General features: G+C 40.4%; 8 protein-coding genes and 3 pseudogenes across 8 annotated transcripts; 9 read left to right on the top strand and 2 right to left on the bottom strand.

Moving 5' to 3' along the window:
• The first annotated feature begins 106 nt into the window (after window positions 1–106).
• On the top strand, window positions 107–1051 carry LOC136175858 (olfactory receptor 51I2-like). The gene has a single exon (XM_065946053.1). The coding sequence runs from the start codon at window positions 107–109 to the stop codon at window positions 1049–1051; it is 945 nt and encodes a 314-aa protein (XP_065802125.1).
• Window positions 1052–12453: 11402 nt separating this feature from the next.
• LOC136175983 (olfactory receptor 51Q1-like) lies at window positions 12454–13395 on the bottom strand (annotated as a pseudogene).
• Window positions 13396–21381: 7986 nt separating this feature from the next.
• LOC136175259 (olfactory receptor 51I2-like) lies at window positions 21382–22773 on the top strand (annotated as a pseudogene).
• Window positions 22774–29076: 6303 nt separating this feature from the next.
• On the top strand, window positions 29077–30021 carry LOC136174692 (olfactory receptor 51I2-like). The gene has a single exon (XM_065944875.1). The coding sequence runs from the start codon at window positions 29077–29079 to the stop codon at window positions 30019–30021; it is 945 nt and encodes a 314-aa protein (XP_065800947.1).
• An 11669-nt stretch (window positions 30022–41690) lies between these two features.
• LOC136175296 (olfactory receptor 51I2-like) lies at window positions 41691–42635 on the top strand. Its single transcript, XM_065945622.1, has one exon. The coding sequence runs from the start codon at window positions 41691–41693 to the stop codon at window positions 42633–42635; it is 945 nt and encodes a 314-aa protein (XP_065801694.1).
• Window positions 42636–57455: 14820 nt separating this feature from the next.
• Window positions 57456–58400, top strand: LOC136174713 (olfactory receptor 51I2-like). The gene has a single exon (XM_065944896.1). The coding sequence runs from the start codon at window positions 57456–57458 to the stop codon at window positions 58398–58400; it is 945 nt and encodes a 314-aa protein (XP_065800968.1).
• A 12598-nt stretch (window positions 58401–70998) lies between these two features.
• Window positions 70999–106219, bottom strand: LOC136175857 (olfactory receptor 52D1-like; annotated as a pseudogene).
• LOC136174345 (olfactory receptor 51I2-like) lies at window positions 89437–90381 on the top strand. Its single transcript, XM_065944450.1, has one exon. The coding sequence runs from the start codon at window positions 89437–89439 to the stop codon at window positions 90379–90381; it is 945 nt and encodes a 314-aa protein (XP_065800522.1).
• On the top strand, window positions 97607–98551 carry LOC136174346 (olfactory receptor 51I1-like). The gene has a single exon (XM_065944451.1). It carries the CDS (start codon window positions 97607–97609, stop codon window positions 98549–98551), a length of 945 nt encoding a protein of 314 aa, XP_065800523.1.
• A 24108-nt stretch (window positions 106220–130327) lies between the features above and the next one.
• Window positions 130328–131272, top strand: LOC136174755 (olfactory receptor 51I2-like). The gene has a single exon (XM_065944952.1). It carries the CDS (start codon window positions 130328–130330, stop codon window positions 131270–131272), a length of 945 nt encoding a protein of 314 aa, XP_065801024.1.
• A 4479-nt stretch (window positions 131273–135751) lies between these two features.
• LOC136174505 (olfactory receptor 51I1-like) lies at window positions 135752–141687 on the top strand. Its single transcript, XM_065944685.1, has 3 exons — window positions 135752–135771; window positions 137764–138613; window positions 141652–141687. Exons 1-3 carry the CDS (start codon window positions 135752–135754, stop codon window positions 141685–141687), a joined length of 906 nt encoding a protein of 301 aa, XP_065800757.1.
• The last annotated feature ends 2492 nt before the right edge of the window (window positions 141688–144179 follow it).

Raw genomic sequence — 144179 nt, 5'->3', positions numbered from 1 at the left:
GACTTTGAGGTTAGGTTGCTAAGGCAACCTTCATGGTTGAGAGCTAACTGATTTTTTTTTTTTTTTTTCAAGTGGCAGGTAAAGACTGGTCACTGCTGTTGATGACATGAAAGCTGAGAGCAATGAAAGTCTTGACCTCCTATCTGTCTTCCTGACTGGCATTCCAGGATTGGAGGCCCAACATGGCTGGCTGTCCATCCCCTTCTTCACCATGTACGTTGTAGCTATTGTGGGCAACAGCCTAATCATGGCAGCGGTGCAAGTGGATCCTGCCTTACACGAGCCCATGTACCTGTTTCTCTCCATGCTGGCTGGCACTGAGGTGGGTGTCTCTGTGTCCACACTGCCTACTGTCATGGGCATTCTTTGGTTTGACGCCCGCCGGGTTGACTTTGACGGCTGCCTTGCCCAGATGTTCTTCATCCACACCTTCTCCTGCATGGAGTCAGGGGTCCTGCTGGCTATGAGCTATGATCGCTTTGTAGCCATCTACAATCCACTGCGCTACACAGCCATCCTCACCCTGCCCCGTATTGTCTGCATTGGTCTGGTCATTACACTAAAGAGTGTGATACTCAGGGCTCCCCTTGCAGTCCTCTTGAGGTCACTGCCCTATTGCCACACTAACATCCTCTCCCACTCTTACTGCCTCCACTCAGACCTGATCCAGCTGCCTTGTGCGGACACTAAGCTCAATAGCATCCTGGGCTTGGCCATTGCCTTGGCCACTTATGGACTGGACTCACTGCTGATTGTGGTCTCCTATATGTTGATTCTTTACAGAGTGTTGGGCATTGCTTCTGGGGAGGGAAGGTGGAAGGCCCTCAACACGTGTGTGTCACACATCTGTGCGGTACTTGTATACTATGTGCCTATGATTGGTCTGTCTGTGATGCATCGTACTGCCAAGCATGCCTCACCTCTGGCCCACACACTCATGTCCAGCATCTACCTCTTTGTCCCTCCTGTGCTCAATCCCATCATCTACAGTGTCAGGACCAAACCAATCCAACAGGGAATTGTCACCTTGTTTTCCTGCAAGAAAGAATGACTTTGAGTCATTCTGAAAGGGGTGAGGGATTTTGAACAAGTCCATAAATTCAGATGGTGTTTCTTCTGTGAGCAAAGCTCCACAATAGGATTTCTGGGGAAGAATGGGAGTGAGAAATTCACAACATTGCCTCGGGCTTGAATTTGGATCACAGGAGTTAACTTGAGGCCATGCCATCTCACATGTTATCAATATAGATGTGTCTCTATATGTGCCCACGCACATGCCATCTCTGACAGTTATGATCAAGTTGAGATCTTGAATGCTCTTTGACTGTTTTTCTCAAGGCTCACACCAAACAGTCTGACAAATAGGAAGCTACCAGTAGAAGCTTGAGACTTAATGATATTTGAATTGAAATATAACCAGTTCTTGTTTGGATGGGTCGGATAGATATTTAAAACCTGCTCCCAATAAAAGACCATCTTAGTAACATGACTTTGAACAAGATAAGTGTACTTTCTGGATTGTCCCAGATAGTCGTGATTTACACTTATTTTTCTCAGCATCATTGTTAATAGCAATCCCTTTTTCTTTCAAAAGTATCCTTGTTTACACAGCAAATTTATGGTAAAACTGCATATAAAACAAGTTCCTTCTTTTTATATACGGAATCAGACTCTTCCCCCCTGCTTACTATCCAGTGGTGTCTACTCTCAGCCTATTCAGTCTGTTTAGAATTTTGGTTACCAAAATTTAACATGCTAGGAGATTCTGAGGATGAAGAACAGCTGAGTAAATGGCCTCAACTTAGGCATCAAGTAACATTTGGACAACCTTACACACCAGGTTTCAGATCTGAAATATCCCAACAGAAACACCAACAGAATTCTGTTTTGGTAGAGCTTTGGGTCCTGTTTCTCTGCTGTCTGGATTTGTGCACTCCCCTCTGCTCCTATCTGCACCATGCCCTGAGGCAGGTGGGCCTGTATCTTTCCCTCTGCTCCACCCCTTCTCTCAAACTGTCAGCAAGTTCTAGGTGGCACTTCTTGCTTCTGCCTGTGGGTGTCTGTGGTTTCCTGGAAATCTTTGGTCAAATGAGAGAGTACATCTTCACCCTTCCTAAATAATAGAGGTCTGTGTGGTGGATTGATAGGCCTGTGCTGCTTGATCAGTAACTGGCCTCAGATCTCAACCTTTTACACTTCACATCTTACAAATGCAAGGGAAATGTTTATCTCACTGTATGCTATTCTTCCTGAGCTCATCCACATCATCAGGGTCATCTTTAAACAGTGAACTTTTTGAAATGCTTGTTCTGTTTAAAATAATGGTTACCAAATGTTTGCATTCTCTATGTAAAATAATTAATAGGAAAAAGCTAGGTATCCTTTTAAGCATTTTCAGGTTAAAACCTAAATTTTTATCATAGATTTACATAGTTGTTGAGCACACATTTTGGCTATATTGTAAATATACTAAGTCTTCCTTGGTGACTCAGATGATAAAGAATCTGCCTGCATCCCAGTGACCCAGGTTTGATCCCTGGGTTGGAGAGATCCCCTGGAGAGGGGAATGGCAACCCATGCCAGGATTCTTGACTGAAGAATTCCATGAACAGAGGAGCCTGGCAGGCTGCTACAGTCCCTGGGTTCATAAAGAGTTGGGCATGACTGAGAGACTAAAGTTTCACTTTCATAAATAAGTTAAAAATAAATTGTTATATCACAGTTTAAAATAACTAATGTAAACTAAATGCATATTTTGATACCAAACATTATGGAGTTAAATATGCATGAACATATTCTTTAACATTCTATTCACATATTTTTATGTTAGTCCATTTTCTCCTGAAACTCAAATTTTAATTTGACTGCCACCAAAGAGTTTGTAATACATATAACATATTTTTCTGTTTGAAAAAAATTTTAGTGGTTGCCCTTTCACAATACTTTCCAAGAAACATGTATATATATTTTAAATTTTATGTTTAAAATTTGGTCACATATAGAGCATTGTTCTAAAAATGCATTCTTTATTGAGTTATTTTTCTGATATTAATACATAATTGATCAAAAAAGCATGAGCATAATCCAAATTTTTACATATTAAAAGTAAAATTTGATTTCAATCCATCTCTTAATGAGCTGCATGATTTTATTTTTCTTCAATCTGGAAAATACTTATTATTTATGAATTGATACCATTTGTCTTATACTAGAATGTGCTATCCTATCATTGGTGTCATTCACTTCCTCAAAATCTATGTCAATATTTCCAGTAGTCCTTTATTTGGTAAATCAGAAATGATTACTATTTGGGCTATACAATGGAAATATTAAATGACTTTAAGAACTATGTCTATTCATGTTTTTTTCCTTTTTTAAAATTAAAATTTAACATTATTACTATTTCATTTTTGTAAAGTGAGAAAATAAGATTGTATAAAGGGAAAAAAATAGTGTAACAGAGGCACAGTCAAACCTTTTACATTCCCAGACAAAGCAATTTCAGTGAAGAAACCATATGGATGTTGAACTTCTAAAAATTTATTCTTACAAAAATATCTGTGCCCAGGCACTCCCCAAAATGTCTTCTTATTTCCCTAGAAGAACAGGTAATCAATTTGAAGGCCGCTAGGTTAGATATGCACCAATGACAGTGTCTATAAACTGTCTAAGAAGGAGAAATTTAAGGTGAATTTCTTAAGACAGATATTGATGAAATTTCATAGTCAAATATCACGGGAAATTACTGCTTCTGGATAGGTACCCAAATACTTGGGATTATAAATAATATGTATGTTTTTCATTCATAAGTGACTAATCATTTTCTTCATTTATCCAAGTAATATTTTTGAGTACCTAAATTTGGAAAACTCAGCAGTGCCCACGGAACTGGAAAAGGTCAGTTTTTGTTCCATTCTCAAAGAAAGGCAATGCCAAAGAATGCTTAAACTACCACATGATTGCACTCATCTCACACACTAGTAAAGTAATGCTCAAAATTCTCCAACCCAGGCTTCAACAATATGTGAACCGTGAGCTTCCAGATGTTCAAGCTGGTTTTAGAAAAGGCAGAGGAACCAGAGATCAAACTGCCAACAACTGCTGGATCATCGAAAAAGCAAGAGTTCCAGAAAAACATCTATTTCTGCTTTATTGACTATGCCAAAGCCTTTGATGTGTGGACCACAATAAACTGTGGAAAATTCTGAAAGAGATGGGAATACCAGACCACCTGACCTGCCTCTTGAGAAACCTATATGCAGGTCAGGAAGCAACAGTTAGAACTGGACATGGAACAAGAGACTGGTTCCAAATAGGAAAAGGAGTACGTCAAGGCTGTATATTGTCACCTTGCTTATTTAACTTATATGCAGAGTACATCATGAGAAGCACTCACTGGAAGAAACACAAGCTGGAATCAAGATTTCCAGGAGAAATATCAATAACCTCAGATATGCAGATGACACCACCCTTATGGCAGAAAGTGAAGAGGAACTAAAAAGCCTCTTGATGAAAGTGAAAGAGGAAAGTGAAAAAGTTGGCTTAAAAAGCTCAACATTCAGAAAACTAAGATCATGGCATCCAGTCCCATCACTTCATGGCAAATAGATGGGGAAACAGTGGAAACAGTGGGTGACTTTATTTTTTTGGGCTCCAAAATCACTGCAGCTTGTGATTGCAGCCATGAAATTAAAAGACGCTTACTCCTTGGAAAGTAAATTATGACTACCCTAGACAGATAGTATAAACCAAAAAAAAAAAAAGGTAGAGATATTACTTTGTCAACAAAGATCCATGTAGTCAAGACTATGGTTTTTCCAATGGTCATGTATGGATGTGAGAGTTGGACTGTGAAGAAAGCTGAGAGTCGAAAAACTGATGATATTGAACTGTGGTATTGAAGAAGACTCTTGAGAGTCCCTTGGACTGCAAGGAGATCCAACAAGTTCATCCTAAAGGAGATCAGCCCTGATTATTCATTGGAAGGACTGATGTTGAAACTGAAATTCATATACTTTGGCCACCTCATGCCAAGAGTTGACTCATAGGGAATGAGCCTGATGCTGGGAGGGATTGGCGCCAGGAGGAGAAGGGGACGACAGAGGATTAGATGGATGGATGGCATCACCGATTCGATGGGCATGAGTTTGAGTAAACTCCAGTAGTTGGTGATGGACAGGGAGGCCTTGCGTGCTGCTATTCATGGGGTCGCAAGGAGTTGGACACAACTGAGCGACTGAACTGAACTGAACTACCTATAAATGGTAGATATGTAACAATATTTTATTTTTGGATGCAGCATAGAAAATAAAATCTAAAAATTTAGCAAAGATGCTGGAGTAATTCTTGGATCAAGTCAAATATTCCTTTCTATGTTTTAGATGTCATCAACAGATGAATCTACTAGTAAGCTGCAAGTCTAAAGAATGAATGTGCTTCAACACATTTTAGATATATGATCAAATCTCATTTTTAGTCACACTACTTTCAGAGTCACTTCTTTTGTCATAGAAACCATCACTTCAGAGGGCATGATTGACTAGCAGCAACACTCAGAATGATGTTCACGTTATTCTTTTTAATTAATTTATTTATTTTAATTGGAGGATAATTACTTTACGATATTGTGATGGTTTTTGCCATACATCAGTGCAAATCAGTCAGAGGCATACATGTGTTCTCCCCATCCTGAACATCACTCCCCCCCACCCCCACTGCCACCCCGCCAATTACCTCCCCAATCCATCCCTCAGGTAGTCACAGAGCACTGGCTTCTTTGGATGCCATACAACATTCATCAAACTCGTGCTGGTTATCTTTTTACTTATGGTAATCTTTATGTTTCAGTACTATTCTATCAAATCATCCCACCTTCTCCATCTCCCACTGAGTCCAAAACTCTGTTCTTTATCTTGGTGTCTCCTTCGCTGCCCTGCACATAGGATCGTTAGTACCATCTTTCTAGATTCCCTATATATGCAGATTATTCTTCCTTATTATTTTATTGCTTATTATTGATTTTTTTTTCACAGTTGTTCAGGAATCCAAATCTTAGAAAATCCAAAGTGATAGTTGTATAATTTATTTAAAGCATTATTTTATAACATTATCTAGTATATCCTTTTGTGTCTGATGCTCTAAATGACTGTAACTTTAAATAAGAACCTCCAGAGATGCTTTGCAGTCTTATAAGGTTAAGGATAAAGATATACCATGTAATATGATGGCTACTAGTCACACATGGTTATTGAGTTCTTGAAAAATGGCTGATTTGAATTGATATTTGTTGTAATGACATGTGTGGCAAGACTTTGGAGACTTAACATTAAAAAAAAAAGAATGTAAACTATCTTATTATTTTTTAAACATAGGTTACACGTTTAAAGATTACATTTTAGATATATTGGGTTAAACAATATATACTTTGAAAATACTTTAACTTATTTGTTTACTTTTTTTAATATTGCTACTAGAAAATTGTAACTAACATATGCTTATCTTATGGATCTATTGGGCAGAACTAGGTTTGAAGCTAAATTGTATAAACTAATAAATTAAGTAGAGTGACACATTTCAATTAGCAATCAGCATTTCTTTGTTTAATGAATCCCATAGGATCAGGGTCATGAAATTTCCAGCATGAATGGTAGGTAAAATATCTTATGTTTAGATAACTTTATATATGTTTATATGCATATAATACATTATGCATATTTTTCTAATATTTCTTTCTTTCACCTACAAATTGTTGTGAAACACAATCATCTTTATTATGGAGACAGGTATTCCTCTATATTTAAAACAATTTAAGCATGTATAAAAGAAGAGCATATTAGAAAGGGAAAATTCAAGAATAAATAAAACCTTCTAATTTTGACCTTTCAGCAGCAATGGTTAAAATAATTTTAGGCCATTCATTTCAAGATATATGGTAGCATCTTCCAATTGCTGAGTTATTTCCCCAATGACATTTCTCACATAACAATATGTGGAAGTTACAAACACTGAAATGCACAAATAGCTAATTTCTAAGAAAGAATGTGTACAGTACTGTAACTTAATGAATGTGGTGCCTGCAATGATTTTGTTATTGTTTAGTTGCTAAGTCATGTTTGATAGACTCTTTTGTGACCCCATGGACTGTAGGCCTCCAGGTTCCTCTGTCCATGGGATTGCCCAGTCAAGATACTGAAGTAGGTTGCCATTTCCATCTCTAGGGGAATCTTCTCAAACCAGGGATAGAACCCACATTTCCTGCATTGGCAGGTGGACTCTTTATACTGAGCTACCAGGGAAGCCCCTGCAATAACTTAGCCGGTTTTTAATACACATGATGATGCTACCTTTTTCTGCCAATTTACAGGTCAAAAGTTGTTACTGGAGCTTTTAGTTTTGCAAATATTACCTGGTATTTAATACACAAGGTAGATACTATACTCACTTTAAATATTTATATACATATGTTTATATATTTCCTGAAAATAGTCAAACCATGACAAAAACCTAGCAAAAGAAATACAAATAGATAAGTTACAAAAATCCATAATCATAATAACACAATGACAGAATATGCTCATATTGACATAAACATTATGTAAAATGTTTGAATATTTTATAAATAAATTCAGAAGGGTTGTACAAGTATTTGAATTTGTTTAGTATTGCTTGTAAGACAAGTTAGAGTCATTTGGCATTTTTACAAAAAAGTTTAAATCTCTTATTTTTCTGATATTATTTCAGCATGGAAAATAGTGCTAGAATAACTTTAATTTATACAAGTTTTCAGTTAATTGTCTCACTGGAAATCTAACAAATTTTAGCTTCAATATTTCCTGTACAGATTTTGCCAGATAAAATTATTTCCAAAAATATTGAATTTTATGTGATATATGCAATTGTTGCTACTAGCTTGTCATTTCTTCCTGGTCCTCCCAGTTAAGAGAGCAAAAAAATATATGTCTGTATACTTCCATGTTTGTATACAAATATCTATAAATGTTTTACTTAATCATCTGTATCTATATTAAGTGAAACATGACTTCATACTGATATCTCCAACTCCAGTCCATGGATCATTCACATTGCTCCCCTTGCTTTTCCATAGCATCCCAGCCAATTAGGGAGAAACTTGGTTCCCAGGTGGAACTAGTGGTAAAGAATCCATCTGCAGGAGACATAAAATATGCTGGTTCGATCCCTTGGTGCGGTATTTATTATATTTCACTTTGCCTTTAGTACAGATCCCACCCAGTTCCAAAGATCAGCACCATTTCCCTCCGTCTTCTCCAGTGCAGTTGCTTCCTATGTTCATAATAGAACTACAGTTTATCATATTTTGTAATTTTTAAAAATTATGCATAGTAAATACATATAAATTATATATATTAAAGATCACTCTGCGGTGCTGTAAATGTCTATGAGTTTTAGCAAATGCCTAATGTCATGTGTGTACCATCACAGTATTACAGAATGATTCTACACTCTATAAAACCCTCTGTGCTTCACTAATTTAATACCCCGCTTGCTTAAATTCTTAGGTTCCACCAGTAAGTTTACTCTCTATGAAGCTTTGCCTTTTTCTGAATTTTGTCTGTATGAAATCATAATTTTTTAAAAGATCTGTTAGACTTCCTTCCTTCATTTAGTAATGAACATTTAGGATTCATCCGTGTCTTTATGTATCTTGATTAGGGGCTTCCCTGATGGCTCAGATGGTAAAGAATCTGCCTGCAATGTGAGAGACCTGATTTCAATCTTTAGGGGCAGGAAGAGCCCCTGGAGAAGGAAATGGTAACCCACTCCAGTATTCTTGCCTGTAGAATTCCATAGACTGAGGAGCCTGGCAGGCTGCAGTCCATACATCTTGATAGCTCATTCTTTTTAAATTTCTGAATAATATTCCATTGTATGAATGCACCATATTTTGTTTATATATTTGCTCAGTGGAAGACATCTTGGTTGCTTAAAGTTTTCTGTCTCTTCTTTTTATGGTCATTATTTACAAAAGAATGGAACTTAGGAGGCTGGATGAAGACGAGTTCTTCTAGAGCAGCAGCTTGGGCTACCTTCCACTTGAAGAATCCATTTGATATCATCAAAAAATTGATATCCAATCCTGTGTCATCTTATGTGACTCATTGAAGTCAATTTACAAAGGGTCAATAAGACCACCCTCTTAATTTTATGAAATACAAAATATTTTCATAATAAAACTGACTAGCATAGTAATTTACATTCTAGGCACTGAATCACTTAATGCAGAGATTTACCAATAAAATGTCTTCATAAAATCTAATCTAGTTTGAAACCTAAATATATCGTGCCATTTCTTATGTCCTAAAGTCCACACAAATATCCACGTGTTCGCACACACACACACACACACAGAAATAATAAGTGATTTTATCTAGTGAGATGAAACAGAAAAGTTTGAAGAACAAAGATTAAGAGCAGACTACTTGAATTAATGTCTTCATTTGATTTCTAGCTAAATTTTGGCTGTTCTAGAGTTCATGGTCTGTGAGAATAAAAAATTTCAGTTGATAGCTCTCGTCAAGAGATCATTTATAAGGCAGAGAAAATTCTCAGCAGCTGTTGTAAAGATGTTATGTAGAGGCTTGGCTGATGCTTTCTGTCAAACATGCTTTGTCTTTAATTGCTTAGCCTGCATTTTGCAATCATTCATTGGTCTTTGACCCCTGGAGAAGGAAATGGCAAACCAATCCAGCATTCTTGTCTGGGAAATCCAATGGAGAGAGAAACCTGGCAGGCTACAGTTTATGGAGTCACAAGAGTAGGACACTACTTAGTGACTAAACTAGCACCGCTGGTCATTGAACAATTTATTTTGCCCCCAAACCCCCCTTCATGTTTCCTCTAGTTCCTTTATAACCTAAATATTATTTTCTTTCTTCCTATCAGTTCAGTCGCTCAGTCATGTCTGACTCTTTGCGACCCCATGAATCGCAGCACGCAAGGCCTCCCTGTCCATCACCAACTCCCGGAGTTCACTCAAACTCATGCCCATCGAGTCGGTGATGCCATCCAGCCATCTCATCCTCTGTTGTCCCCTTCTCCTCCTGCTGCCAATCCCTCCCAGCATCAGGGTCTTTTCCAAAGAGTCAACTCTTCAAATGAGGTGGCCAAAGTATAGGAGTTTCAGCTTCAGCATCAGTCCTTCCAATGAACACCCAGGACTGATCTCCTTTAGGATGGACTGGTTGGATTTCCTTGCAGTCCAAGGGACTTTCAAGAGTCTTCTCCAAGACTACAGTTCAAAAGCATGAATTCTTTGGTGCTTAGCTTTCTTCATAGTCCAGCTCTCACATCCATTCATGACCACTGGAAAAACCATAGCCTTGACTAGACGAACCTTTGTGGCAAAGTAATGTCTCTGCTTTTTAATATGCTATCTAGATTGGTCATAACTTTCCTTTCAAGGAGTAAGCGTCTTTTAATTTCATGGCTTTATTTCTCAGTTTCAGAAATATAGCCTATAAGTCTTTGGTTGTATTAGTTTGCTAGGACAGCCACAAAATGTGTGGCCAGAAATTTATTTCCTTCAAATTATGGAGGCCTCTACCAATTTCTCATATTTCTGGTTTCCTCGGGGCCTCTTCCCTGGCTTGCAGGTGGTTGTCTTTTCCCTGTGTCATCATTCTGGTCTTCTTTCTGTGCTTGGGTCCTAATAGTCTCTACATATAGGGACACAAGCCACACGGGAGTAGAGTCCCACCCTAAGGACCTCACTTTAACTTGATTATGTCTATAAAGACCCTACCTCCAAATGCAGTCACATGCTAAGATACTGGGGTTAAAATTTCAAAATAGGAGTGTGTGGGGAATTCAGCCCAAGTCACTGGTAGATCTAATTGTCCTGAAGCTAATTTTGTTCTGTCACCTCTACTCTCAGAAAGCCCTTTCACCCAGGGATGTGTTTAGATGGCAATTGGGAGCATCTGTGTATGTGGATGATTACCACTTGGCCAGCCTAATTCCTGTTCCCACAATGGCTGCAAACATACGTGTTCTTATCCATATCCGGATTGTAAATTGTGGCATGGAGGAGAACATAATTCACATAAACCGAGCACCTATGAAGCCTATTAGTAATGCAAGACTGTATCTTTTACATGGACTTCCCAGGTGATGCTAGTAGTAAAGAACCCACCTGCTAATGCAGGAGACATAAGAGATGTGGGTTTGATCCCTGGGTCAGGAAGATGTCCTGGTGGAGGGCATGGCAACCCATTCCAGTATTGTTGCTTGGAGAATCGCATAAACAGAGGAGTCTGGCTGAACCACCAAAGAAATCCCATGGCTGCCCTTCAAACACATTTTTGAGGAAGCTACCTGGTTTCCATAAAATAATTTTTTCTGATCATTAAAGCCACATCTATTTTATTTGTTTGTTTTGGCTGTGCAGGGTCTTCCCTGCATCACACAGGCTTCTCTAGTTGTGGTACAAGGGCTTAGTTGCCCTGCATCTGGTGGTATGTTTGTTCCCTGACCAGTGATTGAATCTGTGTCCCCTGTATTAGAAGGCAGATTCTATACCAGGGACCACCAGGGAAGTCCAAAAGTCACATTCCTTCTATCAGAATATTTTCTAGTACAAAGTCGAGATTGCCTAAGGTAAACTGCTTCTAAGAACTTAAACAACAATAAGAGCAATAAGGTAAAAAAAAAAAAAAAAAAAAAAGGCTATCATAGTGAGAAAAATGAATCTATATTCCCACAAATGTTACCTGCAGACATACTTGAAGTTTTAGTCCTAAATACTAAGGTCCTGTAGCAATGCAGGAGCGTTAGTCCAATGGTGGGGGCTCTAACTGTACCCACCTCCATCTTTAGGCCCTTTGCTCATTATGTGTGTGTGCTTAAATCACACTGAGTATAGATTAGGTAATCTGAGTTGCATTGCTGAGAAATATCTTGATCAATATCAATATAACCTGGATCCAAATAACTTGATCAATATTCATCTTCCCTCAAATATTTACTACTTTTTTGCAAGAGAAACTCAGAGCACACCTAACCATTATATGAACCAGAAAAGTAGAGTTTACCTGGAGTAAGTGGAGCTGCCTAAGGAAATGTGTGGTGGGGGCAACACAAAGGTTTTCATTCACATTTACTTAACCAAGTCCACTGGAGAGAAAAATATTCAGAAAGGAAGAAAAAATTTAAACAGACCTTTACTCAGCCAATGACGCTTATTTCATTGGCAGATAAATGTGCTAGAATCAGATCAAATTGGATCCACAACCCTTTTGGATAGAATGTTTGCTGCTAGTTTCTCCCAGAACAAAAATCTGATTAAACCCAAGATCATTTCATATTCCCTTAAAGGTACCATGGTATTTTTTTTACACTCTCCATTCAAAAATTTGACTATACTCTCCCTGTAGACCTATGCCTGCAATTTCTGTGTAATTAAGCACATTCAGTCCTTCACCTTAAGTGCAGGCTTCTTTGAGAAATGAGGTGAAAAACTCCCTGGCAAATCTGTTTAGTCTTTACACTGTAAATGATGGGGTTCATCACTGGAGGTGCCAACAGATAAATATTGACCATGATAACATGCACCAGAGGAGGGGCATGCTTGGCAAATTGAAAGGCCATAGATACCTCAACCACTGGCACATACAGGACCAGGAGAGCCAGCATGTGGGACAGACAGTTACTGAGGGCCCACAGACGCTCAGTCCATGAGGCTGTGCCCAAGATACTTTTCAGGATGAGTGTGTAGGAGAGCAGAATGAGCAGAGGGTCCATCACAATAATGAGCAAAATCACAGCAAAAGCATACCAGTTGTTGACTCAGATGTCAACACAGACCAGGAAAATCATCCTGGTGGAGGCAGTAGGAGTGAGAGAGAAGGTGGGAGCGGCAGAAGGGTAGGCACTTGAGTAGGAAAAGGGAGGGAAGAACAGCCAGAACACAGCGGCAAAGGATGGCTAATCCCATCCTGCCAAAGACACTGTTGGTGAGGATGGTGGCGTGACAGAGAGGGCGGCAGATGGCCACATAGTGGTCAAAGGACCTGGCCAGCAGGACTGAAGATTCCATAATGGAGAATGCATGGAGGAGGAAAACAGCCCTCCAAGTTGATCTTCTGAATGTTAAAACAGAGGAACTGCATGACTGTGGGCAGGTTGCTGAGGGTGAGACCAAGGTAGTGAGGGCCAGCGTGGAGAGGAACAGTTACATGGGCTGAAGAGGGATGGCTCTGTACAGATGACAGTGAGAATGGCGGTGTTTCCCATGATGGAGATGGTGTAAAGACAGCAGAAGGGGATGGAGATCCAGATGTGGTAGGCCTCCTCAAATCCAGGGATGCCCGTGACAATGAAGTAGAAGGGGTCTTGGGCGGTGTTCATCACCTCGGACATGATAGAGGAATGTAGTTTCATGTTGAAGCTCTTCACTCAGAGAGAACCAGAAACATTAAAAATAATCTTTGTCTTTACCTTATTTGATCTAAACTCTATCTGAATAAAGATACAGAGCTGTTGAGTGTTCCTGAGGAAGTTTAGGAAGACAATGGTTGTTCTTCCTGGCCTGTCTCTGCAGGGACTGTTTCCACACAACTTGTATTCTCCTGATAAGTCTATACACATTAAATTCCCATTTTCTTCTTAGTGCCCTGGAATTTTCCTTTTATCCAAACCACATCACTAATATTATTCTCATAAAGACTTAAAATGAACTCTTAACTGGGTAAGACCTAGCCCTCAACTTTTTACCCAGCATCTCCTTTTGAAATTTTCTTTGAGTGTTATAAGACATCTCACTTGTTTCACTTATTCGAAAGTCATCACCAACTTTTCCTCTATTTCTTCTTCATTTCATCATGCAGTAAGGTCATTTTTCATCTTGATCAGGTCTTATTTCTAATCTGTCTTCTTATTCTCATTAGTTCATATCATCTGACAACACTGACTCCATGTGTGCAATATTAGAAGAAAACTGGAAGCGAAGGTGCTTTGAAGAGAACTTTGGGCTTCTTCACTGCTGCTGTTTAGTCACTCAGTCACGTCCGACTCTGTGACCTCATGGACTGTTGCCCACAAGGCTCCTCTGTCCATGGAATTCTCCAGGCAAGAATACTGGGGTGGGTGGCCATTTCCTTCTCTAGGGGATCTTCCTGACTCAGTGATCAAACCCAAGTCTCCCACATTGCAGGCAGATTCTTTATCGTTTGAGCTACCAGTGGAAGCCCCTGGGCTTCTTTAGCCTATTCCTATTATTTAACTTCCACTGTTTATGTGGTTTGATTGGTTCAATATTCCATTCTTTTAAAGCTATAATATGAATTATACCTAGTTTCTTTAACCAAGATTACGGTCACCATCTTTTATGAGCTGGAAGTGGGTCCAGGGTCCATCTCGTCTATGTGTCTGTTTGAGCCACTGGAAGCAATGCCGGAATATTTACTTTACAGAGCATGAAGAGAAGACATTTTCCCCATTGGTGCTGGTTCTTGGAGAGCCTTCTGGAACCACAAGATTGGAAGAGTATAGGGCATAGGAAGTATTACTGTATTGGATATGGGTCCTGTGGAGGGTTATTTGACCTTATGTCTTTTTGAATATATAGATACACAATTCTACACCCACTCTTCTCCCGTGTTTCCTTTTAAGGTCTCGTACCTGTGTTCATACTTTTACATCTGCCGTATTTTAACATCCTTTGACATTCCTCCTACTGCATTTACTTTAAAAATATTTGCCCATTCTTTGAAAGTCAGGAGAGTTATTACACACATCTAGAAATGTTGCCTGATTGTCCTAGAATATTGCAGAGTCCCTTCCTTTGTTCTTCCCTAAAATCTCCTTGTATCTATTATTATTGCCTTCACTGAAATATTATAATGTTTCCTTGGGAGTCTCCCAAACGTGACTATGAATGCAGCTCTCCTCATGCTCACTCACTGTAGTCGTGTCTGACTCTTTGTGACACCGTGCACTGAAGGTCCCCAGGCTCCTCAGTCCGAGAGATTCTCCAGGCAAGAATACTGGAGCGGGTTGGCATTTCCTTCTCCAGCAGTTCTGCTACTCAGTGGTATTATAACTTTGAACCTAATTTGACCTCCTGGGCAATTCATTTCTCTCACCAGAAAATGGGAAGATAACATTTCTCTCCAAATTTGGTTGTTAAGATTGAAAATGATAATGACTAAGAACTTCTTGATGGAGTCTAAGGACAATTATAAACACAGAGTATTATTGATGATTATTGTGTTTCTATCACTTAACAACTGTAGCCAACTCTACATTCTGGCTTCTGAATATTCCTTAAGAAGAGAAGGGGGACTTGGCATGGAGAAAAGAAAGCCCAGAGCTGAAGGTCAGGAAGAATTAGTTATGTTCTTGGCACTCACATTCTGCATCATGCAGAGCCCTTGGAACCCATCCTGGAGAAGATCTAAGGGGTCATGAGGACCTGGTATGGGGGCAGCTAAGCCCTGCTCAGCTGGAAGGGGAGAAGGTATTACTGAAGGTAAATTTAAGTCCACTTGCCTACAAGCAGCAAAGCCAATCCACTGACACCTACTGACACTGGCTGCTGGTAAAGGTGCCACATTTTTTGGAGGAAGGCGCCAGGCAGGAGTCTGGGGCAGCTGGTGCTCAAAACCCAGAACTTGCCAACGAGTTTCAGCAAAGCATTTGCAAAGGCAAGGTGAGGGAGGATTGCAGGGTCTGTGATCAGCTTGTGCACAATTCTCTGACTGGTTGATGGTGAGGTATCAGATGGTGTCACAGGCTTAACATTATCAATCTTGGGACTCAAGCCAGACCAGGGGTACATACTCACAGTCATGCAGTACTTCACTTCCATTTGGTGGGGGGTTTAGCATCTGTTTAGTCACTCAGGAAATGTGCATCAAATACAATCTTCTCTGTATTTCAGGGAGGAACTACAGATTCTGTAACTGCCATAGGATGATTGAATTGTTACCAGTTCTCCTGGCCCAACTGCTATTTTGTCACCGCATGCTCATATCAGTTATTATTATTAATTCTTGAGCTGAATATTTTGTAACTCAGGGGAGTCCTGGGACACTACAGCTTTTGTACCAAAAAGAGGCAGACAGAGGACATGAGGGAGGAGTCAGCCCTAGGAAGGCCCCTAGGGTCCTGCAGAGTCACAGTCGTGTTGCCTTGGCCTTTGCAGACAGGTTTGAAACAATCATGGCAATAGAGCAAGAGGTGTCTAGCGGGATCCCACTGTGAGGAGCCTATTCCCAAATGGGTTTACCTTGGAGACATTATGGCTTTACCTAGCTCTTCCCCAGCTCAAACCCTGAGAGGCAACTCCTGTGAAATGTGGTGTGTGTAGCACCTTCTACAGCTTTTCCCTCGCTTGGAGAAAACATAGCCCAGTCCTCTTGGAGCACCAGGGTCCAGTTGGGACATTTCCCTGTCACTGTTCTTCTGTCTTCTTTTTTCTTTTCTCTTCCTTCTCCCTCTCCAGGTTTAATTTTTCCAGCCACTGTCTCCCTAAAATCCCTTCTCTGGTCTTACACTTCCTTTCTCTCACCCAACATGTCCGTTTTCCATGTTACTTCTCCTATATTTATCACCTTTTCTCTGCCTCTTCCTCACTCTCTATCTTTCCTCTTGCCCTTCAATCCTTCTCTCTCTATAATTTCTCTCTTCATCTTCTGCCCCCACATTCTATTTGGCATGAACATTGAGAAAAATATAAGGAAAAGAGAAGAGCACTTGCTGAACTCAAGCAGCATCTCTAATTAGGACAGGAAAGAGGTACTAAAACGGGCCCTATTCTGGAGCAGGAGGCTTTTAGATAAGGCAATTCTAGACTTCCTTATAGTAGAACATGTGACATGATAAGGTGGAACTCAGGAGTGGGGTGCTCAAGAAGTGGGTGACCCATGCATGTCCTTAAGACTGTCTCCTCTCAAATCTTCAGTGAGAGTTTCTCTATATGTACTAATGAGAGGTCATGACGTTGTACACCTTTCCCAGGGTTTATCTGGCTCATCCTCCCTACTTCTTCAAACACAATGTTGCTACTCAGCATCCCCATTCTTCAGCATTAATTGCCTGAAAATTTTATCCCATATACTTATCACACTGATACAGAATTTCTCTCTGATTTCGAATCTGATTGTTCATTGATGTGATACTGAGCTTCTGGAAAAGAAAAAGCAAAATTTCCCCCAGGGGTCACTTAAAATAATAATCAGTGGTGGGTAATTACACATAAGTGTTACAAATTATCCATGAGAGGCAAAGGGGAACTAACAAGTTCCAAAATGGATAGGCAGAGTCACTTATCACAGTGCATTAAAGTATTTTGGACATGTCACAGAAATATTATCAAATATTCCTAAATGTAGTTTCTTCCCCAGATAACTGAAACTCCCCTGTGTGAAAGACCAAAGGAAAAGATGCAAGATGCATTGATTACCCATTTAGCACCCCTTCTCAAATCCTCTTTTGGTCCTGCATCAAGGAATCATTTCTCATCATCTACTCTTCTTGGAGTTTGAAAGTCTGTGAGATGAAAAATTATGATCTACTGTGGAAATTAAAGAATGCTGTTTTGAACCACTCATAGGAAAAATAAGGTAATGCATAGTATGTTTTTAATGTTATAATTTTTTTCTCTTAATTTTTCTTAAACTTTTATAGTTTACTTTTGCTTGCCTCTACCTAATTTATTATGTGATAATATGTGATTTTAAAATGCATATTTAAGTTTAATGTAAATATATTCCTTGACTTTTGTCAAAGAAAGCATACTATATAATTTATTTTCCATCTAAAAATGATTTTAAATGATAATAATAGCAGTACCTCTATAATTGTGACTATGGATGGGACATGTTCCAAGTTCAATTTTTTTTTCCCCTCTCTCCTTTTATCTTATATAGCATTCATGCATATGCCTAAGGCAAGTCTATTTTACGTTTACACAAAAAATAAAGAAACTGAAGAAGAGAGTTTAAGAAATCTACCTAATGTCATATAGCTATTAAGTGAAAGCATCAGAAATCAAACCCAGTGTGTTCTGATTCTATATGATTTACTGACAAAACTATGATGCCTTTTGAGACATGCTGACTTCCCAGGCTTCCTTCATGTATGCTTCCAGGGTGAAATGTGGGACTCTGGATCACAAAGTCACCTCAGGATTGGAGCCAAATTACTAAGTTACAGCTCTAGCCATGTAACGCTTCCCAAGAAAACCTGGAGTAATTCCTTTTCCTTCCTCGCACCCTTGGTTCCTTGTCTGTCAGGCTGGATATAAGTGTTTACATCACTTGGAGGTACCTGAGATCATGACTATGAAATTTGGGGACATTTTCAGGGGAGCTGTGATAATGATCATAAGGAATTCAACTAGAAGACTACCAGTAAGACTTAAAGAGCTCGTCAACCACCCTGAGTATTTATTGACTCTTTTCCTAAAGAGTCTAAGAAAGACCTCTTTTTCACAAGAGGATTTCACAAGATCTAATAAATCCAAACGCCTAACTTACATGGCTTTTAAGTACTTTTTACAGGTTACACCATTTCTTGTAGGTATTGATCATAGTTGTAAAGTGGAAAAGCCATAAACTAACTTAGAAGACCTCGTTGTACATGTTCTTCCACTAACAAGCTGTATAAATTGAGATGCCTATTTTCCTTTCTGGGCTCTAATGATCTCTTTTATAAAACAAGCAGCTAGATACAGTATCCTCGCATGTCATTTCCAGTTCTGATCATTCCTATTCCTACATACCCATGTAAGCAAAAAACTATTAAGTCAGAGAGGAAAGAACACTGCAGATGCTCTATATTCCTAGCAGTCCATGAACTCCTGAGCTGATAAATACTCAAGGGGCTTCCTGGATGCAGCCTTATTTTGCCCAGGCCAGGGAGTTGGCAGAGAAGGCAGGAGATATGGGCAGGGCCCCCATAACTGCTCTTGCTTCCTCTGACCCCTCCATGGACTCTCTCAGGTAGGTGAGGTGAAGTGTCAGACACTCCAGACTCAGGCACTAAGGCACTCTGACTCAGCTTAGAAATCCTGAGTGTTATGACAATCTGAAGACAGAAAGGCTGTCCCTATAGCAGTCAGGTGTTTTAGTTTTTGACTTTTTAAATGGTTCTGCATATTTTCACTTTCCTGGTTCTATATTTTCTATTTAGTTCTCTTGTTCTCTCAAAATTTCCCATGCTTTCAGATCCAGACATTCGTTTCTCTGCAGGGATACTCCAATGGGCTGTAGTTTGGAGGCGGATGTTCTGCAATAAATAAACACTCTTACCCATTTCTCAGAGCAAGCTGGTATGGTGAGGAGTCTATAAAAAGACACTGGATGCTTTGGAAGCCACTTGCAAGACTCTCTAGAGTGCTTAAAAAAATCTCCAAATCAAGGATATTCAATATGGCATAAAGAGGCAAATGGAACTGTTTAGAAAGATCTTGCATATAGGAAAAACAAAGAGATTTTAAGAATGCAGAATGGAGGGGAAAATGCACAGTGACAAAAAAGGATAGAGGAGTCCTAATACAGGTGGAAGGACAAAGGCAGATGAAAGCCTGGAGGTGTGGATTTAGAGCAGGTTTAGAATTCACAGTTGTTAAGTATTTGGTCCTAAGGTTTTCACAGTAGTTTACTTTTGGATCTCCACTACCCTATTAGCAAATTTCTTTAGCCCCTCCAATTTACAAGCAAAGAGAATCAAATTCCTGTAGGATCAGTGACTTAGTGAGTGTGTCTCCTGTGTTTGACTTTGTACTGAGCACAGCAGGGACTGAAGAAATGAATGAGTGTCCGTGTGGATCTTTGGAGCTGGTTAGTCAGAAGGAGAGATATGTTTCATAATTCAACAGGAACTATCATAACTCCACAATAGGAAGCTCTAATGCAGAACAGGCCAAGAAAAAGGCACAAAAGCAGATGCAAATCTACAGCTTATGAGAGTGGTAAAGAGAGGAGGGCAGTTATCTCCACTGCAGTGACCAGTCAGATTTTCATGGAAGAGGAGGGCATCATTGATCCTCGGCCCCAAAAGGTGGATTAGATAGATATGTTCAGACATTCTGGGAAAGTCTGGGAGCTGGGGAGCTGTAGTTAGTGTTTGAATAATAGCAAAGAATATTGCTTTTATTAATGTGGATAACCAGTCTGGGTGTTTGGGGATATGAGTAGGAAATTCTGAGAATTGAGACCAAAAATATTGATTTAGTACTGGACCACAGAGGGTCTTTAACTCGAGATTGTGAGTTTGGTTTTGACACTTTGGTAGTGAAGGGGCGTTCAAACTTTCTAATGAGAATGGTCCCATTTGCAGACCTTCCCTTTGAAAATATTAGACCTATTACAGATTAGAGATTGATATAGAGGCAAGAGATTCATTAAGAGGGCATTATTATGGGCATGCAAATGTGATGTATTGGATGCAAAGTATAAGAATATAAGTGGAAGGAATTGCAGAAAAGTGCTGGCAGATGTACGTAAGGCTCAGTATTTTCATTGACTGGGGTCTGATTTAATGTAGTAGGTAAAGGAAAGATAGAAACAATATAAAGTTTGGATTTCTGAGTCTTAGTCTCAGGTCCAATTATAGTATTATTCAAAGAAATGGAGAACACAGATAAGAACCAGATCCATGATATAGAGAACTGATTATTAATCCTGTGGATTTCAGGAGCTGGATACAATTCAGTTTGAAGGAAATTATTAAGAAAAGACTTCCAGTATACTAAGTTATTTATGCATAAAATTTAATGCCACTGGATAAATGGATAGAAGGATGAAAAGATAAAGTGGAGGCATCTAATGCATCTTGATGAAAGTCTGGATGGTTATTGCTCTGGACAGGTATTTTTCTATTCATCTACATTCTAACTGGAGGGATGGAAGGAAGAACTGGGAGACTAAATATGAATAAGAGAGCTGGGGAATCAAGATAAACAGCAGGTATTCAGTAGAGTGTGAGAGTGGAAAGAGAGAAAGTTTACAGATTGATAAGTAATTGGAATGTTCAGAACAGTTAAGGAAGTAGTCATCAGGAGAATGATGCCTTAGGTCTTGAACAAAGTGATGCCTGTAGATTGATAACAAGTTCCTAGCTTTGAATGTGAAGAAGAGTATGGTAGAGATAGGCAAAAGTACAAAGGAAGGTAATGTGACCTGTTGAGCCAGCTGGATCACCTGGAAACACTTAGACAATTCCAGAAACCATTGGGAGAAGGAAGGGCAAGGAGTGATGTGGTAAACAAACTTGATTAAGCTATAGAGTAACGGTCTGGATGGCATAAGCAAGACAATAGGTCATGAATAAACTGTATGTCTGGCTTCTCTACAAGTGGTGGTCCTACAGTACAAGTCCTCCAGTACAAGTCCTCCCAGCATGGGAGGTATCCTCTACAATAGCTCAGGGTTGCCAATTTTCACCCTGACAGGGCTCCCAGGGCTGGAGAACTCCCAACACTGGATGTTCTTGCTCTTCAGAACCCTCTACATTGTCTCCGTTGGGACCAATGGCCTTATCCTTATCCTTTTCATTGTCAAGGAGGAGCAGAGTTTACATCAGCCTATGTACTACTTCCTGTCCCTACTCTCAGTTAATGATCTAGGTGCATCTTTCTCCACACTGCCCACCGTGCTAGGCACATTTTGCTTTCACTTAAGGAAGATTGTTATGCCCAATGTCCGAATCCCTGAGTAGGAAGAGAGAAAGCTTCCAAGACAATGCAATTTGCAAAAAGGGAAGTTTATTACTGACTTGAGTCAGGGCCGCTGCCGCAACCAGCGCAGTGGTGCAGGATCAGAAAACCCCAAGCCCAAGCTGTTACACAAATTTATAGGGTGAGCACATGCCGTTGGTAGTTGGTTTAAGCGGACTGGTTACAAGTTTGCAAAACAATTTCATTGGTCAAAACTTTCGCGCGCACGGGACTTTCCCGGAGGTTTCCGCCCCGTTCCTAATTTCCTAATTGGCAAACAGCGGTCAGTGTTAAGCGAAAGCTGATTGATTGTATCCAGGTGGCCTGATAATCTTACCACCCAGAAGTAGGAAGGCCTACTCCTAATCTTAGTTGCCTGCCATAGTGTTACTTCTGCTTGCATCACAAAGATCACCTTTGATTCCTGCATGGCTCAAATGGTCTTTATCCACTTTTTCTCTTTGATGGAGTCAGGGGTCCTGCTGGTTATGAGTTTTGACCGTTATGTGGACATCTGTAAGCCTCTGTGCTACACCACCATGCTCACAGATTCCCATGTTGTATGCATGGGCTTGTTGGTAATCACCCACAGTTCTTGCATGGATTTTCCACTGCCTTTCCTTGTGAAGAGGTTGCCCTTCTGCAAGGCCAATGTACTATCCCATGCCTACTGCCTTCATTCAGATCTCATCCGCCTTCCTGGTGGTGATATCACCATCAACAATATTTTTGGTCTCTTCACTGTCATGTCTACCTTTGACCTGGACGCTGCACTCATTCTCTTCTCTTATGTGTTCATCCTGCGCTCTGTACTTGCCATTGCACCTCGATAGGAATGGTTAAAGACACTCAACATGTGTGTGTCACATCTGTGTGTTGTGCTCATCTTCTATGTGCCCATGGTTGGTGTCTCCATGACTGCCCATTATGGGAGGCATGCCCCCCAATTTGTGCACACAGTCTTGTCCCTCATTTATCTCTTTGTGCCTCCCATGCTCAACCCTGTCATCTATTCAATCAAAACCAAAGAGATTAGAAGGCGGCTTGGTCGAATGCTAGTGGGAACCAAGTTTTAAACAAGAAACATATGGAGAGTCCAAACCTCACAGGATATTTACTATTACTCCATAAATTGAAGTTTCCATAACCTGTTTTGACAACTTTTTAAACATCCTTTTCATATTTCTACCACCAGATGTATGATGACCTTGTACTAGTTAAGACCTGCCAAAAGGTTTTGATGAGGTACACTGGGTTCTAACTTAGAAAAATAATTGTTCAGTTTTCTTTTTTAATCCCAAAATGCACATCCTGACAGTTACTCTTTCGTTTCATCACAATGTATTTCTATTATCCATGGTTAGAGGGAATCATCACAGAAAAAATTACTAATTACAATGGGACCACTCTTATAAAGTTAGTGAGTCTTTTTCCCAGAGTCTGTGTCAAAAGTAGTTCTATTTTTAATTTTTTGTAGAATGGTCATACAGCTTTCCATAACAGTTGCATTATTTTGGGTTACAACAACACTGTGCAAGGGTCTGACAACCTCATCAACACCTCTTATCTCTGTTGTGTTTAACAGTCATTGTGCTTTCACAGGGGCTTCCCTGGTTGCTCTGCAGTAAGAATCTGCCTGTAATGCAGGAACAGCAAGAGATGTATTTTCAGTTCCTGGGTGGGGAAAATCCCCTGCAGGGGGAAATGGCAACCCACTCCAGTATTCTTGCCTGGAGAATCCCATGGCCCAAAGAGCCTCGTGGGCTACAGTTCATAGGGCCGCAAAGAGTCAGACACGACTGAAGTGACTGAGCACAGATGCAGACATGCAGGCACATGCTTTAAAAATGCATTTTCCTGATGATCAGTAACACTGAGCATTTCCTTTCCTACACTTTCCTATGTTGCACTTTGCATGTTTTCTTTGGAAAAATTTCCATTCAGCTCCTCAGTGCATGGTAAAGTGTGACTACCAGGTGTGTTTGTCTTTGTTTTTGCTACTGTAGGAGCTCATCACATGTTTGGGAGGTGAACCCCTAATCAGATGCTTACTTAGCAGTAAAATTGAGTGAATGGGCACAAAAGTATGTGCCTTGGTGGAAAGATACTTAAAGTGCAATTTCTGCCCCCAGTAAATTTGACTTAATTCTGAATAATCTGGGTTCTACAACAAGATTTAAATATTAATTTAGAATTCTTGTAAAATAGAGATTACACACCACCACCATTTCTAAAAAAAAAAAAAAGAAGAAGAAATGAGATGGAATTAGAGTAGATTTCCCAAATGGGCTTTCTTTGTGGCTCAGCTGGTAAAGAATCTGCCTGCAATGCAGGAGACCTGGGTTCAATTCCTGGGTTGGGAGGATCCCCTGGAGAAGGGAAAGTCTGCCCTCTCCAGTATTCTGTCTTGGTCAGTTCCATGGACTGTATAGTCCATGGGTTCAGAGAGTCAGACACAGCTGAAGTGACTTTGATTTTCAACTTCCCAAATGTTAAAACATGAAGAAAAAAAATTACTAATCAAAAAAGATTTGGCTACAACAGTAGTTTCTAGGATAGGATAGCTTAGAAGAATGTATAAACCACTGTAAAGTGATATTTAAAAAAATATTTTAAGAAAAGTTTTTATACTATACTGTCAAGATATTTTGTGGACAAAAATTCTAAGATATAATATTATTGTTAAACATTCATATATTTCCCTTGGAAAAGTATTTGGAACATGTAAAAAAAAATTGTTAATAGTTGTTTCTGGTTTGTGAGCATTGAGAAGATTTATTATTTATTTATCTGTGTTTTCTACTTTGCCATAGAATGTACACATGTTTTGGTAAAATCAGAGGAAGAGTGAGGGGGTGAGGAGAGAGAGAGAGAGGGAAGGAGTCAAATAAAAGTACCCTGAGAGTTACAGAAGGGGAGCCTCATAAGGGAGAAGTCTGAGTGTTGGTGCCCCTGCTGATGTCCTACCAAGGTGCTTGCCACATGCTCCTCTCAAGTGATAGATGGTTCTATCCTGGGAGAGCTATTCCTTTTCAGATGTGACTGTGGGTTGTGACAGGCCCATGTCTCTATCTATGGGGCCTGATTCTGGGCCCCAAGAGACTCTTCTTCCCTGATGCATAGTGAAAACACCTCAAACTTTGGTTCCATTTATCCAAATTCACCAGAAACCTACTCTGCAGTCAAAGGATAATATAGGGTAATCAGTTTCAAACAAAATAACAGTACATCCATCTGTTGCAGGCCTCATTGTCAGGCCTCAGGGCACAGGGTCTCTTTATTCAACTGCACTAACTCCACCAGTCATTCAGAGTAGCCTAAGCACAGCACAGACCATGCTCATTTTACCAGCTGCAATGTATAAAAGGATAACATTTCCTGATAGCTTATTCTGTGCCAGTCAAAGTTCAAAGGTTATTTTATTACATATTTTATTATTATTTTATTTTTATATTTATTATTTATTATTATTTTATTATTTGTTTTTATATTAAAATATAACATATTTATTATTATATTAAAATATAACACATATTTTATTATTAACATTTATGTCTTATCCTCAAGCCTACGAAGTAGTTAAATTATTCTTCTTGCTTTCGAGGTGAAGACCCTGAGATGCACACTATAGATTAACTGACCAGGATCACATATCTAGTCAGTGAAAGACAGGAGGTGAATTCAGGCAGTCTGATTTCCAAATCCAAGTTGGTGTGATTTCAATCAGTGGGGCTGCTTTGAAAAATGTTGCAATTCTTGTCCTTTATGTGTATGACCTTCTCTGGTTAAACATGTGTAACATCGGTGGTCTTAGTTTGACTGGAGATCTGGGAAATACCAAGTGACAAAGAAGTCACGTCTACTCATTCAGTGGCTGTTTACGGAGCACCCCTGGTGTGCCAGTCCCATGTTAAGCTCAGAAGGAATCCATGGAGAAGGAAACAGAGGCATGTACCATCTGAAATCAATTATGGCAAAACAACATTATGGTTCAGAGCACCTGTGTTCAAATACTAGTCCTGCCACTTATATATTCTGTGACTTTGAAAAATTTACTTACTTCACTGTGCCTCAGTTTCCTTATGTGCAAAATATAGATAATACTAATATCTGCTTGGGACACAGATAGGACACAGCATTTCTTGTGGGTATTGGTCATAGTTATAGGGTGGAAAGACCATCAACTGACTTAGAAGATGTAGGTTTAAATATTCTGCCACTAACAAGCTGTATAAAATTGCAATAACTCTTTTTCTTTCTAAGTTTTAATAACCTCTTCTATAAAATGTGGGACTAAATAGAGTATTCTTGCATGTCACTTCCAGTTCTGATCATTCTGTTCCTAAATATCCCTTTGAGCAATGAACTACAAAGTCAGAGAGGGAAGAGCACTGCAGATGCTCCATATTCCCAGCAGTCCTGGGGTGCTGAGCTGATCTATGCTCAAGAGCCATCCTGGATGCAGTTTTATACTGCTCAGGCCAGGGAGTTGGCAGAGGAGGCAGGGGGTATGGGCAGGGACCCCACAACTGCCCTTCTTTCCTCTGCACCCTCTGGGCACAGAAATCTTCCAGGTAGGTAAAGTGAAGTGTCAGACACTCAAGGCTCAGGCTCTGAGGTACTCTGACTAGCTTAGAAATTCTGAGTGCTATAATATGAAAATATAAATACAGAAAGGCTGTCCTTAGAGGAGTCAGGATTAAAATTTTTTTTTTCTGCATATTTTCACTTTAAAGAGTCACTTTATGGTTCTCTATTTTCCATTTGTTACTCTTGTTCTCTGAAATCTTGCCATGGTTTCTCCTTCATTTATTCCTTTCTCTGCAGGGATTCTCCCTTATCAAGCTATAGTTTGGATGTAGATATCTTCATATGAATAAGCACCCCTCACTACACTGCTCTTTTCTCAGAATAAATCAGTAGGGGCACAGGGTTATAAAAAGACATTCATTGCTTTGGAAGACACTGGCAAGACCCTAAGTAGTGCTTAGAAAAAAAAAACAAAAAAACATTTCAAGGATATTTGCATATTGCATGCAGACGCAGAAATGTTTAGGATGAGCTTGCAAATAAGAAAAGCAAAAAGATTTTATGAATGGGGAATGGAGGAAAAAGAACTCATCCTGAGAAGAAAGGGTAGTCCTAATGCACATGGAGGAACAAAAGCAAAGTAATGGCAGGAGGAGCGGATTTATAGCAGGTTTAGAGCTCAGAGTTGCAAAGTATTTGGTCCTAAGGGTTTTCACAACAGTTTATTTTTGGATCTTCACTACCCCTTAGCAAAGTTCCTTAGCCCCGACGATTTACCAACAGAGAATCAAAATCCTGTGGGATCAGTGAATTTCTGAGTGCATCTCCTATGTTGGGGCTTGCACTGAGCGCAGCAGGGACTGAAACAATGTTTAAGTGTCAGTGTTGGTCTCTTGGAACTGGTGAGTCAGAAGGGGAGATAAGTTTCATAATTCAACAGGAACTATCATAACTCCATAATAGGAAGCTCTAATGCAGAACAGGCAGAGAAACAGGCACAAAAGGAGATGCACATCTACCGCTTATGAGAGTGGTGAGGAGAGCAGATAACCTCCACTGCAGTGACCAGTCAGATTTTCATGGAGGAGGAGGGCATCACTGATCCTGGGACATGGAAGATGGATTGAATAGGTGTTGAGCTCTTGGATCTGAAGTGTGAGACTACAAGTAGAAACAAATGGGCAAACGTGCTGGCAGAAGCTGTTGGGTCATTGTTTTCATTATCTTGTCCTATTTAATATAGTAACTGAAGGAACTAAAAAGCCTCTTGATAAGGGTGAAAGAGGACAATGAAAAAGATGGTTTAAACTTTTTTAAACTTTAAAAAACAAAGATCATGACATCTGATCCCATCACTTCATGGCAAACAGATAGGGAAAAGTGAAAACAGTGACAGACTTTATTTTCCTTGGCTCAAAAATCACTGTGGATGGTGACTGCAGCCATGAAATTAAAAGATGCTTGCTCCTTGGAAGGAAAGCTATGACAAACGCAGATGAGGTATTAAAAAGCAGAGACATCAGTTTGCCAGCAAAATTCTGTCAGTCAAAGCTATGATTTTTCCCGTAGTCACGTATTGATGTGAGCTGCACCATAAAGAAGGCTGAGTGTTGAAGAACTGATGCTTTCAGATTGTGGAGACGACTTGAGAGTCCCTTGGGCACCAAGGAAATCAAACCGGTCTATCCTAAAGGAAATCAGTCCTGAATATGATTGGAAGGACTGATGCTGAAGCTGAATCTCCAATACTTTGCCCATTTAATGTGAATAGCCAACTCATTGGAAAAGAACCTGAAGCTGGAACAGATTGGAGGCAAAAGGAAAGAGGGCAACAGAGGATGAGGTGGTTGTATGGCATCACCAACTCAATAGACATGAATATCAGCAAACTCCAAGAGATGATGAAGAATGGGGAAGTCTGCTGTGCTGCATTCCATTGGTCTCAAAGAATGGGGCACGACTTAGTGACCGAACAACAATAGTAATAACAGAAAAAGATAGAACTTGGAAATGTGATCTTTGAATTTTGTGTCTCAAACTTAGTCATAATAATATTATTATTCAAGGAAATGGAAAACACAGATAAGAACCAATGATCTGTATAGCCATGGATAAGAGAACTGATAATTCGACATGTGGCTTTCAGGTTCTATTTAGATCTGCAGGAAATTATTAAGAAAATTCTTTGGTGTATTAAGTTATTCATGGTGAAAATGAATGCCATAAAGTAGATTGAAAAATGAATAGATGAGTGGATATAAGGGAGTCCTAGTACATTTTGATGTATGTCTGGAAGATTGTCTCTGTGGACTTATATCTTCCTGTCCATCGATCCTCTGTCTGGATAAATGCAAGAAAGATCTGCTAGACTGTGTAGAAATAAGAAAGCTGGAGAGTCATGATAATGAGCAGATGTTACTTATGAGTAGAGTCAATAGAGCGAGAGAGTGGAAAGAGGAAAAGTTTACAGCTTGATGGATAATTGGAAAGCTCAGAACATTCCAGGAAGTAGTCATTAGGAGAAAGATGTCTTAAGTTTCAAACAAAGTGATGCATGAAGATTGATAACAAGTTCATAGCTTTGAATGTGAGGAAGAACATGGTGGAGGTAGGCACAGGCACAGAGGAAGGTAATGTGACCTGTTGTGTCAGCTGGGTAACCTCCTGGAAACACTTAGACAGTTCTAGAAACCATGGGGAGCATGAGGGGCAAGAAGTGATATGGTCAACAAACTTGATTAAGCTATAAAATAAGGGTCTGGATCGCATAAGAGAGAAAATAGGTCATGAATAAACTGCATGTCTGTCTTCTCTACAGGTGGTGGCCCTACAGTACAAGTCCTCCCGGCATGGGAGGTGTCCTCTACAACAGCTCAGAGTTGCCAATTTTCACCCTGACAGGGCTCCCAGGGCTGGAGAACTCCCAACACTGGATATTCTTGCTCCTTGGTACCCTCTACGTTGTCTCCATTGTGGGCAATAGCCTTATCCTTTTCATTGTCAAGGAGGAGCAGAGTTTGCATCAGCCTATGTACTACTTCCTGTCCCTGCTCTCAGTTAATGATCTAGGTGTGTCTTTCTCCACACTGCCCACCGTGCTAGCCACATTTTGCTTCCACTTAAGGACAATCAGCTTTGATTCTTGCATGGCTCAAATGTTCTTTATCCACTTCTTCACTGTCATGGAATCTGGGGTCCTGCTGGTTATGAGTTTTGACCGCTATGTGGCCATTTGTAACCCTCTGTACTACACCACCATACTCACAGATTCCCGTGTTATACGCATGGGCTTGTGGGCCATCATCCGCAGCTTCTGTTTGATTTTCCCACTGCCTTTCCTTCTGAACAGATTGCCCTTCTGCAAGGTGAATGTACTGTCCCATGCCTACTGCCTTCATTCAGATCTCATCCACCTTCCCTGTGGTGACATCACCATCAACAATATTTTCGGTCTCATCATTGTCATGTCTACCTACGGCCTGGACTCCGCACTCATTCTCTTCTCGTATGTGCTCATCCTGCGCTCTGTTCTTGCCATTGCATCTCGGGAGGAACGGTTAAAGACCCTCAACACGTGTGTGTCACATCTGTGTGCTGTGCTCATCTTCTACATGGCCAAGATTGGTGTGTCCATGACTGCCCGTTATGGTAGGCATGCCCCCCGATTGGTGCATACAGTCATGTGCCTCATTTATCTCTTTGTGCCTCCCATGCTCAACCCTGTCATCTATTCAATGAAAACCAAACAGATTAGATGGAGGCTTGGTCGAATGCTAGTGGGAACCAAGCTTTAAGCCAGAGGCACAAGGAAAGGAAAAATGTCACTGGATATTTACTATTACCCCACAAAGTGGGGTTTTCAAAACCTGCTTTGACAACTTTTTAAACTTCCTTTTGGGCAGGTTTCAACCTTTAGGATTTCTTCCAGCAGATATTTGATGACAGCCTAGCACTCCTTAAGATTGAAGAGAATAGGTTTTGGCAAGTTACACTGAGTTGCAGTTTAGCCAAAAAAAATAAAATAAAATAAAGGCTCATTTTTTTTTTTAATCAACAAATGTGTCTCCTAAAATCAATCCCTCATTTTGTTATATGTGTTTCTTTTATCCAATTTTAATTGAATTATCATATAAAAATTACTTATTACCTTGGGAACGCTGTCACAATGATCAAGTAATTCTTTTCCCCAAAACTATATGAAAAGTAGTTCTACCTTTAATTTTGTAGAATTTTTTTTTTTAATTTTGCAAAATTTCTACAAAAGTTTAATTTTGTAGGAACTCTATACTGTTACCATTGCCATTGCACTATTTTACATTCCAAGAAACTGTGTGCAAATGACTGACATCCTTTCCAACACTTGCTGTCTTTTGTTTTTACTGTCATTTTTATTATTATTTAATAGCCATCTTGACAGAAGTGCGGTAATATCTCATTCTGGTTTCGATATGGATTTTCCTGATGATTAATGACACTGATCATTTTTTTTTTCCATATACCAGTTGGCCATTTGTATATCCTCTCTGGAGAAACTTCCATTTAACTCCTTAGCACATAGTAAAATGAAATGACCAGACCTGATTTTGTCTTTGTTGTTAGCTACTGTAGGAGCTCCTTACATGTTTTGGGCATGAACCCCTTATCAGATACTTACTTAGAAGTGAGCTTGGGTGAATGGACACAAAAAGCACATGCCTTGATGGAAAGTTTAAACAAATATTGAATATGTTGTTTTTTCCCCTAGTTCACTTGACTTAATTCTGAATAATCTGAAGAATGATGCAACATGATTTAAAAATTAATTTAGAATCTGTAAGGCATAGTTCCTTACAGAAGCAGAAAAGGAAAGAGGACCTCAACAGAAGTAGGTTACCTTTATTCAGGTAAGGAGGGGCGACAGTCGGCCTAATGACCAGGCTGAGTGCCGAAAGGGATCAGGGAGTCTTCATACTTATAGGGAGGTTTGTGGAAGCGATAAGGGAAACGTCAATCAGGCGTGATATTTTGAGTATTCTTTTGTTGAGATGACACTTGTAGTTGGGCAGGGGGTGATAAGTCTTCTGGGCGGGTGTAGGGGGTGGTAGGTTTCTGGACAGGGGGTGATAAGTCCCAGATAGATGCAACTGGCCTGGAGCATCAGGATGGAACTAAAGTTAAGCTTTGTCTTCTCTTAAGTTAGATGATTCAGCAAGGGGCCTTTGAGACTGTAGTTCTCTTTTCTAGGCCCAAAAGACTCCTTCAGAATCCTTGTACAATGGAGATTATTATCCCTCAAAAATGCTTCTAAAAAAAAGAAAAATATATAGAGAGGGATAGAGTAAACCTCCCAAATGTGAAAATATGAGAAAGAGACCAAAAAAACCTATGCTAGTCAAAAGATACATGACTGCACCAATAGATTTCCAGGATGAGATAGCTTAGAAGAATGTAGGAGCCACTGTAAAATAGAATTTCAAATAAAAGGTTTTACAAAAATTATTTAGGGCATGGTTGTGGTGTGTGTGCTCAGTCATGTCCTTGTCTTTGTGACCCCATGGACCGCATAGCCTGTCAGGCTCCTCTGTTCATGGGATTCTCTAGGCAAGAATCCTGGAGTGGGTTCTCATTTCCTCCTCCAGGGAATCATCTCGACCTAGTGATTGAGCCTGCATCGCCCTTGTCCTATGTCTTGCATTAGCAAGCAGATTCTTTACCACTGAGCCATCTGAGAAGTCCCCTATTTACAAGAAACTGTGAAGTATACTCTAGGTAAAACTATAATGTATAATATTATTATTAAACATTCATATATTTGCATACAATAAGTATTTGAAGGAAGTAATAAAATTTCGGGCTTCCCTGGTAGCTCCTGGTTAGATTCCTGGGTCAGGAAGATCCCATGGAGAAGGCGTAGGCTACCCACTCCAATATTCTTGGGCTTTTCCTGGTGGCTTAGACGGTATAGGATCTGCCTGCAGTGTAGGAGACCTGGACTCTCCCTAGGTTCGTTGGGAAGATCCCCTGGAGAAGGGAACAGCTGCCCACTCCAGTATTCTTCTCTGGAGAATTCCTGACAAACCAAAATTTCTCTTTTGTCCTTTTTTTTTTTTTTCAGAACCCAAAGTGAGTGTGAAGGACAGTTACAGGGCTCAACATAGCCTGGAGTTAAAACTCTCCTCTGGGTGTTCCCCACCATTATATGCAAAACAAAGAACTCTCTCACCCAAATGAAAAACAATGTGCTCCCAGCAGGTCCAAGCCTCAGGCCGATCTCCAGAATTCCTTGCCCCAGCCATTTAAGTGTTAACTACTCCTCTGAACAACCTTGGAGAAGAACAGGCCCCCCTTAAGACAGTAGATTTCCACACATATGCCTATATATACTTAGTCATTTCTTGGGTTAGTGCAGCAACTCACTAATCTGACTGCTGCCCCTTCTCGCCTCATTAAAGTTGACCTGTTCCTGTAAAGTGCCAGTCTCATTCTTTTTCTGAACCTCACCTTCTCTAACTCCCTTACCCTACATTTTTTGGTGCCAAAACTTGGAAGGTTGAGGTTCCCTGTCATTCTCCACGGCCAGCTCTTCTGAGCGTGGAAGCCTGCCAAGATCACTTTGCCACCCGGGCTTTCAAGACCCCCTTGAGAGATGCCCTGTGCCTTCGTGACCAGTACTAGTCCTTTGTAAGGGCTTTATTGGTTTTCCACGCAATCTAAGGAATACTGGTCTCTCTCTCTCTCTTCCTCTCTTCGCTACACTTTCTTTTCCTCGAGACTGACCAACTCCAGAGGCCTTTTTTCCATTCAACCTCCCTCCATCCACCACGAATTCTCACCTGACCCAGTAGCCCATGTAAGCTCAAATGGTACTCTAGAGCGTCATAGACTATCATCATTTCTGGGTTCCCAGGGAACCCTCCAGTCAAAAGGCCCTCTGGGAAGGTGCTTCAGGGACGCCCATCCCTCCTTCAGAGTCTCTCTCTCTCTTTGCCTGGTCAAAAGTTTAGGTGACAACATGTTCTCTCAACTGGACAGTCGCTAGCCATTTGCTATGGGGTCAAGCCAATCCATTTCGCGGGACTCTCCCTTGGTCTATGTAAAATGAAACCTCAAACCTCTGATCTTGACCGATCTCAAAGTTCATAAACTCATGTCATTTTGCACTCAATTTGGCCTCAGTAAAAACTGGATAACCAAAACCACTGGCCTGTGTTTGGGAATTTTGATTTCAATATTTTATCAGATCTCACAAACTTCCTTAGACGGAACTGTGAATGGTCAGAGCTTCCCTATATTCAAGCTTTCTGGGACCTTCTGTCCTCAGTGAGTGTCTTCATATTAGCTTGGGGTTCCAGCCTTCTCATGTCAACAGCCTTGGTAAGCACAGTTTTTTATTAACTCTCAGGTATGAAAACCCAAGGGGACTGCTCTAGAGATTTGGAAGAACCAGGGATAATTGGATATCCTCTCTCAAACTTAACTCAAAATGAATCAAACATCTAACTGTAAGACAAATTTATAACATCTTGAGAAGTGTAAGTCTTTGTGTGTCTGTGTTAGATGATAGTTTTATGACACATCAAAAGCACAAGGGACCAAAGGGGGAAAAAGAAATAGGTAAACTGGACTTTATAGAAAATATACTTTTAGTATTTCTAGGTCAGTGTCAGGAAAGTGAAAAAGACAAACCACAGAATGGGAGAGAAGTTTTACAAATCATGTACCTGATAAGTCCCATGGCTGATTCATGTCAGTGCATGGCAAAAATCACTACAATATTGTAAAGTAATTAGGCTCCAATTAAAATAAATTGATTAATAAGAAAAGAATTTAATATCCAAAATATATGAAGAGCTCTTATAACACAACAACAAAAAGACAGATGAATTAAAAATAGGCAAATGATTTGAACATCCATTTCTGCAAAGAGAGATAGACAAATAGGGAATAAGCTCAAAAGAGATGTTCAGCTTCACTAGTCATTAGGGAAATACAAATCAAAACCACTATGAGATATCACTCCGCACATTAAAAGAGTTATAAACAAAAATATAATTAAAACCAAATCAGAAAATAACAAATGATAGAAACATATGGAGAAAATGGATTTTTCATACTTTGCAGGTGGGAATGTAAATTTTGGTGAAACCACTTTGGACAACAGTTAGGCTATTTTCAAACAGCAATACATAGAGTTACTAGTGACTCAGCACTTTTATTGCTAGACATTAATAAATACTCAAAAGAACTAAAAACCTATTTTGACATAAAAGTTTGTTTATGAATATTTAAAGAAGAGTTGTTTCTAATAAATAAAAATTTGCATTTTAATTAAATTTGAAGAATAGAGAGATCTACAAAAACTGAAAGCAAATTAGTTATTGCCAGGGCCTGGGATAAATGAGAATGAGGAGTGACTGCTAATGGTCATGGGATTTCATTTTAGAGTGATCAAAAATGCTCTGTAAACTTTGCAAATGTGCTAAAAAAAACCAGTGAATCTAAAAATTTGATGATATATAAATTTTGTATTAATAACAAAATTTTAAAAAAATCATAGAATTGTGTAATCATTGAAACTTGAAAGCTCAACTGCCTAGGATCCATTTACACATGTGACACCACAGACAAGGCAAGCCCTGGATCTGGGTGGAGGGTACAGAGGAAGGGGCCAGGTTTGTATCCCAGATCTTAGCAGGTAGCCTTGAGGAAAGCCAGAAATTTATGATCATGAGAATGAGAAAGATTGATTTAGTTTCTTTTATTCTTTTCCTTTGTAGTTTCCTCTATTTTTGAGGGTTGTTGCAGAGAGAGGCGGAAGCAGAAAGACAATCAATTAAGTAGGAAAAAAGGATAAAAAGGAGAAAAGGTAGAGATGGTAATGATTAACAAGTAGATGAAATGTGGTCCAGGGTCTTTACTGGATACAAATTCTTATTAGGTTTTCTGAGAATGTTAAGTGATTAAATGAGTGATCTATGTTTGAATGCAGTGCTCAGTCACTTCAGTCACGTCTGACTCTTTGAGACACCATGTGCTGTATTTCCCCAGGCTCCTCAGTCCGAGAGATTCTCCAGGCAAGAATACTGGAGCGGGTTGACATATCCTTCTCCAGCAGTTCTGCTACTCAGCGGTATGATAACTTTGAACCTAATTCGACCTCCTGGGCAATTCATTTCCCTCACCAGTAAAATGGGAAGATACCATTTCTCTCCAAATTTGGTTATTAAGATTGAAAATGACAATGCTTAGAAACTTCTTGATGGAGTCTAAGGAAAATTATAAACAGAGTACTATTGATGATTATTGTGTTTCTATCACTTACAACTCTAACCAACTCTACATTCTGGCTTCTGAATATTCCTTAAGAAGAGAAAGGGGACTTGGCAAGGAGCAAAGAAAGCCCAGAGCTGAAGGTCAGGAAGAATTAGTTATGTTCTTGGCACTCACATTCTGCATCATGCAGAGCCCTTGGAACCCATCCTGGAGAAGATCTAAGGGGTCATGAAGACCTGGTGTGGGGGCAGCTAAGCCCTGCTCAGCTGGGAGGAGAGAAGGTATTACTGAAGGTAAACTTAAGTTCACTTGCCTACAGGCAGGAAAGCCAATCCACTGACACCTACTGACACTGGCTGCTGGTAAAGGTGCGGCATTTATTGTTGGAGACAGGCACCAGGCAGGAGTCTGGGGCAGCTGGTGCTCAAAACCCAGAACTCCCCAATGGGTTTCAGCAAAGCATTTGTAAAGGCAAGGTGAGGGAGGATTGCAGGGTCTGTGATCAGCTTGTGCACAATTCTCTGACTGGTTGATGGTGAGGTATCAGACGGTGTCACAGGCTTAACATTATCAATCTTGGGACTCAAGCCAGACCAGGGGTCCGTGCTCATTGTAATCCAGTAGTTCATTTCCATTTGGTGGGGGGTTTAGCATCTGTTTAGCCACTCAGGAAATGTACATCAGATACAATCATCTCTGTATTTCAGGGAGGAACTACAGATTCTGCAACTGCCATAGGATGATTAAATTGTTACCAGTTCTCCTGGCCCAACTGCTCCTTTTGTCACTGCACGCTCGTATCAGTTATTAATATTAATTCTTGAGCTGAATATTTTGTGACACAGAGGAGTCTGCAGACATCACAGCTTTTGTACCAAAGAGAGGCAGGCAGAGGACATGGGGGAGGAGTCTGCCCTAGGAAGGCCCCGAAGGGTCCTGCACAGTCACAGTCGTGCTGCCTTGGCCTTTTCAGACGGGTCGGAAGCAACCATGGGAATGGAACAAGAGGTGTCTAGTGGGATCCCACTGTGAGGAGCCTATTCCCAAATGGGTTTACCTGGGACATTATAGCTTTACTATATCTCTTCCATGGCTCAGAGCCTGAGAGGCAAATCCTGTAAAATGTGGTGTGTGTAGCACCTTCTACAGCTTTGCCCTCGCTTGGAGAAAACATAGCTCAAAACTCTTGGAGCATCAGGATCCAGTTGGGGCATTTCCCTGTCACTGTTCTTCTGTCTTCTTTTTTCTTTTCTCTTCCTTCTCCCTCTCCAGGTTTAATTTCCCAGCCAATGTCTCCATAAAATCCCTTCTCTGGTCTTACACTTCCTTTCTCACACCCAACCTGTCCCTTTTCCGTGTTACTTCTCCTATATTTATCCCCTTTTCTCTGCCTCTTCCTCACTCTCTGTCTTTCCTCTTGCCCTTCAATCCTTCTCTCTCTATCACTTCTCTCTGCATCTTCTGTCCCCACTTTCCATTTAGCATGAATGGTGAGGAAAAAATATTAGGGAACAGAGGAGAGCACTTGCTGAACTCAAGCAACATCCCTAATTAGGACAGGAAAGAGGTACTAAAACGGGCCCGATGCTGGAGCAGAAGGTTTTTAGTTAAGGCAATTCTAGACTTCCTTATACTAGAACATGTGACATGGTATAGTGGATCTCAAGAGTGGGGTGCTCAAGAAGTGGGTGACCCATGCATGTCCTTAAGACTGTCTCCTCTCAAATCCTCAGTGACAATTTCTCTTTGTGTACTAATGAGAGGTTAGTACATTGTACAGTTTTCCCAGGGATTAGCTGGTTCATTTCTTCAAACACAATGCTGCTACTCAGCATCCCCATTCTTCAGCAGTAATTCCCTGAAAATTTTGTCCCATATACTTATCACACTGATAGAGGATTTCTCTCTGATTTTGAATCTGATTATTCATTGATGTGATACTGAGCTTCTGGAAAAGAAAATGCAAAGTTTCCCCCAGGGGTCACTTAAAATAATAAAGTAATCAGTGGTGGGTAATTACACATAAGTGTTAGAAATTATCCATGAGAGGCAAAGGGGAACTAACAAGTTCCATAATGGATAGGTAGAGTCATTTATCACAGTGCATTAAAGGATTTTGGACATGTCACAAAAATATTATCAAATATTCCTAAATATAGTTTCTTCCCCAGATAGTTGAAACTCCCCTGTGTGAGAAAACAAAGGAAAAAATGCAAGATGCATTGATTACCCTTTCAGCAGCCCTTCTCAAAATCTCTTTTGGTCCGGCACCAAGGAAACATTTCTCATTATCTACTCCTGCTGAACTTGAAAGTCTGTGAGATGAAAAATTATGATCTATTGCGGAAATTAAAGAATGCTGTTTTTAACCACTCATAGGAAACATAAGGTAATGGATAGTATGTTTCTAATATTATAATTTATCTCTCCTAATTTTTCTTAAACTTTTATAATTTGCTCTTGCTTGTCTCTACCACAATTTATTAGGTGGTAATATGTGATTTAAAAATGCATATTTAAGTTTCATGTAAATATATTTCATGACTTTTGTCAAAGAAAACATTATATAATTTATTTTCCATCTAAAATTATTTTAAATGATAATAATAGCAGTACTTGCATAATTCTGACTATGGATGGGACATGTTCCAAATTCAAGTTTTTTTTTTTTTTCTCTATCCTTTTATCTTGTATAGCATGTATGCATATGCCTAGGGTAAGTCTATTTTATCTTTACCTAAAAAATAAAGAAACTGCAGAAGAGAGTTTCAGAAATCTTCCTAATGTCGTCCAGCTGTTAAGTGAAAGCATCAGAAATCAAACCCAGTGTGTTCTGATTCTATGTGCTTTACTAATAAAACTATGATGCATTTTGAGACATGCTGTCTTCCCAGGTTTCCTTCATGTATGCTTCTAGGGTGAAATGTGGGACTCTGGATCACAAAGTTACCTCAGGATGGGAACCGAATTACTAAGTTACAGCTCTAGTCATGTAAATGCTTCCCAAGAAAACCTGGAGTAATTCCTTTTCCTTCCTTGTACCCTTGATTCCTCATCTGTCAGGCTGGATATAAGTGTTTACATTTCTTGGGAGGTACCTAAGATCATGACTATGAAATTTGGGGACATTTTCAGGGGAGCTGTGATAATGATCATAAGGAAGTCAACTAGAAGACTACCAGTAAGAATTAAAGAGCTAGTCAACCACCCTGAGTACCTATTGACTCTTTTCTGAAAGACTTCTAAGAAAGACCTCTTTTTCACAAGAGGATTTCACAAGATCTAATAAATCCAAATGTCTAACTTACATGGGTTTTATGCACTTTTTATAGGTTACACGATTTCTTGTAGGTATTGATCATAGTTGTGAAGTGGAAAGGCCATAAACTAACCTAGAAGACCTCGTTTTACGTGTTCTGCCACTAAAATTGAGATGTCTCTTTTCCTTTCTAGGCTCTAATGATCTCTTTTATAAAATGAGCAACTAGATACAATATCCTCGAATGTCATTTCCAGTTCTGATCATTCCTATTCCTACATACCCATGCAAGCAACAAACTATTAAGTCAGAGAGGAAAGAACACTGCAGATGCTCCATATTCTCAGCAATCCATGAGCTTCTGAGCTGGTAAATACTCAAGGGATGTCCTGGATGCAGCCTTATATTGCTCAGGTCAGGCAGTTGGCAGAGGAGGCAGAGGGTATGGGCAGGGCCCTACAACTGCTCTTGTTTCCTCTGCACCCTCCATGGACTCTCTCAGGCAGTAAGATGGAGTGTCAGACACTCCAGACTCAGGCACTAGGGCACTTTGACTCAGCCTAGAAATCCTCAGTATTTTGACAATCTGAAGACAAAAAGGCTATCCCTATAGGAGTTGGGTGTTTTTTTTTTTTTTAATCTTTTCTGCATATTTTCACTTTCCTGGTTCTATATTTTCTATTTAGTGCTCTTTTTCTCTGAAATTTTCCCATACTTTCAGATTCAGACATTCATTTCTCTGCAGGGATACTCCAGTGGGCTGTAGTTTAGAGGCAGATGTTCTGCAATAAATAAGCACTCTTACCCATTTCTCAGAACAAGCTGGTATGGGGTAAGTCTATAAAAAGACATTAGCTGCTTTGGAAGCCACTTGACAAGACTCTATTTAGTGCTTAAAAAAAATCTCCAAATCAAGGATATTGCATATTGCATACAGAGGCAAGCAGAAATGTTTAGGAAAAGCTTGCATATAGAAAAAACAAAGAGATTTTAAGAATGCAGAATGTAGGGTAAAATGCACCCTGACAAAAAAGGATAGAGGAGTCCCAAGACAGGTGGAAGGACAAAGGCAGATGAAAGCCTGGAGTTGTGGATTTAATGCAGGTTTAGAACTCAGAGTTGCAAAGTATTTGGTCCTAAGGGTTTTCACAGTAGTTTACTTTTGGATCTTCACTACCCCATTAGCAAAGTTCCTTAGCCCCTCCAATTTACAAATAAAGAGAATCAAAATCCTGTGGGATCAGTGACTTCCTGAGTGATTCTCCTGGTCTCCTGTGTTTGGCCTTGCACTGAGCACAGCAGGGACTAAAGAAATGAATGAGTGTCCATGTGGATCTCTTGGAGCTGGCGAGTCAGAAGGGGAGATGTTTCATAATTCAACAGAACTATCATAACTCCACAATAGGAAGCTCTACTGTAGAACAGGCAGAAAAATAAGCACAAAAAGAGCTGCAAATCTACAGCTTATGAGAGTGGTAAAGAGAGGAGATCAGTTATCTCCACTGCAATGACCAGCCAGATTTTCATGGAGGAGGAGGGCATCATTGATCCTCGGCCCCAGAAGATGGGTTAAATAGATATGTTCAGACTTTCTGGGAAACTCTGGGAACTGGGGAGCTGGCGAGCTGGAGTTATTGTTTGAATAATAGCAAAGAATATTGCTATTATTAATATTGATAACCAGTCTGGGTGTTTGGGGATATGAGTATGAAATTTTGCGAATTGAGGCCAAAAATATTGATTTAGATTGGGCGAGAGAGGGCCTTTAACTGGAGACTTGGGAGTTTGGTTTTGACACTTTGGTAGTGAAGGGGCATTCAAACTTTCTAATCAGAATGGTTCCATTTGCAGACCTTCCCTTTGAAAATATTAGACACATTCTAGATTAAAGATTGAGTAGAGGCAAGAGATTCATTAAGAACATTTTTAAGGGCTCTTTAATAATTAATGCCTTAATTCATTAAGGCATTATTATGGGCATACAAATGTGATGTCTGGGATGCAAAGTATAAGAATGTAAGTGGAAGGAAATGCAGAAAGTGCTGGCAGATGCACTTAAGGCTCAGTATTTCATTGACTGTGGTCTAATTTAATGTAGTAGGTAAAGGAAAGACAGAAACAATATAAAGCTTGGATTTCTGAGTCTTAGTCTCAGGCACAATTACAGTATTTTTCAAAGGAATGGAGAACACAGATAAGAAGCAGTTCCATGATATAGAGAACTGATTATTAATCCTGTGGTTTTCAAGAACTGGCTGCAATTCAGTTTGCAGAAAATTGTCAAAAAAAGAATTCCAGTATACTAGTTATTAATGCATAAAATTTAATGCTATAGGATAAATGGATAGAGGGATGAAAAGATAAAGTGGAGGCATCTAATGCATCTTGATGAAAGTCTGGAAGCTTATTGCCAAGGATAGGTATCTTTCTATTCCTCCACATTCTAACTGAAAGGATGGAAGGAAGAACTGGGAGACTAAATATGAATAAGAGAGCTGGGGAGTCAAGATAAACAGCAGATATTCAGTAGAGTGTGAGAGTGGAAAGAGAAAAAGCTTACAGCTTGATAAGTAATTGGAATGTTCAGAACAGTTAAGGAAGTAGTCATCAGGAGAATGATGCCTTAGGTCTTGAACAAAGTGATGCCTGTAGATTGATAACAAGTTCCTAGCTTTGAATGTGAGGAAGAGCATGGTAGAGATAGGCAAAAGTACAGAGGAAGGTAATGTGACCTGTTGAGCCAGGTGGATCATCTGCAAACACTTAGACAATTCCAGAAACCATGGGGAGCAGGAGGGGCAAGGAGTGATGTGATAAACGAAGTTAATTAAGCTATAAAGTAAGGGTCTGGATGGCATAAGCAAGACAATAGGTCATGAATAAACTGTATGTCTGGCTTCTCTACAAGTGGTGGTCCTACAGTACAAGTCCTCCAGTACAAGTCCTCCCAGCATGGGAGGTATCCTCTACAATAGCTCAGGGTTGCCAACTTTCACCCTGACAGGGCTCCCAGGGCTGGAGAACTCCCAACACTGGATGTTCTTGCTCCTTGGTACCCTGTATATTGTCTCTATTGTGGGCAATGGCCTTATCCTTTTCATTGTCAAGGAGGCGCAGAGTTTGCATCAGCCTATGTACTACTTCCTGTCCCTGCCCTCAGTTAATGATCTAGGTGTGTCTTTCTCCACACTCCCCAATGTGCTAGCCACATTTTGCTTCCACTTAAGGAAGATCAGCTTTGATTCCTGCATGGTTCAAATGTTCTTTTTCCACTTCTGCTCTTTGATGCAGTCAGGGGTCCTGCTGGTTATGAGTTTTGACCGCTATGTGGCCATCTCTAATCCTCTGTGCTACACCACCATGCTCAAAGATTTCCGTGTCATATGCATGGCCCCGCAGGTAATCACCCGCAGCTTTTGCATGGTTTTTCCACTGCCTTTCCTTCTGAAGAGATTGACCTTCTGCAAGGCCAGTGTACTGTCCCATGCCTACTGCCTTCATTCAGATCTCATCCACCTTCCCTCTGATGACATCACCATCAACAATATTTTCGGTCTCATCATTGTCATGTCTATCTTTTGCCTGGTATCTGTACTCATTGTCTTCTCGCTTGAGCTCATCCTGTGCTCCGTACTTGCCATTGCATCTCAGGAGGAACGGTTAAAGACACTCAACACGTGTGTGTCACATCTGTGTGCTGTGCTCATCTTCTATGTGCCCATGGTTGGTGTCTCCATGACTGCCCGTGATGGGAGGCATGCCCCGGGATTTGTGCACACAGTCTTGTCCCTCATTTATCTCTTTGTGCCTCCCATGCTCAACCCTGTCATCTATTCCATCAAAACCAAAGAGATTAGAAGGCGGCTGGTTCGAATGCTAGTGGGAACGAAGTTTTAAACCAGAAACATATGGAGAGTTCAAACCTCAAAGAATATTAACTATTACTCCATAAATTGGAGTTTCCATAACTTGCTTTGACAACTTTTTATACTTTGTTTTCATATTTCTGCCACCAGATGTATGATAACCATGTATGAGTCAAGACCTGCCAAAAGGTTTTGACGAGGTACACTGAGTTGTAAGTTAGAAATAATTGTTCAGCTTTCTTTTTTAATACCAAATTGTACATCCTGAAAATGAGTCCTTCATTTTATCAAATGTATTTCTATTATCCATGGTTAAAGTGAATCATCACAGAAGAAATTACTAATTACAATGGGACCACTGTTATCACGGTTAGTGAGTCTTTTCCCCCATGTCTATGTCAAATGTAGTTCTATTTTTAATTTTTTGTAGAATCTTCATGCTGCTTTCTGTAGCAGTTGCATTATTTTGCATTTCCAACAACACTGTGCAAGGGTCTGACAGCCTCATCAACACCTCTTGTCTTCTGTTGTTGTGTTTAATAGTCATTGTGCTTTCACAGGGGCTTCCCTGGTGGCTCTGCAGTAAGAATCTGCCTGTAATGCAGGAACAGCAAGAGATGTATTTTCAGTTCCTGGGTGGGGAAAATTCCCTGCAGGGGGAAATGGCAATCCACTCCAGTATTCTTGCCTGGAGAATCCCATGGACCAAAGAGCCTGGTGGGCTACAGTTCATAGGGCCGCAAAGAGTCAGACACGACTGAAGCGACTGAGCATAGGTACAGACATGCAGGCACAAGCTTTAAGATACATTTTCTTGATGATTAGTGACACTGAGTGTTTTCTTTACTATACTTTCCTGTGTTGCCCTTTGTGTATTTTCTTTGAAAAATTTCCATTCAACTCCTCAGTGCATAGTAAAACGTGATTATCAGGTATGTTTCTGGTTTTGTTTTTGCTACTGTAGGAACTCATCACATGTTTGGGAGGTGAACCCCTTCTCAGATGCTTACTTAGAAGTAAAACTGAATGAATGGACACAAAAGCATGTTCCTTGGTGGAAAGATACTAAGAGTGCAACCCCCCCCCCTTCAGTAAATTTGCTTTAATTCTGAATAATCTGGGTTGTAAACCTGATTTAAGTATTAAGTTAGAACTCTTTTTTTTTTTTTTTTTTCATTTATTTTTATTAGTTGGAGACTAATTACTTTATAATATTGTAGTGGTTTTGTCATAAATTGACATGAATCAGCCATGGATTTACATGTATTCCATATCCCGATCCCTCCTCCCACCTCCCTCTCTGCCCGATCCCTCTGGGTCTTCCCAGTGCACCAGGCCCGAGCATTTGTCTCACGCATCCCACCTGGGCTGGGGATCTGTTTCACCCTTGATAATATACATGTTTCAATGCTGTTCTCTCAAAATATCCCACCCTCCCCTTCTCCCACAGAGTCCAAAATCTGTTATGTACATCTGAGTCTCTTTTTCTGTTTTGCATATAGGGTTATCATTACCATCTTTCTAAATTTCATATATATGTGTTAGTATACTGTAATGGTCTTTATCTTTCAGACTTACTTCACTCTGTTTAATGGGCTCCAGTTTCATCCATCTCATTAGAACTGATCCAAATGAATTCTTTTTAATGACTGAGTAATATTCCATGGTGTATATGTACCACAGCTTCCTTATCCATTCATCTGCTAATGGGCATCTAGGTTGCTTCCATATCCTGGTTATTATAAACAGTGCTGTGATGAATATTGGGTTGCACATGTCTCTTTCAGATCTGGATTCCTCGGTGTGTATGCTCAGAAGTGGGATTGCTGGGTCATATGGCAGTTCTATTTCCAGTTTTTAAAGAAATCTCCACACTGTTCTCCATAGCGGCTGTACTAATTTGCATTCCCACCAACAGTATAAGAGGGTTCCCCTTTCTCCACACCCTCCCCAGCATTTATTGCTTGTAGACTTCTGGATAGCAGCCATCCTGACTGGCATGTAATGGTACCTCATTGTGGTTTTGATTTGCATTTCTCTGATAATGAGTGATGTTGAGCATCTTTTCATGTGTTTGTTAGCCATCTGTATGTCTTCTTTGGAGAAATGTCTGTTTACTTCTTTGGCCCACTTTTTGACTGGGTCATTTATTTTTCTGGAATTGAGCTTCAGGAGTTGCTTGTATATTTTTGAGATTAATCTGTTGTCTGTTGCTTTGTTTGCTATTATTTTCTCCCAATCTGAGGGCTGTCTTTTCACCTTACTTATAGCTTCCTTTGTTGTGCAAAAGCTTTTAAGTTTCATTAGGTCCCATTTGTTTATTTTTGCTTTTATTTCCAATATTCTGGGAGGTGGGTCATAGAGGATCCTGCTGTGATTTATGTCGGAGAGTGTTTTGCCTATGTTCTCCTCTAGGAGTTTTATAGTTTCTGGTCTTACATTTAGATCTTTAATCCATTTTGAGTTTATTTTTGTGTATGGTGTTAGAAAGTGTTCTAGTTTCATTCTTTTACAAGTGGTTGACCAGTTTCCCCAGCACCACTTGTTAAAGAGATTGTCTTTTTTCCATTGTATATCCTTGCCTCCTTTGTAGAAGATAAGGTGTCCATAGGTTTGTGGATTTATCTCTGGGCTTTCTATTCTGTTCCATTGACCTATGTTTCTGTTTTTGTGCCAGTACCATACTGTCTTGATGACTGTGGCTTTGTAGTAGAGTCTGAAGTCAGGCAGATTGATTCTCCCAGTTCCATTTTTCTTTCTCAAGATTACTTTGGCTATTTGAGGTTTTTTGTATTTCCATACAAATGGTGAAATTATTTGTTCTAGTTCTGTGAAAAATACCGTTGGTAGCTTGATAGGGATTGCATTGAATCTATAGATTCCTTTGGGTAGTATAGCCATTTTGACAATATTGATTCTTCCAATCCATGAACACGGTATATTTCTCCGTCTGTTTGTGTCCTCTTTGATTTCTTTCATCAGTGTTTTATAGTTTTCTATGTATAGGTCTTTAGTTTCCTTAGGTAGATATACTCCTAAGTATTTTATTCTTGTTGTTGCAATGGTGAATGGTATTGTTTCCTTAATTTCTCTTTCTGTTTTCTCATTGTTATTGTATAGGAGTGCAAGGGATTTCTGTGTGGTAATTTTATGTCCTGTAACCTTACTATATTCATTGATTAGCTCTAGTAATTTTCTGGTAGAGTCTTTAGGGTTTTCTATGTAGAGGATCATGTCATCTGCAAACAGCGAGAGTTTCACTTCTTTTTTTCCTATCTGGATTCCTTTAGCTTCTTTTTCTGCTCTGATTGCTTGGCCAAGACTTCCAAAACTATGTTGAATAATAGTGGTGAGAGTGGGCACCTTTGTCTTGTTCCTGATTTCAGGGGAAATGCTTTCAATTTTTCACCATTGAGGGTAATGCTTGCTGTGGGTTTATCATATATAGCATTTATTATGTTGAGGTATGTTCCTTCTATTCCTACGTTTTGGAGAGTTTTAATCATAAATGGGTGCTGACTTTTGTCAAAGGCTTTCTCTGCATCTATTGAGACAATCACATTGTTTTTATCTTTCAGTTTGTTAATGTGGTGTTTTACATTGTTTGATTTGCAGATATTAAAGAATCCTTGCATTCCTGGTTCAGTTTTGGAAAATTATACTTTTCTAAGAATTTGTCCGTTTCTTCCAAGTTGTCTATTTTATTGGCATAGAGCTGCTGGTGGGAGTCTCTTATGATCCTTTGTATCTCAGTGTTGTCTGTTGTGATCACTCCATTTTCATTTCTAATTTTGTTAATTTGGTTCTTCTCCCTTTGTTTCTTAATGAGTCTGGCTAATGGTTTGTAAATTTTGTTTAGTTTTTAAAAAAAACAGCTTTAAGTTTTGTTGATTTTTGCTATGGTCTCTTTAGATTCTTTTGTATTTATTTCTGCCCTAATTTTAAAGATTTCTTTCCTTCTACTAACCCTGAGGCTCTTCATTTCTTCCTTCTCTAGTTGCTTTCAGTGTAGACTTAGGTTATTTATTTGACTTTTCTCTTGTTTCTTGAGGTAAGTCTGTAATGCTATAAATCTTCCCCTTAGCAATGCTTTTACAGTGTCCCATAGGTTTGGGTTGTTGTGTTTTCACTTTCATTCATTTCTATGCATATTTTGATTTCTTTTTTGATTTCTTCTACAATTTGTTGGTTATTCAGAAGCGTGTTATTTAAACTCCATATGCTTGAATTTTTAACAATTTTTTTCCTGTAATTGAGATCTAATCTTACTGCACTGTGGTCAGAAAAGATGACTGGAATGATTTCAATTTTTTGAATTTTCCAAGACCAGATTTATCGCCCAGGATGTGATCTATTCTAGAGAAGGTTCCGTGTGCACTTGAGAAAAAGGTGAAGTTGATTGTTTTGGGGTGAAATGTCCTATAGATATAAATTAGGTCTAGCTGATCCATTGTGTCATTTAAAGTTTGTGTTTCCTTGTTAATTTTCTGTTTTGTTGATCTATCCATAGCTGTAAGTGGGGTATTAAAGACTCCCACTATTATTGTGTTACTATTAATTTCCTCTTTCATACTCGTTAGCATTCGCCTTACATATTGCGATGCTCCTATTTTGGGTGAATATATATTTATAACTGTTATATCTTCTTCTTGGATCGATCCTTTGATCATTATGTAGTGTCCTTCTTTGTCTCTTTTCACATCCTTTATTTGAAAGTCTATTTTATCTGATATGAGTATTGCGACTCCTGCTTTCTTTTGGTCTCCGTTTTCGTGAAATACTTTTTCCAGCTCTTCACTTTTAGTCTGTATGTGTCTCTTGTTTTGAGGTGGGTCTCTTGTAGACACCATATATAGGGGTCTTGTTTTTGTATCCTTTCAGCCAGTCTTTGTCTTTTGGTTGGGGCATTCAACCCTTTTACATTTAAGGTAATTATTGATAGGTGTGGTCCTGTTGTCATTTACTTTGTTGTTTTGGATTCATATTTATACCTTCTTTCTGTGTTTCCTGTCTAGAGAAGATCCTTTAGCATTTGTTGAAGAGGTGGTTTGGTGGTGCTTAATTCTCTCAGCTTTTGCTTGTCTGTAAAGCTTTTGAATTCTCCTTCATATCTGAATGAGATCCTTGCTGGGTACAGTAATCTAGGTTGTAGGTTATTCTCTTTCATTACCTTCAGTATGTCCTGCCATTCCCTTCTGGCCTGAAGGGTTTCTATTGATAAATCAACTGTTATCCTTATGGGAATCCCTTTGTGTGTTATTTGTTGTTTCTCCCTTGCTGCTTTTAATATTTGTTCTTTGTGTTTGATCTTTGTTAATTTGATTAATATGTGTCTTGGGGTGTTTCGCCTTGGGTTTATCCTGTTTGGGACTCTCTGGGTTTCTTGGACTTGGGTGGCTATTTCCTTCCCCATTTTAGGGAAGTTTTCAGCTATTATCTCCTCGAGTATATTCTCATGGCCTTTCTTTTTGTCTTCTTCTTCTGGGACTCCTATGATTCGAATGTTGGGGTGTTTCACATTGTCCCAGAAGTCCCTGAGATGGTCCTCATTTCTTTTGATTCTTTTTTCTTTTTTCCTCTCTGCTTCATTTATTTCCACCATTTTATCTTCTACCTGACTTATCATATCTTCTGTCTCCGTTATTCTACTGTCAGTTCCCTCCAGAATGTTTTTGATCTCATTCATTGCATTATTCATTTTTAATTGACTCTTTTTTATTTCTTCTAGGTCTTTATTAAACATTTCTTGCATCTTCTCAATCTTTGTCTCCAGGCTATTTATCTGTAACTCCATTTTGTTTTCAAGATTTTGGTTCATTTTTATTATCATTATTCTGAATTCTTTTTCAGGGAGATTCCCTATCTCCTCCTCTTTTGTTTGACTTGGTGGGCATTTTTCATGTTCCTTTTCCTGTTGGGTATTTCTCTGCCTTTTCATCTTGTTTAGATTGCTGTGTCTAGAGTGAGCTTTCTGTATTCTGGAGGTCTGTGGTTTCTTTTTATTGTGGAGGTTTGACCCAGTGGGTGGGGTTGGACAATTGGCTTGTCAAGGTTTCCTGGTTAGGGAAGCTTGCATAGGACTTCTGGTGCGTGGAACTGGATTTCTTATCTGTGGAGTGCAATGGAGTGTCCAGTAATGAGTTTTGAGATGAATCTATGTGTTAGGTGTACTTTGGGCAGCCTGTATGTTGACGCTCAGGGCTATGTTCCTGTGTTGCTGGAGAATTTGAGTGGTATGTCTTGCTCTGGAACTTACTGGCTCTTGAGTGGTGGTTGGTTTCAGTGTAGGTATGGAGGCTTTTGGATGGTCTCTTATTACTTAACGTTCTGTGTAGTCAGGAATTTTCTGGTGTTCTCAGGTTTTGGGCTTTAGTCTCCTGCCTCTGGATTTCAGTTTTCTTCTTCCAGTAGTCTCAAGACTTGTCCAACTATACAGCACTGATAATAAAACTTCTAGGTTAATGGTGCAAAGATTCTCCATCGTGAGGGACACCCAGAGAGGTTTACAGAGTTACATGAAAAAGAGGAGAGGGAGGAGGGTGATAGAGATGAGCAGGAGGAGAAAAAGGGGACTCAAGAGGAGAGAGACAGATCTACACAGTTGTCTGTTCCCAAAGTATTCTCCGTAGCCCAGACTCCAACGAAGTTTCACAGAATTGGATTGGGAAGAGAAGGGGAAAGGAGGAAATAGAGGTGTTCTGAGGTAGAAAATGGAGAGTCAAAAGTGGGAGAGAGTAATCAACACACTCCTGAATAAAAATGGGAACTGAATATTGGATTCTTAAATGTCCAAAATTTATATCACATACTGAAAAGCAAAGATTAAAAATCTAGAGTAGAGGTTAGACTCTTAAAAATACAATATTAAAAACAAAAGCAAAAACACCAAAAACTTTAGAAATATATATGAAGTTTGGTTTAAAAATAGGGCTTCTCTCTCTCTCTCTCTCTTTTTTTTTTTTTTGCAAGGCTATAGTGAAATGATAATGAAAATTAAGGAGTAGTAGAGGAGTAATAGATGACTTTAAAAGAAAATAAGAGGGAAAAAATGAAAAGAAAAAAAAAAAGAAAAGAATTTTTTTCCTAATTAAAATAATCGTAAAAATATATGAACATGAAAGTTAAGGAGTAATGGGGGGGGGGGTATAATAGGGAGTTTTAAAAGAAAATAAAAGAGAAAAAATAAAAAAGAAAAGAAAAAAAATTTTTAATTAAAAAAAAAGGTAAAAATATATCTCGGAATTTCTCTGGAGCGGTTGTGGTCAGTGTGGGTTCGGTTCAGTTTCAGATAGCTCCTCATTCCAGCTTACACTTCTCAGCATCTATAGGCCCTTTCCGGTGTAGTCGGTCTTACCTACAGGGATTTTAATCTGTTGCACTAGTCCCTTCTGAAGCGGTTCCCTTTGTTTCTTTGGCTTCTGTTTGCCAGTCTTTTCAGTGTCTAATTTCCGCCCTGACACAGGCGGGCGGAGGTGGTCTTTTGTTCAGGTTCACTAGTTCAGTCCTGCTGAGGGGAGGGAGGGGCGCTGCAGGCAGATATCGCTGTGTGTGGGGAGCACTCTATGCTGCTCAGACTCCCGGCTGCTCTATATGGAGCGGGCCCTGCGCTGCGTGCAGTTCCAGTTTTTGGGCACTCCACAAAAGCGTGGACTCAGTTGCGCCTGCGTTTTGTGCCTTCCCCGCCCGAGCAGCTCAAGCAGCCAGGAGCTTGAGAGGTGCAGTCTCCCCGGGTGCAGCACGCCTTCTCCCCTCCGCGGTCCCAGCCTCCGTTTCCACAGGCACCGGTTGAGTGCATGCGCCTTGTGTTTAGCCCCGACCCTCCTGGCGGATGTCGACCATGCAGAATCTCAGGAAGTCTTTGGTTAGAAACTGGAGGCCTGTTTGCAGTGTGGTAGGGGATGCCGTCTCTGGGGCCGAGTTTGCCCTTTTCCCCTCCCCCCTGCCTCCTGCCTCGAACGGGGATCTGTCCTTTGTTCTGCGAACGACCGGCAGTGTGTTTAGGCCAGATAATCTTCTCTCTATCTCTTGCTGTCCCACAGTTTGAGTTGCTATCTCACAAAAGCTCCCTCCGATTGCTCTCAGGGCCTTAGGGCCCGGTCCTTACCCTAAGCAATGTCGCCCGCTCCTCTCCGTTCTGCCCCCACTTGCTGGTGGCAGATTCGGGCATCTGGGGTACTTTTCTGCTGGGAGTTGGTATTAGGCACATAATCTGTGGGTTTTATTTATTTTTCCTCCCAGTTAGGTTGCCCTCCGAGATTTGAAAACTTCCTCCAGAACCGCCAGTGAGAGGGTTTCCTGGTGTTTGGAAACTTCCTTGATTAAGACTCCCTTCCCCGGACGGGTCTCCATCCTTAGCTCTTTTGTCTCTTTTCTTATCTTTTATATTTTGTCCTACCTCCTTTCAAAGGTAATGGGCTGCTTTTCTGGGTGCCTGATGTCCTCAGCTTGCGATCAGAAGTTGTTTTGTGAAGTCTGCGCAGCATTCAGTTGTTCTTTCGATGAATTTGTAGGAGAAAGAGTGGTCTCCCTGTCCTATTCCTCCACCATCTTGGCTCCTCCCCCCACCTAGAACTCTTTTAAAATAGAGATCACACACCCCCAACATTTCTAAAAGAAGAAGAAGAAGAAATGAGACAGAATTAGAGTAGATTTCCCAAATGGACTTTCTTGTGGTTCAGCTGGTAAAGACTCTGCCTGCAATGCAGGAGATCTGGGTTCAATTCCTGGATTGGGAGGATCCCCTGGAGAAGGGAAAGGCTGCCCACTCCAGTATTCTGTCCTGGAGAATTCCATGGACTATATAGTCCATGGTGTTGCAAAGAGTCAGACACGACTGAAGCGACTTTCATTTTCACCTCCCAAATATTGAAACATGAAGAAGAAAAAATTACTAATCAAAAAGGGAGATCTGGCTCAAACAATAGTTTCTAGGATAGGATAGCTTAGAAGAATGTATGCTGCTGCTGCTGCTAAGTCATGTCAGTCATGTCCAACTCTGTTTGACCCCATAGATGGCAGCCCACCAGGTTCCCATCCCTGGGGTTCTCCAAGCAAGAATACTGGAGTGGGCTGCCATTTCCTTCTCAGTGCATGAAAGTGAAAAGTTAAAGTGATGTCGCTTAGTTGTGTCCGACTCTTCGTGACCCCATGTAGTGTAGCCTACCAGGTTCCTCTGTCCATGGGATTTTCCAGGCAAGAGTACTGGAGTGGGATGCCATTGCCTTCTCTGAAAAGGATGCATAAACCACTATAAAGTGACATTTTACATAAAATATTTTATGAAAAGTTTTTATACCATACTGTCAAGATATTTTGTTTGGAAAAATTCTAAGATATAATATTATTGTTAAACGTTCATATATTTCCATTGAAAAAGTATTTGGAACATGTGAAAAATATTAATAGTTGTTTCTCATTAGTGAGCGGTGACAAGATTTATTATTTGTTTACCTGTGTTTTCTACTTTGCCACAGAATGTACACATGTTTTGATAAAATCAGAGTGAGGGTGAGGGGGTGTGGAGAGAGCGGGAAGGAGGCAAATAAAAATACCCTGAGAGTTATAGAAGGTGAGCTTCATAAGGGAGAAGCCTGAGTGTTGGTGACCCTGCTGAGATCCTACCAAGGTGCTTTCCATGTGGTCCTCTCAAGTGATAAATGGTTCTATCCTGGGAGAGCTATTCCCTTTCAGATGTGACTGTGGACTGTGATGGGCCCATGTCTCTATCTATGGAGCCTGATTCTGGGCCCCAAGACACTCATCTTCCCTGGTGCATAGTGGAAACACCTCAGACCTTGGCTTTATTAATCCAAATTCACCAGAAACCTACTCTGAAGGCAAAGGATAATTAGTTTCAAACAAAATGATAGTACATCTATCTGTTGCAGGCCTCATTGTCAGGCCTCATGGCACAGGGTCTCTTTATTCAACCAGACAAACTCCACCAGTCATTTAAAGCAGCCTAAGCATAGCACAGACCATGCTTATTTTACCAGCTGCAATGTATGCTAAGGATAACATTTCTTGATAGCTTATTATGTAACAGTCAAGGTTCAAAGATTATTTTATTACATATTTTATTATTAACACTCATTAATTCTTATCATCAAGCTTATGAAGTAGTTAAATTTTACTTCTTGCTTTTGAGCTAAAGACCCTGAGATGCAGAGTATAGATTAACCGACCAGGATCACATAGCTAGTCAGTGAAGGACAGGAGGTGAACTCAGGCAGTCTGATTTCCAAATCCAAGTTGGTGTGATTTCAATCAGTGGTGCTGCTTTGAAAAATGTTGCAATTCTTGTCCTTTATGTGTATTGCCTTCTCTGGCTAAACATGTGTAACATCGATGGTCTTAGTGTGACTGGAGAGCTGGCAGATACCAAGTGACAAAGAAATCACGTCTGCTCATCCAGTGGCTGGTTACAGAACACCCCTGGTGTGCCAGTCCCATGTTAAGCTCAGAAGGAATCCATAGAGAAGGAAAGAGAGGCATGTACCATCTGAACTCACAGTATGGCCATACAACATAATGGTTCAGAGCACCTGTGTTCAAACGCTAGTCCTGCCACTTATATATTTTGTGACTTTGAAAAAATTTACTTAATTCACTCTGCCTCAGTTTCCTTATGTGCAAAATATAGATAATACTAATATCTGCCTGGGACACAGATAAGACACAGCATTTCTTGTGGGTATTGGTCACAGTTATAGGGTGGAAAGACCATCAACTGACTTAGAAGATGTAGGTTTAAATATTCTGCCACTAACAAGCTGTATAAAAATTGCAATAACTCTTTTTCTTTCTAAGTTTTAATGTCCTCTTCTATAAAATGAGGGACTAGATACAATATTCTTGCATATCACTTCCAGTTCTGATCATTCTGCTCCTAAATATCCCTCTGAACAATGGATTACCAAGTCAGAGAGGGAGGGGCACTGCAGATGCCCCATATTCCCAGCAGTCCTGGGCTGCTGAGCTGATAAATGCTCAAGGGACGTCCTGGATGCAGCTTTATACTGCTCAGGCTGGGGAGTTGGTACAGGGGGTGGAGATATGGGCAGGGGTCCCACAACTTCCTTTCCTTCCTCTGCACCCTCCATGCAGAGATATTTCAGGTAGGTAAAGTGAAGTGTCAGATACTCAAGGCTCAGGCTCTGAGGCACTCTGACTAGCTTAGAAATTCTGAGTGTTGTAATATGACAATATGAAGATGGAAACGCTGTTCCTAGAGAAGTCAGCTTTTTAAATTTTTTTCTGCATATTTCCACTTTAAAGAATCACTTTATGGTTCTGTATTTTCCATTTGTTACTCTTGTTCTCTGAAATCTTGGCCATGGTTTCCACTTCATATATTCCTTTCTCTGTAGGGATTCTCCCTTATTTGGCTGTAGTTTGGATGTAGATGTTCGAAAGAATAAGCACCGCCTCACTCTCACTTCCCTACACTTTTCTCAGAATAAATGAGTATGGGCGGAGGGTTATAAAAAGACATTAATCGCTTTGGAAGACACCCGGCAAGACCCAGGTGCTGCTGCTGCTGCTGCTAAGTCGCTTCAGTCGTGTCCGATTCTGTGCGACCCCACAGACGGCAGCCCACCAGGCTCCCTCATCCCTGGGATTGTCCAGGCAAGAACACTGGAGTGAGTTTCCATTTCCTTCTTCAATGCATGAAAATGAAAAGTGAAGTCGCTCAGTCGCTCAGTCGTGTCCGATTCCTATCGACCCCATGGACTGCAGCCTAACAGGCTCCTCCAGCCATAGGATTCTCCAGGCAAGAGTACTGGAGTGGAGTGCCAGTGCCGTCACTGGCAAGTCCCTAAGTAGTGCTAAAAAACAAACAAACAAACAAACAAAAAACCCTCCATATCAATGGTATCTGCATATTGCATACAGAGGAAAACAGAAATGTTTAGGAAGAACTTGCATATAGGAAAAAGAAAAAGATTTTATGAATGTGGAATGGAGGATAAAGAACAGATCCTGGGAAGAAAGGATAGAGGAGTCCTAATGTAGGTGGAGGAACAAAAGCAAATTAAAGGCAGGGTGAGCGGATTTAGAGCAGGTTTAGAACTCAGAGTTGCAACGTATTTGGTACTAAGGGTTTTCACAGCAGTTTACTTTTGGATCCTCACTACCCCATTAGCAAAGTTCCTTAGCCCCGACGATTTACCAACAAAGAAAGTAAAAATCTTGTGGGATCAGTGAATTTCTGAATGTATCTCCTGTGTTGGGGCTTGCAATGAGCACATCAGGGACTGAGACAATGTGTAAGTGTCAGTGTTGGTCTCCTGGACCTGGTAAGTCAGAAGGGGAGATAAGTTTCATAATTCAACAGGAACCATCATAACTCCATAATAGGAAGCTCTAATGCAAAACAGGCAGAGAAACAGGCACAAAAGGAGGTGCACATCTGCCGCTTATGAGTGGTGAAGAGAGGAGAGCAGTTACCTCCACTGCAGTGACCAGTCAGGTTTTCATGTAGGAGGAGGGTATCATTGATCCTGGGACCTGGAAGATAGATTGAACGTGTATGTTGACACAGTCTCGGAAACTCTGGGAGCTGAGGAGCTGTAGTTAATGTTTGAATAACAGTAAATAGACCAATCTGGGTATTTGAGGTACAAGTAAGGAAAATGTTGAGAACTGAGAACAGAAATATTGATTTAGTACTGATCACAGAGGACCTTTATTTCTAGGCTTGTGGGTTTGGATTGAACTATTTGGTAATGAAGGGACATTCAAGGTTTCTAATGAAAAAAGTGCCATTTTCAGATCAGCCCTCTTTAAATACTATCCTAACCAGAATAAAGAATGAAATAGAGCCATGGGATTCACTAAAATAAGATTGTTTTGGTATAAAAATATGATTTCTTGGATCTGAAGTGTGAGACTATATGTAGAAACAAATGGGCAAAAGTGCTGGTAGAGGCAGTTGGGTTTTTGCTTTCATTACCTTATCCCATTTAATATAGTAGCTGAAGGAACTAAAGAGGCTCTTTATAAAATTGACAGAGGACAATGAAAAAGCTGATTTAAAACCAAACATTGAACAATAAATATCATGGCATCTTATTCCATCACTTCATGGCAAATAGATGAGAAAAAGTGAAAACAGTGACAGACTTTATTTTCCTGGGGTCCAAAATCAATATGGATGGTGACTGCAGCCATGAAAATTAAAAGATGCTTGCTCCTTGGAAGGAAAGCTATGACAAACCTATACAAGGTATTAAAAGGCAGAGACATCAGTTTGCCAACAAAAGTCTGTCAGTCAAAATTAAAAAGTTTTTCCAGTAGTCATGTATGGATGTTAGAATTGAACCATAAAGAAGGCTGAGTGCTGAACAACTAATGCTTTCAGATTGTGGAGAGGACTGTTGAGAGTCCCTTGGACAGCAAGGAACTCAAGCCAGTCCATCCTAAAGAAAAACAGTCCTGAATATTCATTGGAAGGACTGATGCTGAAGCTGAATCTCCAATACTTTGGCCACTTATGTGAAGAGCCAACTCATTGGAAAAGAACCCGATGCTGGGAAAGGTTAAAGGCAAAAGGAGAAGAGGGCAACAGAGGATGAGGTGGTTGGATGGCATCACCAACTCAATAGACATGAATTTCAGCAAACTCCATAGATGGTGAAGAACAGGGGAGGCTGGTGTGCTGCCTTCCGTTGGGTCTCAAAGAATGGGACACGACTTAGTGACTGAACAACAACAATAACAACAAAAAAGATTGAACTTAGAAATGGGATCTTTGAATTTTGTGTCTCAACTGAATCATAATAATAGTATTATTCAAAGAGATGGAAAAGATAAGAGCCAATGATCTCTATCACCATGGATAAGAAACTGATTATTAGTTATGTGGCTTTGAGGTTCTATTTAGATCTGAAGGAAATTATTAAGAAACTTCTTTAGTATATTTAGTTATTCATGGTAAAAATGAATGCCATAAGGTAGATTGAAGAATGAATATATGAGTGGATATAAGGGGGTCCTAGTGCATTTTGATGGAGAAGGCAATGGCACCCCACTCCAGTACTCTTGCCTGGAAAATCCCATGGACAGAGGAGTCTGGTAGGCTGCAGTCCATGAGGACACCAAGAGTTGAACACGACTGAGCGACTTCACTTTCATGCATTGGAGAAGGAAATGGCAGCCCACTCCAGTGTTCTTGCCTGGAGAATCCCAGGGACAGGGGAGCCTGGTGGCCTGCCATCTATGGGGTCACACTGAGTCGGACACGACTGAAGTGACTTAGCTTAGCAGTGAATTTTGATGTATGTCTGGAAGATTGTCTCTGTGTACTTATATCTTCCTGTCCATAGATTCTCTGTCTGGATAAATGCAAGAAAGAACTGGGAGACTGTGTAGAGGTAAGAAAGCCTGAGCGTCATGGTAATGAGCAGGTGTTACTTATGAGTAGAGCCAATAGAGTGAGAGAGTGGAAAGAGGAAAAGTTTAAAGCTTGATGAGTAATTGGAATGCTCAGAATAGTCCAGGAAGTAGTCATCAGGAGAATAATATCTTAGGTCTCCAGCAAAGTGATGCCTGTAGATTGATAACAAGTTTATAGCTTTGAATGTGAGGAAGGGCATGGTAGAGATAGGCACAGGTACAGAGGAAGGTAATGTGACCTGTTCTGTCAGCTGGATACCCTCCTGAAAACACTTCTAGAATCCATGGGGAGTGAGGGGCAAGGAGTGATGTGGTCAACAATATTGATTAAGCTATAAAGCATGGGTCTGGATGGCATAAGAGAGACTTAAAATAGGTCATGAATAAACTATGTCTGTCTTCTCTACAGGTGGTGGTTGTAAAGTACAAGTCCTATGATACAAGTCCTCCCAACATGGGAGCTATCCTCTACAACAGCTCAGGGTTGCCAACTTTCACCCTGACAGGGCTCCCAGGGCTGGAGAATTCCCAGCACTGGATATTCTTGCTCCTCGGTACCCTCTACATTGTCTCCATTGTGGGCAATGCCCTTATCCTTTTCATTGTCAAGGAGGAGCAGAGTTTGCATCAGCCTATGTACTACTTCCTGTCCCTGCTCTCAGTTAATGATCTAGGTATGTCTTTCTCCACTCTGCCCACTGTGCTAGCCACATTTTGCTTCCACTTGAGGAAGATCACCTTTGATTCCTGCATGGCTCAAATGTTCTTTATCCACTTCTTCTCTTTGATGGAGTCAGGGGTCCTTCTGGTTATGAGTTTTGACCGCTATGTGGCCATCTGTAACCCTCTGCGCTACACCACTATGCTCACAGATTTCCATGTTGTACGCATGGGCTTGTGGGCCTTCATACGCAGCTTCTGTTTGATTTTTCCACTACCTTTCCTTCTGAAGAGGTTGCCCTTCTGCAAGGCCAATGTACTGTCCCATGCCTACTGCCTTTATCCAGATCTCATCCACCTTCCCTGTGGTGACATCACCATCAACAATGTTTTCGGTCTCATCATTGTCATGTTTACCTTTGGCCTGGACTCCGCACTCATTCTCTTCTCGTATGTGCTCATCCTGCGCTCTGTTCTTGCCATTGCATCTCGGGAGGAACGGTTAAAGACCCTCAACACTTGTGTGTCACATCTGTGTGCTGTGCTCATCTTCTACGTGCCCAAGATTGGTGTGTCCATGACTGCCCGTTTTGGTAGGCATGCCCCTCGATTGGTGTACACAGTCATGTCCCTCATTTTTCTCTTTGTGCCTCCCATGCTCAACCCTGTCATCTATTCAATCAAAACCAAACAGATTAGATGGAGGCTTGGCAGAATGCTAGTGGTAACCAAGTTTTAAGACAGAGGCTCAAGGAAAGGAAAAATGTCACTGGATATTTACTATTACTCCACAAATTGGGGTTTGCAAGACCTCCTTTGACAACTTTTTAATCTTCCTTTGGGGCAGGAATCAACTGTTAGGATTTCTTCCACCAGATATTTGATGACAGCCGGGCATGGGTTATGACCAAATCCAACAGGTTTTGGCAAGTTACACTGAGCTGAAGTTTAGCCAAAAAAAATCAAAAGCTCATTTTTTTTTTTTTTAAATCCACAAATGTGTCTCCTAAAATCAATGCCTCATTTTGTTACATGTGTTTAATTTATCCATCATTAAATTGAATAATCATAGAAAAAATTACTTATTATCTTGGGAACGCTGTCAAAATGATCCAATAATTCTTTTCCCCAAGACTATATGAAAAGGTGTCCTACTTTTAATTTTGTAGATCTTTTTCTTTTTTGCAAAATTTCTACAAAAGTTTAATTTTGTAGGAACTCCATACTGCTTTCCATCATATTTGCACTATTTTACATTCCTAAAAACTTTGTGCAAGTGACTGACATTCTTACCAACATTTCCTGTCTTTGGTTGTAATTGATATTTTTATTATTACTTAATTGCCATCTTGACAGATGTGTAATATCTCATTGTGGTTTTGATATGGATTTTCCTGATGATTAATGACATTGAGCTCTTTTTTTCATATACCTGTTAGCCATTTTTATATCCTCTCTATAGAAACTTCCACTTAACTCCTTAGCACATAGTAAAATGAGATTATCAGACATAATTTTATCTTTGATTTTAGCTACTGTCAGAACTCCTTACATGTTTTGGGGCTAAACCCCTTGTCAGATACTTAGTTAAAAGTAAGCTTGAATGAATGGACACAAAGAGCACCTGCCTTGGTGGAAAGATTAAACAAATATTGAATATGTTGTTTTTTCCTGCCATTTCACTTGATTTAATTCTGAATCATCTGAGGAATGCAACTACATGATTAAAAAATTAATTTAGAATTCTTGATTAATTGAATTTACTCTCCCTCAAAATTGCTTAAAAAAAGAAAAAAAAATGGACAGGCATAGAGTAAACCTCCCAAATGTTAAAATATGAAGAAAAAGACAAAAAAAAAATCTATGCTAGTCCAAAGATATATGGCTGCAACAATAGATTTCTAGGATAAGATAGCTTAGAAGAAGGTAGGCACAACTATAAAATAGTAGTTCAAATAAATGGTTTTACAAAAATTATTTATAGCGTGGTTGTGGTGTGTGTGCTCAGTCATGTCCTACTCTTTGTGACCCCATGGACTGCATAGCCTGCCAGGCTCCTCTGTTCATGGGAATCTCCAGGCAAGAATACTGGAGTGGGTTCCGATTTCCTCCTCCAGCGAATCTTCTCAGCCTAGTGATTGAGCCTGCATCACCCTTGTCTCCTGCATTAGCAAGTAGATTCTTTACCACTGAGCCATCTGATATGCCCCTTGTTTATAAGATACTGTGAAGTATACTCTGGGTAAAACCTTAATATATAATATTACTGTTTAACATTCATATATTTGCATACAAAAAGTATTTGGAGGAAGTAATACAAATTTGGGCTTCCCTGGTAGCTCCTGGTTAGATTCCTGGGTCAGGAAGATCCCATGGGGAAGGCATAGGCTACCCATTCCAGTATTCTTGGGTTTTCCTGGTGGCTTAGATTGTATAGAATCTACTTGCAATGCAGGAGACCTGGATTCGATCCCTGGGTTGGGACGATCTCCTGGAGAAGGGAACAACTACCCACTCCAGAATTCCATGGACAGAGAAGCTTGGCATGCTACAGTCCATGGGGTCACAAAGAGTTGGACACAACTGAGCGGCTTTCACTTAACAAAAATGTGTTAGTAGTTGTTTCTGGCTAGTGAGAATTGAGAAGATTTATTGTTTATCTGTGTTTTCTACTTTTCTACGCAGTGTACACTTTATGTTTTAGTAAAATGAAAGTGACTGAGAGAGGGGAAAGATGGGGAGGCAAATATCAGTAATGAGAGTTGGAGAAGGTGAGCCTCATAAGAGAGAAACCTGAGTGTTGATGCCTCTGCTCTGCCAAGGTGTTTTCCAAATGCTCCTCTCTGCCCCTCTCAAGGGATAAGGAGTACTTTTCCTGGGAGAGTTATTCCCTTCTAGATGTGACTGTGGGCTGTGGCAGGCCCATGATAGTATCCATATAGGCCTGGTTCTAGGCCCCAGGAGACTTAACTCCCCTGGTACATATTAGAAACACATCACAGTTTTGCTGTCTTCATCCCAATTCAGAAGTCTGTGCTATCCAGAATGTTCACTCTGCAATTAAAGGCTAATATAGCATAAGTAGTCTAAAACAAAAGAATAGAATATTTATTTTTCACAGGCCTAATTATCAGGACTAACTGCACAGGATCTCTTTATTCAACTGGAGTAACTACATGAGTCACTGAAAATCACCAATACTCATTTAACCACCTGTAAAGTAATACTAAGGATAGCATGTCTTCATAGCTTATTATATGACAGTAAAGGCTCAAGGTTTATTTTAGTATATATTTTATTATTAAAGCAACCATTAGGCCCTATCAGCAAGACTACAATACAGAGAAAATTATATTTCTGGTTTTAAAAGTGGAGACACTGAGGTGCATAGAATAGATTAATCATTTAGGATCACACAGCTAGCCAGTGGAGAGGCAGGAGGTGAGTGCAGGTAATCTAACTCCTGATTCCAAGTTAGTATGATTTTGAATCAGTGATGCTGCTTTGAAAAATGTTGCAGTTCTTGTCCTTCGTGTGTATTGCCTTCTATGGTTAAACATATTCAATATCGTTAGTCTTAGTTTCGGCTGGAGTCCTGCAAGATATCAAATGACAAAGAAGTCACATATGATCATTCAGTGGTTGTTTACTGAGCACCCATTAGATGCCAGGCCTCATATTAGGCATAGAAGGAATCTTTGAAGATAAATATATCTTTTAAACTGAGAAAACAAGCCATACATCTAGTAAAGAGGTTTAATTATTAGAAGAGTCAAAATTTTATTTTTCAAGGATACACATGTTTGCAGAAGAATCAAAGAAACTAAAATAATAATTCATAGTGTACTGGTGACAGTGTAGCTTCACCACAGCAATATCCATTCTGAAAATAATCTGCAAATATGTAGTGCTTAAACCTAAGTTAGACTTATGTGAAGAAATTAAAGTTCTTTAAAGAGAAACAAGTGAAACTTGAATGTAAACATTCTTTATTTTAAAAGAAAAGATTGTCTATTGCAAATCCCTCTATTCTTCTCTAATATTCATATATTCATATGTAATTAAAAGTGAGGCTCTCCTTTGGTCTTATATGGAATTTGATATCTACTATACAGTATATTTACAAAAATAAAATTGGACAATGGTATTTGCAAAGGAATAATGAGTTAAGCATTTGAGTATTTTGTCACTAAATATTTCAAAATTAAAACTGAGGTCTGTGATAACTTATGGTGAATGGTGAACAGTGCCACTGGATTGATGGTCTCCAAAGGAGAAGATTTAACTCCAAGACCAAAGTCAGGTCTCAGTCACTGAGAGCTTTGTGTGCAAAATTTTATTTAGAGTGACAGGACGGAGAAAACCTCTGACATAGACATCAGAAGAGGGCAGGAGAGTACCTGCCTCACTAATTTAAGGTCTATACTTTTCAACTACCTGCTGAGAAGAGATAAAAAGAATACTTGAAGATTGCAAGAGTTCCATCAGACCCTTTCCCAAGGCATACATCCTGAAATAACTTTGGTACAAGATTAGCCAGGGAGAAAAGTTCGGGCAACATCTCTGGGTGAGATATACTGTTGCTGTGTAATCAGGGGTACACGTCTTGAGAAACAGGTTCCCAGACAAGGTTTGTTACAATTATAATCATTAGCATGGAGCCTAAGAAAAGCATTCCCTGAGTAAGAGGTTGTGCTGTGTGATCATTAGTTCCTTAGGGAAAGAAAGTCAGGTTCTTGGGTAAGATACGTTGTTGCACAAGGCTTAAGGAAAGCCTGAGTGAGAATCTTCACCTCCTCCTTAAAGGGCCTTGGACTCCATGCCTAAGCTTTAACTCTTTCATGCCCTCTTTTTTTTTATTTAGGAGAATATGGTTGCCAGGGAAAGGGGTGGAGAAATCATTCTATAGCTTTTTTACTGCTGGTAAGGGGCACAGACCCTGAGTTGTCGAGGCAGCATATTATATTAATACAATATATCAATATCAATATATCAATATATGATTCAATATATCAATATACATTCATATAAGGCAGCAACCTTATATTGAGGATCTGTGATCCAGGAGCCCCAAGTAATAGCTGGAGGAGCCTGTGACAATCATAGGAGCTTAACAATCATTTGTAACTTAAATGCCTCATGGTGCTTAGATACGAAATTCATTATACAGTTACACGTATATAAGGGGCAAATAGCAAGAATAAGATGATTACAATTACTACACTCAAGATAGCTTTCCACCAAGGAGAGCTTGTAAACCATGATTTCATCTGTGACCAGAGTGTAATATCAAGGGAGTCCATCCTGAAGAGTGACCCGAATCTCTGCATCACCATTACTTTGTCTTTGAAGTCATTGTATGCTTTATAAGGAACAAACTAGACAAGTAAATTAAAAGGCAGAGACCAAAAATCAGTAAAAGAATTATTGTAATCAACAGTCCAAGCAAGAATAGGAATCAGGTTACATTTGGTAGTAACTTTGATCCTGGTTTAGATACAGTCAATCCTTGGACTGCCCTGTTTATAAGAATGGAGCCATTTGGCAAGTTCATATACATTTTATTTTTCATTTATTTTTATTAGTTGGAGGCTAATTACTTTACAATATTGTAGTGGTTTTTGTCATATATTGACATGAATCAGCCATGGATTTACATGTATTCCCCATCCCAATCCCCCCCCCCCCCACCCTATTTTGATTGTAGGTATAGCAAAGCCAGTTAGAAGCAGTTGAAAGAGTGACAACCTGAGCCTTAACAGACAAAATAAATCTTACCATTTCTTTTTAGAAGAAGAGTCTGAACCGCAGTGTACACAGTTGTTTTAAGGAGACTTACAGCCAGGTAGCCAGTTGTCTAAATGTTTAGCTTCTTATTGTGGTATTAATATATAAGCCAAAGTAGCTGTCATCATTAACAATATTAGTGTTTTTCTAAGTATGAGAAGATGCAAGAATTTGGGCTCAAGAAAATCTTTACCTGAAAATACCTAACTATCCGAAGGCCTGTTTTGTCCATTTTTTTTTTTTTTTTACAGAACACAGAGCCAGCGTGAAGGAAAGTTACATGGCTCAAAATAGCCTGGAGTTAAAACTCCCCTCGAGGTCCTCCCCATCACTCTATGCAAAACAAATAACTCTATCACCCAAAGGGAAAAAAAAAAAAAAAAGGACATTAAGGTTGATTAAGCCCAGCTCCCAGGCTGTCCCAGCCTCAGGCCAATCTCCAGAATTCCTTGCCCCAGCCAGTTAAGAGATAACTTCTCCCAACAATCTTGGAGAAGAACAGGCCCCTTTAAGACAACAAATTTCCACATATATGCCTATATATACTTACTCTTTTCTTGGGTTAGTGTAACAGCTCACTAATCTAACTGCTGCCCCTTCTCACCTCATTAAAGGCGATCTGTTCATGTAAAGTACTGGTCTCGTTCTTTTTCTGAACCTCGCTTTCTCTAACTCCCTTACCCTATATTTCTTGGTGCCAAAACCCGGGAGGTTGAGGTTCCTTCTCGTTGTCCATGGCCAGCTCTTCTGAGCGTGGAAGCCTGCCGAGCTCACTTTCCCTCCCGGGCTTTCAAGACCTCCTCGCGAGGAAGCCCTGTGCCTTCGTGAGCAGTACAAGTCCTGTGTAAGGGCTTTATTGGTTTTCCATGTAACCCGAAGTATATTGGTCTCTCTCTCTTCCTCTTTTCTCATACCTTCTTTTCCTCGAGACTGACCAATTCCAGGACTGAGGCCTTTTGCCATTCAACCTCCCTGCATCCACCACGAATTCTCACCTGACCCAGTAGCCCAGGTAAGCTCGAATGGTACTCTAGGGCGCTATAGACTATCATCATTTCCGGGTTCCCAGGGAACCCTCCAGCCAAAAGGCCCTCTGGGAAGCTACTTCAGGGATGCTCATCCCTCCTTGAGAGTCTCTCTCTCCCTTTGCCCGGTCAAAAGTTTAGGTGACAACCTTTCCTCTCGACCGGACAGTCGCTAGCCATTTGCTACAGTGTCAAGCCAATCTGTTCCACCGGACTCTCCCTTGGCCTACCACAACTGCCTACTCCACACTGCGAGGACCTGGACATGTATTAAATGCCCTAGGCACCTGGGACTACAGAGTCTCACTCTTCAAGGCACAAATTGCTTCCACCACTGTCAATTACATGGGGGTGCTTCTCACTCACACATAAAAAGTAATTCCAGCTCAGAGATGCTGAGCCTTGACACAGTCCCCAGGCCCCAAACCAAGAGGAAACTTCTTTCTCTATTAGGTCTATTAAACTTCCTCTGAATATGGGTCCCAAATTTTGCCCTCCACACAAAACCTCTCTACCAAACTACTCAAGGAAACTTAGATAAGCCCTTATTGGCTCCCATCTCTCTCCACACCCCAATACAGACACTCATCAAACATTTAATACAGGTCCATTCTCTTTACTGACCTGACTACACCAAGCCTTTTTTTTTTTCCTTTTTGTACATTCTTGCCAAGGACATCCCTTAGGGATTCTGTGCCGAAAAAGGGGGGACATATGGGGGCCTCTGGCTTACTTATCTAAACCACTAGATCTCGTCAAACTCGGATGACCACCATGTCTCCAGGTCTTAGCTGCAACTACCGTCTTACCGTTTTTGAAGCCCAAAAACTAACCCGGAATGCTCCTCTCATTCCTTCAAAGATTTACACTTTCATTGGGCTTTCCTTTCTCTGGCCCTGCTCGACTACAGATCCTCCACGCATACCTCCTTGACCCATCCCTTTCTTTTATGCCTTGTAAACCTCTTAATCCTGCTAGCTTACTCCCCACACCAGATCCAGAAGTAGAACACCTATCTCATGACTGTGTTTACCCCTTAGATATGACACTTAAATTCCTTTGAACATATAGCCGATCAGCCCCTTACTGACCCCTTAGTCCCATCCTGGATCAAAAATGGCAGTGCCCAGAAACAAGTCCCATTTGGGGCTGGATACACTATAGTCCAGGGACAGCCTGACAAAGTTTTCCCCCTCGCCTCATCCAGTCAGCCACACTCCCAGCTTACATATCCTCACAACAGGCTGAAATGATAGCTCTTACACAAGCCTTGACACTAGCCAAAGACCAAAAGGTATACATTGAGACTGACTCCAAGTATGTCCATAACATATCACATCCTAACATTATAATCTGGAGGGAGAGAGGGAGTCCTGACTCAGAAAGGTACACCTATTCTCAATGCTTCTTTTATTTCTGAACTCCTTCATGTGGCTCAGCTCTCAAAACAAGCTGCTATAATACATTGCGGGGGACATCAGCGACATGGCCCTATCTTCTTTTATAACAGTATAGCAGATCAACAAGCAAAGTGGCAGGCCGCCTCTGTGAGTCCTGTCTTTCAGTTCAGTTCAGTTCAGCTGCTCAGTCGTGTCCATCTAACTGCGACCCCATGAACCGCAGCACGCCAGTCCTCCCTGTCAATTACCAACTCCCGGAGTTTACGTAAATTAATGTCCATTGAGTCAGTGTTGTCCTCCAACCATCCCATCCTCTGTCGTCCCCTTCACCTCCTGCCTTCAATCTTTCCCAGCATCAGGGTCTTTTCAAATGAGTCAGCTCTTCGCAATAGGTGGCCAAAGTATTGGAGTTTCATCCTCAGCATCAGTCCTTCCAATGTTGTCTTCTCCAACACCACAGTCCAAAAGCATCAGCTCTCAGGTCATCCAACCCTCTCCTTCTCCCTTAGAGTCCAAAAGTCTGTTCGATACATCTGTGTCTCTTTTTCTGTCTTGCAGATAGGGCTATCGTTACCATCTTTCTAAATTCCATACATATGCGTTAGTATACTGTATTGGTGTTTATCTTTCTTTCTTACTTCACTCTGTATAATGGGCTCCAGTTTCATCAGTTTCAGCCTCCAACTAATAAAAGTTAAAAAAAATTAAAAAAAAAAAAAAGAACAAAAATGAAAGAAAGAACTGAGAAACTGTTCCAAATCAAAAGAAAATAAAGACGCATGACAGCTAAACACAGGGGGGAAAAAAAAAGCACCCGTTCTTCGGCACTCAGCTTTCTTTATGATCCAACTCTCACATCCATATATGACTACTGGAAAAACCATAGCCTTGACTAGACAAAACTTTGTTGGCAAAGTAATGTCTCTGCTTTTCAACATGCTGTCTAGGTTGGTTATAACTTTTCTCCCAAGGACTAAGGGTCTTTTTATTTCGTGACTAGAGTCACCATCTACAGTGATTTTGGAGCCACAAAAAATAAAGTGTCTCACTGTTTCCACTGTTTCTCCATCTATTTGCCATGAAGTGATGGGACCGGATCCCATGATGTTTGTTTTCTGAATGTTGAGCTTTAAGCCAACTTTTTCACTCTCCTCTTTCACTTTCATCAAGAGACATTTTGTTCTTCTTCACTTTCTGCCATAAGGGTGGTGTCATCTGCATATCTGTGTTTATTGATATTTCTCCCGGCAATCTTGATTCCAGCTTGTGCCTCTTCCAGCCCCAGGGTTTCTCATGATATACTCTGCACATAAGTTAAATAAGCAGGGTGACAATATACAGCCTTGATGTAGTCTTTTCCCTATTTGGAACCAGTCTGTTGTTCCATGTCCGGTTCTAACTGTTGCTTCCTGACTTGCATACAGATTTCTCAAGAGGCAGGTCAGGTGGTCTGGTATTTCCATCTCTTTCAGAATTTTCCACATTTTATTGTGATCCACAGTCCTGTCTTTACTATAGCCCAAATTGATGAGCCTAACATTTACACATTACTTTCGTATTTACATTCCCTTTTCTATCCCTCTGCAAAAGTACTTAAGGCTTTCCTTTAGAACTTTATTGAACTGACTAAAGACGATGTGCCTGATTTAAATAATCTGACCCAAACTTGCACATTTGTCAGCGGACAAATGCTAATTCTACATTCGCCCTCCCTCCTGTCCCCATCCACCAAATTTGCAGACATCTTCCTGCACAAGACTGACAGGTATATTTCACCCACATTCCACAGTAAAAAGGGTTAAATTTCTCCTAGTCTCTGTAGATACATTTTCTGGATGGATCGAAACTTTTCTGACTACTAACATAGGAGCCCCTACTGGGGCTCAGCTTATTCTTACTGAAATCCTTCCCAGGCGTGGAAGGCCTTCCTCCCTCCAGTGTGACAACGGGCCCAAGTTCAAATCCCAAATCACCCAAAATATTGCACGAGCCTTTTGAATCCCTTGGAGGTTTCACGTTCTTTATCATCCCTCATCGTCCGGTAAGGTTGAGAGAGCCAACCGAGCCCTAAAAGAATCTCTGACCAAATTAATGATCGAACTTCATCAAGACTGGACTAAACTCTTCCATTTCACCCTCTTAAAGAGCCGGGCCTTACCAAAAAGCCCCTTAAATATCAGTCCATTTGAGGCCATGTATGGGAGGCCCATAATACCTTTGTGTGTTCCCCCCTCCAAGGACAGTCCCAAACTGCCATCCCACCTTCCTTGTCCTTTACTTGTCCAGATACGAGGTGCCCTTTGGCAACATATGGATGACTCGCTCTCTTGACCACACCCCAATCTTCTACACCCATCCCTTCAAATAGGAGACAAAGTCTATATGACAACTCAGTCCCACTCAGATCTAACCCCAAAATGGCAAGGTCCCTACATGGTAATTCTGCTGACCACTACTGCTGCAAAATTAAAAGAAATCACCCCTTGGGTACACATCACTTGGTTAAAAAAGGTCATGCAGCCCAATGATGAAAATGCTTGCCAGATTAATACTTATCAAGTTTCTCACACAGGCCCTACAACTCTAAAGTTCTCACGACTTCCACCGGCCCCAACTGGCAACGGATGAATCGGTCGGTTTGACGGCTGCAATTATTCCTGTAACATCTTCTGGCGGATATCTGGGTCTCCAGTCCTCAAGGATCCACGCTTGAACACGTTGAAGATTGCATCTCCACCCTGTGGCTACAAGGAACCTTTGATAAATGTTACCCCTTTGAAATTCAATTCTTTTCCATAGTAATCTATCTTATAGTCACTTCCCCAAATGTTGTTTAACATCTTTTCTTATCTTCCCTTTTTCCTCTGACCCATGAACTCCTTCAGAAGCCTAACCTCAACTATCGATTCTGTGCACTTAATTTAACCCATACCTTTCTCAATGCTTCTAACCCACAGTTGTCTAAAGACTGCTGGATGTGTCTATCCATAACTCCTCTGGAAGATTCAACCCTCCCCACATCCATCCTCGACTGGACCACAGGTACATGTCCCTACACCACTCAAACCATGGGGAGCCTTTATTCATCTCATATCTTAATTATCTTCACACTAGTGACCAAATCCAAAATTTAGACATACTCTTAAAATCTTGACTCACCAAACTTCCCTCCTTCAACGAGAAACCTCCAATAGGAGGCCCTATTGCCCAGAGGATAACACTGTTACAACCAGCTCCTTTCTGCATATCCAGAGATTCTGGAGGCAGTTCATATGACCAGCCCGTGGGCACAGTCCCTAACTGCATGTGCACCCATACCTCCACCTTACTCTCTGCCCCTGGAAAGGCTGTATGCAATGTTTCTGGTCCTACAGGACCCTCTATCACCTTTACAGGGTGCTTTCCCTCAGCATATCCGTTCACCTCTCTTGTCATTGGGGCCACCTTAGTGGGGTCTCTGAGGGTCTTTGAACGAACGGCCAAAACGCCCTCTCAACTCCTCATCGCCATTGACTTCAGCTGATGTATTATGATATCTGGACTATTTTTCCTGTGTGGGCAGTCTACATACCTCTGTCTACCTACTAAATGGATCAGGACCTGCACCCTGTCCAGGTGCACCTCCAGTCCAAACATTTTAATAGCCCCCAATGATCAGCACTTGCCTTTTCCTCTCATTCACAGTGAATAAAATGAGCCATTCATTTCATTCCCCTCTTAGTAGGACTAGGAATAGCAGTGGAATTGGAACAGGAACTGCCCGTTTAACCACCTCCATCCAACTCTACTGGAAACTATCTAAAGACCTATCAGGCACCCTCCATGAAATAGCTCAAGGCCTAATAGCTATCCAAAATCAACTCGATTCCTTGGCGCCCATAATATTACAAAATAGAAGGAGATTAGATCTACTTACTGCAGAGAAGGGAGGTCTGTGCCTTTTCCTAGACGAATCCTGCTGTTTCTATGCCAGCCAGTAGGGTATTGTCAAAGGAGCTGCAAGAAACCTTACAGATCAAGCCTCACAAATCCGCCAGAGATTAAATAAGTTCTGGCAGTCATGGTTAACAGATTGGAACTAGATGCCTTGGGTTTTACCCCTTCTGGGACCATTCATTTTTATCATCCTCCTACTCACCTTTGGACCTTGTTTGTCTAATCTTTTCTAGGGATTCCTCCAAGACTGAATCCAAGCCATTTCCTGAGACCAAGTCAAGACTGTTCTTTTGCTTGAGACCCTGACGACTAGAATAGAAAATCAACACTATGAGCCTTAGACTTCCTTCCTCCCAGACCACAATCCCCTGACCCTCATTTATCAGCACGAAGAAGCCCTGAATATTAACAACGCACACCTCTCTTTCTCTTCTTACATATTTTCCTTAGGGTCTGAAATGAAGGAAAGTTACATGGCTCAAAATAGCCTGGAGTTAAAACTCCCCTCCAGGTCCTCCCCATCATGCTATGAAGAACAAAGAACTCCCTCACCCGAAGGAAAACAAAACAAAGCAAAACAAAAAAAAAAAAAACCAGACATTAAGGTTGATTATGCCCAGCTCCCAGCCTGTCCCAGCCTCTCCTGGGTCTCCAGAATTCCTTGCCCCAGCCAGTTAGGAGATAACTACTCCTCCAAACAACCTTGGAGAAGAACAGGCCCGCTTAAGACAGTAGATTTCCACACATATGCCTATATACACACTTACTCTTTTCTTGTGTTAGTGCAGCAGCTCACTAATCTGACTGCTGTCCCTTCTCGCCTAATTAAAGGTGATCTGTTCTTGTAAAGTGCCAGTCTTGTCCTTTTTCCGAACCTCTACTTCTCTAACTCCCTTACCCTACAGTGTCCACTACAGAACAGAACTGACTGGCATTTTGGAAAGCTACTGTCCCTTCTGAGATGACACAGAAATTCTACCTTATTACCTTGTTCTGAGCAATTCAGAATTGCTCAAGGAGCATATTCAGTGTGATCCTTAACATGTCCCATTTATCTGATCATTCTTCATAAAGTGCTTCTTCCCATATCACCATCTCTCTCACAGCATAGGCTTTATCAATGTAAATGTATCTGGATAATTATCCTCCCCATTTACCTTTCCTTCTCATCTCCAACTGCTGCAAGAACTCACACTGAGACCTTCCACAAGTGAGGCAGTCTTGAAGGTCGATTCCGAATCTCCTTGCTTGGAGGCCCATAGATGATGGGGTTGAGCACGGGAGGCACCAGCACATAGAGATTATCCAGAAGCATGTGCACGTGCCTGGGGACTCGGTGTTGGCCAAAACTGTGGGTGAGGAAGGAGAAGAAGGCAGGGATGTAGAAGACAAGGAACACCAAGGTGGGAGCCATAGGCACGCAACGTGGTGATGGTACACCTGTCCTGCAGCATGAGAGATCTGGTTCATTCATGTAAAATGATGACTTTTCTGTGAAGTCATCTTTTTTGAACTGAGAAAAATATTAATTGTTATAACTTGCTTAAGACTCTGAAAAATTTCTATAGCATAAATCAATTTTTCATTTGCTAATTCCTATACTCATCAATCATGCTTTGAGCTCTACGTCCCAAGTGTCATAATAAGAATTTAAGCATTTACCCTGTCTAACACCTCTAGACTTATCTCCTAGCATATTCTGCACATCATTTATTTGTTTTTCTGTCCCGATACATCCAGGAATATTTATTGTCTCTCTCTCTCTTTTTTAAAAGTTTACAGTATCAGTATTCCCTTTGCCCAAGGAGACTTTTTCTTTCTCTCTAATTTTTAAACTCTGGGCAAGTCTCTTTGTCTTCCAAAAGCCTTTCTGCTCTAACTTAGTCCTTAGTTTTCTATCTATTTCTGTTCATCCATCGCTTTCCAAAATCCTATTGAGTTGAGACTGCATCTTTATGCAATTGCAACCTCCAGACAACATGACTGTGTCTGTACCTAGAAATTTGATCAATATTCACCAAAAGACTTAATCTTAGTAACATCTTAGCAATATTGTATTGACTTCTTGCCTTAATGCTACAATATTTTGCTTACTTACTCTGTGTTTGTATGGTAACTGCCCAAATACACACCAAATGACTTATTTTTATGTCTCACTTTACATGCCTACAAAGAGAGTATGCAGCCTGAATATACACAAATACTCCGTAACTGAATATCTATATTATTTTGAGTACATGTTTGAGTTCAGTGGAAGAAAACAAGAGGTGCAGTCAACATGCAGTCTGGGGAGATAGCACTTCTAACTACACAAATTCAGTCTGAAGTCTTATAGTCCTACCAGTTAATGGTTGCATGTAACAGCTAGATTAGGATGCCAAGTACTGATAGAAGCAGATTGAGGGAGGGAGTAGAGTGTCCTTGAATTCACCAAAAGTAGACATCCTGGATGAGTGAATACATGACTGTGGTAGAGTGGTAGTATTATATACATCTTCCCTCAGTAACACTGTATACCTAAAAGCATTCTTTGTAAAAGGCCTGGAATCCTGAGCTTAGTTCTGAGTTTGTCACAAGAGTGTTACTTAACTCTGAGAAACCCCCTTCCCTTCTATGGGAAGTCTCAATTTATAAAAGCAACAATTTTGGAATCCTCATCTCAACTTTTGTGCCTATTCACTATTGACCATTAAAAGGTACCACAACCATTTTGAGACTTAATTTTTGTATTTATAAATTAGAAATGGAAACACATGGCTTACTTTTTTTATGGGTGATGAACAGTAAAGCATATAGTTTTTCTTTCAAATTTATTTATTTTTTAATTAAAGGATACAGCATATAGTCTTATTAAGTTTTGTACACCAAAAGCAATGTGTTCCACATTTTTCACAAGCTCTTGGTCCCATAGTCACATATAGGAGTGATACAAAATATAGTAATTATACCTCCGTCTTAACAAAATGAAATCCAAGTTCAGAGAAATGAACTGACACTATTCAGATCATAACATAACTTACTGTTAGAATTGTAATTAAGTCTTAGGTCTCCTGATTCAAAGTTTGGTGTTTTTCCCTCATTTAACTGTCAATTTATATAGCCAATAGTTTAATTTCTATCTTTTTCTTTCAAGGCATTCCAGTGTCTGCATTGCTATGATACCGTTATTTATTATCTGGACTCCAAAGAGTCACATAAACGTGGAAATCCAGTCTTATCTGCTTTGAGATTTTCACAGATGGCCCCAGGCACTAAAGGAAAGAAGCTTGGGTACCACACAAGGGAGCTAGAGTCTCCGCTCTTCCTCTCTTTACCCAGTCTATTCTTGCCCACAGAGGAAGATTTCAAATAGTCACTACAAGGCAGCAAATAGTCATTATAAAGCATGTATAAGTCTATATATGTTATTTTGTGAGCATGTATAGATAGGAGGACCATAGAGATTAAACATAATCAAGATTGTTTTCCAGGGAAAGTCATAGAAAAAAGACACTGTGCCAGAGGACCACTCTGGGTGGAATGGGGGAATTGTCTCCAACTTTTCCCACTCAGCCTTTTTTCTGGGTCTTTATGATGGCTATGTGTTTGAGGTCTCCTTCTAAGACATAAACTTCAATCACTGAACTTGGAGTTCTTTCTCAGAACATAGTATTTTCAATTCAAAAACATACCTGTGTGATTGGCATGCATTGATAAGTGAAGGGTACTGAGGTTGAGCTCTGTAATGCATGTCATATATGAGTGTGAGGCTCTGTGGGAGGGTGTGTGGAGGTTTGTACAGGTACTGTGTTCCTGAAGGTATTATTTTTTTCTTTTGAGATGTGAAAGTTGTGATTCCATGCACGTGTGCAAGTGTGATTTAGAGGATGATGGGATCTGAGCGTGACATCTGAAGTCTGATCTCTTCTCAATTTTAAGTCTTATCTGTCCTCAGTGAGTGTCCTCATATTAGCTTGGGGTTCCAGCCTTCTCATGTCAACAGGCTTGGTAAGCGCAGTTATTTATTAGCTCTCTGTGACTCTCAGGTATGAAAACCCAAGGGGATTGCTCTAGGGATTTGGAAGAAGCAGGGATAATTGGATACCCATATGCAAAAGATTCAAACTGGGCTCCTCTCTCAAACTTAACTCTAAATGAATCAAACATCTAAATGTAAGGCAAATCTACAACACGTTGAGAAAAAACCTTAAGCGTAAATCTCTGTGTTTCTGTGTTAGATGGTGGTTTCATGACACACAAAAGCACAAGGGACCAAAGTGGGAAAAAATAGATAAATTGGACTTTATAGAAAATATACTTTTAGTACTTCTAGGTCAGTGTCAAGAAAGTGAAAAGACAAACCACAGAATGGGAGAGAAATTTTACAAATCACATACCTGATAAGTCCCATGGCTGATTCATGTCAGTGGATGGCAAAAACCACTACAAAACTGTAAAGTAATTGGCCTCCAATTAAAATAAATTCATTAGTAAAAAAAAGAATCTAATATCCAAAATATATGAAGAGCTCTTATAACTCAACAACAAAAAGATAAATCAATTAAAAATAGACAAATGATTTGAACATACATTACTGCAAAGCGAGATAGACAAATAGTGAATAAGCACAAAAGAGATGTTCAGGTTCATTAGTCAATAAGGAAACAAAAATCAAAATCACTAGGAGATATCACTACACACATTAAAAGGGTTATAAACAGAAATAAAACAGAAAACAAAATCAGAACATAAGAAATGCTAAAAATATGGAGAAAATGGATTCTTCATACTTTGCAGGTGGGAATGTAAATTTTGGTGAAGCCACTTTGGACAACAGTTAGGCTTTTTTTCACAGTTATACATAGAGCTACTAGTGATTTAGCACTTTTATTGCTAGGTATTAATAAATACTCTAAAGAACTGAAAACCCATTTTCACGTAAAAGTTTATTTACAAATATTTAAAGAAGAATTATATATAATAAGTAAATAATTTGCAGTGAAATAAATTTTCAGAGTAGAGAGGTCTACAAAAACAGAAAGTAAATTAGCTTTTGCCAGGGTCTGGGATAAATGAGAATGAGGAGTGACTGCTAATGGTAATGGGATATCATTTAAGAGTGAACATTTTTAAATGTTTGCAAACTTTATAAATATGTTAAGAAAAACAGTGAATTTACAACTTTGATGGTATATAAATTCTATATTAATAAAAAACAATTTTTAAAATCATAGAATTGTGTAATCGTTGAAACTTGAAAGCTCAACTGCCTAGGATCCATTTACACATGTGACACCACAGACAAAGCAAGCCCTGGATCTGGGTGAAGGGTACAGAGGAAGGGGCCAGGTTTGTATCCCAGATCTTACCTGGTAGCCTTGTGGGAATGCTAGAAATTTATTGTCATGAGAATGGGCAAGATTGACTTAGCCTTTTCTATTCTTTTCCTTTGTAGTTTTCTCTATTTTTGAAGGATGTTGCAGAAAGAGGCAGAAGCAAAAAGACAATCAATTAAGTAGGGGAAAAAAAGGATAAAAAGGAAAAAAGGTAGAGATGGTAATGATTAACAGGTAGATGAAACATGATCCAGGGTCTATTTACTGGATACAAATTCTTATTAGGTTTTCTGAAAATGTTAAGTGATTAAATGAGTGATCTATGTTTGAATGCAGCTCTGCTCCTGCTCAGTCACTTCAGTCACCTCTAACTCTTTGCGACACCATGTGCTGTAGTTCCCCAGGCTCCTCAGTCTGTGAGATTCTCCAGGCAAGAATACTGGAGCGGGTTGACATATCCTTCTCCAGCAGTTCTGCTACTCAGCAGTATGATAACTTTGAACCTTATTTGACCTCCGGGGCAATTAATTTATCTCACCAGTAAAATAGGAAGATAACATTCTCCCCTAAACTTGGTTGTTAAGATTGAAAATGACAATGCTTAAGAACTTCTTGATGGAGTCCAAGGAAAATTATAAACACAGTATTATTGATGGTTATTATATTTCTATCAATTACAACTCTAACCTACTCTATATTCTGGCTTCTGAAAATTCCTTAAGAAGAAAAGGGGGACTTGGCATGGAGCAAAGAAACCACGGAGCTGAAGGTCAGGAGGAATTAGTTATATTCTTGGCACTCACACTCTGCATCTTGCAGAGCCCTTGGAACCCATCCTGGAGAAGATCTAAAGAGCCATGGGAACCTGGTGTGGGGGCAGCTAAGCCCTGCTCAGCTGGGAGGAGAGAAGGTATTACTGAAGGCAAACTTAAGTCCACTTGCCTACAGGCAGCAAAGCCAATCCACTGACACCTACTGCCACTGGCTGCTGGTAAATGTGCAGCATTTATTGTTGGAGGAAGGTGCCAGGCAGGAGTCTGGGACAGCTGGTGCTCAAAACCCAGAACTCCACAATGGGTTTCAGTAAAGCATTTGTAAAGGCAAGGTGAGGGAGGAGGATTGCAGGGTCTGTGATAAGCTTGTGCACAATTCTCTGACTGGTTGATGGTGAGTTATCAGATGGTGTCACAGGGTTAACATTATCAATCTTGGGGCTCCAGCCAGACTGGGGGTCCATGCTCATGGTAATCCAGTAGTTCACTTCCATTTGGTGGGGGGGTTTAGCATCTGTTTAACCACTCAGGAAATGTGCATCAGATACAATCTTCTCTGTATTTCAGGGAGGAAATACAGATTCTGTAACAGCCATTGGATGATTGAATTGTTACCAGTTCTCCTGGTCCAACTGCTCCTTTTGTCACTGCATGCTCATATCAGTTATTATTATTAATTCTTGAGCCGAGCATTTTGTGATTCAAGGGAGTCCTGGGACACTACAACTTTTGTACCAAAGAGAGGCAGGCAGAGGACATGGGGGAGGAGTCAGCCCTAGGAAGGCCCATAGGGTCCTACAGAGTCACAGTCGTGTTGCCTTGGCCTTTGCAGACAGCTCTGAAACAACCATGGGAATAGAACAAGAGGTGTCTAGTGGGATCCCACTGTTAGGAGCCTATTCCCAGATGGGTTTACCTGGGAGACATTGTGGCTTTACTACAGCTCTTACATGGCTCATAGCCTCAGAGGCAAGTCTTATAAAATGTGGTGTGTGTAACATCTTCTGCAGCCTTGCCCTCACTTGGAGAAAACAGCACAATCCTCTTGGAGCGTCAGGGTCCAGGTGGGGCATTTCCCTATCACTGTTCTTCTGTCTTCTTTTTTCTTTTCTCTTCCTTCTCCCTCTCCAGGTTTAATTTTACAACCACTGTCTCCCTAAAATCCCTTCTCTGGTTTTACACTTCCTTTCTCTCACCCAACCTGTCCCTTTTCCATGTGTTTCTCCTATATTCATCCCCTTTCTCTGCCTCTTCCTCACTCTCTGTCTTTCCTCCTGCCCTTTAATCCTTCTCTCTCTATCAATTCTCTCTCCATCTTCTGCCCCCACCTTCCATTTAGCATGAACATTGAGGAAAAAATATTAACAAACATAGAAGAGCACTTGCTGAACTCAAGCAACAGCCCTAATTAGGATAGGAAAGAGGTACCAGAACGGGCCTTATACTGGAGCAAGAGGTTTTTAGTTAAGGCAATTCTAGACTTCCTTATGGTAGAACATGGGACATGATAAATGGAACTCAAGAGTGGGGTGCTCAAGAAGTGGGTGACCCATGCATGTCCTTAAGACTGTCTCCTCTGAAGTCCTCATTGACAGTTTCTCTGTGTGTACTAATGAGAGGTCAGTACATTGTACAGCTTTCCCAGGGATTAGCTGGCTCATCCTCCCTACTTCTTCAAACACAATGCTGCTACTCAGCATCCCCATTCTTCAGCAGTAATTCCCTGAAAATTTTGTCCTGGACACGAACTGCACTGATAGAGAATTTCTCTCTGATTTTGAATCTGATTGTTCATTGATGTGATACTGAGCTTCTGGAAGAGAAAAAGCAAAGTTTCCCTCAGGGGTCACTTAAAAAAATAAAGTAATCAGTGGTGGGTAATTACACATAAGTGTTAGAAATTATCCATGAGAGACAAAGGGGAATTAAACAACTTCCAAAATGGATAGGCAGAGTCACTTACCACAGTGTATTAAAGGGTTTTGCACATGTCACAGGAATATTATTAAGTATTCTTAAATGTAGTTTCTTCCCCAGATAGTTGAAACTCCTCTGTGTGAGAGACAAAAGGAAAAGATGCAAGATGCTTTGGTTACCCTTTTAGCACCACTTCTCAAAACCTCATTTGGTCCTGCGTCAAGGAAACATTACTCATCATCTATTCTTGTTGAAGTTTGAATGTCTGTGAGATGAAAAAATTATGATCTCTTGTGGAAATTGAAGATGGCTCTTTTTAACCACTCATAGGAAAAAATAAGATAATGGACTGGATGATTTTAATGTTATAAGTTTTTCTCTCCTTTTTTTTCTTAAACTTTTACAATTTACTTTTGTTTTGCTCTACCATAATTTATTATGTGATAATATGCGATTTAAAAATACATATTTAAGTTTAATGTAAATATATTCCATGAATTTTGTAAAAGAAAGCATATGATATAATTTATTTTGCATCTAAAAATGATGTTAAATTATAATAATAGCAGTACTTGTATAATTCTGACTATGGATGGGACATGTTCCAAGTTCAAGCTTTTTTTTCCTTTCTCTCTGCTTTCATCTTGTATAGCATGTATGCATATGCATAGGGCAACTCTATTTTATCTTTATCTAAAAAATAAAGAAACTGAAGAAGAGAGTTTAAGAAATGTACCTAATGTCATACAGCTAATAAGTGAAAGCATCAGAAATCAAACCCAGTGTGTTCTGACTCTATGTGCTTTACTAACAAAATTATGATGGAAGTCAGACATGCTGACTTCCCAGGCTTCCTTCATGTATGCTTCCAGGGTGAAATGTGGGACCCTGGATCACAAAGTCACCTCAGGATGGGAACCGACTTACTAAGTTACAGATCTAGCCATGTAACTGCTTCCCAAGAAAACTTGGAGTAATTCCTTTTCCTTCCTTGCACCCTTGGTTCCTTGTCTGTCAGGCTGGATATAAGTGTTTACATCTCTTAGAAGGTAGCTAAGGTCATGGTTATGAAATTTGGGTACATTTGCAGAGGAGCTGTGATACTGATCATAAGAAGTCAACTAGAAGACTACCAGTAAGACTTAAAGAGCTAGTCAACCACCCTGAGTACCTATTGACTCTTTTCTGAAAGAGTCTAAGAAAGACCTCTTTTTTTCAGCTACTAGCATTTCATGACCTCATGTTTATCCTCCCAGTGTATTGTATGAATAAAATTATTGAATAATTATAATTCTTGAACCTGTTTCTTTTCCTGTCTGGAAGCAGTAGTAGTCTTAGACATATGATATAATTTCTCCAAAAAGTCATACTGGCTAATGACAGTTGTCCCCAGCCTCTCATGGGCAACTTCAAGATCAATGTCTCTGATGTTCCCGTCTGTATCTTGACGGGTTCCCCAGGAATGAAGCCGTGGAACCCTGGCTATCTTTCCCTCTTCTTCTCCTCTATGCCATCGCCATTGTGGGAAACACCCGGATCCTCCTCACTGTTAAAGAGGAGCCGAGTCTGCACCAGCCCATGTACTACTTCTTGGCCCTACTATCTGCCAATGACTTGGGGGTGTCCTTTTCCACACTGCCGACTGTGCCGGCTGCCCTCTGCTTCCAGGCCCGGGTGATTGCCTTTACTGTCTGCTTAGTCCAGCTGTTTTTCATCCACCTCTTCTCTTGGACAGAGTCTGGCATCCTTCTGGCCATGAGTTTTGATCGCTACGTGGTAATCTGCAATCCACTGCACTATGCCACTGTGCTCAGCCATGCCCTCATTGTGGCCATGGGCCGGTGTACTGTCCTCTGAAGCTTTGCCCTCATCCTGGTCTTCCCACTGCTGCTGCACAGACTACCTTTTTGCCACCCCTGGAACATCCTTTCCCATGCCTACTGCCTTCACGTGGATATGATCAAGCTGGCATGCACTGATGTCTCCCTCAATAGCCACCACAGACTGTCCATTGTGCTTTCCACCTTTGGGCTGGACTCTGCCCTCATTCTTCTCTCCTATGTACTTATCTTTCAGTCCATGTTAACCATCGTCTCCCCAGGGGATTGCCTCAAGACACTCAACACCTGAGTGGCCCATGTCCTAGCTGTGCTCATCTTCTACCTGCCTGTGGTGAGTGTGTCCATCGTGCACCACTTTGGTGCTGGCCTGCCCCATGCTGTCCACACCCTCATATCTCTTATCTACCTCTTTGTGCCTCCCATGCTCAATCCCATCATCTCCTCCATTAGGACAAAGGAGATTCAGCGCGGGCTTTTCAAGATGCTCTTCAGGGTCAGGTCCTGAGTTTTGGGCTTCTCTAGAAGCCCTGAAGGATTTGATGTTGGATTTGATCCCCAGTATAGGTGGGCCTTATGCAAACTGCTGAATTCCTGAATAGAATGAAAAGTGGAGTATATAGGAAAGGAATCTCCATCTGAATATCTTTGAACTGGGACATTAGTCTTCTCCTGCCTTCGGTCTCAGATTTGAACTGAAACTTACACTATTGGTTCTCTGGATTCTCAAACCTTCAAGTTTGGACAGGAACTATGCCATTGACTTTCCTGGGTCAGGACTTCTTGGTCTCTGTAATTGTGAGAGTCAATTCATTATAATAAATTTAAGATATCTAGTTACACACATATTCTATTGATTCTGCTTATCTGGAGCACCCTAATACAATGTTGCAATATTTAAGTAGTCAAAATTAGATTTTAGGATTCCTGGGCATGTTCTTTTCACATGGGAGACCCTGAAATATGTAGGCATTAGACCCTGTCAAATCCTGCATGATGATGCTGTGAAAGTGTTGCACTCAATATGCCAGCAAACTTGGAAAACTCAGCAGTGGCTACAGGACTGGAAAAATTCAGTTTTCATTCCAATCCCAAAGAAAGGCAATGCCAAAGAATGCTCAAACTACCCCATAATTGCACTCATCTCATGCGCTAGTAAAGTAATGCTTAAAATTCTCCAACCCAGGCTTCAGTAATACGTGAACTAAGAACTTCCAGTTGTTCACGGTGGTTATAGAAAAGGTAGAGGAAGCAGAGATCAAATTGCCAACATCTGTTGGATCATTGAAAAAGCAAGGAGTTCCAGAAAAACATCTATTTCTCCTTTATTGACTATGCAAAAGCCTCTGATTGTGTGAATCATAATATACTTTGGAATATCTGAAAGAGATGGGAATACCAGATCACCTGACCTGTCTCCTGAGAAACCTGTATGCAGGTCAGGAAGCAACAGTTAGAACGCGACATGGAACAACAGACTGGTTGTAAATAGGAAAAGGAGTCCGTCAAGGCTATATATAGTCACTCTGCTTATTTAACTTATATGTAGAGTACATCACGAGAAACACTGGGCTGGAAGAAGCACAAGCTGGAATCAAGATTGCTGAGAGAAATATCAATAACATTATATATGCAGATGACACCACCCTTGTGGCAGAAAGTGAAGAATAACTAAAGAACCTCTTGATGAAAGTGGAAGAGGAGAGTGAAAAAGTTGGCTTAAAGCTCAACACTCAGAAAACTAAGATCAGGACATTCGGTCCTATAACTTCATGGCAAATAGATGTTAAAGCAATGGAAACAATGGCTGACTTTATTTTTCTGGGCTCCAAAATCACTGCAGATGGTGATTGCAGCCATGAAATTAAAGAAACGCTTACTCCTTGGAAGGAAAGTTATGACTAACCTAGACAGCATATTAAAAAGCAGAGACATTACTTTGCCAACAAAGGTCTGTCTAGTCAAGGCTATAATATGTATGGATGTGAGAGTTGGAGTATAAAGAAATTTGAGCGCCAAAGAATTGATGCTTTTGAACTGTGGTGTTGGAGAACACTCTTGGGGGTCACTTAGACTGCGAGGGCATCCAACCAGTCCCTACTAAAGGAGATCAGTCCTGGGTGTTCATTGGAAGGACTGATGTTGAAGCTGAAACTCCAATACATTGGCCACCTGATGCAAAGAGTTGACACATTGGAAAAAACCCTGATTCTGGGAAAGACTGAGGGCAGGAGGTGAAGGGGACGCAGAGGATGAGATGGTTGGATGGCATCAGCAACTCGATGGACATGGGTTTGGGTAGACTCCAGGAATTGGGTTGAAAAGGGAGTCCTGGCGTGCTGTAGTTCATGGGGTTGCAAACAGTCGGACACGACTGAGTGACTGAACTGAACTGAACTGAACTGTCCATTGTGCTTAATGACTCTTTGTTTATATCTCCCCTGAAACTTTCTCCTACTCTTTAATATGTATCTGCTTCCCCTCAAGAAATCTGAGCTCCCTGAAGGAGCAACTGTGTCAAAAATTTTGCCCATCCACACTTGACCACTATAGAGTCTTCATTCAAAAAATCGTCTAATGATGTGACAGTGATATAAAAAAATAAATGAAAAAAATGGATGAATAATCAATAATGAATGAGTAGCAGAAGGAAATCAAGTGTGAAAAATTAATAGATGAACATATGGATTATTAATGAATTTCCTTAAGTCAGAATCTCATATTTGGAAATGTTTCCTTTCCTTCTGTGAGCCATAATTTCCTCCATAGAGAGAAATGCAAATGAAAGATGACATATTCTCCCCTGATTCTTGTATGCCCCCAGCTTTATTGAGATGTAAGTGACATATACCTGCTGTAAGTTCAAGGTGTAAAATGTGATGATTTGCTGCACATACGCATTGTGAAATCTTCACCACAGTAAGGTTACTTAACCCATACATAGAGGTGACTTCTTGAATAAGTGAACTAAACTCAGTCTTAATTTCCTCATCTGTAAAAGAAGATCTCTGATTCATCTACCTAACATGCTTGTTTTAAGTACGTAAAATGAATTGCTTTAAAAATTTTCTAATAATACACGTGACTTATTGATTCTTTATTTCTATTCAGCAAGAATCAATGTGAAATTCAATGTTTGGCTTCAAAATATCATGTGCATCAGCTATAGTCTGAAGAGGAATTTTGTCTCAGATTTTTCTTGAATCCAGAGTAGGACTGTTCCATACCTGCTTTCTGTCTCCCTTGTACTTGAAATGTACTTTAGTCATATCAGCTTTATTGGGTACTTTGTCTCCTCAACTAAATTGTAAGCAATTTCTGGGCAGGGACTGTTTTATTTATCTTTGTACTCTTCAGTCTCTAACAAAGGGCTTGAAACATAGCTAACATACACGGTAGTTGAGGAATGGGTTAATAAATGATTATATTTGCATACCAACCTTCTCTTTATGCTTCACTGAATCATCATATGGTACAATGTTTTACCCTCAAACTGATCATAATCTCATTAAAGAACAATTTTATATAAAGATCATATTGTTTATTATCTATATACTATATGCATTATAGTCTGAATAGAGTGAATAAAAAATTAATTGTACTTGAAATTGTCAAACATGTCATAAATGTATCTTATATTTTTATAGTGCTCAGACTTTATATACTATAGAGTGTATATCCATAGATTAATAGAGTGCTAATACTGTGTCTCACCTTTAATAGGTTCTTCAATAAATATTCTTTGAAAGAATGTTGTGATATAGTGACTTTGACTCTGTTACAAATATGACTTACAAAGAAGTTGCTGCCATAAGAAGTGGATGATATGTTTTCAGTGCCAGTGTTTTTTTTTTTTTTTTGCTTCTTTAAATACAAGGGATTTGAAAGCAACAGTTTGGCTCACTTAGGTACCTGTGAAAAGCTGTTTGGGAACTTCTGGGCTAATGTTTTCCACATCACATTCTATAAACTAAGATACTCAATATCCTTCTCTTGACTTTAGAAATCTGCATCATCTGAAAGAGGAACAGCAGTTGGTTGCTGGTGACAGTCTTTGTCTATTTAGCACATTAAGAAGGAAGTTCATGGCTCTGCCTGGATTTGTAACTTTCCAGCATGGAGAAAAGGCTCAGACTCTGTTCCAGTTTCGCTGGTGTGAACTGGGGTTACAGTGATAGGCTCACCATCACAGGGCTCTGCTGAACCAGGTCGTCAGATGCATCTGAAGAGAGCTTTGGGCTTCTTCGCAGCTGTTGCTTAGTCACTTAGTCACGTCCGACTCTGTGACCTCATGGACTGTAGCCCAGCAGGCTCCTCTGTCCATGGGATTCTCCAGGCAAGAATACTGGAGTGTGTGGCCATTCCCTTCTCCAGGGGATCTTCCCGATCCAGGGATCAAACCCAGGTCTCCCACATTGCAGGCAGATTCTTTATCATCTGAGTTACCAAGGGAAGCCCTTGGGCTTCTTTAGCCTCTTCCTATTATTTAACCTCCACTGTTCATGGAGTTTGATTGGTTTAATATTCCATTCTTTTAAAGCTATAAGATGAATTTTACCTAGTCTCTTTAAGCAAGATTAGGGTCACCCATCTTTTATGAGGTGGAAGTGGGTCCAGGGTCCATCTCGCCTATGTGTCTGCTTGAGCCACTGGAAGCAAATGCCACAATATTAACTTTATGGAGCAGAAAGAGAAGACATTTTCTCCATTGGTGCTGGTTGTTGGACAGCCTTCTGGACCCTCATATTGGAGGAGTATAGGGCATAGGAGATTTTACTATTTTGGATCTAGGTTCTGTGGAGGGTTATTTAACCTCTTGCCTTTTTGAATGCATAGCTACACAATTCTACACCCACTTTTCTCCAGTGTTTCCTTTTAAGGTTTCATACCTGTGTTCATGCTTTTACATCTGCCATGTTTTGACATCCTTTGATATTCCTCCTTTTGCATTTACTTTAAAAATATTTGCCCATTCTTTGAAAACCAGGAGAGCTGTTACATGCACCAAGCTATCTCTTCTGATTGCCCTAGAATATTGCAGAGTCCCTTCCTTTGTTCTTCCCTAAAATCTCCTTGTATCTATTATTATTGCTTTCACTGAGATATTATAAATGTTTCCTTAGGAGTCTCCCAGACTGACTATGAATTATTATAATGATTTTCTATACATTCCCAGGGATATATTTGTGTCTAATGGTAAACGAATGACTTGATTTATCGTTACTTTTGTTAACATATACCTACTGTAGACCTGTAGGTTAGGAATTGTGACCTTGGCATAAATTAAATGACGTGTCTTTTGTTTTTATTTAAGAAAATTAAAAAGTCAAGACCAATGAAAAATGAACAATAGAGAATTCACATAAATCCATGCCTATTGATTAGGGTTTGGGTGGTTCCTGACTTTTTCCATGACAATCACTGTGAGTATGAGAAAATCTAGGGATATATTAGGTGATGTGCTAAGTCCCTTGATATGACCTATGTATGAGTTGTATTGTTGAGAAGCTATTATATTTCCACCAGTTTAGTTTCAGATCAGTATTAAGTATATCCCTTAACACCCTCCCTGATCTGGTTCAAGTATGCATTTCCTGCTACTAATCACTATTCCTTCTAGATATATCTGCCAGTATTTTCTTAGAACTGAGCTGTTTAAGTTATTCAATAACTTCTTATTTGGTATACTTAGGTTAATACCCATTCCCAGTGGTTGTACTTTCAGAACATAATGTTTGAATTTCTTTTTATATTATATTTTATTTTTAAGCTTTTTATTTTGTGTTGCAGTATAGCCAATTAACAATGTTGTGATAGTTTCAGCTGGATAGAAAAGGGACTCAGCCTTACATATACATGTGTCCATTTTCCCGCAAACTGCCCTCCCATCCAGCCTGCCACATAACATTGACCAGAGTTCCATGTACTATACAATAGGCCCATGTTGGTTATTCATTTTAAATATAACAGTGTGTACATACCCATCCCAAACTCCCTAATTATCCCTTTCCCCCTGGCCACCGTAAGTTTGTTCCCTAAGTCTGTCTCTTTCTATTTTGTAAGTTCATGTGTATCACTGTGTAGAGTCCACATACAAGGAATGTCATATGATATTTCTCCTTCTCTGTCTGACGTACTTCACTCAGTATGACACACTCTAGGTCAACCCGTGTTGCTGCAAACTGCATTAGTTTGTTCCTTTTTATTTCGAGCAATATTCCATCATATATATGTACATCTTCTTTAAAATGTTTAGGATGTAAATAGCCACATGTTGTGCAGTCACCTAGCCATGTCCTACTCTGTGACCCCATGGACTGTAGCACACCAGGTGACTTTGTCCCTCACCATCTCTGGAAGTTTGCCTAAGTTTATGTCCATTGTGTTGGTGATGCCATCCAAATATCTCATCCTCTGATATCTTCTTCTTTTGCATTCAGTCTTTCCCAGCATCAGGGACTTTTCCAGTGAGTCAGCTATTTGCATCAGGTGACCAAAATATTGGAGATTCAGTATTTTGGTCACTATCTATTAAGTGTTATATGGCAACCAATAGGTTAAATGCCTTTGCCTATTTTCTGTTGCTTATTCATCCTAATCAGTCTGTGACTAAAGTATAATTATAACCTATTTTACAGGTGAAGAAATGAAGCTGCGTGTATGTTGGAAACTTTCTCAAGGTAAGTGGACTGAAGGTCAGGTACAGTGAGCTCAGACCTTATCAGTTAATCCTCACTAGTTGTGTTGTCACCCTAGTAGGTGTTCAATAAATATTTGTGAAGAAGGCAGCTGTATACATTAACACCTTCTTAATTAAGCTAAATAATTTTTATAATTTGACCTATAATTATGCAATGTGTGTGGGCAGTCACAGTGAACCAGTGCTTCTTATCATGCTTGGGGTCAATTTCAAGGATAATCGAGGACAGAATTTCACAAGATCTATTAAATCCAAATGCCTAACTTACATGGGTTTTAAGCACTTTTTAGAGGATACAGCATTTCTTGTAGGTATTGATCATAGTTGTAAAGTGGAAAGGCCATAAACTAACCTAGAAGACCTCATTTTCCATGTTCTGCCACTGACAAGCTGTATAAATTGAGATGCCTCTTTTCCTTTCTAGGCTCTAATGATCTCTTTTATAAAATGAGCAACTGGGTACAATATCCTCGCATGTCATTTCCAGTTCTGATCATTCATATTCCTACATACCCATGTAAGGAACAAACTATTAAGTCAGAGAGGGACGAACACAGATGCTCCATATTCCCAGCAGTCCATGAGCTCCTGAGCTGATAAACACTCAAGGGACTTCCTGGATTTAGCCTTATATTGCCTAGCCCAGGGAGTAGGCAGAGGATGCAGGTGGTATGGGCAGGGCCTCTTGCTTCCTCTGCCCCTCCAGGAACTCTCTGAGGTAGGTAACGTGGAGTATCACACACTCCAGACTCAGGCACTAAGGCACTCTGACTCAGCTTAGAAATCCTCAGTGTTATGACAATCTGAAGACAGAAAGGCTGTCCCTATAGGAGTCAGGAGTTTCTGGTTTTGTTTTTTTAAATTTTTCTGCATATTTTCCCTTTCCTGGTTCTACATTTTCTATTTAGTGCTCTTGTTCTCTGAAATCTTCTGATGCTTTCAGATTCAGACATTCATTTAACTGAAGGGATACTCCAATGGGCTGTAGTTTGGAGGTAGATGTTCTGCAATAAATAAGCACTCTTACCCAAGTCTCAGAACAAACTGGTGTGGGGTGGTGGGGGGAGTCTATAAAAAGACATTGGCTGCTTTGGAAGCCACTTGGCAAGACTCTATTTAGTGCCTAAAAAAATCTTCAAATCAGGGATATTGCCTATTGCACACAGAGGCAAACAGAAATGTTTAGGAAGAGCTTGCATATTGGAAAAACAAAGAGATTTTAAGAATGCAGAATGGAGGGAAAAATGAGCCCTGACATAAAAAGATAAAGGAGTCCTAATACAGGTGGAGGAACAAAGCCAGATGAAAGCCTGGAGGTATTGAGTTAGAGCTGGTCTTAAGGCTTTTCACAGTAGTTTACTTTTGGAGTTTCACAACCCCATTAGCAAAATTCCTCAGCTCTTCCAATTTACAAACAAAGAGAATCAAAATCCTGTGGGATCAGTGACTTTGTGAGTGCCTCTCCTGTGTTTGGCCTTGCACTGAGCACAGCAGGGACTGAAGCAATGAATGAGTGTCAGTGTGGATCTCTTGGAGCTGGTGAGTCAGAAGGGGAGATAAGTTTCTTAATTCAACAGGAACTATCCTAACTCCGTAATAGGAAGCTCTACTGTAGAACAGGCAGAAATAAGCACAAAAAGAGCTGCAAATCTACAGCTTATGTGAGTGGTAAAGAGAGGAGATCAGTTATCTCCACTGCAATGACCATTCAGATTTTCATGGAGGAGGAGGGGATCATTGATCCTCAGCCCCAGAAGATGGGTTAAATAGATATGTTCAGACATTCTGGGAAACTCAAGAGGCTGGGAGCTGTAGTTGATGTTTGAATAATAGCAAAGAATATTGCTATATTAATATGGATAATCAGTCTGGGTGCTTGAGATACAAGTAGGAAATTCTGAGAATTGAGACCAAAAATATTGATCTAGTACTGGACTATACAGGACCTTTAACTCGAGACTTGTGACTTTGGTTTTGACACTTTGGTGTCAAACTTTCTAATCAGAATAGTCCCATTTGCAGAGCTGCCTTTAGAAAATATTAGACCTATTCCAGATTAGACAATGATATAGAAGCAGGAGATTCATTAAGAGGGCATTATTATAGGCATATAAATGTGATGTCTTGGAAGCAAAATATAAGAATGTTAAGTGGAAGGAACTGCAGAAAAGTGCTGGCAGATGCACTTAGGGTTCAGTATTTTCATTGACTGTGCTCTAATTTAATGTAGTAGGTAAAGGAAAGACAGAAACAATATAAAGTTTGGATTTCTGAGTCTTAGTCTCAGGCACAATTACAGTATTATTCAAAGAACTGGAGAACACAGATAAGAACCAGATCCACTATATACAGAAGTGATTATTAATCCTCTGGTTTTCAGGAGCTGGAAACAATTCAGTTTGAAGGAAATTATTAAGAAAAGATTTCCAGTATACTAAGTCATTCGTGCAGAAAATATAATGTCATAGGATAAATGGATAGAAGGATGAAAAGATAAAGAAGAGACATCTAATGCATCTTGATTAAAGTCTGGAAGGTTATTGCTATGGACAGGTATCTTTCTACTCATCTACATTCTAACTGATGGGATGGAAGGAAGAACTGGGAGACTAAATACGAGTAAGAGAGCTGGGGAGTCATGATAAGCAGCAGATATTCAGTAGAGTGTGAGAGTGGAAAGATAAAAAATTTACACCTTGGTAAGTAATTGGAATGTTCAGAACAGTCAAGGAAGTAGTCATCAGGAGAATGATGCCTTAGGTCTTGAACAAAGTGATGCCTATAGTTTGATAACAAGTTCCTAGCTTGGAATGTGAGGAAGAGCATGGTGGAGATAGGCAAAGGTACAGAGGAACATAATGTGACCTGTTGAGCCAGCTGGATCACCTGCAAACACTTAGACAATTCCAGAAACCATGGGGAGCAGGGGGGCAAGGAGTGATGTGGTAAACAAACTTGATTAAGCTATTGAGTAATGGTCTGGATGGCATAAGGGAGACAACAGGTGATGAATAAACTGTACGTCTGTCTTCTCTACAGGTGGTGTTCCTCCAGTACAAGTCCTACAATACCAGTCCTCCCAGCATGGGAGGTGTCCTATACAACAGCTCAGGGTTGCCAACTTTCACCCTGACAGGGCTCCCAGAGCTGGAGAACTCCCAACACTGGATGCTCTTGCTCCTCGGTACTCTCTACCTTGTCTCTATTGTGGGCAATGCCCTTATCCTTTTCATTGTCAAGGAGGAGCAGAATTTGCATCAGCCTATGTACTACTTCCTGTCCCTGCTCTCAGTTAATGATCTAGGTGTATCTTTCTCCACACTGCCCACCGTGCTTACCACATTTTGTTCCCACTTAAGGAAGATCAGCTTTGATTCCTGCATGGCTCAAATGTTCTTTATCCACTTCTTCTCTTTGATGGAGTCAGGAGTCCTGCTGGTTATGAGTTTTGACCGCTATGTGGCCATCTGTAACCCTCTGCGCTACACCACCATGCTCAGAGTTTCCCGTGTTGCATGCATGTGCTTGTGGGTAATCACCCGCAGTTTCTGCATGGTTTTTCCACTGCCTTTCCTTCTGAAGAGACTGACCTTCTGCAAGGCCAATGTACTGTCCCATGCTTACTGCCTTCATTCAGATCTCATCCACCTTCCCTGTGGTGACATCACCATCAACAATATTTTTGGTCTCTTCACTGTCATGTTTACCTTTGGCCTGGACTCTGCACTCATTCTCTTCTCGTATGTGCTCATCCTGCGCTCTGTACTTGCCATTGCATCTCGGGAGGAACGGTTAAAGACCCTCAACACGTGTGTGTCACATCTGTGTGCTGTGCTCATTTTCTATATGCCCATGGTTGGTGTCTCCATGACTGCCCGCTATGGGAGGCATGCCCCCCGATTTGTGCACACAGTCTTGTCCCTCATTTATCTCTTTGTGCCTCCCATACTCAACCCTGTCATCTATTCTATCAAAACCAAAGAGATTAGAAGGCAGCTTAGTCGAATGCTAGTGGGAACCAAGTTTTAAACAAGAAACATATAAAGATTTCAAACCTCAAAGAATATTTACTATTACTCCATAAATTTGAGTTTCCATAACCTGTTTTGACAACTTTTTAAACTTCCTTTTCGTATTTCTGCCTCCAGATGTTTGATGACCTTGTACTAATTAAGACCTGCCAAAAGGTTTTGGCAAGGTACACTGAGTTGTAAGTTAGAGAAATCGTTGTTCAGTTTTCTTTTTTAATCCCAACAAGCACATCCTGGCAATTACTCCTTCATTTTATCACAATGTGTTTCTATTATCCATTGTTAGAGTGAATCATCACAGAAAAAATTACTAATTACAATGGGACCACTGTTATAACGGTTAGTGAGTCTTTTTCCCCAAGTCTATGTCAAAGGTAGTTCTATTTTTAATTCTTTGTGGAATGTTCATACTCCTTTCCACAGCAGTTGCATTATTTTGCATTTCCAACACCACTGTGCAAGGGTCTGACAGCCTCATCAACACCTCTTATCTCTGTTGTGTTTAATAGTCATTGTGTTTTCATACGGGCTTGCCTGGTGGCTCTGCAGTAAGAATCCGCCCGTAATGCAGGAACAACAAGAGATGTTGGTTCAGTTCCTGGCTGGGGAAAATCCCCTGCAGGGGGAAATGGCAGCCCACTCCAGTATTCTTGCCTGGAGAATCCCATGGACCAAAGAGCCTGGTGGGCTACAGTTCATAGGGCCACAAAGAGTCAGACACGACTGAAGTGACTGAGCACAGATGCAGACAGGCAGGCACATGATTTAAACATGCATTTTCCTGGTGATCAGTGACATGGAGCGTTTCCTTTCCTACACTTTCCTATGTTGCCCTTTGTATGTTTTCTTTGAAAAATTTCCATTCAACTCCTCAGTGCCTAGTAAAACGTGATTACCAGGTGTGTTTCTGTCTTTGTTTTTGCTACTGTAGGAGCTCATCACATGTTTGGGAGGTGAACCACTTCTCAGATGCCTACTTAGCAGTAAAATTGAGTGAATGGACACAAAAGCATGTGCCTTGATGGAAAGATACTGAAAGTGCAATTTGTGCCGCCGTAGTAAATTTGACTTAATTCTGAATAATCTGGGTACTACAACATGATATAAACATTAATTTAGAACTCTTGTAAAATATAGATTACACACCACCACCATTTCTAAAAAAGAAAAAGAAAAAATGAGACAAAATTAGGGTAGATTTCCCAAATGGGCTTTTTTGTGGCTCAGCTGGTAAAGAATCTGCCTGCAATGCAGGAGACCTAGGTTCAATTCCTGGGTTGGGAGGATCCCCTGGAGAAGAGAAAGGCTTCCCACTCCAGTATTCTGTCCTAGAAAATTCCATAGACTGTATAGTCCATGAGGTTTCAAAGAGTCAGACACGGCTGAAGCAACTTTCATTTTCACCTCCCAAATATTAAAACATGAAGAAAAAAAAAATTACTAATCAACAAGGAAGATCAGGCTGCAACAGTAGTTTTAGGATAGGATAGCTTAGAAGAATGTATGAACCACTGTAAAGTGATATCTTAAATAAAATATTTTATGAAAAGTTTTTATAACGTACTGTCAAGATATTTTGTTGGTAAAATTTCTATTATATAATATTGTTGTTAAACATTTATATATTTCCATCAAAAAAGTATTTGGAACATGTAACAATAATATTAATAGTTGATTCTGGCTAGTGAGCTTTGAAAAGATTTATTATTTATTTATCTGTGTTTTCTACTTTGCCATAGAATGTACACCTGTTTTGGTACAATCAGAGCCAGAGAGAAGGGGTAAGGAGAGAGAGAGAGGAAAGGAGGCAAATAAAAATACCCTGAGAGTTACAGAAGGGGAGCCTCATAAGGGAGAACTCTGAAGATTTGTGCCCCTGCTGACATCCTACCAAGGTGCTTGCCACATGCTCCTCTCAAGTGTTAAATGGTTCTATCCTGGGAGAGCTATTCCCTTTCAGATATGGCTGTGGTCTGTGACGGGCCCATGTCTCTATCTATGGGGCCTGATTCTGACCTCAGGATACTCATCTTCCCTGTTTGAGGAAACACCTCAAACTTTGGCTCCGTTTATCCAAATTCACCAGAAACCTACTCTGCAGTCAAACGGTAATTAGTTTCAAGCAAAATGACAGCACATCCATCTGTTGCAGGCCTCATTGTCAGGCCTCAGGGCACAGGGTCTCTTTATTCAACTGCACTAACTCCACCAGTCATTCAGAGTAGCCTAAGCACAGCACAGACCATGCTCATTTTACCAGCTGCAATGTATACTATGGATAACCTTTCTTGATAGGTTATTATGTGACAGTCAAGGTTAAAGGGTTATTTTATTACATATCTTATTATTAACACTCATTAAGTCTTATCCTCAAGCCTATGAAGTAGTTAAATTATTTTTCTTGCTTTAGAGGGGAAGACCCTGAGATGCACTGTATAGATTGATCGACCAGGATCACATAGCTAGCCAGTGAAGGACAGGAGGCAAACTCAGGCAGTCTGATTTGCAAACCCAAGTTGGTGTGATTTCAATCAGTGGTGCTGCTTTGAAAAATGTTGCAATTCTTGTCCTTTATGTGTATTGCCTTCTCTGGCAAAACATGTGTAACATCCATGTTCTTAGTTTGACTGGAGATCTGGGAGATACCAAGTGACAAATCTGCTTATTCAGTGAATGTTCACAGAGCACCCCTGATATGCCAGTCCCATGTTAAGCTAAGAAAGAATCCACGGAGAAGGAAACAGAGGCATGTCCCGTCTGAACTCACAGTATGGCCATTCAACATAATGGTTTGAACATAATATGTTCAAACGTTAGTCCTGCCACTTATATATTTTGTGAGCACCTATGTTCAAACGTTAGCCCTACCACTTATATATTTTGTGACTTTGAAAAATTTACTTAATTCACTGTGCCTCAGTTTCCCTATGTGCATAATATAGATAACAATAATATCTGCCTAGGACATAGATAGGACACAGCATTTCTTGTGGGTATTGGTCATAATTATAGGGTGGAAAGGCCATCAACTGTCTTAGAAGATGTAGGTTTAAATATTCTGCCACTAAGAAGCTGTAGAAAATTGCAATAACTCTTTTTCTTTCTAAGTTCTAATGACCTCTTCTGTAAAATGAAGGCTAGATACAATATTCTTGCATGTCACTTCTACTTCTGATCATTCTGTTGCTAAATATCCCTCTGAGCAATGAACTACCAAGTCCGAGAGGGAGGGGCACTGCAGATGCTCCATATTCCCAGCAGTCCTGGGCTGCTGAGCTGATCAATGCTCAAGGGACGTCCTGGATGCAGCCTTATACTGCTCAGGCCAGGGAGTTGGCACATGAGGCGGGGGGTATGGGTAGGGCCCTCACAACTGCCCTTCCTTCCCCTGCACCCTCCGGACACAGATCTTTCAGGTAGGTAAAGTGAAGTGTCAGACACTCCAGGCTCAGGCTCTGAGGCACTCTGACTAGCTTAGAAATTCTGAGTGTTATAATATGACAATATGAATAGAGAAAGGTTGTGCCTAGAAGAGTCAGGCTTTTAAATTATTTTTCTGCATATTTCCACTTTAAAGAATCACTTTATGGTTCTCTCTTTTCCATTTGTTACTCCTGTTTTCTGAAATCTTGCCATGGTTTCCATGTCATATATGCCTTTTTCTGCAGAGATTCTTCTTTATTAGACTGTAGTTTGGATGTAGATGTCTTCATATGAATAATTACCCCTCACTCCACTGCTCTTTTCTCAGAATAAATGAGTATGGGCAGAGGATTTTAAAAAGACATTGATTGCTTTTGAAGACACTTGGTAAGACCCTAAGTAGTGTTTAAAAAAAAAAAAAAAAAACCTCCAAATCAAGGACATCTGCATATTGCGAGCAGAGGCAAACAAAAATATTTAGGATGAGCTTACAAATAGGAAAAACAAACAATTTTATGAAAGTGGAATGGGGGAAAAAGAAGGCATCCTGAGAAGAAAGGATAGAGGAGTCCCAATGCAGGTGGAAGAGCAAAAGCAAAGTAAAGGCAAGAAGAGCAGATTTAGAGCAGGTCTAGAATTGAGATTTGCAAAGTATTTGGTCCTAAAGGTTTTTCAAAACAGCTTACTTTTTTTTTTTTTTTAATTAATTTATTTTTTTATTTTTCAGTGGGTTTTGTCATACATTGATGTGAATCAGCCATAGAGTTACACGAATTCCCCATCCCGGTCTCCCATCCCACCTCCCTCTCCACCCGATTCCTCTGGATCTTCCCAGCCCAACAGGCCCGAGCACTTGACTCATGCCTCCCACCTGGGCTGGTGGTCTGTTTCACCACAGATAATATACATGCTAAAACAGCTTACTTTTGAATCTTCACTACCCTGTTTGCAAAGTTTCTTAGACCCTCGGATTTACAAACAAAGAGAATAAAAATCTTGTGGGATTAGTGACTTTCTGAGTGTATCTCCTGTGTTGGGGCTTGCTCTGAGCACAGCAGGGACTGAAACAGTGTGTAAGTGTCAATGTTGATCTCCTGGAACTGGTGAGTCACAAGGGGAGATACATTTCATAATTCAACAGGAACTATGATAACTCTATAATAGGAAGTTCTAACGCAGAACAGGCAGAGAAACAGGCACAAAAGGAGATGTAAATCTACCACTTATGACAGCGTGAGGAGAGGAGAACAGTTACCTCCACTGCATTGACCAGTTAGAATTTCTTGGAGGATGAAGGCATCATCGATCCTGGAACCTGGAAGATGGAATGAATGGGTATGTTGACACATTCTGGGAAACCCTGGGATTTGAGGAGCTGTAGTTGAAGTTTGAGTAACAGCAAGTAGACTTATATGGGTATTTGAGGTACAAGGAAGGATAATGTTGAGAACTGAGAACAGAAATATTGATTTAGTACTGATCACAGAGGACTTTTATTTCTAGGCTTGTGAGTTTGGATTGAACTGTTTGGTAATGAAGGGGCATTCAAGGTTTCTACTAAAAAAAGTGCCACTTTCAGATCAGCCCTCTGGAAATACTATCCTAACCAGAATAGAGAATGAAATAGAGCCATGGGATTCGCTAAAATAAGATGTTATGGTATAAAAATGTGATGTCTTGGATCTGAAGTGTGAGACTACAAGCAGAAACAAATGGGCAAAAGTGCTGGCAGAAGGAGCTGGGTCATTGTTTTCTTTATCTTGTCCCATTTAATATAGAAGCTGCAGGAACTAAAGAGCCTCTTGATAATGGTGAAAGAGGACAATGAAAAAGATGGTTTAAAACTAAACTTTAAAAAACAAAGATCATGGCATCTGATCCCATCACTTCATGGCAAATAGATGGGGAAAAGTGAAAACAGTGACAGACTTTATTTTCTTTTCTTTTCTTTTTTTTTTTAATATTATTTTATTAGTTGGAGGCCAATCACTTTACAACATTTCAGTGGGTTTTGTCATACATTGACATGAATCAGCCATATAGTTACATGTATTCCCCATCCCGATCCACCCTCCCACCTCCCTCCCCACCCGACTCCTCAGGGTCCTCCCAGTGCACCAGGCCCGAGCACCTGACTCATGCATCCCACCTGGGCTGGTGGTCCGTTTCACCATAGATAATATACATGCTGTTCTTTCAAAACATCCCACCCTCACGTTCTCCCCCAGAGTTCAAAAGTCTGTTCTGTATTTCTGTGTCTCTTTTTCTGTTTTGCATATAGGGTTATTGCCACCATCTATCTAAATTCTGTATATATGTGTTAGTATACTGTAATGTTCTTTATCTTTCTGACTTACTTCACTCTGTATAATGGGCTTCTTGACTCCAAAATCACTGTGGATGGTGACTGCAGCCTTGAAGTTAAAAGATGCTTGCTCCTTGGAAGAAAAGCTATGATAAACCTAGACAAGGTATTAAAAAGCAGAGACATCAGTTTGCCAACCAAAGTCTGTCAGTCAAAACTATGATTTTTCCAGTAGTCATGTATTGATGTGAGCTGGACCATAAAGAAGGCTGAGTGCTGGAGAACTGATGCTTTCAGATTGTGGAGAAGACTGTTGCGAGTCCCTTGGACAGCAAGGAAATCAAAGCAGTCCATCCTAAAGCTAATCAGTCCTGAATATAATTGGAAGGACTGATGTTGAAGCTGAATCTCCAATACTTTGGCCACTTAATGTGAAGAGACAACTCATTGAAAAAGAACCTGATGCTGGGAAAGATTGAAGGCAAAAGGAGAAGAGGGTGACAGAGGATGAGGTGGTTGGATGGCATCACCAACTCAATAGACATGAATTTCAGCAAACTCCAAGTGATGGTGAAGAACGGGGGAGTTTGGCATGCTGCATTCTATTGGGTCTCAAAGAATGGGACACGACTTAGTGACTGAACAACAGTAAGAACAAAAAAAGAAAGAACTTGGAAATGTGATCTTTGAATTTTGCATCTCAAACTTAGTTATAATAATAGTATTATTCAAAGAGATGGAAAACACAGATAAGAGCCCATTATCTGTATAGCCATGGATAAGAGAACTGATTATTAGACATGTGACTTTCAGGTTCTATTTAGATCTGAAAGAAATTATTAAGAAAATATTTTAGTATAATAAGTTATTCATGGTGAAAATGAATGCCATAAGGTAGATTGAAGAATGAACAGGTGAGTGGATATAAGGGAGTCCTAGTGCATTTTGATGTATGTCTGGAAGATTGTCTCTGTGAACTTATATCTTCCTGTCTATCGATCCTCTGTCTGGATAAATGCAAGACAGAACTGGGAGACTGTGTAGAAGTAAGGAAGGTGGAGAGTCATGATACTGTGCAGATGTTACTTATCAGTAGAGTCAGTAGAGTGAGAGAGTGAAAAGAGAAAAAGTTTAAAGCTTAATGAGTAATTGGAATGCTCAGAACAGTCCAGGAAGTAGTCTCAAACAAAGTGCTGCCTGTAGATTGATAACAAGTTCATAGCTTTGAATGTGGGGAAGAGCATGGTGGAGATAGGCACAGGTACAGAGGAACATAATGTGATCTGTTGTGTCAGCTGGATAGCCTTCTGAAAACACTTAGGCAGTTCTAGAAACCATGGGGAGCATGAGGGGCAAGGAGTGATGTGGTAAACAAAACTGATGAAGCTATAAATAAGCATCTGGATGGCATAAGAGAGACTTAAAATAGGTCATGAATAAGCTGTATGTCTATCTTCTCTACAGGTGGTGGTCCTACAGTTCAAGTTCTCACAGCATGGGAGGTATCCTCTACAACAGCTCAGAGTTGAAAACCATCACCCTGACAGGGCTCCCAGAGCTGGAGAACTCCCAACACTGGATGTTCTTGCTCTTTGGTACCCTCTACATTGTCTCCATTGTGGGCAATGGCCTTATCCTTTTCATTGTCAAGGAGGAGCAGAGTTTGCATCAGCCTATGTACTACTTCCTGTCCCTACTCTCAGTTAATGATCTAGGTGTGTCTTTCTCCACACTGCCCACCGTGCTCACCGTATTTTGCTTCCAGTTAAGGACGATCAGTTTTGGTTCTTGCATGGCTCAAATATTCTTTATCCACTTCTTCACTGTCATGGAATCAGGGGTCTTGCTGGTTATGAGTTTTGACCGCTATGTGGCCATTTGTAACCCTCTGTACTACACCACCATGCTCACAGATTCCCGTGTTATACGCATGGGCTTGTGGGCCATCATCCGCAGCTTCTGTTTGATTTTCCCACTGCCTTTCCTTCTGAAGAGGTTGCCCTTCTGCAAAGCCAATGTACTGTCCCATGCCTACTGCCTTCATTCAGATCTCATCCACCTTCCCTGTGGTGACATCACCATCAACAATATTTTCGGTCTCATCATTGTCATGTTTACCTTTGGCCTGGACTCTACACTCATTCTCTTCTCATACGTGCTCATCCTGTGCTCTGTTCTTGCCATTGCATCTCGGGAGGAACGGTTAAAGACCCTCAACACGTGTGTGTCACATCTGTGTGCTGTGCTCATCTTCTACGTGCCCAGGATTGGTGTGTCCATGACTGCCCGTTTTGGTAGGCAGGTCCCCCGGTTGGTGTACACTGTTATGTCTCTCATTTTTCTCTTTGTGCCTCCCATGCTCAATCCTGTCATCTATTCAATCAAAACCAAACAGATTAGATGGAGGCTTGGCAGAATGCTATTGGGAAACAAATTTTAAGCCACAGGCACAAGGAAAGGAAAAATGTTACTCAATATTTGCTATTACTCCACAAATTGGGGTTTTCAAAATGCTTTGACAACTTTTTAAACTTCCTTTGGGGCAGGAATCAACTCTTAGGATTACTTCCACCAGATATTTGATGACAACCTGGCACTAGTTAAGACCAAAGACAACAGGTTTTGGCAAGTTATTACTGAGTTGTGGTTTAGCCAAAAGAAAAAAAAAAAAAAAAAAGCTCAATTTTTTCCAAATGTGTCTCTTAAAATCAATCCCTCATTTTGTTCCATGTGTTTCTTTTATTCATTTTTAACTTGAATTATCATGGAAAAAATTACTTATTACCTCGGATACCCTGTCACAATGGTCAAATTATTCTATTCCCCAAGACTATATGGAAAGTAGTCCTACTTTTAATTTTGCAGAGTTTTTTTCTTAATTTTGCAAAATTTCTACAAAAGTTTATTTTTGTAGGAACTCCATACTCTTTCCATCACCATTGCACTATTTTACATTCCAAAAAACTGCGTGCCAATGAGTGACATCCTTACCAACATTTGCTGTGTTTTGTTGTTATTGTTATTTTTATTATTATTTAATAGTCATCTTGACAGATGTGTGGTAATATCTCATTGTGGGTTCGATATGCATTTTCCTGATGACTGATGACATTGATCTTTTATATATATATATATATATACCTGTTCGCCATTTGTATATCCTCTCTGGAGAAACTTCCATTTAACTCCTTAGCACATAGTAAAATGAGATTATCAGACATGATTTTGTCATTGATTTTAGCTACTGTAGGAGCTCCTTAATGTTTTGGGGATGAACCCCTTATCAGATACTTACTTAGAAGTAAGCTTGAGTGAATGGACACAAAAAACACATGCCTTGAAGGAAAGATTAAACAAATATTGAATATGTTGCTTTTTCCCCAGTTCACTTGACTTAATTCTGAATAATCTGAGGAATGTTGCAACGTGATTTAAAAATTAATGTAAAATTGTTGTACAACTTAGAGTATTCTCCCTCAAGAGTGCATTAAAAAAAAAAAAAAGAAGAAGAAGAAAAAAAATGGACAGGCATAGAGTAAACCTCCCAAATGCTAAAATATGAAGAAAAAGACAACAAAATTCCATGCTAGTCAAAAGATATATGGCTGCAACAATAGATTTCTAGGATAAGATAGCTTAAAAGAATGTAAGAACCACTGAAAAATAGAATTTCAAATAAAAGATTTTACAAAAATTATTTATAGCATGGTTGTGGTGTGTCTGTTCAGCCGTGTCCACGTCTTTGTGACCCCATGGACTGCATAGCCTGCCAGTCTCCTCTGGTCATGGAAACCTCCAGGCAAGACTATTGGAGTGGGTTCCCATTTCCTCCTTCAGGGAATCTTCTCGACCTAGTGATTGAGCCTGCATCGCCCATGTCCCATGTCTTGCATTAGCAAGCAGGTTCTTTATCACTTAGCCATCTGAGAAGTCCCCTATTTAGAATACACTGTGAAGTATACTCTGTGTAAAACCATAATATATGATGTCATTGTTCAACATTCTTTCATTTGCACACAATAAGTACTTGGAGGAAGTAATAAAAATGTGGGCTTCCTTGGTAGCTCCTGGTTAGATTCCTGGTTCAGGAAGATCCCATTGAGAAGGCATAGGCTACCCATTCCAGTATTCTTGGGCTTTCTTGGTGGCTTAGATGGTTTAGAATCTGCTTGCAACACAGGACACCTGGGTTTGGTCCCTGGGTTGGGAAGATCCACTGGAGAAGGGAACAGCTACCCACTCCAGTATCCTGCTCTGAAGAACTCCTGACAAACCAGAATTCCTCGTTTGTCCTTTTTTTTCAGAACACACATTGAGTGTGAAGGAAAGTTTCAGTGCTCAACATGGCCTGGAGTTAAAACTCTCCTCCAGGTCCTCCCCACCATTCTAAGCAAAACAAATAACTCTCTCACCCAAAGGAAAAAAAAAAAAAGGACCTTAAGGTTGATTATGCCTAGCTCCCAGCGGGTCCAAACCTCAGGCCAATCTCAGAATTCCTTGCCCCAGCCATTTAAGAGCTAACTACTGCTCCGAACAACCTTGGAGAAGAACAGGCCGCCTTAAGACATTAGATATCCACACATATGCCCATATATACTTACTCTTTTCTTGGGTTAGTGCAGCATCTCGCTAATCTGACTGCTGCCCCTTCTCGCCTCATTAAAGGTGATCTGTTCCTCTAATGCGCCAGTCTTGTTCTTTCACCGAACCTCACCTTCTCTAATTCCCTTACTCTAAATTTTTTGATGACAAAACCTGGGAGTTTGAGGTTCCCTCTCATTCTCTACAGCCAGCTCTTCTGAGCGTGGAAGCCTGCCAAGCACACTTTCCTGCCCAGGCTTTCAAGACCTCCTCGAGAGGATGCCCTGTGCGTTCATGAGTGGTACAAGTCCTGTGTAAGGGCTTTATTGGTTTTCCATGTAACCCGAGGAATATTGGTCTCTCTCTCTCTCTCTCTCTCTCTCTCTCTCCCTCTTTACTCTACACTTTCTTTTCCTCGAGACTGACCAACTCCAGGACAGAGGGCTTTTGCCATTCAACCTCCCTCCATCCACCACAAATTCTCACTTGCCCCAGTAGCCCATGTAAGCTCGAATGGTACTCTAGGGCGCCATAGACTATCATTCTTTCCGGGTTCCCAGGCAACCCTCCAGCCAAAAGGTCCTCTGGGAAGCTACTTTGGGAATGCCCATCCCTCCTTCAGAGTCTCTCTCTCTCTCTTTGCCCAGTCAAAAGTTTAGGTGACAACTTTTTCTCTCGACTGGACAGTTGCTAGCGATTTGCTGTGGGTTCAAACCAATCCATTTCATGAGACTCTCCCTTGGTCTGTGTAAAATGAAACCTCAAACCTCTAGTCTTGACCGATCTTAAGTTTCATAAACTCATGTCACTTTGCACTCAAATTTAGCCTCAGTAAAAACTGGATAACCAAAACCACTGTCCTGAGTTTGGTACTTTTGATTTCAATATTTTATCAAATCTCACAAACTTCCTCAGACAGAGCTGAAATGGTCAGATGTTCCCTATATTCAAGCTTTCTGAGACCTTAGAAGCCCTCCTTCTCTCTGCAAGGGCTGTTCTCCCTATCAAATCCTCTTTTGCTCTCTCTCCCCCTCCATCACAAAAGAATCCTTATCTAAAGCCCCTAAAAGACCCCCTAGAATCCTCAGCCCCCGATTTTGACTCAGCAGATGAGCCTCCTCTCTATTGCCCTGGAGAGAAAGCTTTCGGAGAAGAGACCCCCATCCTCTAGCACTGAAACCACCAAAAGAGGAAGCGATGACTCCAAAACCCCAAGAGATTTCAACCCCCTGCCCCTCTCCATTGTTCAGGACCCAGAGCAAAGACATGTTTCCTCTCAGAGAGGTAGCGGCACCTGAGGGCCCTAAACGGGTTCATTTCTTGGGCCCTCCACGGGTGCCTTTCTCAATTTCTAATAGGAGACAAATTGAAGAAAAATTGGGATCTTTTTCAGAAAATCCTACAAGATATAGAAAAAAAATCCCTCCGCCTTACACAGGCCTGTCATTTAACTTGGAATGATCTTTATTACATCCTAAATGCCACTTTAACCCCTGATGAAAAGAAACGGATATGGCAAGCAGCCCAGACTCATGCTGATCATCTCCTTAGCCAAGACAGGGCTAATCCAGTGACTGATGATGCAGTCCCTTTAACTGAGCCACAGGGGACATATCAAGCCGGTGGTGCCAGCGTCTGGTATGCTAAAAATCTCTCACATTCATGTTAACTATGATATGATTGGGGAAGTGACTCAAGAAAAAGATGAAAATCCTGCTCTTTTTCTTTCTTAAGGCTTACTGAGGCAGTCCAAAAATGCACTAATCTAGGTATTTCCACCCCCACCAGATTTGTGTACCTACGTGTCCAGTTCATAAGTCAGTCAGCCCGCAATATTCGCCGAAAACTATGCCAGTTAGAGAAGGGTCCCAAAACCCCTTGGCGAGGTCTCCTAGAAATAGCCTTTAAAGTGTTCAATAATATAGAGTAAGAAGCAAAAAAAAAAAAAAAAAAAAAGAAAGAAAGAAAGAAAAGGAAAGGAAAGAATGGCCAAATATGCCTTATTTGCTGCATCTATCCAAGTAAAAGATTCAACCCCTTTGGCCCATCGACCTTGGCCCACCCATCTGGGACCTAACCTGCCAGGCCCCTGCTTTAGATATAACCAAACGGGATGCTGGACTAAGTCCTACCCAAACTCCCAGCCACCCACCAAACCCTATCCCACCTGCAAACAATGGGGCCACTGGAAAATGGATTGTCCTCAGACACTAACCACCAAATCTCAGGGTCCATCCCAGGCCCAACAACCATGGGCTAGGAACCAGATTCAGGGGGCCCTGGCCCTCCAGACCATGGTTCCTCAAATGAATTGAGAGATGATCATTTGTGCCTGAGTTATTCCAGTGACAGAGCCTAAGCTCAAGACCTCAACTCTGCCCCATACAGACAGACTTACAGGTTTGGATAATTGGCATGGTGGCTGGACAAAAAGTCTCATTCCTAACAGACACTGGAGAAGCCTTTTCACTTTTAACCTCCTTTAAGGTCCCTCTCCAACCTTCAGAAGTGGCCATCAAAGGGGTCTCAGGTGTCCCCTTTTAACCCCAAATAACCCCTCCTCTCCTTTATTGCTTTGGTAAAGCAACACTGACAATCTTCTATAGTAGTTCCTCAATGCCCAATGGCATTTATGGGACGTAATCTTCTGGCTAAGCGACAAACTTCCATAAAGCTCTCATTCTGAGATTCCATGTCAATTCTTTGCATCCAAATGGCACCAGAGCCCTTGGCCAGCCCTCACTCCCAAGCCTGCCCCCCACCCTTCCCCCGATAGATCCTCAGGTCTGGGACACTGAAGCCCTGTCAGTAGTCTGACACCATTCCCCTGTACAGGTTTTCTTAAAAATCCCTCTCAAGTAATAACAAAAACTCAATATACCCTGACCACAGAATCCCGACAAGGACTTAAAGCAATACTTTCCTCACTGCTCAAAGACGGCCTTTTGTGGCCTATCTGTTCTCATAATGCTCCTCTACTGTCAGTTAAAAACGGACCGTATGCCTGGTGTCTAGTTCAAGACCTTTGCAAGATCAGTGAGGCCATAGTACCCATACACCCCGTGGTCACTAATCACTACACCCTTCTCTCACATATTCCCCCAGACACACTCTACTTGATAGTACTGGGCCTCAAAGGTGCTTTCTTTACTCTACCTCTACACCACTCTTCACAACCCCTATTTGCCTTCACCTGGATGGACCCAGACACATATCAATCTCAACAATTAACTTGAACCATTTCACCGCAAGGCTTTAGAGATAGCCCTCGTTTTTTCAGTCAAGCCCTCCAAAGAGACCGACAAACTTTTGACTTAGGCTCTACTACCTTACTCCAATATATAGACGATTTATTGTTATGTAGTTCCTCTCGCCACAGATGCCTACTTCACAGTGCGAGGATGTGGACATGTACTAAATGCCCTAAGCATCTGGGGCTACAGAGTCTCACTCTCCAAGTCACAAATTGCTTCCACCACTGTCAGTTACAAGGGGTTGCTTCTCACTCCCACATCCAAAATTGTTCCAGCTCAGATATTTTGAGACTTGATACATACCCCCAGGCCTGAAACCAAGAGGGAATTTCTTTCTCTGTTAAGTCTATTAAACTTCTTCGAATATGGGTCCCAAATTTTGCCCTCCACACAAAATCTCTCTACCAAGCTACTCAAGGAAATTTAGATGAGCCCTTATTGGTCCCCACCTCTCTTCACACCCCAATACAGACACTTATCAAACATTTAATACAGGTCCGTTCTCTTTACTTACCTGATTACACCAAGCCTTTTTTCCTTCTTGTACATGACTGACAAGGACATGCCTTAGGGATTCTGTACTGAAAAAGGCGGGGCATATGGGGGCCTCTGGTTTACTTATCTAAACCACTCGATCTCGTCACCCTCAGATGGCCACCTTGTCTCCAGGCCTTAGCTGCAACTACGCTCTTAATACCTAAAGCCCAAAATCTGACCCGAAATGGTCCTCTAAATGTATGCTTACCTCATTTCTTCAAAGATTTACTATCTCACTGGGCTTTCCTTTCTCTGCCCCCTGCTCGACTACAGATCCTCCATGCACAACTCCTTGACCCACCCCTTTCTTTTCTGCCTGGTAAACCTCTTAATTCTGCTAGTTTACTCCCTACACCAGATCCAGAAGTAGAATAACTATCTCATGACTGTGTTTAGCACTTAGATATGACACTTAAACCCCTTTGAACATATAACCGATCAGCCCCTTACTGACCCGAATGTCCCATCCTGGTTCATACATGGCAATGCCCAGAAATAAGCCCCATTGTGGCTGGATACACTATAGTCCAGGGACATCCTGACAAATGTTTTCCCCTTGCCTCATCAAGCCAACCACACTCCCAGCTCACACATCCTCACAACAGGCTGAAATGATAGCTCTTACACAGGCCTTGACCCTAGCCAAGTAACTGTAAACAGTTACACTGACTCCAAGTATGTCTATAACATATTACATTCTAACATTATGATCTGGAGGGAGAGGGGATTCCCGACTCAGAAGGGCACACCTGTTCTCAATGCTTCTTTTATTTCTGAACTCCTCCATGTGGCTCAGCTCCCAAAACAAGCCAATGCAATACCTTGCTAGGGACATCAGCGAAATGGCCCTATCTTCTTTTATAACACTATAGCAGATCACAAAGCAACGCGACAGGCTGCCTCTGTTAGTCCTGTCTTTCAGTTCAGTTCAGTTCAGTCGTTCAGTCGTGTCGAACTTTTTGCGTCCCCATGGAATGCAGCACACCAGGCCTCCTTCTCCATCACCAACTCCTGGCATTTACCCAAACTCATGTCCATTGAGTCAGTGATGCTATCCATCCATCCACCTCACCCTCTGTTGTCCCATCTCCTCCTGCCTTCAATCTTTCCCAGCATCAGTTCAGTTCAGTTTAGTCGCTCAGTCATGTCATTATTGACAGTGACTGGCACAGGCCAGTTGAGCAATGCCCATGTGCTCACAGTATGTGTGTGCCATGACATGGTGCTGACAGTAGGGCAATTGCCTCAACAGGAAGATAAAGGGGGAGAGAACAGCTATACCCCTGAATATACCCACAAGGACAGTTCTACCTATGACAGCATGGTTGACTATGGTTGTGTATCTCAATGGGTGGCAGACAGCCACGTATCGACCAAGGGCCATGGCAAGAAGAATCAAGGACTCTAGAGCATAAACAGAATGGACACAAAACATCTGGGCCAGGCACCCATCAGAGGAAATCTCACCTGCTTGGAACGACAAAATAGCCAATGTATTGGGCACAGTGGTGGAGCTGAGAGCCAGGTCAGTGAGTGAGAGGAAGCCAAGGAAGAGGTACATGGGCGCATGAAGGGCACTGTCTGTCACTATGTCCAGGATGAGGGTGGCGTTCCCAGCCAGTGCTACCAGATACATGGCACAAAAGGGGATGGCAATCCAGACGTGAGCCCACTCTAGCCCTGGGATCCCCATCAGGAAGAGTGGCTGGGAGATGGTCTTCGTTGATGTTGGATGTTTATTCTGCGTGGCAAACAAAGGGCTCTGTCCAAGGGGTGATGGTACACCTGTCCTGCAGCATGAGAGATCTGGTTCATTCACATAAAATGATGACTTTTCTGTGAACTCGCCTTTTTTAAGCTGAGAAAAATATTTATTGTTATCATTTGCTTAAGAAACTTAAAAGTTTCTAAAACATAAATCAATTTTTCATCTGCTAATTGCTATACTCAATTGTGCTTTGAGTTCTATATCCAAGTGCCATGATAAGAATTTAGGCATTTGCCCTGTATAACCCCTCTAGATTTATCTCCTACCACATTCTGCACATCATTCAGTTGTTTTTCTGTACCAATACATGCAGCAATATATATTCTCTCTCTCTTTCTTAAAGTTTAGTATCAGTATTCCCTTTGCCCATGGAAACATTTTCCTTATCTTTCTAATTTTTAAACTCTGGGCAAGTCTCTTTGCCTTTCAAAAGCCTCTCCTGTCTAACTTAATCCTTAGTTGTCTTTCTGTTTCTGTTCATCCATCACTTTCCAAAATCCTGTTGAGCTGAGACTGCATCTTTATGCAATTGCAATCTTCAGACAACATGACTGTGTCTGTACCTAGAAAGATTGATCAATATTCACCAAAAGACTTAATCTTAGTAGCATCTTAGCAACATAGTATTGACTTCTTGCCTTAATGCTACAATATTTTGCTTACTTACTCTGTGTTTGTAAGGTAACTGCCCAAATACACACCAAATGACTTATTTTTATGTCTCACCCAAAGTGCCTACAAAGAGAGTAGGCAGCCTGAATATACTCAAATGCTCCATAACTGAATATCTACATTATTTTGAGTACATGTGTGAGTTCAGTGGAAGAAAGCAAGAGGTGTAGTCGACATGCTATCTGGGGAGACAGCACTTCTAACTACGCAAAGTCAGCCTGAAGACTTATACTCCCCACAGTTAATGGTTGCATGTAACAGCCAGATCAGGATGCCAAGTGCTGATAAAGGCAGATTGAAGGAGGGAGTATAGTGTCCTAGAATTCGCCAAAAGTAGACATCTTGGATGAGTGAATACATGACTGTTGTAGAGTGGTGGTATTATATACATCTTCCCTCAGTAACACTGTATACCTAAAAGCATTTTTTGTAAAAGGCCTGGAATCCTGAGCTTAGTTCTGAGTTTGTCACAAGAGTGTTACTTAACCCTGAGAAACTCCCTTCCTTCTATGGGAAGCCTCAATTTATAAAAGCAACAATTCTGGAATCCTCATCTGAACTTTTGTGCCTATTCACTATTTACCATTAAAAGGTACCACAACCATTCTGAGACTTAATTTTTGTATTTATAAATTAGAAATGGAAACACATGATTTACTTTTTTTTATGGGTGATGAACAGTAAAGCATATAGTTTTTCTTTCAAATTTATTTATTTTTTAATTGAAGGATACAGCATATAATCTTATTAAGTTTGTACACCAAAAGCAATGTGTTCCACATTTTTCACAAGCTCTTGGTCCCATAGCCACATATAGGAGTGATACAGAATATAGTAATTATACCTCCGTCTTAACAAAATGAAATCCAAGTTCAGAGAAATGAACTGACACTATTCAGATCATAACATAACTTACTGTTAGAATTGTAATTAAGTCTTAGGTCTCCTGATTCAAAGTTTGGTGTTTTTCCCTCATTTAACTGTCAATTTATATAGCCAATAGTTTAATTTCTATCTTTTTCTTTCAAGGCATTCCAGTGTCTGCATTGCTATGATACCATTACTTATTATCTGGACTCCAAAGCATCACATAAATGTGGAAAGCCAGTCTTATTTGCCTTGAGATTTTCGCAGATGGCCCCAGGCACTAAAGGAAAGAAGCTTGGGTTCCACACAAGGGAGCTAGAGTCTCCCCTCTTCCTCTCTTTACCCAGTCTATTCTTGCCCACAGAGGAAGATTTCAAATAGTCATCTTAAGGCAGCTGCTACTCTGTGAGCATGTATAGATAGGGGGACCAGAGAGATTCGGTATAATCAAGATTGTTTTCCAGGGAAAGTCATAGATAAAAGATACTGTGCCAGAGGACCACTCTGGGTGGAATGGGGGAATTGTCTCCAACTTTCCCCACTCAGCCTTGTTTCTGGGTCATTATGATAGCTATGTGTTTGAGGTCTCCTTCTAAGACATAAACTTCAATCACTGAACTTGGAGTTCTTTCTCAGAACACAGTATTTTCAATTCAAAAACATACCTGTGTGATTGGCATGCATTGATAAGTGAAGGGTACTGAGGTTGAGCTCTGTAATGCATGTCATATATGAGTGTGAGGCTCTGTGGGAGGGTGTGTGGAGGTTTTTACAGGTACTGTGTTCCTGAATGTATTATTTTTTCTTTTGAGATGTGAAAGTTGTGATTCCATGCACGTGTGCAAGTGTGATTTAGAGGATGATGGGATCTGAGCGTGACATCTGAAGTCTGATCTCTTCTCAATTTTAAGTCTTATCTGTTCTCAGTGAGTGTTTTCATATTAGCTTGGGGTTCCAGCCTTCTCGTGTCAACAGGTTTGGTAAGCGAAGTTTTTTATTAACTCTCCATGACTCTCAGGTATGAAAACCCAAGGGGATTGCTCTAGGGATTTGGAAGAAGCAGGGATAATTGGATACCCATATGCAAAAGACTCAAACTGGGCTCCTCTCTCAAACTTAACTCTAAATGAATCAAACATCTAAATGAAAGGCAAATCTACAACACGTTGAGAAAAAACCTTAAGCGTAAATCTTTGTGTTTCTGTGTTAGATGGTGGTTTCATGACACACAAAAGCACAAGGGACCAAAGAGGGGGAAAAAATTAGATAAATTGGACTTTACAGAAAATATACTTTTAGTACTTCTAGGTCAGTGTCAAGAAAGTGAAAAGACAAACCACAGAATGGGAGAGAAATTTTACAAATCATATACCTGATAAGTCCCATGACTGATTCATGTCAGTGGATGGCAAAAACCACTACAATACTGTAAAGTAATTGGCCGCCAATTAAAATAAATTCATTAATAAAAAAATTAATATCCAAAATATATGAAGAGCTCTTATAACTCAACAACAAAAAGATAAATCAATTGAAAATAGGCAAATGATTTGAACATATATTTCTGCAAAGCGAGATAGACAAATAGTGAATAAGCACAAAAGAGATGTTCAGGTTGATTAGTCAATAAGGAAATAAAAATCAAAACGACTAGGAGATATCACTACACACACTAAAAGGGTTATAAACAGAAATAAAACAAAAAAATCAGAACATAAGACATGCTAAAAATATGGAGAAAATGGATTCTTCATACTTTGCAGATGGGAATGTAAATTTTGGTGAAGCCACTTTGGACAACAATTAGGCTTCTTTTCACAGTTATACATGGAGCTACTAGTGATTTAGCACTTTTATTGCTAGGTATTAATAAATACTCTAAAGAACTGAAAACCCATTTTCACATAAAAGCTTATTTACAAGTATTTAAAGAAGAATTATATATAATAAGTAAATAATTTGCAGTGAAATAAAATTTGCAGAATACAGAGGTCTACAAAAACAGAAAGTAAATTAGCTATTGCCAGGGTCTGGGATAAATGAGAATGAGGAGTGACTGCTAATGGTAATGGGATATCATTTAAGAGTGAACATTTTTAAATGTTCTGCAAACTTTACAAATATGTTAAGAAAAACAGTGAATTTACAACTTTGATGGTATATAAATTCTGTATTAATAATAAAATTTTAAAAAATCATAGAATTGTGTAATCATTGAAACTTGAAAGTTCAACTGCCTAGGATCCATTTACACATGTGACACCACAGACAAGGCAAGCCCTGGATCTGGGTGGAGGGTACAGAGGAAAGGGCCAGGTTTGTATCCCAGGTCTTAGCTGGTAGCCTTGTGGGAATGCCGGAAATTTATGGTCATGAGAATGAGAAAGATTGATTTAGCTTCTTTTATTCTTTTCCTTTGTAGTTTCCTCTATTTATAAGGGATGTTGCAGACAGAGGAAGAAGCAGAAAGACAATCAATTAAGTAGGGGTAAAAAGGATAAAAAGGAAAAAAGGTAGAGATGGTAATGATTAACAGGTAGATGAAACATGGTCCAGGGTCTGTTTACTGGATACAAATTCTTATTAGGTTTTCTGAGAATGTTAAGTGATTAAATGAGTGATCTATGCTTGAAGGCAGCTCTGCTCGTGCTCAATCACTTCAGTCATGTCTGACTCTTTGAGACACCATGTGCTGTAGTTCCCCAGGCTCCTCAGTCCATGAGATTCTCCAGGCAAGAATACTGGAGTGGGCTGACATATCCTTCTCCAGCAGCTCTGCTGCTCGGCAGTATGATAACTTTGAACTTATTTTGACCGCCTGGGCAATTCATTTCTCTCACCAGTAAAATAGGAAGATAACATTTTCCCCCAAATTTGGTTCTTAAGATTGAAAATGACAATGCTTAAGAACTTCTTGATGGAGTCTAAGGAAGATTATAAACACAGAGTATTATTGATGATTATTGTATTTCTATCAATTTCAACTCTAACCTACTCTATACTCTGGCTTCTGAAAATTCCTTAAGAAGAAAAGGGGGACTTGGCATGGAGCAAAGAAACCACGGAGCTGAAGGTCAGGAGGAATTAGTTATATTCTTGACACTCACACTCTGCATCTTGCAGAGCCCTTGGAACCCATCCTGGAAAAGATCTAAGGGCCCATGGGAACCTGGTGTGGGGGCAGTTAAGCCCTGCTCAGCTGGGAGGAGAGAAGGTATTACTGAAGGTAAACTTAAGTCCACTCACCTACAGGCAGCAAAACCAATCCACTGACACCTACTGCCACTGGCTGCTGGTAAAAGTGCAGCATTTATTGTTGGAGGAAGGTGCCAGGCAGGTGTCTGGGGCTGCTAGTACTCAAAACCCAGAACTCCACAATGGGTTTCAGCAAAGCATTTGTAAAGGCAAGGTGAGGGAGGAGGATTGCAGGGTCTTTGATCAGCTTGTGCACAATTCTCTGGTTGATGGTGAGGTATCAGACGGTGTCACAGGGTTAACATTATCAATCTTGGGGCTCCAGCCAGACCGGGGGCTAGATGTTCATGGTAATCCAGTAGTTCACTTCCATTTGGTGGGAGATTTAGCATCTGTTTAACCACTCAGGAAATGTGTATCAGATACAATTGACTCTGGATTTAAGGGAGAAACTACAGATTCTGTAGCTGCCATAGGATGATTAAATTGTTACCAGTTCTCCTGGCCCAAGTGCTCCTTTTGTCACTGCATGTTCATATCAGTTATTATTATTAATTCTTGAGCCAAATATTTTGTGAATCAAGAGAGTCCTGGGACACTACAGCTTTTGTACCAAAAAGAGGCAGGCAGAGGACATGGGGGAGGAGTCAGCCCTAGGAAAGCCCCATAGGGTCTTACACAAATTCACAGTCGTGTGGCCTTGGCCTTTGCAGACAGGTCTGAAACAACCTTGGGGATAGAGCAAGAGGTGTCTAGCGGGATCCCACTGTGAGGAGCCTATTCCAGATGGGTTTACCTGGGAGACATTGTGGCTTTACTACAGCTCTTCCATGGCTCATAGTCTCAGAGGCAAGTCTTGTAAAATGTGGTGTGTGGGATAAACCCAAGGCGAAACACACCAAGACACATATTAATCAAATTAATGAAGATCAAACACAAAGAACAAATACTAAAAGCAGCAAGGGAGAAAGAACAAATAACACACAAAGGGATTCCTATAAGGATAACAGCTGATTTATCAATAGAAACCCTCCAGGCCAGAAGGGAATGGCAGGACATACTGAAAGTAATGAAAGAGAATAACCTACAACCTAGATTACTGTACCCAGCAAGGATCTCATTCAGATATGAAGGAGAATTCAAAAGTTTTACAGACAAATAAAAGCTGAGAGAATTGAGCACCACCAAACCAGCTCTTCAACAAATGCTAAAGGATCTTCTCTAGACAAGAAATGCAGAAAGGTTGAATTAACGTGAACCCAAAACAACAAAATAAATGACAACGGGTCCACATCTATCAATAATTACCTTAAATGTAAAAGGGTTGAATGCCCCAACCAAAAGACAAAGATTGGCTGAATGGATACAAAAACAAGACCCCTATATATGCTGTCTACAAGAGACCCACCTCAAAACCAGAGACACATACAGACTAAAAGTGAACGGCTGGAAAAAAATATTTCACGCAAACAGAGACCAAAAGAAAGCAGGAGTCGCAATACTCATATCAGATAAAATAGACTTTCAAATAAAGGATGTGAAAAGAGACAAAGAAGGACACTACATAAGGATCAAAGGATCAATCCAAGAAGAAAATATAACAATTATAAATATATATGCACCCAACATAGGAGTACTGCAATATGTACGGCAAACGCTAACAAGTATGAAAGAGGAAATTAATAGTAACACAATAATAGTGGGAGACTTTAATACGCCACTCACAACTATGGATAGATCAACTAAACAGAAAATCAATAAGGAAACACAAACCTTAAATGATACAATGGACCAGCTAGAACTAATTGATATCTATAGGACATTTCACCCCAAAACAATCAACTTCACCTTTTTCTCAAGTGCACACGGAACCTTCTCCAGAATAGATCACATCCTGGGCCATAAATCTGGTCTTGGAAAATTCAAAAAAATTGAAATCATTCCAGTCATCTTTTCTGACCACAGTGCAGTAAGATTACATCTCAATTACAGGAAAAAAATTGTTAAAAATTCCAACATATGGAGGCTAAATAACACGCTTCTGAGTAACCAACAAATCATAGAAGAAATAAAAAAAGAAATCAAAATATGCATAGAAACGAATGAAAATGAAAACACAACAACCCAAAACCTATGGAACACTGTAAAAGCAGTGCTAAGGGGAAGGTTCATAGCATTACAGGCTTACATCAAGAAACAAGAAAAAAGCCAAATAAATAACCTAACTCTACACCTAATGCAATTAGAGAAGGAAGAAATGAAGAACCCCAGAGTTAGTAGAAGGAAAGAAATCTTAAAAATTAGGGCAGAAATAAATGCAAAAGAAACAAAAGAGACCATAGCAAAAGTCAACAAAGCTAAAAGCTGGTTTTTTGAAAAAATAAACAAAATGGACAAACCATTAGTAAGACTCATTAAGAAACAAAAAGAGAAGAAGCAAATTAACAAAATAAGAAATGAAAAGGGTGAGATCACAAAAGACAACACTGAAATCCAAAGGATCAAAAGAGACTACTACCAGCAGCTCTATGACAATAAAATGGGCAACTTGGATGAAATGGACAAATTCTTAGAAAACTATAACTTTCCAAAACTGAACCCGGAAGAAATAGAAGATCTTAACAGAATCATCACAAGCAAGGAAATCGAAACTGTAATAAAAAATCTTCCAGCAAAAAAAAGCCCAGGACCAGATGGCTTCACAGCTGAATTCTACCAAAAATTTAGAGAAGAGCTAACACCTATCTTACTCAAACTCTTCCAGAAAATTGCAGATGAAGGTAAACTTCCAAACTCATTCTATGAGGCCACCATCACCCTAATTCCAAAACCAGACAAAGATGCCACAAAAAAAGAAAACTACAGGCCAATATCACTGATGAACATAGATGCAAAAATCCTTAACAAAATTCTAGCAAACAGAATCCAACAACATATTAAAAAAATCGTACACCATGACCAAGTGGGCTTTATCCCAAGAATGCAAGGATTCTTTAATATCCGCAAATCAATAAATGTAATACACCACATTAACCAATTGGAAGATATATACCATATTATCTCAATAGATGCAGAGAAAGCCTTTGACAAAATTCAAAACTCATTTATGATTAAAACTCTTCAGAAAGCAGGAATAGAAGGAACACGCCTCAACATAATAAAAGCTATATATGACAAACCCACAGCAAGCATCACCCTCAATGGTGAAAAATTGAAAGCATTTCCTCTGAAATCAGGAACAAGACAAGGATGTCCACTCTCACCACTACTTTTCAACATAGTGTTGGAAGTTTTGGCCACAGCAATCAGAGCAGAAAAAGACGTAAAAGGAATCCAAATAGGAAAAGAAGATGTGAAACCCTTGCTGTTTGCAGATGACATGATCCTCTACATAGAAAACCCTAAAGACTCTTCCAGAAAATTACTAGAGCTAATCAATGAATATAGTAAAGTTGCAGGATATAAAATTAACACACAGAAATCCCTTGCATTCCTATACACTAACAATGAAAAAACAGAAAGAGAAATTAAGGAAACAATACCATTCACCATTGCAACAAAAAGAATAAAATACTTAGGAGTATATCTACCTAAAGAAACAAAAGACCTATACACAGAAAACTATAAAACATTGATGAAAGAAATCAAAGAGGACACAAACAGATGGAGAAACATACCGTGTTCATGGATTGAAAGAATCAATATTGTCAAAATGGCTATTGTACCCAAAGAAATCTATAGATTCAATGCAATCCCTATCAAGCTACCAACGGTATTTTTCACAGAACTAGAACAAATGATTTCACAACTTGTATGGAAATACAAAAAACCTCGAATAGCCAAAGGAATCTTGAGAAAGATGAATGGAACTGGAGGAATCAACCTGCCTGACTTCAGACTCTACTACAAAGCCAGAGTCATCAAGACAGTATGGTACTGGCACAAAGACAGAAATATAGATCAATGGAACAGAATAGAAAGCCCAGAGATAAATCCACGAACCTATAGACACCTTATCTTCGACAAAGGAGGCAAGGATATACAATGGAAAAAAGACAACCTCTTTAACAAGTGGTGCTGGGAAAACTGGTCAACCACTTGTAAAAGAATGAAACTAGAACACTTTCTAACACCATACACAAAAATAAACTCAACATGGATTAAAGATCTAAATATAAGACCAGAAACTATAAAATTCCTAGAGGAGAACATAGGCAAAACACTCTCTGACATGAATCACAGCAAGATCTTCTATGACCCACCTCCCAGAATATTGGAAATAAAAGCAAAAATAAGCAAATGGGACCTAATGAAAATTAAAAGCTTTTGCACAACAAAGGAAACTATAAGTAAGGTGAAAAGACAGCCCTCAAATTGGGAGAAAATAATAGCAAATTAGGAAACAGACAAAGGATTAATCTCAAAAATATACAAGCAACTCCTGAAGCTCAATTCCAGAAAAATAAATGACCCAATCAAAAAATGGGCCAAAGAACTAAACAGACATTTTTCCAAAGAAGACATACAGATGGCTAACAAACACATGAAAAAATGCTCCACACCACTCATTATCAGAGAAATGCAAATCAAAACCACAATGAGGTACCATTACACGCCAGTCAGGATGGCTGCTCTCCAAAAGTCTACAAGCAATAAATGCTGGAGAGGGTGTGGAGAAAATGGAACCCTCTTAAACTGTTGGTGGGAATGCAAACTAGTACAGCCACTATGGAAAACAGTGTGGAGATTTCTTAAAAAACTGGAAATAGAACTGCCATATGACCCAGCAATACCACTTCTGGGCATACACACTGAGGAATCCAGATCTGAAAGAGACATGTGCACCCCATTGTTCTTCGCAGCACTGTTTATAATAGCCAGGACATGGAAGCAATCTAGATGTCCATCAACAGATGAATGGATAAGGAAGCTGTGGTACATATACACCATGGAATATTGCTCAGCCGGTAAAAAGAATTCATTTGAATCAGTTCTAATGAGATGGATGAAACTGGAGCCCATTATACAGAGTGAAGTAATCCAGAAAGGTAAAGAACATTACAGTATACTAACATATATATACTGAATTTATAAAGATGGTAACGATGGCCCTATATGCAGGGCAGAAGAAGAGACGCAGAAGTACAGAACAGACTTTTGAACTCTGTGGGAGAAGGTGAGGGTGGGATGTTTCGAAAGAACAACATGTATATTATCCATGGTGAAACAGACCACCAGCCCAGGTGGGAGGCATGAGTTAAGTGCTCGGGCCTGGTGGGCTGGGAAGACCCAGAGGAATCAGGTGGAGAGGAAGGTGGGATGGGGGACCGGGATGGGGAATACGTGTAACTCTATGGCTGATTTATATCAATGTATGACAAATCCCACTGGGAAAAAAAAAATGTGGTGTGTGTAGCCTCTTCTGCAACTTTGCCCTCACTTGGAGAAAACATAGCCCAATCATCTTGGAGCATCAAGGTCCAGTTGGGGCATTTCCCTATCACTGTTCTTCTGTCTTCTTTTTTCTTTTCTCTTCCTTCTCTCTCTCCAGGTTTAATTTTCCAGCCAGTGTCTCCCTAAAATCCCATCACTGGTCTTATACTTTCTTTCTCTCACCCAACCTGTCCCTTTTCCATGGAGTTCTCCTATATTCATCCCCTTTCTCTGCCTCTTCCTCACTCTCTGTCTTTCCTCCTGCCCTTTAATCCTTCTCTCTCTATCAATTCTTTCTCCATCTTCTGCGCCCACTTTCCATTTTGCATGAACATTGAGGAAAAAATATTAATGAACAGAGAAGAGCACTTGCTGAACTCAAGCAACATCCCTAATTAGGACAGGAAAGAGGTACCAGAACGGGCCTTATTCTGGAGCAAGAGGTTTTTAGTTAGGGCAATTCTAGACTTCCTCATGGTAGAACATGGGACATGATAAGTGGAACTCAAGAGTGAGGTGCTCAAGAAGTGGGTGACCCATGCATGTCCTTAAGAATGTCTCCTCTGAAGTCCTCATTGACAGTTTCTCTATGTGTACTAATGAGAGGTCAGTACATTGTACAGGTTTCCCAGGGATTATCTGGCTCATCCTCCCTACTTCTTCAAACCCAATGCAGCAACTCAGCATCCCCATTCTTCAGCAGTAATTCCCTGATCATTTTGTCCTGGACACTGACCGAACTGATAGAGAATTTCTCTCTGATTTCGAATCTGATTGTTTATTGATGTGATACCGAGCTTCTGGAAGAGAAAAAGCAAAGTTTTCCCCAGGGGTCACTTAAAATAATGAAGTAATCAGTGGTGGGTAATTACACATAAGTGTTAGAAATTATCCATGAGAGGCACAGGGGAACTAACAACTTCCAAAATGGATAGCCAGTCACTTATCACAGTGTATTAAAGGGTTTTGCACATGTCACAGAAATATTATTAAGTATTCTTAAATGTAGTTTCTTCCCCAGATAGTTGAAACTCCTCTGTGTGAGAGACAAAAGGAAAACATGCAAGATGCTTTGGTTACCCTTTTAGCACCACTTCTCAAAACCTCATTTGATCCTGATTCAAGGAAACATTACTCATCATCTATTATTGTTGAAGTTTGAATGTCTGTGAGATGAAAAAATTATGATCTTTTGTGGAAATTGAAGATTGCTCTTTTTAACCACTCATAGAAAAAATAAGATAATGGACTGGATGATTTTAATGTTATAATTTTTTCTCTCCTATTTTTTCTTAAACTTTTACAATTTACTTTTGTTTGGCTCTACCATAATTTATTATGTGATAATATGTGATTTAAAAATGCATATTTAAGTTTAATGTAAATATATTCCATGAATTTTGTTGAAGAAAACATATGATATAATTTATTTTCCATCTAAAAATGATGTTAAATTATAATAATAGCAGTACTTGTATAATTCTGACTATGGATGGGACATGTTCCAAGTTCAAGTTTTTTTTCTTCTCTCTGCTTTTATCTTGTATAGCATGTATGCATATGCATAGGGCAACTCTATTTTATCTTTATCTAAAAAATAGAGAAACTGCAGAAGAGAGTTTAAGAAATGTACCTAATGTCATACAGCTAATAAGTGAAAGCATCAGAAATCAAACCCAGTGTGTTCTGATTCTATGTGCTTTACTAACACAATTATGATGAAAGTCAGACATGCTGACTTCCCAGGCTTCCTTCATGTATGCTTCCAGGGTGAAATGTGGGACTCTGAATCACAAAGTCACCTCAGGATGGGAACTGAATCACTATATTACAGCTCTAGTCATGTAACTGCTTCCCAAGAAAACCTGGAGCAATTCCTTTTCCTTCCTTGCACCCTTGGTTCCTTGTCTGTCAGGCTGGATATAAGTGTTTACATCTCTTAGAAGGTATCTAAGGTCTTGGCTATGAAATTTGGGGACATTTGCAGAGGAGCTGTGATACTGATCATAAGAAAGTCAACTAGAAGACTACCAGTAAGACTTAAAGAGCTAGTCAACCACCCTGAGTACTCATTGACTCTTTTCTGAAAGAGTCTAAGAAAGACCTCTTTTTCTCAGCTGCTAGCATTTCATGACCTCCTGGTCATCCTCCCAGTGTATTGTATGAATAAAATTATTGAATAATTATAATTTATGAACATGTTTCTTTTCCTCTCTGGAAACAGTAGTAGTCTTAGACATATGATGTAATTTCTCCAAAAAGTCATACTGGCTAATGACAGTTGTCCCCAGCCTCTCATGAGCAACTTCAAGATCAATATCTCTGATGCTCCCATCTGTATCTTGATGGGCTTCCCAGGAATGAAGCTGCAGGATCCTCCCTATCTTTCCCTCTCCTTCTGCTCTATGCCATCACCATTGTGGGAAACACCCGGATCCTCCTCATTGTTAAAGAGGAGCCGAGTCTGCACCAGCCCATGTACTACTTCTTGGCCCCATTGTCTGTCAACGACTTGGGGGTGTCCTTTTGCACACTGCCGACTGTGCTGGCTGCCCTCTGCTTCTGGGCCCGGGTGACTGCCTTTACTGTCTGCTTAGCCCAGATGTTTTTCATCCACCTCTTCTCTTGGACAGAGTCTGGCATCCTTCTGGCCATGAGCTTCGATCACTACGTGGCCATCTGCAATCCACTGCACTATGCCACTGTGTTCACCCATGCCCGCATTGTGGCCATGGGCCAGTGTACTGTCCTAGGAAGCTTTGTCCTCATCCTGGTCTTCCCACTGCTGCTGCACAGACTACCTTTCTACCACCCCTGGAACATCCTTTCCCATGCCTACTGCCTTCACGTGGATATGATCAAGCTGGCATGCACTGATGTCTCCCTCAATAGCCACTATGGACTGTCCATTGTGCTTTTCACCTTTGGGCTGGACTCAGCCCTCATTCTTCTCTCTTGTGTACTTATCTCTCAATCCGTGCTAGCCATTGTCTCCCCAGGGGATTGCCTCAACACACTCAACACATGTGTGTCCCATGTCCTTGCGGTGCTCATCTTCTACGTGCCTGTGGTGAGTGTGTCCATTGTGCACCACTTTGGTGCTGGCCTGCCCCATGCTGTCCACAACTTCATGTCTCTTATCTACCTCTTTGTGCCTCCCATGCTCAATCCCATCATCTCCTCCATTAGGGCAAAGGAGATTCAGCACAGGCTTTTCAAGTTGCTCTTCAGGGTCAGGTCCTGACTGTTTGGCTTCTCTAGAAGCCCTGAAGGATTTGATGTTGGATTTGATCCCTAGTATAGTTGGGCCTTATGCAAACTGCTGAACTCCTGAATAGAATAAAAAGTGGAGTATATAGGAAAGGAATCTCTGTCTGAATGTCTTTGGATTGGGACATTAGTCTTCTCCTGCCTTCGGTCTCAGATTTGAACTGAAACTTACACTATTGGCTCTCCAGATTCTCAAACCTCCAAATTTGGACAGGAACTATGCCATTGACTTTCCTGGGTCAGGACTTCTTGGTCTCTGTAATTGTGAGAGTCAATTCATTATAATAAATTTAAGATATCTAGTTACACACATATTCTATTGATTCTGTTTATCTGAAGCACCCTAATACAATGCTACAATATTTAAGTAGTCAAAATTAGATTTTAGGATTCCTGGGCATGTTCTTTTCACATGGGAGCTGAAATATGTAGGCATTAGACCCTGTCAAATCCTGCATGATGATGCTGTGAAAGTGTTGCACTGAATATGCCAGCAAACTTGGAAAGCTCAGCAGTGTCCACAGGACTGGATAAATTCAGTTTTCATTCCAATCCCAAAGAAAGACAATGCCAAAGAATGCTCAAACTACCCCATAATTGCACTCATCTCACACGCTTGTAAAGTAATGCTTAAAATTCTCCAACCCAGGCTTCAGTAATACGTAAACGAAGAACTTCCTGATGTTCGAGCTGGTTTTAGAAAAGGTAAAGGAAGCAGAGATCAAATTGCCAACATCTGTTGGATCATTGAAAAAGCAAGGAGTTCCAGAAAAACATCTATTTCTCCTTTATTGACTATGCAAAAGCCTTTGATTGTGTGGATCACAATAAAGTATGGAATATCTGGAACAGATGGGAATACCAGATCACCTGACCTGTCTCCTGAGAAACCTGTATGCAGGTCAGGAAGCAACAGTTAGAACTGGACATGGAACAACAGACTGGTTGCAAATAGGAAAAGGAGTATGTCAAGGCTGTATATTGTCACCCTGCTTATTTAACTTATATGCAGAGTACATCATGAGAAACTCTGGGCTGGAAGAGGCACAAGCTGGAATCAAGATTGCCGGGAGAAATATCAATAAACACAGATATGCAGATGACACCACCCTTGTGGCAGAAAGTGAAGAATAACTAAAGAGCCTCTTGATGAAAGTGAAAGAGGAGAGTGAGAAAGTTGGCTTAAAGCTCAACATTCAGAAAACTAAGGTCATGGCATCCAGTCCCATCATTTCATGGCACATAGATGGGGAAACAATGGAAACAATGGCTGACTTTATTTTTCTGGGCTCCAAAGTCACTGCAGATGGTGATTGCAGCCATGAAATTTAAAAACGCTTACTCCTTGGAATGAAAGTTGTGACTAACCTAGACAGCATATTAAAAAGCAGAGACATTACTTTGCCAACAAAGGTCTGTCTAGTCAAGGCTATAATATGTATGGATGTGAGAGTTGGAGTATAAAGAAAGTTGAGCGACAAAGAATTGATGCTTTTGAACTGTGGTGTTGGAGAACACTCTTGAGGGTCCCTTAGACTGGGAGGGGATGCAACCAGTCCATCCTAAAGGAGATCAGTCCTGGGTGTTCATTGGAAGGACTGATGTTGAAGATGAAAGTACAATACTTTGGCCACCTGATGCGAAGAGCTGACACATTGGAAAAGACCCTGATTCTGGGAAAGATTGAGGGCAGGAGGAAAAGGGGATGCAGAGGATGAGATGGTTGGATGGCATGATGGATGGCATCAGCAACTCGATGGACATGGGTTTGGGTAGACTCCAGTAATTGGGTTGGAAAGGGAGGCCTGGCGTGCTGCCGTTCATGGGGTTGCAAATAGTCGGACACAACTGAGTGACTGAACTGAACTGAACTTAACTGTCCATTGTGCTTAATGACTCTTTGTTTATATCTCTCCTGAAACTTTCTCCTACTCTTTAATATCTATCTGCTTCCCCTCAAGAAATCTGAGCTCCCTGAAGGAGCAATTGTGTCAAAAACTTAGCCCATCCACACTTGACCACTATAGAGCCTTCATTCAAACAGCGTCTGATGATGCGACATCGATATAAAATAATAAATGAAAATAATGGATGAATAATCAATAATGAATGAATAGCAGAAAGAAATCAAGAGTGAAAAAATTAACAGATGAAAATATGGATTATTAATGAATTTCCTGAAGTCAGAATCTCATGTTTGGAAATATTTCCTCTCCTTCTGTGAGCCATAATTTCCTCCATAGAGAGAAATGCAAATGAAAGGTGACATATTCTTGTATCCCCCCTGCTTTATTGAGATGTAATTGACATATACCTGCTGTAAGTTCAAGGTGCAAAATGTGATGATTTGCTGCACATACGCATTGTGAAATCTTCACCACAGTAAGGTTACTTAACCCATCCAAAGAGGTGACTTCTTGTAAGTGAACTAAACTCAGTCTTAATTTCCTCATCTGTAAAACAAGATCTCTGATTCATCTACCTAACATGCTTGTTTTAAGTACATGAAATGAATTGCTTTAAAATTTTTCTAATAATACACGTGACTTATTGATTCTTTACTTGTATTCAGCAAGAATCAATGTGAAATTCAATGTTTGACTTCAAAATATCATGTGCATCAGCTATAGTCTGAAGAGGAATTTTGTCTCAGCTTTTCTTGAATCCAGAGTAGGCCTATTCCATACCTGCTTTCTGTCTCCTTTGTACGTGAAATGTACTTTAGTCATATCAGCTTGATTGAGTACTTTGTCTCCTCAACTAAATTGTAAGCAATTTCTGGGCAGGGGCTGTTTTATTTATCTTTGTACTCTTCAGTCTCTAACAAAAGGCTTGAAACATATCTAACATACACAGTAGTTGAGGAATGGGTTCATAAATGATTATATTTGCATACCAACCATCTCTTTATGCTTCACTGAATCATCATATGGTACAATGTTTTACTCTCAAACTGATCATAATCTCATTAAAGAACAATTTTATATAAAGATCATATTGTTTATTATCTATATACTATATGCATTATAGTCTGAATAGAGTGAATAAAAAATTAATTGTACTTGAAATTGTCAAACATGTCATAAATGTATCATATATTTTTATAGTGCTCAGATTTTATATACTATAGAGTGTATATCCATAGATTAATAGAGTGCTAATACTGTGTCCTACCTTTAATAGGTTCTTCAATAAATATTCTTTGAAAGAATGTTGTGATATAGTGACTTTGGCTCTGTTACAAATATGACTTACAAAGAAGTTGCTGCCATAAGAAGTGGACGATATGTTTTCTGTGCCAGTGTTTTTTTGCTTCTTTAAATCCAAGGGATTTGAAAGCAACAATTTGGCTCACTTAGGGACCTGTGAAAAGCTGTTTGGGAACTTCTGGGCTAATGTTTTCCACATCACATTCTATAAATTAAGATACTCAGTATCCTTCCCTTGACTTTAGAAATGGGCATTATCTGAAAGAGGAACAGCAGTTGGTTGCCGGTGACAGTCTTTATCTATTTAGCACATTAAGAAGGAAGTTCATGGCTCTGCCTGGATTTGTAGCTTTCCAGCATGGAGAAAAGGCTCAGACTCTGTTCCAGTTTCGCTGGTGTGAACTGGGGTTACAGTGACAGGCTCACCATCACGGGGCTCTGCTGAGCCAGGTCGTCAGATGCATCTGAAGAGAGCTTTGGGGTTCTTCGCAGCTGTTGCTTAGTCACTCAGTCATGTCCAACTCTGTGACCTCATGGACTGTAGCCCAGCAGGCTCCTCTGTCCATGGGATTCTCCAGGCAAGAATATTGGAGTGGGTGGCCATTCCCTTCTCCAGGGGATCTTCCCTATCCAGGGATCAAACCCAGGTCTCCCACATTACAGGCAGATTCTTTATCATCTGAGCTACCAGAGGAAGCCCTTGGGCTTCTTTAGCCTCTTCCTATTATTTAACCTCCATTGTTCATGGAGTTTGATTGGTTTAATATTCCATTCTTTTAAAGCTATAAGATGAATTTTACCTAGTCTCTTTAAGAAAGATTAGGGTAACTCATCTTTTATGAGGTGGAAGTGGGTCCAGGGTCCATCTCGTCTAGGTGTCTGCTTGAGCCACTGGAAGCAAATGCCACAATATTAACTTTATGGAGCAGAAAGAGAAGACATTTTCTCCATTGGTGCTGGTTGTTGGACAGCCTTCTGGACCCTCATATTGGAGGAGTATAGGTCATAAGAGATTTTACTATATAGGATCTGGGTTCTATGGAGGGTTATTTAACCTCTTGCCTTTTTGAATATATAGCTACACAATTCTACACCCACTCTTCTCCAGTGTTTCCTTTTAAGGTTTCATACCTGTGTTCATGCTTTTACATCTGCCATGTTTTGACATCCTTTGATATTCCTCCTACTGCATTTACTTTATTTATTTATTTTTTTAATTTTTTTTTATTAGTTGGAGGCTAATTATTTCACAACATTTCAGTGGGTTTTCTCATACATTTATATGAATCAGCCATAGAGTTACACGTATTCCCCAACCCGATCCCCCCTCCCACCTCCCTCTCCCCCCGACTCCTCTGGGTTCTGCCAGTGCACCAGGCTCGAGCACTTGTCTCATGCCTCCCACCTGGGCTGGTGATCTGTTTCACCATAGATAATATACATGCTGTTCTTTCAAAACATCCCACCCTCACCTTCTCCCACAGAGTTCAAAAGTCTGTTCTGTACTTCTGTGTCTCTTTTTCTGTTTTGCATACAGGGTTATCATTACCATCTTTCAAAATTCCATATATATGTGTTAGTATGCTGTAATGTTCTTTATCTTTCTGGCTTACTTCACTCTGTATAATGGGCTCCAGTTTCATCCATCTCATTAGAACTGATTCAAATGAATTCTTTTTAACAGCTGAGTAATATTCCATGGTGTATATGTACCACAGCTTCCTTATCCATTCATCTGCTGATGGGCATCTAGGTTGCTTCCATGTCTTGGCTATTATAAACAGTGCTGCAATGAACATTGGGGTACACTCATTTATGATTAAAACTCTCCAGAAAGCAGGAATAGAAGGACCATATCTCAATATAATAAAAGCTATATATGACAAACCCACAGCAAGTATCACCCTCAATGGTGAAAAATTGAAAGCATTTCCTCTGAAATCAGGAACAAGACAAGGGTGCCCACTCTCACTGTTACTATTCAACATAGTTTTGAATGGAAGTTTTGGCTACAGCAATCAGAGCAGAAAAAGAAGTAAAAGGAATCCAAATAGGAAAAGAAGAAGTGAAACTCTCGCTGTTTGCAGATGACATGATCCTCTACATAGAAAACCCTAAAGACTCTTCCAGAAAATTACTAGAGCTAATCAATGAATATAGTAAAGTTGCAGGATATAAAATTAACACACAGAAATCCCTTGCATTCCTATATACTAACAATGAAAAAACAGAAAGAGAAATTAAGGAAACAATACCATTCACCATTGCAACAAAAAGAATAAAATACTTAGGAGTATATCTACCTAAAGAAACAAAAGACCTATGCATAGAAAACTATAAAACACTAATGAAAGAAATCAAAGAGGACACAAACAGATGGAGAAATATACCGTGTTCATGGATCGGAAGAATCAATATTATCAAAATGGCTATTCTACCCAAAGCAATCTATAGATTCAATGCCAATCCCTATCAAGCTACCAACGGTATTTTTCACAGAACTAGAACAAAGTATTTCACAATTTGTATGGAAATGCATTTACTTTAAAAATATTTGTCCATTCTTTGAAAATCAGGAGAGCTATTATATGCACCTAGCTATCTCTTCTGATTGCCCTAGAATATTGCAGAGTCCCTTCCTTTGTTTTTCCCTAAAATCTCCTTGTTTCTATTATTATTGCTTTCACTGAGATATTATAAATGTTTCCTTAGGAGTCTCCCAGACCTGACTATGAATTATTGTAATGATTCATCTGTACATTCCCAGGAATATATTTGTGTCTAATGCTAAACGAATGACTTGATTTACAGTTACTTTTGTTAACATATACCTACTGTAGACCTGTAGGGTAGGAATTGTGACCTTGTCATAAATAAAATGAAGCATCTTTTCCTTTTATTTAAGAAAATTAAAGAAAATGACCAATGAAAAATGAACAATAGAGAATGCACATAAATTCATTCCTATTGATTCGGGTTTGGGTGGTTCCTGACCTTTTTCCATGACAATCAGTGTGACTATGAGAAAATCTAGGGATATGTTAGGTGATCTGCTAAGTCCCTTGATCTGACCTATGTATGACTGGGATTGTTGAGAAGCTATTACATTTCCTCCAGTTTAGTTTCAGATCAGTATTAAGTATATGAAAATTTCTTTCTAAACCCAATCCCTTAACACCCTCCCTGATCTGGTTCAAGTATGCATTTCCTGCCACTAATCACTATCCCTTCTAGGTATATCTGCCAGTATCTTCCTAGAACTGAACTATTTAAGTTATTCAATAACTTACTGTTTGGTATACTTAGCTTAATACCCACTCCCAGTGGTTTTAGTTTCAGAACATAATGTTTGAATTTCTTGTTGTATTATATTTTATTTTTAAGCTTTTTATTTTGTGTTGCAGTATAGCCAATTAACAATGTTGTGATAGTTTCAGGTGGATAGAAAAGGGACTCAGCCTTACATACACATGTATCCATTCTCCCCCAAACTGCCCTCCCATCCAGCCTGCCACATAACATTGACCAGAGTTCCATGTACTATACAATAGGCCCATGTTGGTTATCCATTTTAAATATAGCAGTGTGTACATACCCATCCCAAATTCCCTAATTATCCCTTTCCCCCTGGCCACCGTAAGTTTGTTCCCTAAGTCTGTCTCTTTCTATTTTGTAAGTTCATGTGTATCACTGTGTAGAGTCCACATACAAGGAATGTCATATGATATTTCTCCTTCTCTGTCTGACGTACTTCACTCAGTATGACACACTCTAGGTCAACCCGTGTTGCTGCAAACTGCATTAGCTTGTTCCTTTTTATTTCGAGCAATATTCCATCATATACATGTACATCTTCTTTAAAATGTTTAGGATGTAAATAACCACATGTTGTGCAGTCACCTAGCCATGTCCTACTCTGTGACCCCATGGACTGTAGCACACCAGGTGACTTTGTCCCTCATCATCTCTGGAAGTTTGCCTAAGTTTATGTCCATATTATTGGTGATGCCATCCAAATATCTCATCCTCTGATATCCTCTTCTTTTGCATTCAGTCTTTCCCAGCATCAGGAACTTTTCCAGTGAGTCAGCTGTTTGCATCAGGTGACCAAAATACTGGAGCTTTGGTATTTTGGTCACCATCTATTAAGTGTTATATGGCAGCCAACAGGTTAAATGCCTTTGCCTATTTTCTGTTGCTTATTCACCCTAATCAGTCTGTGACTAAAGTATAATTATAATCTATTTTATAGGTGAAGAATTGAGGCTGCATGTATGTTAGAAACTTTATCAAGGCAAGTGGACTGAAGCTCAGGTACAGTGAGCTCAAATCTTATCAGTTAATCCTCATTAGTTGTGTTGTCACCCTAGTAGGTGTCCAATAAATATTTGTGAAGAAGGCAGCTGTATACATTAACACTTTCTTAATTAAGCCAAATGCTTTTTATAATTTGACCTATAATTATGCAATGTGTGTGGGCAGTCACAGTGAACCAGTGCTTCTTATCATGCTTGGGGTCAACTTCAAGGATAATCAGTACAGAATTTCACAAGATCTAATAAATCCAAATGCCTAACTTACATGTGTTTTAAGCACTTTTCATAGGCTACAGCATTTCTTGTAGGTGTTGATCATAGTTGTAAAGTGGAAAGGCCATAAACTAACCTAGAAGTCCTCGTTTTACATGTTCTGCCATTAAAAAGCTGTATAAAATTGAGATGCCTCTTTTCCTTTCTAGGCTCTAATGATCTCTTTTATAAAATGAGCAATTGAGTACAATATCCTTGCATGTCATTTCCAGTTCTGGTCATTACTATTCCTACATACCCATGTAAGCAACAAACTATTAAGTCAGAGAAGAAAGAACACTGCAGATGCTTCATATTCCCAGCAGTCCATGAGCTCCTGAGCTGATAAATACTCAAGGGACTTCCTGGGTTCAGCCTTATATTGCCCAGCCCAGGGAGTAGGCAGAGGATGCAGGTGGTATGGGCAGAGCCCCCACAACTGCTCTTGCTTCCTCTGCCCCTCCACGAACTCTCTGAGGTAGGTAGCGTGGAGTATCACACACTCCAGACTCAGGCACTAAGGCACTCTGACTCAGCTTAGAAATCCTGAGTGTTATGACAATCTGAAGACAGAAAGGCTGTCCCTATAGGAGTCAGGTGTTTCTGTTTTTGTTTTTTTTTTTAAATTTTTCTGCATATTTTCCCTTTCCTGGTTCTATATGTTCTATTTAGTGCTCTTGTTCTCTGAAATCTTCTGTTGCTTTCAGATTCAGACATTCATTTAACTGAAGGGATACTCCAATTGGCTGTAGTTTGGAGGTAGATATTCTGCAATAAATAAGCACTCTTACCCAAGTCTCAGAACAAACTGGTGTGGGGTGGCGGAGGGAGTCTATAAAAAGACACTGGCTGCTTTGGATGCCACTTGGCAAGACTCTATTTAGTGCTTAAAAAAAAATCTCCAAATCAGGGGTATTGCATATTGCATACAGAGGCAAACAGAAATGTTTAGGAAGAGCTTGCATATTGGAAAAACAAAGAGATTTTAAGAATGCATAATGGGGGGAGAAATGAGCCCTGACATAAAAGGATATAGGAGTCCTAATACAGGTGGAGGGACAAAGCTAGATGAAAGCCTGGAGGTATGGATTTAGACCTGGTCTTAAGGCTTTTCACAGTAGTTTACTTTTGGAGTTTCACAACCCCATTAGCAAAATTCCTCAGCTCTTCCAATTTACAAACAAAGAGAATCAAAATCCTGTGGGATCAGTGACTTTGTGAGTGCCTCTCCTGTGTTTGACCTTGCACTGAGCACAGCAGGGACTGAAGCAATGAATGAGTGTCAGTGTGGATCTCTTGGAGCTGGTGAGTCAGAAGGGGAGATAAGTTTCATAATTCAATAGAAACTATCCTAACTCCGTAATAGGAAGCTCTACTGTAGAACAGGCAGAAATAAGCAAAAAAAGAGTTGCAAATCTACAGCTTATGTGAGTGTTAAAGAGAAGAGATCAGTTATCTCCACTGCAATGACCATTCAGATTTTCATGGAGGAGGAGGGCGTCATTGATCCTCAGCCCCAGAAGATGGGTTAAATAGATATGTTCAGACATTCTGGAAACGCAAGAGGCTGGGAGCTGTAGTTAATGTTTGAATAATAGCAAAGAGTATTGCTATATTAATATGGATAATCAGTCTGGGTGCTTGAGATACAAGTAGGAAATTCTGAGAATTGAGACCAAAAATATTGATCTAGTATTGGACTACACAGGGCCTTTAACTCGAGACTTGTGAGTTTGGTTTTGACACTTTGGTAGTGAAGGGGTGTTCAAACTTTCTAATCGGAATAGTCCCATTTGCAGAGCTGCCTTTAGAAAATATTAGACCTATTCCAGATTAGACAATGATATAGAGGCAGGAGATTCATTAAGAGGGCATTATTATGGGCATACAAATGTGATGTCTTGGATGCAAAGTATAAGAAGGTTAAGTGGAAGGAACTGCAGAAAAGTGCTGGCAGATGCACTTAGGGTTCAGTATTTTCATTGACTGTGCTCTAATTTAATGTAGTAGGTAAAGGAAAGACAGAAACAATATAAAGTTTGGATTTCTGAGTCTTAGTCTCAGGCACAATTACAGTATTATTCAAAGAACTGGAGAACACAGATAAGAACCAGATCCACTATATACAGAACTGATTATTAATCTTGTGGTTTTCAGGAGCTGGAAACAATTCAGTTTGAAGGAAATTATTAAGAAAAGACTTCCAGTATACTAAGTCATTCGTGCAGAAAATTTAATGTCATAGGATAAATGGATAGAAGGATGAAAAGATAAAGAGGAGACATCTAATGCGTCTTGATTAAAGTCTGGAAGGTTATTGCTATGGACAGGTATCTTTCTATTCATCTACATCCTAACTGAAGGGATGGAAGGAAGAACTGGGAGACTAAACATGAGTAAGAGAGCTGGGGAGTCATGATAAGCAGCAGATATTCAGTAGAGTGTGAGAATGGAAAGATAAAAAATTTACACCTTGATAAGTAATTGGAATGTTCAGAACAGTTAAGGAAGTAGTCATCAGGAGAATGATGCCTTAGGTCTTGAACAAAGTGATGCCTATAGATTGATAACAAGTTCCTAGCTTTAAATGTGAGGAAGAGCATGGCGGAGATAGGCAAAGGTCCAGAGGAAGGTAATGTGACCTGTTGAGCCAGCTGGATCACCTGCAAACACTTAGACAATTCCAGAAACCATGGGGAGCAGGAGGGGCAAGGAGTGATATGGTAAACAAACTTGATTAAGCTATTGAGTAACGGTCTGGATGGCATAAGGGAGAAAAAAGGTGATGAGTAAACTGTGCTTCTGTCTTCTCTACAGGTGGTGTTCCTCCAGTTCAAGTCCTACAATACCACTCCTCCCAGCATGGGAGGTGTCCTTTACAACAGCTCAGGGTTGCCAACTTTCACCCTGACAGGGCTCCCAGAGCTGGAGAACTCCCAACACTGGATGCTCTTGCTCCTCGGTACTCTCTACATTGTCTCTATTGTGGGCAATGGACTTATCCTTTTCATTGTCAAGGAGGAGCAGAGTTTGCATCAGCCTATGTACTACTTCCTGTCCCTGCTCTCAGTTAATGATCTAGGTGTATCTTTCTCCACACTGCCCACAGTGCTTGCCACATTTTGTTCCCACTTAAGGAAGATCAGCTTTGATTCCTGCATGGCTCAAATCTTCTTTATCCACTTCTTCTCTTTGATGGAGTCAGGGGTCCTGCTGGTTATGAGTTTTGACCGCTATGTGGCCATCTGTAACCCTCTGCGCTACACCACCATGCTCAGAATTTCCCGTGTTGTACACATGGGCTTGTGGGTAATCACCCGCAGTTTCTGCATGGTTTTTCCACTGCCTTTCCTTCTGAAGAGATTGCCCTTCTGCAAGGCTAATGTACTGTCCCATGCCTACTGCCTTCATTCAGATCTCATTCACCTTTCCTGTGGTGATGTCACCATCAACAATATTTTTGGTCTCTTCGTTGTCATGTCTACATTTGGCCTGGATGCTGCACTCATTCTCTTCTCCTATGTACTCATCCTGCACTCTGTACTTGCTATTGCATCTCAGGAGGAACAGTTAAAGACCCTCAACACGTGTGTGTCACGTCTGTGTGCTGTGCTCATCTTCTATGTGCCCATGGTTGGTGTGTCCATGTCTGCCCGCTATGGAAGACATGCCCCCCGATTTGTGCACACAATCTTGTCCTTCATTTATCTCTTTGTGCCTCCCATGCTCAACCCTGTCATCTATTCCATCAAAACCAAAGAGATTAGAAGGCAGCTTAGTCAAATGCTAGTGGGAACCAAGTTTTAAACCAGAAACATATAAAGATTTCAAACCTCAAAGAATATTTACTATTACTCCATGAATTGAAGTGTCCATAACCTGTTTTGACAACTTTTTAAACTTACTTTTCGTATTTCTGCCTCCAGATGTATGATGACCTTGCACTAATTAAGACCTGCCAAAACGTTTTGGCGAGGTACACTGAGTTGTAAGTTAGAAAAATCGTTGTTCAGTTTTCTTTTTTAATCCCAACAAGCACATCCTGATAATTACTCCTTCTTTTTATCACAATGTGTTTCTGTTATCCATGGTTAGCGGAAATCATCACAGAGAATATTACTAATTACAATGGGACCACTGTTATAACGGTTAGTGAGCCTTTTTCCCCAAGTCTATGTCAAAGGTAGTTCAATTTTTTATTCTTTGTAGAATGTTCATACTCCTTTCCACAGCAGTTGCATTATTTTGCATTTCCAACACCACTGTGCAAGGGTCTGACAGCCTCATCAACACCTCCTATCTCTGTTGTTGTGTTTAATAGTCATTGTGCTTTCACAGAGCCACCAAACACCTCTGGTGGCTCTGCAGTAAGAATCCGCCTGTAATGCAGGAACAACAAGAGATGTTGGTTCAGTTCCTAGCTGGGGAAAATCCCCTGCAGGGGGAAATGGCAGCCCACTCCAGTATTCTTGCCTGGAGAATCCCATGGACCAAAGAGCCTGGTGGGCTACAGTTCATAGGGCCGCAGAGTCAGACACGACTGAAGTGATTGAGCACAGATGCAGACATGCAGGCACATGATTTAAACATGCATTTTCCTGGTGATCAGTGACACTGAGCGTTTTCTTTCCTATACTTTGCTATGTTGACCTTTGTATGTTTTTTTTTGAAAAATTTCCATTCAACTCCTCAGTGCATGGTAAAGTGTGACTACCAGGTGTGTTTCTGTTTTTGTTTTTGCTACTGTAGGAGCTCATCACATGTTTGGGAGGTGAACCCCTTCTCAGATGTTTACTTAGCAGTAAAATTGAGTGAATGGACACAAAAGCATGTGCCTTGGTGGAAAGATACTGAAAGTAAAATTTCTGCTGCCCTAGTAAATTTGACTTAATTCTGAATAATCTGGGTACTACAATGTAATTTAAACATTAATTTAGAACTCTTGTAAAACAGAGATTACACACCACCACCATTTCTAAAAAAGAAGAAAAAAAAATGAGACACAATTAAGGTAGATTTCCCAAATGGGCTTTCTTTGTGGCTCAGCTGATAAAAAATCTGCCTGCAATGCAGGAGACCTGGGTTTTATTCCTGGGTTGGGAGGATCCCCTGGAGAAGGGAAAGACTTCCCACTCCAGCATTCTGTCCTGGAAAATTCCATAGACTGTATAGTCCATGGGGTTTCAAAGAGTCAGACACAGCTGAAGCGAGTTTCATTTTCACCTCCCAAATATTAAAACATGAAGAAAAAAAAAAAACATTACTAATCAAAAAGGGAGATCTGGCTGCAACAGTAGTTTTAGGATAGGATAGCTTAGAAGAATGTATAAACCACTGTACAGTGATATTTTAAATAAAATATTTTATGAAAAGTTTTTATAACGTACTGTCAAGATATTTTGTTGGTAAAAATTCTATTATATAATATTGTTGTTAAACATTTATATATTTCCATCAAAAAAGTATTTGGAACATGTAAAACAAATATTAATAGTTGTTTCAGGTTAGTGAGCATTGAGAAGATTTATTATTTATTTATCTGTGTTGTCCACTTTGCCATAGAATGTACACATGTTTTGGTATAATCAGAGCCAGAGTGAAGGGGTAAGGAGAGAGAGAGAGAGGAAAGGAGGCAAATAAAAATACCTTGAGAGTTATAGAAGGTGAACCTCATAAGGGAGAACTCTGAAGGTTTGTGCCCCTGCTGACATCCTACCAAGGTGCTTGCCACATACTCCTCTCAAGTGATAAATGGTTCTATCCTGGGAGAGCTATTCCCTTTCAGATGTGGCTGTGGTCTGTGACGGGCCCATGTCTCTGTCTATGGGGCCTGATTCTGGGCCTCAGGTGACTCGTCTTCCCTGTTTGAGGAAACACCTCAAACTTTGGCTCTGTTTATCCAAATTCACCAGAAACCTACTCTGCAGTCAAAGGGTAATTAGTTTCAAACATAATGACAGTACATCCAACTGTTGCAGGCCTCATTGTCAGGCCTCAGGGCACAGAGTCTCATTATTCAACTGCACTAACTAAATTAGTCATTCAGAGTAGCCTAAGCACAGCACAGACCATGCTCATTTTACCAGCTGCAATGTATAAAAGCATAACCTTTCTTGATAGCTTATTATGTGACAGTCAAGGTTCAAGGGTTATTTTATTACATATCTTATTGTTAACACTCATTAAGTCTTATCCTCAAGCCCACGAACTAGTTAAGTTATTCTTCTTGCTTTAGAGGGGAAGACCCTGAGATGCACAGTATAGATTGATCAACCAGGATCACATAGCTAGTTAGTGAAGGACAGGAGGCAAACTCAGGAAGTCTGATTTCCAAATCCAAGTTGGTGTGATTTCAATCAGTGGTGCTGCTTTGAAAAATGTTGCAATTCTTGTCCTTTATGTGTATTGCCTTCTCTGGCTAAACATGTGTAACATCCATGTTCTTAGTTTGACTGGAGATCTGGGAGATACCAAGTGACAAATCTGCTCATTCAGTGACTGTTCACAGAGCACCCCTGGTGTGCCAGTCCCATGTTAAGCTAAGAAAGAATTCATGGAGAAGGAAATAGAGGCACGTCCCGTTTGAACTCACAGTATGGCCATACAGCATAAAGGTTCAGAGCACCTATGTTCAAATGTTAGTCCTGTCACTTATATATTTTGTGACTTTGAAAAATTTACTTAATTCACTGTGCCTCAGTTTCCCTATGTGCATAATATAGATAACAATAATATCTGCCTAGGACACAGATAGGACACAGCATTTCTTGTGGGTATTGGTCATAATTATAGGGTGGAAAGGCCATCAACTGTCTTAGAAGATGTAGGTTTAAGTATTCTGCCACTAACAAGCTGTAGAAAATTGCAATAACTCTTTTTCTTTCTAAGTTTTAATGACCTCTTCTATAAAATGAGGGCTAGATACAATATTCCTGCATGTCACTTCTACTTCTGATCATTCTGTTGCTAAATACCCCTCTGAGCAATGAACTACCAAGTCCGAGAGGGAGGGGCACTGCAGATGCTCCATATTCCCAGCAGTCCTGGGCTGCTGAGCTGATCTATGCTCAAGGGACGTCCTGTATACAGCCTTATACTGCTCAGGCCAGGGAGTTGGCACATGAGGTGGGGGTATGGGCAGGGCTCCCACAACTGCCCTTCCTTCCCCTGCAGCCTCTGGACACAGATCTTTCAGGTAGGTAAAGTGAAGTGTCAGACACTCAAGGCTCAGGCTCTGAGGCACTCTGACTAGCTTAGAAATTCTGAGTGTTATAATATGACAATATAAATAGAGAAAGGTTGTGCCTAGAAGAGTCAGGCTTTTAAATTATTCTGCTGCATATTTCCACTTTAAAGAATCACTTTATAGTTCTCTCTTTTCCATTTGTTACTCTTGTTTTCTGAAATGTTGCCGTGGTTTCCATGTCATATATTCCTTTTTCTGCAGGGATTCTTCCTTATTAGGCTGTAGTTTGGATGTAGATGTCTTCATATGAATAATTACCCCTCACTCCACTGCTCTTTTCTCAGAATAAATGAGTATGGGCAGAGGGTTTTAAGAAGACATTGATTGCTTTTGAAGACCCTTGGCAAGACCCTAAGTAGTGCTTAAAAAAAAAAAAAAAAAAAAAAAAACAACCTCCAAATCAAGGATATCTGCATATTGCGTGCAGAGGCAAACAAAATAACTTAGGATGAGCTTGCAGATAGGAAAAGCAAACAATTTTATGTAAGTGGAATGGGGTAAAAGAAGGCATCCTGAGAAGAAAGGATAGAGGAGTCCTAATGCAGGTGGAGGAGCAAAAGCAAAGTAAAGGCAAGAAGAGCGGATTTAGAGCAGGTCTAGAACTCAGATTTGCAAAGTATTTGGTCCTAAAGGTTTTTCAAAACAGCTTACTTTTGAATCTTCACTACCCTGTTTGCAAAGTTTCTTAAACCTTCGGATTTACAAACAAAGAGAATCAAAATCCTGTTGAATCAGTGACTTTCTGAGTGCATCTCCTGTGTTGGGGCTTGCACTGAGCACAGCGGGACTGAAACAGTGTATAAGTGTCAGTGTTGATCTCCTGGAACTGGTGAGTCAGAAGGTGTATACATTTCATAATTCAACAGGAACTATCATAACTCCGTAATAGGAAGCTCTAATGCAGAACAGGCAGAGAAACAGGCACAAATGGAGATATAAATCTACCGCTTATGACAGTGTGAGGAGAGGGGAGCAGTTACCTCCACTGCAGTGACCAGTCAGAATTTCATGGAGGAGGAGGGCATCATTGATCCTGGAACATGGAAGGTGGAATGAAAAGGTATGTTGACACATTCTGGGAAACTGGGATTTGAGGAGCTGTAGTTGACGTTTGAGTAACAACAAGTCGACTTATATGGGTGTTTGAGGTACAAGGAAGGATAATGTTGAGAACTGAGAACAGGAATATTGATTTAGTACTGATCACAGACAACCTTTATTTCTAGGCTTGTAGTTTGGATTGAACTGTTTGGTAATGAATGGGCATTCACGGTTTCTACTAAAAAAAGTGCCACTTTCAGATCAGCCCTCTGGAAACACTATCCTAACCAGAATAGAGAATGAAATAGAGCCATGGGGTTCACTAAAATAAGATGTTATGGTATAAAAATGTGATGTCTTGGATCTGAAGTGTGAGACTACAAGCAGAAACAAATGGGCAAAATTGCTGGCAGAGGGAGCTGGGTCATTGCTTCCTTTATCTTATCCCATTTAATATAGAAGCTGCAAGAACTAAAGAGCCTCTTGATAATGGTGAAAGAGGACAATGAAAAAGATGGTTTAAAACTAAACTTTAAAAAACAAAGATCATAGCATCTGATCCCATCACTTCATGGCAAATAGATGGGGAAAAGTGAAAACAGTGACAGACTTTATTTTCCTTGGCTCCAAAATCACTGTGAATGGTGACTGCAGCCTTGAAATTAAAAGATGCTTGCTCCTTGGAAGAAAAGCTATGACAAACCTAGACAAGGTATTAAAAAGCAGAGACATCAGTTTGCCAACAAAAGTCTGTCAGCCAAAACTATGATTTTTCCAGTAGTCATGTATTGATGTGAGCTGGACCATAAAGAAGGCTGAGTGCTGAATGAACTGATGCTTTCAGATTGTGGAGAAGACTGTTGCGAGTCCCCTGGACAGCAAGGAAATCAAAGCAGTCCATCCTAAAGCTAATCAGTCCTGAATATTACTTGGAAGGACTGATGTTGAAGCTGAATCTCCAATCCTTTGGCAACTGAATGTGAAGAGACAACTCATTGACAAAAACCTGATGCTGGGAAAGATTGAAGGCAAAAGGAGAAGAGGGTGACAGAGGATGAGGTGGTTGGATGGCATCACCAACTCAATAGACATGAATTTCAGCAAACTCGAAGTGATGGTGAAGAACGGGGGAGTCTGGCATGCTGCATGCCATTGGTCTCAAAGAATGGGACACGACTTAGTGACTGAACAACAGAAAGAACAAAAAAATGAAAGAACTTGGAAATGTGATCTTTGAATTTTGCATCTCAAACTTAGTCATAATAATAGTATTATTCAAAGAGATGGAAAACACAGATAAGAGCCCATTATCTGTATAGCCATGGATAAGAGAACTGATTATTAGACAGGTGACTTTCAGGTTCTATTTAGATCTGAAAGAAATTATTAAGAAAATATTTTAGTATAATAAGTTATTCATGGTGAAAATGAATGCCATAAGGTAGATTGAAGAATGAACAGGTGAGTGGATATAAGGGAGTCCTAGTGCATTTTGATGTATGTCTGGAAGATTGTCTCTGTGAACTTATATCTTCCTGTCCATTGATCCTCTGTCTGGATAAATGCAAGACAGAACTGGGAGACAGTGTAGAAGTAAGGAAGGTGGAGAGTCATGATAATGAGCAGACATTACTTATCAGTAGAGTCAGTAGAGTGAGAGAGTGAAAAGAGAAAAAGTTTAAAGCTTAATGAGTAATTGGAATGCTCAGAACAGTCCAGGAAGTAGTCTCAAACAAAGTGCTGCCTGTAGATTGATAACAAGTTCATAGTTTTGAATGTGGGGAAGAGCATGGTGGAGATAGGCACAGGTAAAGAGGAACATAATGTGACCTGTTGTGTCAGCTGGATAACCTTCTGAAAACACTTAGGCAGTTCTAGAAACCATGGGGAGCATGAGGGGCAAGGAGTGATGTGGTAAACAAAACTGATGAAGCTACAAATAAAGGTCTGGATGGCATAAGAGAGACTTAAAATAGGTCATGAATAAATTGTACGTCTATCTTCTCTACAGGTGGTTGTCCTACAGTTCAAGTCCCCCCAGATTGGGAGGTATCCTCCGGAACAGCTCAGAGTTGCCAACCTTCACCCTGACAGGGCTCCCAGAGCTGGAGAACTCCCAACACTGGATGTTCTTCCTCCTCGGTACCCTCTACATTGTCTCCATCATGGGCAATGCCCTTATCCTTTTCATTGTCAAGGAGGAGCAGAGTTTGCATCAGCCTATGTACTACTTCCTGTCCCTACTCTCAGTTAATGATCTAGGTGTGTCTTTCTCCACACTGCCCACCGTGCTTGCCACATTTTGCTTCCAGTTAAGGACAATCAGTTTTGGTTCTTGCATGGCTCAAATGTTCTTTATCCACTTCTTCACTGTAATGGAATCAGGGGTCCTTCTGGTTATGAGTTTTGACCGCTATGTGGCCATTTGTAACCCACTGTACTACACCACCATGCTCACAGATTCCCGTGTTATACGCATGGGCTTGTGGGTCATCATCCGCAGCTTCTGTTTGATTTTCCCACTGCCTTTCCTTCTGAAGAGGTTGCCCTTCTGCAAGGCCAATGTACTGTCCCATGCCTACTGCCTTCATTCAGATCTCATTCACCTTCCTTGTGGTGACATCACCATCAACAGTATTTTTGGTCTCATCATTGTCATGTTTACCTTCGGCCTGGACTCTGCACTCATTCTCTTCTCATACGTGCTCATCCTGCGCTCTGTTCTTACCTTTGCATCTCGGGAGGAACGGTTAAAGACCCTCAACACGTGTGTGTCACATCTGTGTGCTGTGCTCATCTTCTACGTGCCCAGGATTGGTGTGTCCATGACTGCCCGTTTTGGTAGGCGGGTCCCCCAGTTGGTGTACACAGTTATGTCCCTCATTTTTCTCTTTGTGCCTCCCATGCTCAATCCTGTCATCTATTCAATCAAAACCAAACAGATTAGATGGAGGCTTGGCAGAATGCTATTGGGAAAAAAATTTTAAGCCACAGGCACAAGGAAAGGAAAAATGTTACTCAATATTTACTAATACTCCACAAATTGGGGTTTTCAAAATGCTTTGACAACCTTTAAAACTTCCTTTGGGGCAGGAATCAACTCTTAGGATTTCTTCCACCAGATATTTGATGACAGCCTGGCACTAGTTAAGACCAAAGACAATAGGTTTTGGCAAGTTATTACTGAGTTGTGGTTTAACCAAAAGAAAAAAAAAAAAAAGCTCAATTTTTTTCTTTTAATCCACGAATATGTGTCTTAAAATCAATCCCTCATTTTGTTCCATGTGTTTCTTTTATTCATTTTTAACTTGAATTATCATGGAAAAAATTACTTATTACCTCGGATACCCTGTCACAATGGTCAAATTATTCTTTTCCCCAGGACTATATGAAAAGTAGTCCTAGTTTTAATTTTGCAGATTTTTTCTTAATTTTGCAGAATTTCTACAAAAGTTTAATTTTGTAGGAACTCCATACTCTTTCCATCACCATTGCACTGTTTTACTTTCCAAAAAACTGCATGCCAATGAGTGACATCCTTACCAACATTTGCTGTCTTTTGTTGTTATTGTTATTTTTATTATTATTTAATAGTCATCTCGACAGATGTGTAATAATATCTTTGTGGGTTCGATATGCATTTTCCTGATGACTAATGACATTGATCATTTATATATATATATATATATATACCTGTTGGCCATTTGTATATCCTCTTTGGAGAAACTTCCATTTAACTCCTTAGCACATAGTAAAATGAGATTATCAGACATGATTTTGTCTTTGTTGTTAGCTACTGTAGGAGCTTCTTAATGTTTTGGGGATGAACCCCTTATCAGATACTTACTTAGAAGTAAGCTTGAGTGAATGGACACAAAAAACACATGCCTTGATGGAAAGATTAAACAAATATTGAATATGTTGATTTTTCCCCAGTTCACTTGACTTAATTCTGAATAATCTGAGGAATGTTGCAACGTGATTTAAAAATTAATTTAGAATTGTTGTACAACTGAGAGTATTCTCCCTCAAGAATGCATTTAAAAAAAAGCAGAAGAAGAAGAAAAATGGACAGGCATAGATTTAACCTCCCAAATGTTAAAATATGAAGAAAAAGACAACAAAAATCCATGCTAGTCAAAAAATATATGGCTGCAACAATAGATTTCTAGGATAAGATAGCTTAAAAGAATGTAAAAACCACTGAAAAATAGAATTTCAAATAAAAGATTTTACAAAAATTGTTTATAGCATGGTTGTGATGTGTGTGTTCAGCCATGTCCACGTCTTTGTGACCCCATGGACTGCATAGCCTGCCAGGCTCCTCTGTTCATGGAAACCTCCAGGCAAGACTACTGGAGTGGGTTCCTATTTCCTCCTTCAGGGAATCTTCTTGACCTAGTGATTGAGCCTGCATTGCCCATGTTCCATGTCTTGCATTAGCAAGCAGATTCTTTATCACTGAGCCATCTGAGAAGTCCCCTATTTACAATACATTGTGAAGTATACTCTGGGTAAAACCATAATATATGATGTTATTGTTCAACATTCTTTCATTTGCACACAATAAGTATTTGGAGGAAGTAATAAAAATGTGGGCTTCCTTGGTAGCTCCTGGTTAGATTCCTGGTTCAGGAAGATCCCATTGAGAAGGCATAGGCTACCCATTCCAGTATTCTTGGGCTTTCCTGGTGGCTTAGATGGTATAGAATCTGCTTGTAATGCAGAACACCTGGGTTTGGTCCCTGGGTTGGGAAGATCCCCTGGAGAAGGGAACAGCTACCCACTCCAGTATCCTGCTCTGGAGAACTCCTGACAAACCAGAATTCCTCATTTGTCCTTTTTTTCCAGAACACACATTGAGTGTGAAGGAAAGTTACAGAGCTCAACATAGCCTGGAGTTAAAACTCTCCTCCAGGTCCTCCCCACCATTCTAAGCAAAACAAATAACTCTCTCACCCAAAGGAAAAAAAAAGAAAGGACCTTAAGGTTGATTATGCCTAGCTCCCAGCGGGTCCAAATCTCAGGCCAATCTCAGAATTCCCTGCCCCAGCCAATTAAGAGCTAACTACTCCTCCGAACAACCTTGGAGAACAGGCCTCCTTAAGACAGTAGGTTTCCACACGTATGCCCACATATACTTACGCTTTTCTTGCGTTAGTGCAGCGGCTCACCAATCTGACTGCTGCCCCTTCTCGCCTCATTAAAGGTGATCTGTTCCTCTAATGGCCAGTGTTGTTCTTTACTGAACCTCGCCTTCTCTGATTCCCTTACCCTACATTTTTTGGTGCCAAAACCTGGGAGTTTGAGGTTCCCTCTCATTCTCCACAGCCAGCTCTTCTGAGCGTGGAAACCTGCCAAGCACACACTTTCCTGCCAAGACTTTCAAAACCTCCTTGAGAGGATGCCTTGTGCGTTCATGAGTGGTACAAGTCCTGTGTAAGGGCTTTATTGGTTTTCCATGTAACCCGAGGAATATTGGTCTCTCTCTCTCTCTCCCTCTTTTCTCTACAGTTTCTTTTCCTCGAGACCGACCAACTCCAGGACAGAGGGCTTTTGCCATTCAACCTCCCTCCATCCACCACGAATTCTCACCTGCCCCAGTAGCCCATGTAAGCTCGAATGGTACTCTAGGGCGCCATAGACTATCATCCTTTCCAGGTTCCCAGGGAACCCTCCAGCCAAAAGGCCCTCTGAGAAGCTACTTCTGGGATACCTGTCCCTCCTTCATAGTCTCTCTCTCTCTCTCTTTGCCCAGTCAAAATTTAGGTGACAACTTTTTCTCTCAACCGGACAGTTGCTATCCATGTGCTATGGGATCAAGCCAATCCACCCCATGGGGCTCTCCTTGGTCTGTGTAAAATGAAACCTGAAACCTCTACTCTTGACGGATCTCAAGGTTCATAAACTTGTGTCACTTTGCACTCAAATTTAGCCTCAGTAAAAACTGGATAACCAAAACCACTGCCTTGAATTTGGTACTTTTGATTTCAATATTTTATCAAATCTCACAAACTTCTTTAGACAGAGCTGCAAATGGTCAGAGGTTCCATATATTCAAGCTTTCTGTGACCTTAGAAGCCCTCCTTCTCTCTACAAGGGCTGTTCTACTTATCAAATCCTCCTCTGCTCTCTCTCCACTCCCCATTACAAAAGAATCCAAATCTAAAGCCCCTAAAACGTCCCCTAAACCCTCTGCCTCTGATTTTGACCCGGCAGATGAGCCTCCTCCCTACTATCCTGGAGAGAAAGCTTTTGGAGAGGAGACCCCATCCTCTAGCACTTTCACCACCAAAACAGGAAGTGATGACTCCGAAATCCCAATAGATTTCCACCGCCTGCCCCCCTCCATTGGTCAGGACCCAGGGCAAAGACATGTTTCCTCTCAGAGAGGTAGCAGGACCTGAGGGCCCTACACGGGTTCATTTCTTGGGCCCTCCACAGGTGCCTTTCTCAATTTCTGAAAGGAGACAAATTGAAGAAAAATTGGGATCTTTTTCAGAAAATCCTACTAGATACAGAAAAAAATTCCTCTGCCTTACACAAGCCTGTCATTTAACTTGGAATGATCTTTATTACATCCTAAATGCCACTTTAACTCCTGATGAAAAGAAACGGATATGGCAGGCAGCCCAGACTCATGCTGATCATCTCCATAACCAAGACAGGGTTAATCCAGTGACTGATGATGCAGTCTCTTTAACTGAGCCACAGTGGATATATCAAGCCGGTAATGCCAGTATCTGGTACCTGCATCATATGATTACCTGTTTATCAGAAGGAGTGCTAAAAAGCTCTCACATTCATGTTAACTATGATAAGATTCAGGAAGTGACTCAAGAAAAAGATGAAAATCCTGCCCTTTTTCTTTCTTAAGGCTTACTGAGGCAGTCCAAAGATGCACTAATCTAGTTATTTCCACCCCCGCCAGATTTGTGTACCTACGTGTCCTGTTCATAAGCCAGTCAGCCCCCAATATTCGTTGAAAACTATGCCAGTTAGAGAAAAGCCCCGAAACCCCTTGGCGAGATCTCCTAAAAATAGACTTTAAAATGTTCAATAATATGGAGGAAGAAGCAAAAAAAGAAAAGGAAAGAATGGCCAAATATGCTTTATTTGCTGCATCTATCCAAGTAAAAAATTCAACCCCTTTGGCCCATCAACCTCAGCCCACCCATCTGGGACCTAACCTGCCAAGCCCCTGCTTCAGATATAACCAAACGGGATGCTGGACTAAGTCCTACCCAAACCCCCAGCCACCCATGAAACCCTGTCCCACCTGCAAACAATGAGGCTGCTGGAAAATGGATTGTACTCAGACACTAACCACCAAATCTCGGAGTCCACCCCAGGCCCAACAACAATGGGCTAGGAACCAGATTCAGGGGGCCCTGGCCCCCCAGACCATGGTTCCTCAAATGAGTTGAGAGATGATCCAATTGTGCCTGAGTTATTCCAATGACAGAGCCTAAGCTCAAGCCCCCAACTCTGCCCCATACAGACAGACTTACAGGTTTGGATAATTGGCATGGTGGCTGGACAAAAAGTCTCGTTCCTATCAGACACTGGAGCAGCCTTTTCACTTTTAACCTCCTTTAAGGTCCCTCTCCAATCTTCAGAAGTGTCCATTGAAGGGGTCTCAGGCATTCCTTTTTATCCCAAAATAACCCCTCCTCTCCTTTGTTCCATTGGTAAGGTAACACTGGCATCCTTCTATAGTAGTTCCTCAATGCCCAATGGCATTAAAGGGATGTAATCTTCTGGCTAAGCGACAAACTTCTATAAAGCCCTCATTCTTAGATCCCATATCAATTCTTTGTATCCAAATGGCACCAGAACTCTTGGCCAACCCTTACTCCCAAGCCTGCCCCCTGACCTTCCCCCAGTAGATCCTCAGGTCTGGGACACCGAACACCTCTCGGGGGCCCGACGCCATTCCCCGGTACAGCTTTCTCTCTTTTTTTTTTTTTTTTTTTTTGGGATTTGACATTCATATTTTATTTTTATTATTATTTTTTTAATATTACTTTATTAGTTGGAGGCCAATCATAAAAATCCCTCTCAGGTAAAAATCCAAACTCAATATACCCTGACCACAGAATCCCGACAAGGACTTAAACCAATACTTTCCTCACTGCTCAAACCCGGCCTTTTGCAGCCTATCCATTCTCCTCATAATCCTCCTCTACTGGCAGTCAAAAAGAGACCGCTCGCCTGGCGTCTAGTTCAAGATCTTTGCAAGATCAGTGAGGCCATAGTACCCGTACACCCGGTGGTCACTAATCCCTACACCCTTCTCTCACATATTCCCCCTGACACACTCTACTTGACGGTACAGGGCCTCAAAGATGCTTTCTTTACTCTACATCTACACCAATCTTCACAACCCCTATTTGCCTTCACCTGGATGGACCCAGACACATATCA

This window comes from Muntiacus reevesi, chromosome 9 (assembly GCF_963930625.1).
Source record: "Muntiacus reevesi chromosome 9, mMunRee1.1, whole genome shotgun sequence".
In the NCBI taxonomy this organism is placed as follows: domain Eukaryota; kingdom Metazoa; phylum Chordata; class Mammalia; order Artiodactyla; family Cervidae; genus Muntiacus; species Muntiacus reevesi.
The sequence above is the reverse complement of the archived record's forward strand: the minus strand, read 5'-3'. Positions and strand labels throughout refer to the sequence as shown.

Bases quoted from the DNA above. Each gene is read 5' to 3' on its own strand.
- LOC136175858 (XM_065946053.1), top strand. From the start codon at position 107: ATGAAAGCTGAGAGCAATGAAAGTCTTGACCTCCTATCTGTCTTCCTG.
- LOC136174692 (XM_065944875.1), top strand. From the start codon at position 29,077: ATGGGAGGTGTCCTCTACAACAGCTCAGAGTTGCCAATTTTCACCCTG.
- LOC136175296 (XM_065945622.1), top strand. From the start codon at position 41,691: ATGGGAGGTATCCTCTACAATAGCTCAGGGTTGCCAACTTTCACCCTG.
- LOC136174713 (XM_065944896.1), top strand. From the start codon at position 57,456: ATGGGAGCTATCCTCTACAACAGCTCAGGGTTGCCAACTTTCACCCTG.
- LOC136174345 (XM_065944450.1), top strand. From the start codon at position 89,437: ATGGGAGGTGTCCTATACAACAGCTCAGGGTTGCCAACTTTCACCCTG.
- LOC136174346 (XM_065944451.1), top strand. From the start codon at position 97,607: ATGGGAGGTATCCTCTACAACAGCTCAGAGTTGAAAACCATCACCCTG.
- LOC136174755 (XM_065944952.1), top strand. From the start codon at position 130,328: ATGGGAGGTGTCCTTTACAACAGCTCAGGGTTGCCAACTTTCACCCTG.
- LOC136174505 (XM_065944685.1), top strand. From the start codon at position 135,752: ATGGAAGGTGGAATGAAAAG. The intron at 135,772-137,763 runs GTATGTTGACAC...TCTTCTCTACAG, and splicing joins ATGGAAGGTGGAATGAAAAG to GTGGTTGTCCTACAGTTCAA. The intron at 138,614-141,651 runs GTGTACACAGTT...ACGGATCTCAAG, and splicing joins GTAGGCGGGTCCCCCAGTTG to GTTCATAAACTTGTGTCACT.